This window comes from Lethenteron reissneri, chromosome 20 (genome assembly GCF_015708825.2).
Source record: "Lethenteron reissneri isolate LAM-NWPU_2019-01 chromosome 20, ASM1570882v1, whole genome shotgun sequence".
NCBI lineage: Eukaryota > Metazoa > Chordata > Hyperoartia > Petromyzontiformes > Petromyzontidae > Lethenteron > Lethenteron reissneri.
In genome coordinates this window covers 14,451,613-14,553,297 of record NC_083798.1, presented here as the reverse complement: position 1 = coordinate 14,553,297, position 101,685 = coordinate 14,451,613, and the positions used below count along the sequence as shown (strand labels likewise).

At 48.8% G+C, this 101,685-nt stretch overlaps 3 protein-coding genes, 1 long non-coding RNA gene and 1 pseudogene across 15 annotated transcripts; 3 read left to right on the top strand and 2 right to left on the bottom strand.

The window, feature by feature from the left end:
• The first annotated feature begins 851 nt into the window (after positions 1–851).
• On the top strand, positions 852–5,818 carry CNP (2',3'-cyclic nucleotide 3' phosphodiesterase). 2 transcript variants are annotated; one of them, XM_061555050.1, is made up of 6 exons: positions 852–1,070; positions 2,551–2,941; positions 3,242–3,479; positions 3,666–3,819; positions 4,540–4,670; positions 5,226–5,818. In XM_061555050.1, exons 1-6 carry the CDS (start codon positions 965–967, stop codon positions 5,691–5,693), a joined length of 1,488 nt encoding a protein of 495 aa, XP_061411034.1. In that variant the 5' UTR covers positions 852–964; the 3' UTR covers positions 5,694–5,818. The 2 variants fall into 2 exon arrangements, with proteins under 2 accessions (XP_061411034.1, XP_061411035.1); XM_061555051.1 differs by having other exon boundaries at positions 868–930.
• Positions 5,770–13,097, bottom strand: LOC133344833 (heterogeneous nuclear ribonucleoprotein A3-like). 8 transcript variants are annotated; one of them, XM_061555053.1, is made up of 11 exons: positions 12,968–13,097; positions 11,892–12,005; positions 11,626–11,772; positions 11,010–11,220; positions 10,717–10,806; positions 10,551–10,613; positions 10,399–10,458; positions 9,895–10,041; positions 9,602–9,751; positions 9,301–9,430; positions 5,770–7,425 (listed from the first exon to the last, which is right to left on the bottom strand). In XM_061555053.1, the coding sequence occupies exons 1-10, from the start codon at positions 12,977–12,979 to the stop codon at positions 9,330–9,332; spliced, it is 1,095 nt and encodes a 364-aa protein (XP_061411037.1). In that variant the 5' UTR covers positions 12,980–13,097; the 3' UTR covers positions 5,770–7,425; positions 9,301–9,329. The 8 variants fall into 8 exon arrangements, with proteins under 8 accessions (XP_061411037.1, XP_061411036.1, XP_061411038.1 ...); XM_061555052.1 differs by lacking the exon at positions 5,770–7,425 and adding an exon at positions 8,332–8,928; XM_061555054.1 differs by lacking the exon at positions 5,770–7,425 and adding an exon at positions 8,332–8,928 and having other exon boundaries at positions 9,602–9,748.
• A 1,279-nt stretch (positions 13,098–14,376) lies between these two features.
• On the top strand, positions 14,377–20,563 carry LOC133344831 (chromobox protein homolog 1-like; annotated as a pseudogene).
• Positions 20,564–23,574: 3,011 nt separating this feature from the next.
• On the top strand, positions 23,575–32,512 carry LOC133344829 (sorting nexin-10-like). Of its 4 annotated transcripts, none has more exons than XM_061555046.1 (7): positions 23,575–23,659; positions 25,801–25,869; positions 27,132–27,218; positions 28,460–28,560; positions 28,933–29,031; positions 29,735–30,073; positions 31,155–32,512. In XM_061555046.1, exons 2-7 carry the CDS (start codon positions 25,840–25,842, stop codon positions 31,198–31,200), a joined length of 702 nt encoding a protein of 233 aa, XP_061411030.1. In that variant the 5' UTR covers positions 23,575–23,659; positions 25,801–25,839; the 3' UTR covers positions 31,201–32,512. The 4 variants fall into 4 exon arrangements, with proteins under 4 accessions (XP_061411030.1, XP_061411031.1, XP_061411029.1 ...); XM_061555047.1 differs by having other exon boundaries at positions 23,642–23,771; XM_061555045.1 differs by lacking the exon at positions 23,575–23,659 and adding an exon at positions 23,780–24,248.
• LOC133344830 (uncharacterized) lies at positions 29,906–54,485 on the bottom strand. The gene is made up of 5 exons (XR_009755379.1): positions 54,346–54,485; positions 49,321–49,550; positions 35,818–35,862; positions 30,273–30,372; positions 29,906–30,046 (listed from the first exon to the last, which is right to left on the bottom strand). It is a non-coding gene; the product is annotated as an uncharacterized LOC133344830 (long non-coding RNA).
• Positions 54,486–101,685: the final 47,200 nt, after the last annotated feature.

Below are 101,685 nucleotides of genomic sequence, written 5' to 3'. Positions count from 1 at the left end.
ATGGGATAGGAACTGATTTTACTGGTAGGAACCTCCTGGTTCCACAAGCCCACAGGGGATTATTGTGTCCGTCCGTCCGTCGTGCATCCAAAAATGGGAGGGGTGGGGCTGGGTGGGGAGGGTGGGGAGGGGCTGGATGGGGGGTGGGAGGGATGGGGCTGGGTGGGGAGGGGCTGGGTGGGAGGGGCTGGTCACCCCGTGGTGCCCTTATAAAACTCAACGTTTAACCTACTCACGCCGGCTTGTGCCCGCCCTCAGTCGGGCATATTTGCGGAATACACCACGCCGCCGTTGACCCTGCAGGCCATTGACCGAGCAACCCGACGTTCCTACCAGCTCCCTCAACCCATACGGTTTACCCGTATTCTTGATACAGCTGTCGTGGCTGTGACGGTGCCACCTGAAGACGGAGCCTTGTGTTGCCTCCGAAACGTCGTGATTTTTGTTTAATTTTTTAATGTTTTTTTTTTACCTACGTGACTTTACCGAAAAAAACCTAAGAATATGAATCATTGCAGTCACGAAAGCTTCAAATCTAGAATGTGTGTTCCATCTTAATTTTGGAGCTTTCGTGACTGCAGGAATTATTCTTTGTTTTTTTCGGTAAAGTCACGTATATTAATTTATTATTTTATTTTTATACGTGACTTTACCGAAAAAACCAAAGAATAATGTGTGTTCCACTTTACTTGTTCGTGTGGCCACGTGAGACGGGCGGCCATCTTGGGTGGGTCTCCGACGAGAGGCCATCTTAGGTGGGGGGTTTCTCCCTCGCGGCTCCGATTGGCTTAGACGGCGGCACACGTGATAGCGAACGGCCAATGAGAGGGCACGGGAAGTACACGACTGAGACGCGACTTGCCGTGCCTCGAGAGCGGAGGCGACGTTCCGGGGCGGTGGCAACAGCAGCAGCAGGGGGCAGGGCGTGAGGTTTGGGACTTCCGGGGCAGCAGTCGGCGCTTTTATGGGCGTCGTGGCAGTTTCCGGGGCATTTCGCCTCATAGTCAGAAACCCACCGCGGGTTCGGGTCCACGTTGGGTGCTTGACTCGGTCCCCTATTCATAATCGCTGTGAGTTGGGGGGCATGGGGGGCATGTTGGTCATGTTAGTCATTAATGTTCCAACTGTTAGACTCGAATTCGTCACCAAACCAGCTAGATCTGTGTTCTTAAGCTACATTAAACGTTTAAGACTGCTCACGCACTCTCGGATCTGTTTTAGTTTTTCTTATTTTGAATGGCCAAAATTTACCGTTATGCTGCAGAATTGGGGCCAAGTGGTGATAGGGTAGGTGGGTGAATTGGTGGTGCTAATGGTCGTTGTTTGTTGTTGGAAGTGTTCCATTTAACTCGAATGGGTGTGACATGGCAAGCCGTCCTCTGCTTACCGATAATGTGAAATGCGACACCTACCATCTGCTGAATTAGCCTTGGTGTGATTGTTATCGATACGGTATTGTCAAAATGCTTTGCTGGTTGAGTGTTGGAGGTTGAGTTATAGCCACCGTCTCATTTAACAAGTGATTGCGTGAATGAATGTGGTGACATCGCCGACCTATTAACATATGCTGTTTCATCTTCTTGGTTCTTTCGGTAAAGTCACGTAGAATGGAAATAATATAATAAAAATATAACATTAAATAATGAGAATTATTTTATTATGTTTTATTTTTATTATTTTATTATTTCCATTCTACGTGACTTTAACGAAAGAACCAAGAAGATGAATCCCTGCAGTCACGAAAGCTTTAAATCGAAATATGCTGTTTCTTTAGCCTCAAGCCACTATCCCCATCAATAACTATTGCTGTCAAAACGATAGTCAACCCTCGTTCCTCTCCCTTGCAAGGGATGTGTTCAATCCTGATGGTTCCTGACAGGTTAAATGACATCGCAAGTTGATCCAAAGAGCTTCCTCTTGGGTTGTGCGGGCAAGTTAACTGCAATTACCATGCGCCACAAATTGCCCAGCATTATACAGGCGTGCTTTAAATCCCTGTTAGGTAAATGTATTATTTTCACGTCCATCTCGGTACTTTTGAGACGTCTATAAGGATGCAGTACAGCAAGTGGGTTTTGGGCAGCATAGGGGAGTGCATGAAAATATGTTGTGCGATGTTGCTGTATCCTGCACGTAGTATCCGTATGTAACGAATACAAGTCAGCTACATCCGATCTCTAAAACTGGAGCCCAGAAGCTAAGCAAATTGTGAGCCTGGTTCATCCTTCGCAAGGGAGGCTGCCTGAGAATACCAGGTGCTGTAGGTTTGGTCTGCGAGGCGGACAAGAGCGGCTGTAGATTGCAGAATTTATCTGGAGGATTTTCGTTAACCCACTTTTTGTGAGTTTTTCTCTTCCCCCCCCCCCCCCGGTTATCTTTCCTTAAACCTAGACTGAGAAACATGTCCAGATGTAGTCTGTGTGTGTAGGGGGGGGGGGGGAAGGTGGCAACTCGAGCAAGAATTGATCTCGATCACAAATTATTCGTGGAATATTCAGTGAGAAATTAACCCCTGCTTTAATACCCGGCCCCATCGTTTCTGCTCCTCAGTCCTCAGCCCCGCGTCGCGGACGAACGCATCCATGGCCAGCAGAGAAGTCCATCCGCCTCCTGGAATCCCGTGCGGCGACCCAGGAGATCCGTACCACCCAGGAGAGGGCCCAGCGCCAACTCCGCTGCTGCTGGCGGGGCCCTCCCTGGCCACGGCGCGGGACTGCCGGCTGCTCGTGGTGCTGCGCGGCTTGCCGGGCAGCGGCAAGTCGACTCTGTGCACCCGCATAGCCGCGGCGTTGGACGCGGGGGACGGCGGCGCGACCTCGGTGGCCGTGGTATTGGCCGACGAGACGGCCCTGACTGCTGCTCAGGCCGCGCGCCAGCACGACGACGAGGGCGACGTGACGGAGGAGACGGATGGGGACGAGGCGAAGGATCCGCAGAAGAGGTGAGCAGGTGTGTGGGTGGTAGCTAGCTTTGACAAGCACTTGGGCATGAAGCATTGGAACTTGATTCTCGTGTTCACCGTATCGTGTCGTGAACCTCCCCCCCCCCCCCCCCCAGGAAGAGATTTTACTATTCATGCGTGTTTGTTTAATGTTATCCATGCTGTCACTAGAAGTGCTACATTCACACATTTTAGAAGGGACTTTATTTGTATTCAAAGGCGGCGCGAATGACGAATGTGGGCGGGTTATTGTAGTTTAATTAATTCATACTTGCACTCGCCATCAATGCCCACGAGCAGACTGCGTCAAAAGATTCGAAAGAAGTGCGCGGCGGGCGTGGACGCGGTGATTGTGGATGGCACGAACCACGTAGCGAGGAGCGTGCTGCGACTGGGCGCTACCGCCCGCTCCTTCGGCTACCTGACCCTCATCGTGTGTCCCACCACACCGTGGAGGGACGACTGCTGCACCCTGGCGAGCAAGACGCATTGGGGCTGGGGAGTGCAGGCCATCGAGGCCCTGCGGCACAGTTTGCAGGTGAGCAAAGAGGCCTTCTCGGCCTCGGGTGGCGTGGGGCAAGGGAGGGTGGTACCAGTCATGTAATCGCTCTCGCCGAGATGCTTGCGTATTGTCACGCACTGAATTCATTCAGCCACTCGCACGCACAATACAATTGTAAACAGCTCCAACCCATCTCTGCCGTTGTCGCCCTCGTGGAGACAGGAAGCGCTGGTGCCGCTGTATTTCGGTTGGTTCCTCACCAAGGGCAGCGTGCAGATGATGTGCCAAATTTCGGACGCCTTTCTGCTGAAGATCGCAACCATTTCAGAGTTTGCGTCCGAATTCCAGCCGTACATGAAGTGGCAGGATGAGCAAGGTTTGAGACACACCAACGCAGTTATGGTTTTTCAGTTCTAGTGAATTGGATGTTCCAATTATGGCTTTGCATCACCACCACTTTCCTGTGTTCACTTCAAACTATTTTAATCTTTTTACACATACTCTATGGTTCTTTCGGTAACATCACGTAGAAAATAAATAAATACAGCTTCTATTATTTCATTTTTCTTTTTACGCGACTTTACCGAAAGAACCAGAGTAATCCCTGCAGTCACAAAAGCTTAAAATCTACTTTTTACACTTGTTTTAAATACAAATTCTTAGGACTGCATTTCCCCTGCTTTCCTGAAAACTTGCAGTTCCAAGTCTACTTATAGTTTAACGTAATTTAAGTGTTAAACCAGATAACGTGTGCGGTAGAGGTGACACCTCAATGGGTTTATATTGTCTTGTACATAACATGGGGCAAGTCACACACGGGTTGGCAATTCCTTGAAAATGTTACTTCTTTAGTATGAAATGCAATACCATTTACCCAGGGAAGCTTCACCTATTGTAACATGTCCTGCAATGGGATGTTGACCAATTAAGTGCATGATTCCGGAGGAATTTACAAAGCTCTGCACATATTCCATAATACATTGCAGTAGTGCTACAATCTTCCAGGCACTCAAAATGCAAGCCTTTTGTTCACACTGCATGAATAGCACGTTACAGCATATTAACTGCTCATTGTGGGAAACATTACATATTGCAGACCAGGGGATGGACCTTGGCTCCTACTTCAGTCGTTCCATGTTTGTCGGAGGCCCCAACGTGCTTCACTGCACAGCCATGTTCTGTGCCAACGGTGAGGTGCCAGGGTCCGAGGAATATGCCACATCACAGGTGAGAGCCTCACTTCAACCAGGGCAACGTTAAGCTCATCCAAATTAGTGTTATGGTCCAACTCTTGAGTGGTGGTACATCTGCTTCAAACCAGGTAGGTGCTACCAAATTAATTTCAGGATAATTAATTGGATTCTGAGTCTTCCGGTAAAGTCACGGATAGGTTACAAGCAATCAGGAGGAATTTTTTTTCATGAATTGTGCCTCAATCCCTTACCATTAATGTTCAATCAGCTAATGTGCAACCGTGCTGTTGCAGGACAGTACAATTTGAATAGGTAAATCATCCAGGAGAGCCTGTCATTTTCACAAAGGCCCTGCCAAGTTTTTGCATTAGGGGGTAATATTACTATAATTTGCAGGTTTTGCAATAGTTTAAGATATTTTTTTTAGTGGAAGCCATGAAGAACAGGGGGAGAACATGGAAATCAGGCCCATATCTCAATCATAAAATAGATTTAAACCAGTTGATTAAACATGCATTTGAAAATACTAAAACAAAAATCTTAAGCTCATGTCTCTGAACATTCACTAAAATACTGTCCTTCACTGCAGGCCGTTCAAGAATCATGTGGTCACGCCTTCATGCTACAAGTGACTGCCTTGCTCGTGACACCACGTACCGTTGGGGCACGCGTGCAACTCACTGCTGCGCAGATGGCACTGTGGGATCCTAACGACTGCAGCAGCCACTTGGCCAACCACATCGACGCCACCATGCAAACCCAACCTCCATGTCTGACCGACTGCACAGCTCCCAATCTGCCCAGGGGCAGCAGGGCACACATCTCACTGGGGTGTGCCCCAGGTGTTGAGCCGGTGCAGACTGGTGTAGACCTGCTGGACATACTTAAGTGCAGCACCAACCCAGAAAAGAGGGTAAAGCTGCCAATGGGAGAGCTGTGCTGTTATGGGGCTGGACGCTGGATAGTTAATTTGAACAAGGCACACCTGGTTACCACACTCTTCACAGGTGCCTATGCACAAGCCACAAGGCCAGTGTGGTTTGGTACAAAAACTTAACCCTTGACATGTTGCATTAAATTGATACTTGAGATCAACAGCTGTGAATGTTTGGGTCAATAAACAAGCAACACCATTTTGAAGGTTCAAGTTTATTTCAAAATAAATACAAGACTTGAAATCCCAAAAACGTAGATTCTGAACGCTTGGAAAAGTTAAGCCGTTTCATCATAGAAAGCTGCCTTAAACGTTAGTAAACTACACAATACCCCAAACTGAAAACTTGTCCCTGCCCTAGACAACTTAGAATCCAACAGCAATGAGCTGTCCAACAATTAAAGTCCCCTAACATTCCAAACTGTTTATAAGCATCCTCGATAAGGATCTATTGCCAATTAGCTTTTATTAAAAAGGTTAATTTCTGGAAGCCATTTTCAATTGTGACCATCTTTGATTTTGGCATGGGCCTCAAGTTCATTCATTTATCACAACCATTATTTTACATTCGACCTGTATTGGGGGAAAAGTACATTGACAATAGTCTGAATGACAACTATGGCAGCCAATAGATGACCACCTGAAATCTCAAAATCGCAGTCAGCACTCACGATATCAACCATTCCATTTGTGAATACATGGTATCTGTAAACATAAAGGCCAGAACGTGCAAAATAGCTTTATACATCAGTAAAATGCCATTTGGTAGCCAAATTGATCCTAAAATAATGTTCGTCCTATATTGTACTAAAGGTTCAACTCAAATGAAATAGCTCGACTAAGATTACATGCCAACTCAGAAAATGTAACTCACTAGGGCAAAATGGCCACCAAAATGTACAATCTTGAAATTAAAAATCCTGATGGGAGAACGTTTTCAAACGTCTTTCCTAAAACAGCAACATGACACTGCAAAAAGTCACAACCCAGTTTTCCCACTTGCCATACCATTGGTCAGTTATGAAAGTTTCAAGTTATGAGCTATCTTAGCTGCCAAGGGTTGAAACCGTTTGCACCAAAACTGGCTTGCGATTTCATAACTCCAGCACAGCTGGCATTTTTAAAACCTTAGGCCACAACTTTTAAATCACTAATGGAGCAGTGATTGGCTGCATGTCTACACTTAAGCAATGTTAGCCCAATATAAACTTTACCAAGTGGCAAAAACCTGGTATAGAACTGGAAATTTAGCTCGTTCTAAAAAAGTTTACCCAGAACGTTGCACTATGGCCCATTGACCAATTCAGACATCCTTATATTTACCTAAACCACAAAACCTTAAGACTTCATTGATCCTGCATTTTTAGAACTCTGCAGAAACCACTTCAACATCCATGTAAAACTAGCTACTGCACTCCATATCCATCAATGGAAGTTTAAACCCTTATCTTCAAAGTGCCGGTCCTTAGTTTAATACAAGACTTGCAATCTGCATGCCCAGTCTCAATTGCACAAAATGGAAAACCAGATAGCTTGTTAGGCAGAGCTAATACAGCTAAAGGTGATACCTTCCTCTCCACACGTCACTGCCCGCCTCAATGACCTACTGTACACCAAGTTCTAAAGTGCAATTCTTGCACAACCGAACCTAGCTTCTACACCATACCAAGCCTACCACACCTTACAGCCTCGCTAAACCGGTTCGACCTCAAAAGGAATTGAGAAACTGCAGGCCAGGCGCCACAAAAAAAACAAGCTCGACTCTTTTTAATACTACATACCATACCTTTCACCGCCACTCCCAGGTCAGTCAATACTTACCTGCATGTCAAAACCCAGTCACCACCCTCCACACCTGCAAAGATATTACATTTGTAAAAAACAAAAAAAATCCACTTTCCATAAATGTCTATAATGTTCCAGGTGCATGTAAAAACCAATGTGTAAACTTTACGCAATTAACTACCCTACCCCGTAAGGCTTTAAAAAACGCACTTAAGTGAAAATCTTGCCGCAATAAACTGGGAATCACCCAAGTCTTAACAAATATAAAACATCAAAAGCTAATATACTAGAATATTGTAAATTGTAGGATTGCAATACCGAGTAAATGGTCTTACCTACATACCGCTTGGTATCTGTCCTACAGGGTGCGTCAGGCTCCTACATCCAGATAATGTTTGGTCCACACCGCTACCCTGAGCTGGCCCCATGTAGCTAGCAGTTAGCAGCTGGTAGCTAGCCAAGGTAGCGGTAAAGGGTCTTCTCAGCAAGCCTCTCCTTTACGCGTTCTCCTAGCTGGTGCTCTCCTTTGTAACTCCTTGGATGTTGGCATGTTCATATAGAAAAAAATCACCTTTAATGCAAAAACGCTGGAAAGTAATCTACACTGGTAGTGTAGGCGTTTTTCGATGCTTGGGAAGCTGAAGCTGATGACTTGGTAAGTCTTGGCTGAAGCTGAGGGCTTGGGCAAAAGCTGCTGCTTTTAAGTTGATCGATGCTCTTATCCACCTTCGCTGCATGGGGGGCTGCTTGAAAGGCTTCTACAGATTGTGGCCATGTGGTAAGATTGCAGATGTACAGTGGCTTCAACTCGCTTCAGCAAGTGATAATAAAGCTTATTAAAAAGCCTTGCACCACTTAACGCTTAAAATGTCATGATTGACATGGTAACCTTATTGCCATTAAAGCAAGGCTGCTGTATTGTAGCCATAACCATTGAAGACGTTAGACAATGTATTTAAAAACAATGTACACCATGTGTAGGCCCAACAGACTTTATGTAATGTTTACAAAATAATTTCATAACTTAGTCCAAGATAACAAAGTTTTGCAAATACGTTTAAATTTGGATGCACTTTTCGATGTATACAGTTCACCAGGACACAAACTTTCATATTTTCCAAATAAAATTCAGAAACCTAAAACACTTCAAAGCAAAAAAATTTAATGACCGCTGCACAAAGTGCAAATATCTAAATCGTGATTACTGCCAGACTAAATTAAATAAGCACAGTCAATGTACAGTATTAAAAAGGTACAAAATGCTTAAAAAGAGAAATAATACACAAAGTTTGACCACTATTCATAAATGTGGAATGCTCAAAAAAAAGTACAGTTTTCCTTTAATCAAACAGCTTCTACAACGCACGTCACATCTACATAGCCATAAAATCACAAAGGCACAGATACTCAGGTCACATACAGGTTCACTCAATGTACAGGTGCTAAGGGGACAGGCTACAGGGCTTGCGCCCGCCTGCACTCAGCAGTCTCTGGGGCACTGTGCTGATTCTGCTGAGCCCACATATCTGAGGCTGTCCTGTCAACCTCGGCTCTTCCTGGCTAAAACACTGGCCTGTTGGATGTGGGAATAGAACAGTAGACATACGTACAGCTGTCAAAAACACTATGAAGAATAACAAGTGAATAACATTATACCAGGCTATGTATTGCTTGCAGAGCTGTGCACTAAATATTGCGTCAAAAGGAAACTTACTGTAAACAGTTGAAATAATTGCACTAAAACTTTATAAATTAAGCAAAATGATTCAAGTTGTGCCTGCAGCACATGAAATTAATCTAAAGATCTTTAAAAACTTTGTAGCAAGCCAATACATTAAATACCTTATTGTAAAAGCCATAATATAAAATATTTTTGAATGTTATCAAATAATAAATTGTGTGAATTGTCAATTGTGTGCGAATAGCATTATAAAGCCACCCTCACCTTTGGATTTCCTTCATGGCCATGATCACTTAGTATCGGCCCCGTCCTCCTCCACCACCGCTGCCACCACCACCACCATAACCGCCGCCACCGCTTCCACCACTGCTGCCACCACCTGAACCGTATCCACCTTCACGGGGGTCAGTACAATCAATTACTGTCACAAAACCAATAGTCGTGCCAATTTTGAGGGCAAGGGTAAAAATGTAAGTGTACCAAGCATTACATTTTTAAAGTGTAGACAATCAGTGGATTGCAAGACTTTCATGAAACAGAACTAAAGCAAAGCCTTAAAGCTTACCACCATAAGGTCCACTCGAGTTCCTTCCTCCATAGCTGCCACCACCCGACTTCATGGGACCATAGCTTGATTGCTGCTGATTGTAATTGCCAAAGTCCCCACCACCTCCACCACCATAACCCCCCCCACTGCTACCGCCGTAATTACCTGCTAAAGTAAAACAAAAAAGCCCAAATTAGAACGTGTTTAACAAAGTGAAGGCATTGCATAAACCAAACGAATGAAAGATGTATCAGAAGCAAACATTTTTAAGGAATACAAATGACCCAACTTGCTCTATGAGCAGCACTTACCACCACCACCACCGTAGCTAGAGCCACCTCCATAGTTGTCGTACCCTCCTCCGCCACCACCTCCGTATCCACCTCCCTGATTGCCATAGCCTCCATAGGAGCCTCCACGGTCACTGTACCCTCCTCCTCCACCACCACCATACCCACCTGCATATTCAAATATTAGGCATGTAAATTGCATGCATTTTTTCTCACTTCACATCAAGAAATAATTATTTTCATTGCATGGGGTGCAATAGGTTATGTAAACCCTGCTAACCCAAAGTGCTACATTCTCAAGTTATCACAGCCACGATCGAAAAAACATGGTAGATTCTTTACATGCCTATTAAATATTCAAAAACCTGTATAAACACCATAACAAAAAAATCTAGACTAAGCTTTCGTGATTGCAGGAGGATGACGTAGTTTGTTATTTTCGAAAGACCCAAAAAATATCATACAAAAACATGGTAGATTTGCTACCTCAACTTAACATGATGCAAACACTTATGGATCACTTACCTCCACCACCACCATATCCATTGTAGCCATCGCCCCCGTATCCACCACCGCCATAGCCACCTAAAACGAAAGTTGCTCAAGTTAAAAAAAACATTCATTTTACAAAAATACCATTGGCCCAAATATGAAAATGCATTCCACAAAATACCCACCTCCATAACCGCCACCACCACCACCCCGGCTTCCATAGCTTCCTCTCCCTCCACGGCTTCCACCTGCAAATGTAAAGTGAACAGTTAATCTATGACCACACAAAGCACTGTCCCAAATCGATGTTCCAATAATTTAGAACGTTTGCGAGTCGTGCAAATGCCGTACCTCTGGGGCCTCCACTGGAGTTCATCTCTTGCTTTGAAAGTGCCTTCCGCACTTCTGCCTTGTGACCATTGATGGTGTGGTACTTTTGCACTGTGGGGAGACGATAGAAAATTCAAGGAGGGCTTCAACATGTAATTAGTATTTAAAGAACGTTAAATTCAACAAAGGGTGCCTTTACAAAACCAGTTTAGATTACATACCAATCTTCATAATGCACCTCGCCAATGTGTAAAATGTTACCATAACGCGGCAATTGTGTACGCCTGGAGCTTTGTGAAGTTAGAGCCACTCACCGATGACCTTGTCCACAGTGTCGTGATCAGAAAACGTAACGAAGCCAAATCCCCTCTTCTTGCCGGTCGAACGATCCTCCATCACCTCCGCTGCCTCCACATCACCGTACACCTGGAAGTACTCGCGCAGGTGCTGCTCGTCCGTGTCGTCGCGAATCCCTCCAACAAAGATCTTCTTAACCTTGAGGTGTGCTCCCGGCTTTAGGGAGTCCTGTGCACAGCACAGAGGTGACTGGCAAACATCCGAATGGGCAGCCACCTCGACGAGTCCCCAACAAAGCCCCCCCCCCCCCAGCCAGATCGCACGTACGGTTTACGTGCTAAACAAAAGACGTGGGGAATTCCACGAAAAAGCTATTCCAGTGTGATACATATATGGATATGTCAAGGATATCTTACGATCACTTTACTTTCTTCTTAGCAGCCAATGGTGGTGGTATAGCATGGTAGGAGAAATGTTCAGAATCTGAAAATTTCCATCCCGAAGAAATCCGATGAGCTATGAAGCGCCTTTTCACAGACGCCCATGTTCACAGACACCCATTTTTGAGAGTCATGTTCACGATCATCCGGTACTCAAGACAATCGTGGGACCACCGAGGTCTCAGGGACAAACCTCGCGAGAGATGGCGCGTTTGGCTTCCACCACGCGGTTGTCCAGGTGGTGGGGTCTTGCGTCCATGGCGGCGTCCACCTCCTCGGGACACGTGTAGGTGACGAACCCAAAGCCACGTGACCGCTTTGTGTGCGGATCCCTCATCACCTGTACAACGGGGGGAACGTGACACCTACTCGTTAAACAACGTTCTCAGAATAGGGTGTGCACACTATTATTATCATTGCGCGGCGCGGTGTTGTATGCGTGCAAAACATCATACGCACCACGCAGTCTGTGAGGGTGCCCCATTGTTCGAAATGCTTCCGCATGCTGTCCTCCGTGGTCTCGAAGCTGAGGCCACCGATAAACAGCTTGCGCTGTTGTTCATCTCCGTTGTGCTGTGGACAAGGGCGTAAATCCGGTTACTATTTTAATATAGTTTACAAAATAACCCATACAGCATTAACACATCTATTGTTATTTTAGAGGCTCGTTAGGTATATATTTTTTACAAGGCGGACAATGGCGTCCGCCGTTTGGCTTCTTAAATGTCCCTTCTACTGCTCATTTCCTGCTCACGATTGTATTTTTTGCGGCAAGCGATGCGGGTATAATAAAAAAATGCGCAACCACAAAACGGTATACAAGACTAATATTGTTAACAGTATTTTTAAAGACGTAATGAATGAAAAAAATTGTACCTATAATTTTTTAAACGTACAAATTAAATTACAAGTGCCGACTACAATCCTTTCATTGTAAAAAAAAACATGCAGCCGATACGAAAATGACTTTTAAAAAAATCTGCACAAATATCCGAACGGGCACAACAAATACAAAATATCACTGCGCGTGGCGCTAATTTCGATACAAAAAAAGACGACCGCGTTAATAATTTTGCAGAGAAAAAAAACGCGCGCCACATCTCGCCGACACCGCAGGCTCCACTCCCGCCATTACGTGCGAGGCCTCAACACGCGCGCGCCCTTTCATCGCTTCAATCTGTTGTTTATAAAAAATAAAAGCAGTTTCCCCCCAAAACGCTAACCACTACACGAAACCTATTAGTCGACACCATTCTAACGGAGGTCTTCAAGCTTAAAAATGCGTAATTAAATATCGCTTCGTCATCCACGCTCCCTTCCCTCGTGGTGACCCCCCCCCTCATTGTGCAGCCCCGGGCGCCATGTTGGACGCGCGGCCCCTACGCATCGACTAAAAAAAACCACACAAAACAAAAACCCCCGACGCATTTCGCGCAACGTACACGCCAATTAAGGAGGGGGGGGGGGATTCGCCGACCCATCGGAAAAAAGAACCGAGGCGGCCGCGAAAGACGTGGCGACATCTTTGTACTCACATCCATTGGCATCACTGAAACGACGACCTTCGAATGAGAAATTCCACCTCCGAATGCGTGGAGCTAAAATGGACGCCGTCCTTATATATTTGCAGCGCGCGGTGCACGCCGGTCGCGTGCCCACTAATTTATTTATTTCCACCCAAACCCCCCCCCGGTACACCCCCCCACCCCACCTCTAATCTTTTTTTAAAAAAAACCTCCGTTTTAAAGTGATCGCGATCTTTTCAAAATTGTTCGCCTCAGTGACGCATGAACTAAAAGAAACAGCCGTTAAATATATAACAATTTTTATATGCTTGGTTCTTTCGGTAAAATCACGTAGAAGGGAAATGATAAAATAATATGAACATAAAACATTAAAAATTCTCACGACGTTTCGACTGCAACACAAGCAATCCTCATCAGGTGTGAAATCCACAGAAAGAAAATTAAAAAAATATATACATTTTTTTTGTTTTAAATTCCGAGGGGGGTTGGGTTTCCGTTTTGCAACGTCACATCCGGCGGAAGCGGCGTTTCCCCCCACCCCTTTCCCCTCCCCCCCCTCCCGACGCTCACACTTTGCAGCGCCGATCCGTCTCCGCTGGGCGCGTGTGCACGGTAACGATGCCTCCTCCCTGCACGTTAAACTCCTGCGGCCAGAGCACAACGGTACCGGCGGCGCGACAGACACTCGCTCGCTCTCTCTCTCTCACGCTTAGACGTATTGCCTCAGGCCGCGCAAGCGTCAGTCACGACAAATTGCGATGCGAAGTTAGTGCCGCCGGTGCCTTGTTATGTCTGCAGTAGCAGCAACAGCAATAGCAGCAGGCTGAGCAGCAGCAGCAGTAGCAGTAGGCTGAGCAGCAGCAGTAGCAGCAGCAACAACAACAGCAGGCTGAGTAGCAACAGTAGGAGCAGCAACAGCAGCAGTAGTAGCAGCAGTAGGCTGAGTAGCAACAGCAGCAGTAACAGCAGGCTGATCAGCAGCAGTAGCAGCAACAACAGCAGGCTGAGCAGTAGCAGTAGTAGCAGCAGCAACAACAGTAGGCTGAGTAGCAACAGTAGGAGCAGCAGTAGTAGCAGTAGCAGCAGGCTGAGCAGCAGCAGACGTAGCAGCAGCAACAGCAGTAGTAGCAGTAGCAGCCCCAGGCTGAGTAACAGTAGTAGCAGCAGGCTGATCAGCAGCAGTAGCAGCAGCAACAACAGCAGACTGAGCAGCAGCAGTAGTAGCAATAGTAGCAGCAGCAGCAGGCTCAGTAGTAGCAGCAGTAGTAGCAGTAGCAGCAGTAGCGAGCGGTATTTGCCGCTGTTTGTAACGGTGTCTGTCTGTGGTGAGCCCGGGGGGTGATGAGAAGGGGGTGTGGGACGAATCGCCGCCACGTCTGACAGAATCGGCATCTGTTGGCAAGTTTTGGAGGCAGCTCCTGTCTCGTTTTCACATACACACACACACACAATCATCGGCATAATTGTAAAATGATTTGTGAAAAAGTCAATTTTGGAGAGGCGCTCGTTCACCGCAATGTCCCGAGAACATTGGTGCAGATTCCGCCGTGACTTAACACGCTTCCCACCTTGAGCAAATCTGCACTTGAAGTTTGGCTTAAATAATGATCATAAACCCCCACGACCCGCACGGCGTGTGGGGAATACCTCCAGCAGTGGATTGTGCGAAAGGGTCTGGAGCAGCGGTCGGGAACCTATGGCTCGCGAGCCATATATGGCTCTTCTGGTGACGGCATATGGCTCCCAGACAATTTTGAGTTGAAAAAAAAATAAAAAAATCAGTTTGGAACTGATTTTAAAATACTTGTGATATTGCTTAATAATACTGTGTCATTTTAAAGTAAACAGAAATTAGTTTTGAAGATAAATTTCACGGGTCACGGGGCCTCAACGCCTGCATGAAGCTCAACCTCACCACGTACGAACCAGACTACAAGGCCATCAGCAAAACCATGCAGCACCAGAAGTCGTATTAAAAGTGGTACATATTTAATTTATTATACGTAAAAAATACTATATGGCTCTCAATGCAATATATTTAGAAATATTTGGCTTTTATGGCTCTCCCAGTCAAAAAGGTTCCCGACCCCTGGTCTGGAGCGTGCACACGCGTGTTACTGTACGTATGTTGAACACATGGCACGAACGACCACACACCATCTGTTGTTGACTTCACAAAGTGGTCAAATAGTGGCTCTCGCGACCACACAGCGATGAATGTTCATGTGGATTCTATGCACGTACCTATATTTTAACAGCTACAGCGTCGGACACCGGATTATGGACTGCGGTGGTGCACATCTGTGCATTAAGTGTGAGAAAGCTCTGCATTGCTTGTTATGCACAGTGTCACACTGTATTTCAGTGCGTGCTATAATTCACGGTTACAATGCAGTTTGCCCGCACGTGTATGCGTCTAAGTGCACCAGCAACGTGATGAGAGTTAAGATGGAAATTTCGCACGGTGACTTTTATTTGCCTCGGGAGGAAATCAACTCATAAATGCTTTCCCATCTCGGAAGAAAAGCATGAATGAACCGGGATATCGCATGAATTGGTTCGGAGTTACACTTCTGGCAGCAGAGGGCAAGTGCGCACCAACATTAATGGTACTGTACTAATGTACATGTATGGCACTTGTCAATCTACAGATGCATAAGGGCCTTCCCAGCGGGTCTTGATTTATTTGGATGATACTTCGTAATGCTGGTTAGTGCGAGTTGCTAAAGACAACGAGCATAGACCTATTAGCAACTGAAGTTGCAGGACATAAATTCTGTTGCGATCATATGAAACCAGGGCCTAATTGCTCACTCAATTTTTCCCAGGTCCCTGGTTCACTAGGTGTAGGGACGTGTCCAGTAGCCACAGGCGTAGCGTGAGGTTTACCGATTGTAGTGCAGTTTCTATCGTATGCGGGTATATTGTCCTGGATAGTGCTGAAATTAATTTCTGGATATGCTGACTCCTACACAGCTATGTGCATATATGCACATACGCGCACGTTTTCACGCATGTGTACTCGCACTCACTCAAAAGCCACAGGGAGGATGGGGAAGAAGCAGAACAAGAAGAAGCCTGTGGCGGAAGAGGAGAAGCCCGAGGAGGAGTATGTGGTGGAGAAGGTGCTGGACAGACGGGTGATGAAAGGCAAGGTGGAGTACCTACTCAAGTGGAAGGGGTTCACAGAGTGAGTTCATCATCGGTGGGGAGCTGAACCCCAAAAAGTCTCCATCTCCTCACAAGGAAACATTTTCTAAGTGTGTTTTGTTGTGTGGACATCAAGATTAAGATCTCCCTGTAATGACTGTTAAGTTTCAGATGAAATGGAAGTTTCAGATGTATTATGGAAGTTTCAAATGGCTATCATCGTCCATGGACAATTCACTGCAGGCTTTTCCAAGCTATCTCCATCTCTCACGGCCTACGATGTAACAATCCACCCAGTATCTGCGCACGAGCCGATTTCATAGCTCTTCACAGTGGACATACTCTAAGGCGCACTTTCTCTATTGACTGCTACTCCATTGCCAGTCTTGACCATTTGCTATCATTCCTTGAGCAGCATATTCTATCCACGCAAATGTGTCTAACTTGTGCTTGTTGTCTTATCCATGTGTTCCTGTTTCTCTCGCAGTGTATGTCCAAGCATGTTTCATTGTGCATTTTTGTCCAATTTTCTTGATTAATTTTCGTGATTCTGACCCATGTGTCATAGCAGGTAATATACACTGATTAAAAGCTTTCATATTTGGCACGTTGGTAAGTTGCTTTTCATTATCAAGCCAGCTTTCTATTTGCGCCGCAACTGTATGATATTTCTATGATCCTGTTATGATTTGTTACGTATAGTGAACTGTTACCTGGTCATAAACCTTGTTGGAGATATTTTATTCTAAACATGACATATTGCTGCAACAAGCAACATTCCCCGAAATGTCCATGACCTTGTTGAGCACTTGTTTCACAGTGAGGAGAATACGTGGGAGCCAGAAGACAACCTCGACTGTCCAGAGCTCATCAACCAGTTTCTGGAAAGGCAGCGGCAAGCAGTGCGAGGTGTCCGCCGAGGGCAACAACGGCAAGCGGAAAGCGGCCAGTAGAGAGGACGATGGCGATGTCCAGGCCAAGAAACACCAGGCAGATGTTAGTTTCTGCCCCCGAAGTTGCGCCGTGTTTATAAAATGCAGGAGCGTTGCCCCACGGTTAACATCGTCCGTGCTCATAAGTTTACCCTGGAGCAAAACAAAAATGGGACTGTGCAATAGCCATCAAGTATTAAAGAGTATTGACACTCATTGTGTTTAGATCAGGGTAGACCAGGTCATCTTGTGTATCATTATATGCTTCTCTATCTAGGATAACAAGACGAAGGGCTTTGTTCGAGGTCTGGAGCCAGAGAAAATTATTGGTGCAACAGACTCCAGTGGCGAGCTCATGTTCTTAATGAAGTGGTAAGATTTGTGTTGAATGTGTAAATGAAAAGGGGTTGTATTGTCATCGGGCTGCACATTCTGCAATCGCCAATGCCATCACCACCACCGCCAGTCTTGTGATTCCACAATCAATCTTATTCCTACATGCGCTCATATCATTCTTCTCCATGATGGTCATCTTCATGGGTGTATTCGTTCGTTTGGTTGTGATTCGGCCACCAGTCGCCCCCATCAGCCAGCATCCCTTATTGGTATGTGTCCTGCCAAAGCCCACTTTTATTCACAGTAAGTCTGATAGAACAAAAGCTGAAATGTAAGCAAGGCGCATGGAGAGGTGCATGTTTTGAACTACATTGAAAGAATAAAGGAAACGTGGATTATACAAAAATTAATATATTTTTTGTCGATCTCCATGTTTTCCGATCATGTCACAGCAGGTAAAATGTAAAGACTGACGACTTTTGCCTTTATGGACATTAATGTTACGTTTCAGAAATTAAGTTTTCCTAAAGCACTTCCTCTTGCTCTCACTCACCATTTTTTTTCTCATAATTTTCATTCCGGTCCACCTTTAACAATCCCTCTAGGTGTACATACACGGTTGTGTTTCGGAATTTTATTCCTGTAACATTTCCTTAGTTAAAATGAACACTTCACCAAATTTCGATAAGTATTGTAATTAACCTCAAACCTCTTCGTAGTGGACTGCGACCATATAAAGAATGGCACCACCCCCATGATCGCCCCCGCGATACGTGGGTCAAGCAAATCACTCGAACAACTGGCATGGCCGCGAAAGCAGTTTAGGCGAATGCTGTCGCAGGAAGTCACGTTTGGCACAACGCTCCTTCGCTGACGATGCTTGATGTATGTCTTCTTTCGACTGACTCCTTACAAGTGGATATTGCTGTGTTTTGCTACACAGGAAGGGCTGCGAGGAGGCAGACCTCGTTCCAGCCAAAGAGGCCAATCTCAAATGCCCTCAGGTGGTAATTTCCTTCTACGAAGAGCGGCTCACCTGGAGCTCTGTTGGAAACACGGATGAAAAGCCCAAGGACGAATGATGGAATTGAACAGGCATCCAATGCCAGCCCATTCTGTGTAAACATGATGCAGGTTTGAGGAGAACGTGATCCCACGCATTTGTATGTATTATTTTATAGTTTCGTCTGTTATATGTACAGAATTAAACAATTCTTGGCTTGGACTCTTGAGATTCCTCCAAAGGTTTTGTTTCTATGCACAGCGTTGCATTTACTAAATGTATATTTTTATGCTACTTTTTAGTTATCCTTGATCAAGGTTAGTGTTCTATTTAACCCCACGATAAATGCATCCAAACCTCACTGGTAGCTTTAGATACACAAAAGTACGTGTTTCAAAAAAGACTAAGTTTTATGTGTGCAATGTACATTATACTTTAGAATTTTTTTGTGCAATGTACATTAATGCTTTTAGAAATTTGTATATGTTGACTTAACAGTGTCAAACATGCATTACAATTTGCAGTAAATGTCAGAGGTGTGGACTCGAGTCATGTGACTTGGACTCGAGTCAGACTCGAGTCATGAATTTGATGACTTCAGACTCGACTTGGACTTGCATAACAATGACTTTGTCCCAGCTCTGAGGTGTGGACTCGAGTCATGTGACTTGGACTCGAGTCAGACTCGAGTCATGAATTTGATGACTTCAGACTCGACTTGGACTTGCATAACAATGACTTTGTCCCACCTCTGGTAAATGTATTAATGGTTGTCACTGACTAATTACAGTCAAACATTTGCTTGATATTACCACTGTAATGAGGGCTCGGGGTAAGCATTACTTTGATAGTGCATTGTCTTTGAGCTGTACGCCCTTTTGGCGTCCTCTGGTCTAGCACCAATTGAGACGAGGCTCAAAAGAAAAACGTCTCTGGTGTGGACCAATCAGTTTCAAGGACAATGCATATATTATCAGTGTGTTTTTTGTTTGCATTTTGACCACAAGTATTGTGGTTAATGCATATATGATTCCTTGTAAAAAGGTTTCAGTTTTGCCAGAAAAAAAGGGGAAAACCCTATTATATTCTAACTAGTGTTTGAGATACAAAAATACGTGTTATACAGTATTGTAATATAGGTATTACTATCCTGATGGAGGGATTATTGTTGTAAAGTGGTTCTGCCAGATAGCTGGAAATTATATGTAATACTGAACATTGCCTTTGAAACACGGTTTCATTTATTGGCCTATAACTTTTTTGGTGAACATTGAAAATGTGCCAATGTCTTGATTTCCAACAGGAACGTCTCTATCAAGGCAATGTATTTGGGTCATTTAATCAACATTTGAATCTGGCCATATATGTTAAATACATTACGTTATTTTCATAAAGCTTATTTAGTCATATACAGTACTGTACTCGTCAGCTCCTTAATGTTGAATTTTATCTCCATTATATTATGCAGATTGTCCACAACATTTTTATCTATAAATGGTAGCCATCAGCCATGTTCAAGCCACTGCTAGATGAAGGTCTCCCCAATCCGTCACCGTCCCTAACTATCTTGTAATTAACTGATGTTACCTTCCTCTGGACGTCTTCATGGATGTGTTCCAATCCCTTGGCTGTTCCTGTCATTCTTTACGATCTCCCATCATCCCTTTGAGCGAAGTGTCCTGCCCAAACCCACATTTCTGAACAGAATATCCTCAACCTGCGTATGTTATTGAATCCATGTGCACTTCTTTCTAAATGGTTGTAATATGCCTTACTGCTTTATTTGATGGTTCGTATTGTTTGAATTTCATGCTTTATGTTGATGATATACAGACTCATAGTTTTCTCATGGTGTTAAACTATTCTACATGTTAGATTTTTTTTTCGGTGAAGTCACGTAGGTAAAAAATAAAATTAATAAAAGTACGTGACTTTACAAAAAAAAACACCTAAGAGTATGAATCCTTGCAGTCACGAAAGCTTCAAATCTAGAATATTCTACATGTCCATTTTATACTGTGCTTGGTAACCTAACATTCCCCATTATGTTAGTTAACGTGTAGCTAATGATAATTGGAATGTTAAATAAGCATTGGCTATGTTCAGTTTTAAGATGTTGACATTAAATGCGTGCATTTATCCACGTGGTGGCACTCCATCCACGTGGTGGCACTTTTCACGTGCGCTTCTCGAGTCGACGTCATGTCAAAGTTGCTAAGATGACATAAAAAGGGCAACACCTCACTTCCCATTGGCTCCCACATCTCCACTTGATTCCCGTCCTGCGTGGACATCATTAGGACGATATCACCGAGACGGAGCTGTCCTGTAGGTGATAGGGTTGGGAAAGATGTGTTCCCAGGGTTTATACAGCTGACGGCGCACACGAGTATCACACGGACATAGATATTGCTTAACTAAACTTTTGTTCGTTTACATGTCTTTATTTAGTCTTCTAATGCATAATACATACGATAATACATGGTGTTTGCATATACAGCACGTAACATTTATATACTGCGATGTATTAAAACTATATTTCATATGCTATGAGTCGTGATCAATGACCCAGAATATATTTCACAAACGGAATATCATTTACACTTTACATCCCGTTGTGGCTGTGGCAACGAGTCGCGGTGCCTGATCCATTCCAACGGCGACCTGGAAAAAGTTCAGTGAGAAATTAATCCCAAATCAGTATATTTTGTGCAGTATATACGCTTCATGTGTCGTATGTGCGTGCAGTTTACATACTCTGGATGTATATATTGTGTTCATCTATCTATACATGCTTCTGTATATGCTGTCCGTAGCTCTAAATAATTACGCCAGACTTTCTCATAATTTCGGCGCGGATGCTGATATTGTAGCACTGATGTTGACATGAGCACCCACGTCCACAGCCGTGTTGACTCGATCATCTGCACATTGTCCTCGATGGAATTTTTATGTCATCAGTAGCGCAGCGTGGTTGGCATAGGGGATTGGGGGCCGTCCATAAATGACGTCACGCATCTAGGGGAGGGGGTCAGACATTTGTGACGATGTGTGATGGGGGGGGGGAGAAATGTGACGTCACATCAAAATGTGCAACTTTAAATAAATATAGACAACACGTTCTACTTAGTTAAATAGACATTTTGATAAATGTTTTCTTTTACAGCAGAGTGCAGCCGTGTGACGAGGAGAGGGGTGGGGTCAAAAATCTTCCAAAATCGCGTGACGTCATTTATGGACGGCCCCTTATACCACTACCCCAGTAAACATGGAACGTTGGGCCTATGTTTGTCGAACTGTTCCATTCACGTGCCAACGTTGACCAAACGTTGCGTGTTTATTGGGTGTCGACAAAAGACCTTTCGCATGGCAGGTACCAGAGGTGGGACAAAGTCATTGTTATGCAAGTCCAAGTCGAGTCTCAAGTCATCAAATTCATGACTCGAGTCTGACTCGAGTCCAAGTCACATGACTCGAGTCCACACCTCTGGCAGGTACTGTCGTCAATCGTGTCGGCACGCTCGTGGCAGACAGCAACACCTGCGTACGTGTGTGAAATGCCCCATTGTCACAGTGCATGATGTTCATAGAGTGCATTGCCATGCCGTTGCATTGGCTGCACGTCAAAGGACACGCAGGGGACAACCGCTTGTATGTGATTCTTGGTGCTCAACTTGTATTATATTTCTACACTTTTCTTGCACATTAAGATCAGAAATATGCGGGCGGGCAGGGTGGGGGGGGGGACCTGCTTGGATGTTAGTCCCAGTACATGGTGGTGTTGTTTTATCGTGAGACTTGTGTTGTGTTGTTTACAATAAAGCAGCGTGTTATTGTTTTTGGACTTGTTACCTGTTTTCAGTCATTTAAGAAAACAAAACCAGATGTGACCAGGGGCCTGAGTAACGAATTGCTATATCTCCAATTACATATGGAAGAATATCTCCCGTATAGCCTTTTAACAGACTGTTGGCGAGCACCTATTAGGGCCGACGCAGCACACGATACAAAAAAACCGCATACGTATAAAGACGTCCCCATGCAAAGTAACACTGGAACAATTACACTCGCACACATAAACGCACGCAAAATCATATTAAAAAAAACATGAATAATACATATACAACCACAGCCTGGCTGAATGAAGTTCAGAATCAGAATATGTATTCATACTGGAGGAATCCGATTTACATATGTCCAGGAAATTCACGAAGCGATGCACGTCGCGGCGGCCAAATGTGCACTTTGCATGACGATCACTTTACTGGCAGCTGATTGGCTGGTGTAGCCTGAGTGCAGACGTCAATCATATCACGTCAATCAGACCACGATGAACATGATGATTTTTTAACCGTAAATACTGAGACATTGAATGATTGACAAGAGTCCAGGAAAAGCACGTGGCGGGCAGTCACGAAGGCGCGACCACGTGCCCCCTCCTCCCGAGTATCACGTGACACGATCCGGCGTTTTACATTCCCTACCACGCATACGCACGAGCGGGTACCCCCTCCCCTCCACCCCACAACGTGATGCCCCAATGGGCCACGTGCGAGCGCTCCGCCAATGGTGATAGACTGGGTGGGGGAGGGGTTTGGGAGGGTGGTGGGGGTTTGGGAGGGTGGGGGTTTGGGAGGGTGGGGTTTGGGTGGGTAGGGGAGGGGTTTGGGAGGGTGGGGTGGGTGGTTTGGGAGGGTGGGGTGGTTTGGGGGGTTGGGGGGTGGTTTGGGAGGGTGGGGGTGGGTGGTTTGGGAGGGTGGGGTGGTTTGGGAGGGTGGGGGGGTTTGGGAGGGTGGGGGAGGGGTTTTGGAGGGTGGGGGGGTTTGGAGGGTGGGGGTGGTTTGGGAGGGTGGGGGAGGGGTTTAGGAGGGTGGGGGGTGGTTTGGGAGGGGGGTTTGGGAGGGTGGTTTGGGAGGGTGGGGGGGGGGTTTAGGAGGGTGGGGGGTTTGGGAGGGTGGGAGGGTGGGGGGGGTTTGGGAGGGTGGGGGGGTTTGGGAGGGTGGGGGGGGGGTTTGGGAGGGTGGGGGGGGGTTTGGGAGGGTGGGGGGGGTTTGGGAGGGTGGGGGGGGTGGTTTGGGAGGGTGTGGGGGGGTGGGGGGTGTGGTGGGAGGGGGTGGGGGTGGGAGGGGGGTTTGGGAGAGTGGGTGGGGGGTTGGTTTGGGAGGGTGTGGGGGGGGGGTATTCCTCGCTTGACGGAAGCGCGCTAGAAATTCTAATCGCGGGGTTCACGCCGACTCGGCAGAGACGCGCAGCTCCCCCCCCAGCAAACCACCCGAGCCGGTGAGAGTCGCGCTCACGGCGTTCGCACCGGCAGCTCTATCCACCGCTCGATACGGAGGCCCACAGAGTCGCGTTCACCGTTCCTACTTGAATCCTTCACTTGGCCACGCCGGTCAGTGCTGGGAAGGGGCTTTGAGGGGGGTTCGTGGAGTTTGCTTTTGAAGCCGGTAGCGCTTGTAAGTGCAGCTCCACGGCGCAACCTGCTTGGTTGTTTTTGCCGCACCGCCCTCTGCCGGTCACCACGTGGCACCATCAACAGCTGAGAGCCGATCACACGTCTGGGTCTAGGCAGCCTTGTCACCCAAACAAGCAACTGCCGTCTGCTAGGCTTCAATACAATTCTGCTTCGCTTGCGAGATCATTGAACTGTGTAGTCGTAGTAGTCGTTGTAATAATAATTAGACGGGTGACTTGGCGAGAAAACCCTTTGTTAGTACAAGTGGCGGCGGCGGCGGGGGGATGATTTCTGGCCCAGTTTCGTTTCATCGCCAGCCTCGTGGGGTCGGGGACACGGGGAGAGGGCCTTTCGTGCAGCCAAGTGGACCTACGATGAGTGGTCGGTGGTGGTGAGCGACCGTCTCCTGGCCTGGTAACGTTTGCACATCTTGTAAGGGCGTCACTTCCGCTGAATCTTTATGCGTTTTTAATGATTCATAATTAATTATAATGGGGTTACTGTACTCCGTGGGCGTCGCTTGTGTCTTGTAGACTGGGACGACGCTGAGGCTGTTGGGGTTCGCGTCGGCGAAGGTGTTTGTCGTGAGTTTTATTCGCTTTTAAATGTGTTGCGATTAATGTGGTGGTCAGTAAACCTTTGGCTTACCACGCTACTTAACCCTTCGAGTGTATTCTGAAACTCGTTAACCACTTAGCTTGGCACTTGCTAACTCGTGACAATGACTCAGAGTATGGAAGTCATTGTCAGATATGTGTGACTGGGGCTGAGATTCGTAACAATGCGTGAGGACACATGAGTTGGTAGCTTTTGATGGAACTGCGTGTGAAACACCGAATTAACATGAACTATCCGTGTCATCTGCACTGTGCGCTTACGTAAAGCGTCTCGGTATAAACACAGGCGCTGATTGTGGTGCTTGCTTTGAGTTCGTGTCAACCCACACGGTTTATTCCCCGTATTCTTGTACAGGGAAATCGAGTTTTCAGGTTCATGCGGCGTACAGCCGTATCAATACGGGCAAAACAAATGTTGATCTATTTGTTTGTGTTTCTCCCTTGTGATGGGACTTTGTAAGATGAACGTTGAGAATTTTACTGGGCACGGGGTGACCAATAATGTCTGAATTGGTGTGTAAATAGGTAGGGCACTGATAAGGGGTTGACCAGGTATGCCGATCCAATTAACCATCGCAATCCCTCGTGCTTGGCTGCGTCTTCAGTGACACAACGAAAGGTCGAGGCTTCGATCACGAAGACGCACCTTGCGGCTCTGTCACTTCATTCATTAGGGCCCACGCCGTCTCGTATTGGCCAACACAGTGGGCACTGCAGCTCTTGAAATATTGAGGGGTCATTTTGTTGATATTGTTACCGAATTCGCGGTGGGGGCGGATTGTCTATTTTTGTGACTTTGGTTGCCTATCCCTGGTGTGGGAGATCGATAACCGTTATCAACCCTCGTCGATAAGCGCGGTGAGGTATGGAGAAATGTCCATCATGACCGATGAGTGTGCGTGTTTTTGGGGAGCGGTGGTGGAGTGGTTAGTGCGCTGCGCTACGAACCCGGCGACCCGAGTTCGATTCCCAACTTGCGGCCACCACCGGTGACGATTATCTGAACCGGTCACGGGCCTCCCCTAGGTCAACAAAGCCTGCAATGAGTACCTGGTGCGGTGTGTAAACGTCACCACTGGGAAGACAAAGGCGGCCGGGCGTGGTGCTGGCCACCCACCCCCTCGTGCGCTGTGCCGGTCTTCATAGGTGCTCGCAAACAGCACTTGCCCCCTTCAGTCTATTCAGGCTATACGGGGGGATCTTTGTCTTTGTTGCACACTGTGTTTATGTGAGCATTTACCGTACTGTGTAATTCACGTCAATTCACCTTTATCCAGCCGTTGGTGGGATTGACGATGGGTGTGTACATTTTGCTATTCGTATAACATTGTTTCTCTTTTCTTGTGCAGCTGGTGGCAGTGAAACATTTTTTTGAGCTCGAGACGTTGATGCCACGAGCAATGGAGAACGCAAAAGAGGTGAACGCATTGGATGGTCATTATCAGACTGACCAAGGCAGGGGCGCGTGGGTTCGATCCCGACCATGACGCCTGCTGCTGTATATTTGGAGTTTACGTGTCTCTCTCCCCGTGGTCGCGTGGATTTTTCTCCGGGTCCTTTGGTTTTTCCCTGCACATTTAGAAACATGTGTTTGACAGTATTTGGCTGCTATAAATGCCCACGTGATAAGCCACCACTTCGTTCAGCTATCATTTGTGGCCAGGTCGCTTCTGAAAAAGAGCTGTATATAGCTCCGTAGTAAAATAAAAAAAAATGTTTTTAGTTTAATTGAATAAGCCCTTAGATTATACATTCGACCAGGGCAGTGTTTTTTGACAATGACGCACCAAGGAAGAAGATGTGTCATCTTTCCACTTATTTTTTGTGCGTCTAGGTTGTAAAAAATACAAATGTTTATAGCAGTACTGTGTAATCCGATGCGTTTTAACAGTGTCAAACGGTTATAAGTTAGATACATTGTGTCAGCTTTGTTTTACGATTTTCATTGTTTCAATGAAAGCAATGTTCAGTGCAATACTGCAGTGGCTTTTCTTTCATGTCAGATGACACGGGGTTTGGCAACGTTGAACCAGTTTCATATTTATTCGGCTCCTTTCCTGGAAATCGAGTGATGTCGCAAGTTTATGCTTTTATAGCTGCTCCCTGCTGCTCTGGCTGGACCGCAAGGCCAGTGCGTGATGCTGGTTTAACATTTGGCTTGTTTTCGGTTTACGTCCGCTTACGATGCTTTTTGGTATCAAATGCGCTAAACCGAATACTGTATGCTGTGAGTGGGTTTACTGCTGGCAGCGAGCATGCGCTTTCTAGAACCTTCATTTGTTTATGTGTCAATGGGTGTCACGACCATTTATTATCATGTACAAATTATTTTACAACCTAGTCCTCATGTAGACCAATAGGTTGTTTGCAGTTTTATAGCGGTTAGCGCGCTGGGCTATGAACCCAGTGACCTGAGTTCGATTCCCGAACACGACCAATAACAGTGGTGAATATTTGAATCGGTCCTGGACCTTCCATAGGTCGACTCGGCCTTAGACGAGTACCTGGTGCGGTGTGTAAACATCAGCAGTGGGAAGACAAAGGCGGGTGGGCGGGTACGATGCTGGCCACCCACCCCCTCGTGTGCCCTGCCTCCTTAATAGATGCTCACTAACAGCACTTTCCCCAACAATATGTTGAGGCTAAAAGCGGAATCATTGTATGTGTGTTATATCCCCAGGAGTTTGTGGAAGTTCGCGTCCGAGATCCCCAAATCCAGGACAGGAATTCATGGCATCCTCACGTGGATTATGAGATATTCTTGCACGTAAGAAATTGTCCTCAGTAAGGCACACCGCTGAGTATTTTGCTCATGGCATATTCTCATTTTCTCTGTCAAACAGAACTCTTTTTTTCAGCAGTGTCATAAATGCCAACTTGCTGAGCTATAGAAACTGCCTCATGTTTTTGGCATGGTTAGCAACTGTGTAAAAACAGCTTTGTAAACTCAATGCAAAATAGGTACTTGTACTTAACTTTTATAGGTCCAGCAATCATCAACCAATAGCGATATGAAACCTTGTGTTTAGTCTGCACACTTGAGGATAACAAATAACTTATTAAGAAAGTCAGGCATTTGCCAGCGTGGTGGCCAACCTATTGAAATTACTTTTGAGAAATATATTTATTTAATCCCATTTTTCTCCATTATATTATCTCTGCCTTCATCTCTGCCTTGATACTTGAAAGTGAAGGTATGGTGCTAATCAGACTTCCCCGTCGAGGTGCACCCAGTGCCCTCCCTAGGATCGAACGACATGTGTGACAGCACAAGGCGCCGCGATCAAGGGTGGCCTTTATTAAAATCCAAGTCTTATTTTGCGTCAATCTGAAAGAGCTGTCACGTGTAACAGGTGCAGTTTTGGTCATAATTAGTGCATATTATCACGCCACCTTTTGATGAAAGGGGTGGGGGTGGATGGGAGGGCACCGAATGTAAAGTTTATGCGAGGTGCCAGTTCTCCAGCCCTGGGTGTACCATCCAACATCAAATATACAATTCAGCGTAACTGAAATTCACAAATTATTTGGTCTTAATTGTCATCGCTTGGCCCTGGTGGTACACAGTTGTTTTTATATTTTGCAAGAGTATTAGCTCTTGTACATTGAGGTCAGACATGACATGATGTGGAAGAAAGCAAGAACGGTGTACATATCAGTCAAGCTGAAATTAAGTTGATATTGAATTTGGGGACAACGGAGGAAAACCACATCTGAATATGAAAGGTTGTGAAAATGGAAGCACCAGGGTGGAGGCAGGCTGGGACAGAGGTGGGAAGTGGTGATCCATGATAAGAGGAACTATGGAGTGGACATGGAGATGGCCCACAACAGGAATACATGGAGAGAGAAGACCAGGAAGTCAAAACTCACATTGGTGGGAAATATCCCAGGAAGAAGAGGAATAGTATTAACTTTTTACATATTAGCTGAAAATAATTTCTAGTTACTGTTGTACGTACACAACATTTGTGCTTCAGGCTCTCGGTGTCGGTTTTTCTTTTTCAGACTAACAGCATAAGTTTCACGCGCAAGGTGTCTTGCACCCGTCGTCGATTCCGGGAGTTCGTGTGGCTGCGCAAGTGCCTGGAGAAGAGCACGAATCTTGAGTACGACGTCCGCAAAGAAGGGCGGCACTCACGAGATTGAACCATGCATGTCGTCTTGTGACCCGGTTTTACTCTTCCAGTTGTTGATTGCTTTGCATCTTTTTAGCCGCTAGATGGAGCTCTTCACCAAGCTTACGTTTTAAGTAGTAGCAACACTATCACGCGCAAATTTGGTTAATTGAATTTCGTGTGCATCGTATATTAATATCACGGTGAAAAGGTATGCGTTTTTCTTGAGTGTCGGAGGAATTTGCGTGAAGGTATTTATCAGACACCGGGGAGCATCATGCAGGCATACACCACGTATCTGTTGTTCACTGTTACTATCAAACTGCATTGGCTGTGATCAATCATTGCTTTGTGTTGATACAGGCAGCTACCGGACCTGCCACCCAGGAACCTCTTTTTCAGCTGCTACAACGAAAATGACGTGGAGATGAGGAGGCAGGGCCTTCAGAACTTCCTGCACAGGTTGGCCTGCATGCCCACATCGGCCACAACAACAGCCACTTTCCCTCTACCCACAGTGGTGCTCGCCAGTTTGAGAATATAAGTAGTGTGTTTATTTCCCAATGTAAGCTTGATGCTCTTTTTAACCTTAATGCTTTAATGTATTTGTTATATTTAACTCTGTGTGTGCTGTATATTGCGTGGTATAATGTCACTTGGGGTGGCTTGGTGGCATACTGCACTATGAACCTGATTCCCGGCCACACATTTCTTTAGAAATACTTTTGTGTTTAGTTTGTTGTCCGTCTCCCGCACCTCCAATTAGTACAGTTGGCTACGTATGGTGCGAAAGAAGTTCAACATGTGTACATACATGTAACCATGCATCATCAACATTGGCCGTGATCAATCATTGGTCAATCCACTCGCTTCCATCACCATCTCTGACTCCTGGCCAAGACCAACAGTGGCAAGTGATATTTGAACCCGACCTGGGTGTTCCTGCTTCTCCTAACATACTAACCAGCATAGTGAAGTCTGGTCAAACAATTGTCATGGCCAACAGCCTCCATTCAGCAGTGGGTCGACAAAAACTTTCCTACTTTTACAATATTACGCAAATTACACAAGATGCAGTTAATATGTAATTTGTCGGCACTGGAATGAAGCAATGAAAGTTAAACTTGGCGCATTTTCCCCGTTGTCTTATGTCGGCATGCGTCAGGATAGTGAAGATGGTCATCGTGCTGTCGGACAGCCGCCTGCACCTGTTCCTGCAGAGCCGCCTGAGCGTAAGCGAGATGGACGCGTGCGTCTCTGGCCTCACCAGCTTCTCCGTCCACGATGCCATAATGTGCCAGCAGCGTGCCGGCTGCCGCTTCCCGATGGAAGAGCCGCAACCGCAGCAGCCGCGACAGCAGCAGCAGGAGGAGGAGGAGGAGAATGAGGTGGCTTCTGCTAGGGATGCGTCGCCCCCTCGCAAGAGCCACCCAGATGTACTCGCCATGTCCACGTACGATGGCGAAGGAGAGAAACCCTGCTGCGGGGAATATGACACAGAGAGGCAAGTGCAGCTCAGCGCATGACCCGATGAGGCCGATGTTAGGGAGCCGCCACTGGAGCTGTGCACTTTTAAATTTAGATTGAAATCTCATTTCTTTAGAACTACTTTTTGTGTTTAGTTTGTTGTCCGTCTCCTGCACATCCAATTAGTACGGTTGGCTACGTATGGTGCGAAAGAAGTTCGACATATGTGTACATACATGTTACCGTGCATCATCAACATCGGCCGTGCATCATCAACATTGGCCGTGATCAATCCATGGTCAATCCACTCGCTTCCGTCACCATCTCTTGACGGTCCTGCGATCTCACAATCCACCACACACACGAGCTGATTTCATCACTGCATCACCTTGGAAGTGTTTCCTTGCCTGGACTGATGTATTGGTTCAGTAAAATGAATTGTTATGCGCAAGGTATACACGCATCAAACTTGTGAGAATTTGTTTATTTACGATTTGTATGTGTATTTGGCAAGATCTAGAGTTGCTGGTTAATTTAAACGAGTTAAACTGTACAAAAGTACTTATACAAAATGTAACATTAAAAAAATAGAATTGATTATCACATTGCAACTCCAGATAATGGAAGTTACATTTTTGCGAGGTGCACTGCACTGACCGGCATGGCAAAACGTGGTTGGATAAATAACTCGCAAGACCCTCAAGGCATGGTGAGACCCTCATTAGCAGTGGATTTACAAAAGGGCCCTGCATGTACGTGATGTGTCGTTACATGCCTAGACCTGATAATGATCTCTGAAGCAGAGAATGATGCAAGGACTGTGAGCAGTTCTATGCTGTCCACCAACATGCTCGTGCCTGAGACAGTCTCAAAACCCTTGACCTTTTTTGAAATCAAAAGTGGATTTGATCATGAATATGCGAATATAATTAATGCTGCTTGTTATAAGTGTCATGAACCACACTCTGGTCGGTTGTAATTGCGCACACACTTTTAATAGGAATGATGCCCTTTACCCAGGAAAGTATATACATTTTTTTAAGAAGATTCCTGTCGTGTTTGTTTGGCAAAGTTGTTGTTCATTACATTAATATCACATTTTGTGTTTGTACTCGCAGTGAACAGGACTCTGTGTCGGGCTCACACAACAATTGCTTGGAGTAACCTCGAGCAACATCACAGAGCAGTGTTACTGCAAGGAGCCAGCAGAGGGAGCCAAAGCAGAAAGCATTCAGCTTAACCAACCCAGCAGCTGACATCTCCTGGCTTTGAAATGGACCAGCTACCAGCATGTACCAAAACGCTGGGCAACTGGGATCTGGCAAATTCCCGACAATCAATCCACTGCTGGATTAGGGTCTCACCCATGCAGTGCAGGTCGTGGTGGGTTGTATGGCTATACCGCAGTATGCTGGTGCGGTCTGGGTTGGTGAAGACGCAGAACCATCGACAGGAGCATGGCAGTGCAATGGATTGTGCTGCACTGCCCTCTGCTGCCCACAAAGTAGCCCAGGAACAGGCTGAAACACCTGTTTTATGCACAGTGAAATTGGGACCTGTCAAATCCCCGCACCATTATAGCCTCTTGAAAATCACCGTAGAGTCCGTAATGATTTTGATATTTAATGTATACACGTGTGCGTGTGTGGGGCTAAGTTTTGGGTCCGACACAGCTTGTAAAGGGGTGTGTGTGTGTGTGCGCGCGTCTTAAATGTTGGAAGTGGTGGCAGTTGTGCTTGCATTCACAATTGGATCTTTAACCCCACCAAAGCTATACTGTGAGCAATATTGCTTCTTTATCATCTTGGTAATATATTTTAAGGTGTCACTTATTACTTTATGAATAAATGCATTAATTTTTTATTTAAAGCTTTCGTGACTGCGGGGATTCATATTCTTGGTTCTTTACCGAAAGAACCAAGAATATAAAGAATATAAATGCATTAATGTTTCACCTTTACCTCCTTTAATGTACGCATTTGTACATTTTGGAGTTTGAAAACATGCATTGTGTAGACAGATCACAATTCAGCATACAAAAAAAAATCAGTTCACGATATAAAATATCAGCTTCATAATTATGGATGGCACATTGCCCGTAGTTCAAGATACTGTGGTATAATACGCTTTGCAATTATAAATGTTCCAATGTTTTAGAAAAAATTTTTTTTTACATAGAATAGAAAGCTAATATAAGAGTATAAATTATTTCAATGTTGCACTGGTTTGTATCCTGTCATTACGATTTTTATTTTATTAACATTTCCTAAACCACATGCAGACATGTTTACGAAGACAGCAATTAGATCAAACTGTGCAATACGTATACTGTGCAGTATTACTTTATACAGTGTTGAAAGTAATATTTTCAGCTGGTGAAAAGTGAACATTTTTTGGTATGGCTTGTATGATCATTGTAAATTCTGGGACGAAGTTGGTGCTTGAAATGTTTAATAAATATTTCTGGTATGCAGCACTATTTCAGTTGCCCTGTGCCCATCTATCATCACTACCTCTGTTTATAATCAGGCCTGTCGAGGGATTTTTTTTCCCTCTTAACACAAACTTGCCCACAGAGCTATAATTAGGCATTCAATAACCCAGCAGTAAAAAATAAAATTCTGTCATTTAATAGCAAAACATTTCCGTCATTGCCAAATGTTAACCGTGAGCATAATGGCGTTGAGATGACAACTGTGACGGCTCCAGCTTGAAGTGCAATCTAAACTGGCTCCGACAATCACCCACGGAGCCGCACAGAGCCGGGTCTTGCGGCAAAAAGCATCGGTAAGCCCAGACTTATTCCAGGCACGCGCCGAATTAGAAGTTAATGGCTCAGACCGTCCATAATTTACCTTGTTGCTGAGATTGCCGCCAGTGCTGCTCAGGTCGTTATATTTTAAGAGCGCCGTGGTGGAGCGGGCGGGGGATGATGGATCATGTTTGTGAGGGCCTGGACAGATTGGTACCACCGAGGAGCTCCAATCAGTGGGCGACCTCGGGGCCTGCCTTGAGGCTCTGAGTGCCGGCCTTGTGCTTTACGCTGCTGTGCAAAGTAAGATGACATGGGGACCTGCTGGTTCTGAAGCGATGGCCCACCCAGCTGCAATGCCGTATGGACGATAGCTCTTTGACGAAAGGCCCAATTATTCACTCGCTGCCTTGAGTTGCAGATACCCTCACGAATCGGCTTACTTGTGTGTGACACAAGGGGTAACGGGAATGAAGGAAAATATCCGCATTAATTGACTCGCACGTCACTCATTTTATTCACTCGTCGCAAGTAACACGTGCGATTACCTCTTCCCGACGTAGCTTACTGAACAAATAAATCCCCAAAAAAATAATGGGAGAGCATCTGCCCGGCACCGTAATTGTTTTGCTCGCGGTCGTTGGGCGGAGGCGTTCCTAAAACGCTGCGCTGCAAAAAAAAAAGAAACGGGTAAAACTGCAAGATGCAGACGGAGCATCGGGATATCTGCCCCGTAGATGCAAGGGGACGGCAAACAGATGGCCTGCGCAGCTTTATTGCCCGCTCCGTCAAACCCATAAGTCATGTTCTAATATCAAGCGTGTCAGATTATGGCTCTCTAGCCATCGCCGCCGCTTCATCACCGCATGCATCCTGCCCGGAGATGCGTGACCTCATGTAGGCGGTCTTGACGTTGAGCCTTAGAGGTCACAACAGGCCTTCTTGCTCGGCAGAGAATGAGGCCACGCACAGAGCTGTATATTTCTCGCGTCCCACCACGTCACGCCGCTGTAAAACGCCGGTGCCGTGGGTAGAAAAATGCCTCGTGCCACTGCTGCCAATGCGGGCTCTGAATATTTTGCGTCGGAGGGACGGGCATGGCTGGGGCTGTTTTTCATGGGCGATCGCACTCGTATTGTTTGAGAAATGTGAATGTAAGCGCTTTCTGATTCATACTTTATACCTCATCCGTATCTAACCTATATAACCTAAAATTTGATGTCAACATGTAAACTATTTTTAGTGACGAGTAAATGCCAGGAAATATTTCCTGTTATATAAATGTGATATTTTGCTCGATACTGTATTTAATATTTCCAATGATGTACGAAATTTATACTGTTTTTGTTTTGTTTAATCGGCAAGAGCTGCAGTGTCTTTTATGACCCAGATCTCGATTATAAAAAAGACTTTGAGCCTCAAATCGCTCTCATTTCGTTTTCATAATCAGAATCACAATCTTTTATTCGCACTGGAGAAATCCGATGAGCTATGAAGCCCTTTTTCACACATGTCCAGTCGGGGCATATCTACCTACCTAGTTTATCCTCGACACAGGAGGCCTGCTTCCAGCAGTCGATAGATCGTGGCTGCTGATGACCCTAAACTCATCGCTGTCCTGAGAGAAAATAGGATTCTAAATGTGGCCACTATCAGCCCCCCCCCCCCACCCATTATATTGAACCCCCTCCCTGGCTTCTCAATCGCCCCCCTTGGGCCCCTGAATGACCTGGGCCCTGGGGCGACTCGTGCGATGACAGTGAGCTCCATCTCAGGGGTGGTGGAGGGAAGGGGTGGGAGGGAGGCGTGATTGCCAGCGTCGTTAGAGGGGTGAGACAGGGTGGACTGTGTCCACTGTGACCTCTGACCCTCGTAACCTTGGCCATACAGATTGCGTCCATTGCCGCTGCGACCAAGCTGGGCTTAATGCACTCTCCTCGGACGAGAAACTGGTTTTAGTCGCCTGCGAGCCATAGTCAGTGGTCTTGAATTGGAAATGTCGACGTCCCCTCGGTATGCAACCTATCCGGCATGCAGAAGCCCCATGGTCAGTGCGCAAACACCGTGGTGTAGGAAGAGGAATTGTTCTAAAGAGTGGCTGTAGACATGCATGTTTGGCGTTCTGAGAATTACTGTCGTTTTGTGTGTGCGTGTGTGCTTAGTGTGTTGTCCTTACAACCCCCCAACCCCGCACCTCCGATTAGCACGGTTGGCTACGTACGGTGCGAAAGAGGTTCAACATAGATACATTACAGTTCAACGTGCAATCCCTTCCACTCAGCCATAGGACCAAGCGTCACAGGCCGAACGCCAGATTGACAAGTGTCAGAGGCCCGTTCTCCACATAACGGGGCTCAATTAGAATAAAGTCAAAGAATGAAACTTGACGAGTGCGTTTTTTTCTCTCTTCCCGCACACCGCCGCTCGCACTCTCAAGTCGGCGTGCCTGCAACTCGGGGTTACATCAGCCCCTGTGCACCCTCCTCCTCCTCCCCTTCTTCTCTTTATTTTTTACGACCACGTCGGTTAGGATGACACCAGAGTCATCTCCCGGGCAACCAACGTCGTAAAGTGGTCGTCATGGAAATGTCCATTATGGTAGTAGCTGGGATGTCACCTCGGCAGAGCGAACACGCGCCTGTGTTCTGCACACAAATCACCGCCTCCACTCGCTCCCCCAGGGGGCCCTCCTGACCACTCCTGACGCATGTTTGGCTTCGGCCTGTGGCTTTGACAGGTCTCTGGTGATCTTGGCTGTCCTCTTTGTGCACCCCCCCCCCCCTTCAAGAGAAATAAGAATTAAACTACAGCTGCGGGAAGAAGGAGGCAATATTTACATGAGCGGGGTGGCGGCGGCGAGTGTGTTAAGGCACCCCGAGAGATTTATTTTTGCGCTTTATTTAAGCTGTACCACAGCATGCTTTGAAAACAAGAAATGGCCCGGGAAGAGCACTTTCCAAGACGTCTTGAGATGATACTTGTTTTTTTTTTAGTGGCGCTTTTTGGTGTATTAATACAAATCAACATACCGTGCGATTTCGCCTGCCACTCCTCTCCTCTGCCCGACCTCTCCGCTGTAATGGCAATGGATGAGGCACACTGTTAACTCGCACCCTCTTGAAACCAACACAAAAGTGATTTTCGTAACAAAACGGCCGCAAGGAAACTTATACGCGGACCACGCGCTGGGCCAAAGTATTGACTCTTACTTGGATCCCATTTCTTTTTGCTGTACCTTTGCGTAAAGACTAGCAACACAGGGAAGCATGAAAATAGGAGCTCACAGATTTGCCGGCAGGGGAGTGGAGGGGGGGAAAGGTCAGATGCTGTGTGTGTTGAAGGGGGGGGGGGGGAGAGTTGCTGGGATTTGGGAGGAACTGAGTGGCTGGATCCTGCTGCCAAACACCATAACTCACCCACAGACGCGCACAAACACTTGGGGGCCATAAATACCCCGAGGCTCCCACGCACGTCCCATGCAAGCCAGACACTCAGCAAGCAGAGAGGGAGACACACACGCACACGGGCTCCCCAGGAAAGGGATGGCTGGACCCATCACAACCTTGCATGGATTTGCACATGTGTTTCTATGCTTCCATGCAGGCGTGTGTGTGTGTGTGTGTTTGTGGGGAGCGGTAGTGCAGCGGTCAGCACGCTGCGCTACCAACCCGGCGACCCGAGTTCGATTCCCACTCACGATCGGCACCAGTGACGATTATCTGAAGCGGTCCTGGGCCTCCCCTAGGTCGACTCAGCCTCAAATGAGTATATGTTGCGGTGTGTAAGCATCGCAACTAGGGAGACAAAGACACCAGGTGCTGTGCTGGCCACCCACTCCTCGTATATGTGAGTGTATGTTGAACTGATTTCGCACCGTAAGGAGCCAATCGTGCTTATCGTGTGCTGTGCTGGCCTTCATAGGAGCTCGTTAGCAGCACTTGCCCCAACAGTCTATGAGGCTAAACAGAGGTTCGTTTTTTTTTGACCCAGCTATATGTCCCCGTAACAAACATTTCTACAACTTTCCAGCAAATAAAATGAAGGAATAAATATTCAGAATATCGCTAACCAGAAGGCCACATTTTACAAGCTCACCTTCTGCATTTAGTAAGGCCTGGTTTCATCACTTACATTTTTTTTACAATCACATCCAGGTACAAGAACAAATTTCCAATTGCCTCCCTATTGTACATATTCAGTGGCGAAAAAGGCCATTACAATACTTATCTCGAATACAATTTCTACCCTCGTCGCCCCTCTGTCGACCCCCCCCCCCCCAATATCTCCAGTCTAATATACATACATACATTGAATCTCATACGGGGGGAACCAGTCGTAAAATACCACGGTGAGAATTGGCTCCTGCAATGCTCCAGATTACCTGGAGCTACTCGGCGCACGTTAAAGCGTCTCGTGTGAAAAAGAAATGGAAATAACAAAAAAAATGTAGTTCTCGTCCCATCCCGGTTTTTATGGAAATTAACTATTAATACGGAATTTGCATTCATTTCCCTGTCCCCCCCACCACCACCACTGAATGTTTTATGAGGTGTCAGGCAATGAAAAGCATTGGCCATCACGCCGCTCGTAATGAAATGCGTGCGGAGCATAGCTGCCCGCTTTGCCATGCGAAAAAGAAGGGGGTTGGGAGGGAAAAAAGGGGAGAGAGAGAGAGAAAAAAAATCACAAATAAATGCGGGGCACAGGCGAGGCTGATGGATGAAAATGGGATAGAGACGTGGGCCACCGCGTTTTAAATGTCACGAAAGTTGGGGAGAGAGACGCAAAAAAATATAAAGACTTTTTTTGCAGAGTGCATTGCGCCGTTGAAGCGTGGGAGCCACACACACAAAAGTAATTTTGTAATCAGAAGAAGTGTGGAACGGATTCCACTTGCAAATTAGTTTCCTTGAAACTCAGACAACCGTCGTACTGCTTGGCAGCGAATGTCGCACACCATTCTCTCACTAGTCTCCATTAGCATGGTAATGACTTTACTTCACGCTACCTTCAAAAGAGTTATGTACAGCTGGAAAAAAATATGAAAGAGTAAAATATATTTAAAAATTTGACAGGGATTTTTTTTAAAGCAACCTACATTAGAGCACACTCACGTTAGAGGCATAGATTTAATAATAAATAGCAATTAAAGATATTTATTTTAATTCAGCAGGCGGGAACAGTGGCGCACACCTTGTGATCCAATCAAGGTTTGGTATATTGCGTAGAAATTTGTGAATTTAACAAATTCAATCAGTTCCGAGGTCGGCAGGGTGGCGAGATGTTAACTACCTCGCCTGATATACAGGAGGTCGTGGGTTTGATCTCGACCCAGACGATTGTATATTTGGAGCTTGCATGTGCTCCCCGTGGGGTTGCGTGGATTTTTGTCCACGTCCCCCGGTTTTTTCCTCCACATTAGAAAATGTTTTTAAATAATTCGGCTGCTATCATTTCTACAGGATAAGCCACTTCGTTGACCTATCATTTGTGGCCACGTCGCTTCTGAAAGAAGAGCTATATAGCTCAGTGGGCCTTACCTGGTAAAATAGAAATAGTGTTATCGTGTTCAATAAGTGTTTTCGTTGGTATCATGCTGTTTGGCTACTTCCTAGCTTATACTCATAGCCAATGCTATTTCCTTTTTCTCAGAGTACTAACACTTTCATTCACCTGTGTTTAAAACATCTAGATCGGGGATACGTTTGTTTGTATCATCATTTTTCTCATTTTCATCCCAACCGAGCTTTCGGTGTCATGTTAGGAGACGAAATACCCATTAGGATCCTTCCATGCAAGAAAACGGCCCGTGGAAGCGGATATCACAGAACTGCTTCTGAGATCTCTGCAAGTGCTCTCTGGAATTCACACAGTAAAAAGAACTCGCCCTGATACCGGGAAATGACAGTCAAACCCATATTTGTAATACTCATAATGGGAATTTAGCAACATTAAGTGCATCTTCTTGGTTCTTTCGGTAAACTATACCGAAAAAACCAAGAAGATGAATCCCTGCAGTCACGAAAGCTTTAAATCTAAACATTAAGTGCATCAGAACATTTTATTGCAATGGGGCTGTTTTGTGTGCAATCATTGGTGACCACGCTGAGGAACATCGAATCACGTGACAGTCATCGCTGCGAAGATCTTTATCAAATGCAATAAGAGAAGATACGAAGACAAATGATTATTATAATGGTGATGATGATGATGACGATGTCGTTTCCCCAAAGACACAAAACAATCATGTGCAAACACCGGGGCCGAGGTGGACCTCGCAGGTTTCTTGCCCTTTGGGCAAAGGAGGCAATGGACTTAACGGGGCATCTGATGAACGCCGGGGTGAGAATTTCGCAGGGAAGGACCGATTCAGCGTGGCCTTCCTCCCAGTGGGCGATGAGAAGAAAAAAAAAGAGAGAGAGAGAGGCCGTGTGTTGAGAGTGCCCTCCGGTGGCAGAGCGTAACGGCCCCTAAATTAATTTTATTGTCGCGTGCCTTTTACGTGACTCTTTTGTATTATCGTTATTAGTTTTAGTTCATCGCCATCATTTATTTATTCCACCTTTGCTACGTGCTGCTATTGATGATTCAAGGGGTTGTGGTTTGCTCGATTTTATTTGTTTTGTGTTTTTCTTTTTATTCTTTGTTAATCGGTGTTTCAAAATTCAACGTGTTTCAAAATTGAAACGCCGAATTAAGCAAAATAAGCGAGAAACAAGGCTACTTTGGCTGCCAATCCATCGTTAGTCTCGACCATCGGTCATCATCGCCCCTTTCAGCAACGCGAGTTGCCCCAGCCACACTGAACACGAGGCCTCCCGACCGGCGTATTGCTCTCCGAGACGCGATACTCCAGATAATGTTCACGAAAAAAAAAAGTTGCATTGCGTGAAGAACACAGGGTAGGTTGTGTATAGAGTGGAAGCGTTATTAATGAGTTTGACACTTTGCTCATTAAAATGCTTAATTAAATACCAAAAAAAATCCCTCGGGTCTAACATCATCCACGTGTTCCTTGGGGGGAGGGGAGTGGAGCGAGGATGCATCATTGGGCTCTTTCCTAGTTCTAAATTAAAATTTGCCTTGAGGTTGCTTTGCTGGAAGGAAGGCAATGGGATTGACTCATAATGGCCATGTCAGAGCAATGAGCCAGCACCACTGAAGTCTCAGGTTCAAATGCATGCAATCACCAGTTGTTAAACCAGCCTAGTGGGTCTGATGCTCTTGTCTCCGACGAGACATGCAGACGAAGCAACAGAAAACCAATGAATAAATCAATTAAATTAATTATATCGCTCACAATGCACGCATGCTTGAGAATGTCATATTTTACATTTGAATAATAGCAATATACAGCTCTTTGTCAATCAGTAAGGCTTTACTGTGCGAAGGCCTCCTCCATACCGTACTAGTCGAGAGAGGGGTAGGGGGTAAATTAGATATACTTCACCACGCTGGTCAGTGCAGGTTTGGAAGTATATGTTATAATTAATTCATCTAAATCCTGCAGCCACTAGAGGTGCTACATTCACCACAATTGCAAAGAGCAAAACAGAAACAAATCTCCAAACGAACTGTGCCCCCCTTAATCGCGAAACCTCATCATAACGAGGGGGTCACATCGTTGTATGCCCACTTATAGGTGCAAAAAAAATGTTAAATGTATTCGGATTGTGTTAAATATCGCCGGACGTACTCCTGGATTCTAGAGTGTATTGAACGACTGACATGGAAGCTGAACACACGCTCAAGTGTTCCTCCCGATATATTTTCCTCAGTCACTGGTAGACTGGAATACTTGACACGTGAATAGTAGTCACGGGTATACTCGATGTAGTGTGCCGGGGTGTGGAAATGTGTTCCAGGTCACCGACCTGCACAGACTCGGTGGATTGAAGACCTTTGCAAATCTATGGTTCTCTATATAAGTATATGAGAATCTATGATAATTATCAATCCCTCTATGTAATTATATAACTCTACCGGTCATTATATAAGTTTCGTAAGATTCTTCGTGCGTCTGCGTGTCTCGACGTATCTCTATCAGTCTCTTATGTAAGTCTACGAGGATCTATGTGAGTCTGTGTTCTTCCATGTAACTCATTCGGGCCCTACGCCGGCCTACGAGATGCTATGTGATCATTTGGGATCTTTACTTTGAGTCTTGCGAGGTTCTACGCGAGTCTGTGCGTTTCGCGTAAAATCCTGGCCCTCGCTTCTCACTTACGAGACGGGAGTAAGCTATCGTGCTGTGACGGTTCCACCTGAAGACGGAAGCTTGTGTTGCCTCCGAAACGTCGTGATTTTTATTTTATTTTTTATTAAATTTTTTTTTATCTACGTGACTTTACCGAAAAAAACCTAAGAATATGAATCCTTGCAGTCACGAAAGCTTCAAATCTAGGGAGTAAGGTGGCCTGCAGGTGACTCGCAGCCGCAGCCACGGCGAACTGAATGTGGTGTGCCGGGTGGCGACATCCTCGACTGAAGCGAAGCCCCTTGGTTGATGGACCACAGCGAGGAGGCCAGGACGGTCCACGCACTCAGCCGGGCCCCGTGCCACGCGGCGTGCATCGCTTTCGTTAAACGTCGATTAAGGCCGGGCGCGATATTCCTTCCCAGCGCCCGCGCCCCGCCGCTCATTTCTAGCCTCCCGCTCCTTCACAGCCACGGAATGCTGCTGCGGCTGCATAAATATTAATAAAGAGCAATGTGGGTGATGATTTATCAACGGGAGAAAGAGTGATTGATTGCAGCAATAAAACCTTAATATCGCCTCCTTTTCGGCACTTTTTTTTGGTGGTATACACGGAATTTATCACCGTGATGCCGGCTGAAATGAAATTAATTCTTTCTTTCTGGTGTGTGTGTGTGGGTAAAAAACAAAAAACATGCGAGAAGAAATTTCGCTGAGCTCTTGCGATCGCTTGGGGATGATGCAACGCCGACAATTACAATCAACACCGACCTGGAATTCAAACGTCGCTATTTTAAACGATTCTCTTGTATAACATGGTATGCATTCCTCATCTATGTCGTTTGCATAAGCCGCTGGCTTTATGTTGCACGAGTACACGGTATATGTTAATACTTTGTACGTACATTGGAGGCGTACGCGCGTGTTTAAGGTTATTGCCATTCGCTGCTTAGAATTAATGTTCGTATTTTAATAAGTCGAGAGCACTGTGTCAAGCCACTGCTGAACGAAGACATCGCCACACCATGTTGGCCATCGCAGAATGTTTGACCATACTTTACCACACTTGCCAGTGCCTCCACATTTAGAATCAACATGCGTTTAGAGTATATTTGGCTGCTACAAATGTCCACACGATAAGCCACTTCGTTGAGCTATCATTTGTGATAGCCAAGTCGCTTCTAAAAAAAAATCTAGAGAGCTCAGTGAGCCTTTTGGCGTCATCTGGTCCAACACCATGTGAGACTATGCTCTAATGAAAGCTGTCTCGGGTGTGGACCAATCAATTTCAAGGACAATGCATACATTATCAGAATTATGTTTTTTGTTTGCATTCCGACTGCAGGTATTGTGGTCAATGCAAACATGACTCCTTGTAAGAAGGTGTCAGTTTTGTTGCCAGATAAAAGAGTAAAAAAACAATTTTCATATTTTGCTACTGGCAAATGAGGTTCCAATGGAGCTCAGTGAGCGTTATCTGCTAAAATAAAAACGTTTAGTTTTAGTTTGTGCATCGTTGATGACGTTCAGTGACCAGGGAACAGTTTCACGCTCACGCGCGCCGTGGCTTCGCAGCACACGGCGCGCTCACCGTTGAAGGTTACGGCGTGGAATTTAATTGCGTGTAAGACACAGCGTGTCGGTGGCACGCACGGCACGCCGTACTGATATTAAGAGGGTGTCGCCAAAGACGTCCGGCGAGCCGTGGCTCTGTTGCGACACGGGGACTTTGCACGCACGCCAAGCCACAGGAGCACGCAGCACCACGCGCAACAAGAATTGTTCGTTCGTAAGGCGTCAGTCACTTCGGGTTACCACCGCTGAGATGCAACAACATCAAAAACGCCGGTGTATACTCACTAACTGACTACACATTTATTTTTTATTTTACACGGGTAAAGGCCCGCTGAGCTATGTCGGGTTTTTGTCTTCTTCTAGAAGTGGTATGGCTATAACAAATGATAGCTCAACGAAGTGGCGTATTGTTACGTGGAAATTTAAAGCAGCCAAATATTTAAAACGCATGTTTCTAAATGTGGAGTGGGAAACAAACTAAAAACTATCCAAAAATATGTTTTATCTTACCAGGTAAGGCCCATTGAGTTATAGATATATTTTTTCTTTCAGAAGCGACCTAGCCACAAATTATAGTTCAACGAAGTGGCTTATCACGTGGAAATATTTATAGCAGCCAAATACTCTGGATGCATGCTTCTAAATGTGGAGAAAAAAACCTATAAACAATTAAAAACTATTTTCATTTTACCAGGTAAGACCCACTGAGCGATATAGCTTCTATTTTAGGAGCGAGCTGGCGATCACAAATGATAGCTCAACGAAGTGGCTTATCACGTGGAAATTTATAGCAGCCAAATACTCTAAACGCATTTTGATATACGTCTTGGAGAGACGATATATCACACTATCGTAAGAGGGGAGAACAACTTGTAAATGCATTGTCTGGAGTGGTGCATTTCTACGCAACTGACGAGAACCCGTACTTTTTAAGGTCAAGGGAAGACTTATAGAATGCCCCAGAGAACTGCTCGCTCAAAAACGAGGATGATACTGAGAAAACTAGGACAGCTGACAAGCACAGACTTGCGCTTATTTCAGGGGCAATGCCGCTCGTTCGTCAGTGTTCATGGAAGTGAGTTTGCGTAGCCGAGTAGTTATATATATTTTTTGTAATACAAGAAGGGCCTGTAATTCTGAACAATTCCCACAAGAGGGGTCTAGTGCGGCTGCTTCACGACAGCTGCCTCCCGCTAATACGATTAGAATACAATTTGGATTCGAACAATCACGGTGGTCACTGCATCGCATGAATGTCAGACGCGCTTCTGAGGCCGACTGGAACGCTCTTCCTTCCGATATTAGGAAACCACTGGAGCTATGTTGAGTTCTGCTTTTTGTGTTTAGTTTGTTGTCCTCTCCCCGCGCTTCCGATTAGCGCGGTTGGATACGTACGGCGCTAAAGAAGTTCAACGTACATGCATACATACAAATGCAACTACAATTCAAGACGCCCGTCGAGAAAGCAGGACAATCGCATCACGGGCAATTACAGGGACGATACATCAGTCATCGGGGTTAGTCGGAAGGAGATAAGTCTTGAGAGTTGACAGGAACAGGGTCAGTGAGTTGGCAGTAGCGGAGAATGTGCAACCTCTCATTGAGCCCACCGTGTGGCTGGGGTCACCATTCTCAACCCGTGGACTTCACAGTCGCGTCACTCGACCCCTTCAATAATTTGTCAGCAGAATTTCAGATATTCGCCAGGCTCTTTTTGAGGCCGTCCACAGGCTCAGTCGCTCACCATCTTCAACACGCACGTACTATCATTGCTGATCAACTCCCCACCATGCAAAATTATCGGCGCCTATTTAAAACTATGGATCTCTATGCAAAGTCTATGAATCTCCATGTGAGTCTATATCTCAAAGCATGGGACCAGAGAGACCCCGCCCCCGCCCGCTTAGGCAGCAATTCAGATACTCGCCACCACGAGGCCGACTGCTAAAGGCTGGCTCACTCACCAACTGGCTCACTCACAAACCCCGTAGGAGGGGGAGACGGTTCTTGTAGGTCACCTGCAATGGCCAGGCCTTGGCTCGGTGTCACGGCAAGAACGTGATCGAGCGATCCTTTCACAGCACGTGCTTGGAGCGGAGCCGGCTCTGCCTCCTGTCTGTCGGCGGAGATGCCACTCTCTCTCTCTGTCCTCTTCTCTCGTCTCGTTACGACGACTCGATCTCGCGCCACGCGCGCTAACGATCTGGCGGCAAGCATCGAGTCGTTGGGAATAGCGGCGCGCGCGTATGCATCACAACGGAACGGTAAAATGCAACTCGCTCTGCGCTGCGTGCCGTCTCTCCTGCACGCTAATACGTTGGGGATTTTTTTCAGGCGTAAATTGATACCGATACGCCGACACATATATGTATTTTACCCCAAGATGAAAGTTCTAACTTGATTGAATCAAACACATTTAAATAAGGTGCAAATAAGGCAATGCAAACAAAAAAAACACGCAACAAAACGCTTATTTAACGTAAGAGTTTCCAAGGTGCTTTTTAAAAATTACTTTCGCAAATAAATTGAGTAACTGCAAGTTAGCCATAATGTAGAAAGCGCCAGGAACGCCTCTGCACATGACTGCCCCTTGCCCATTAGGGCCATTTTCCAACTCGCGCCGTGTTTATTTTGCTATTTTCATTCTAAACTACGAAACGTTGCGTGCGCACACTTCGCTTTGAAGAGCAACGCAAGCCCGGGGTCTGCGTGCGCCGGAATAATTCCGCGGTTGAAGGAGACGCACCGAAGCACATCGTCGCTTCTAACGACGAACACCGTAACGGGGAACAAAAGTCAAAAAATAATAATTTACTGCAAATTCAAATGGGCGGCTGGAGAACGATTTGGTGTGAGCTTTGAAGAGCGGAGTGGCTGAAATAGCCCGGCGCTCACCACAGAACCGGTTTCGAAGTGCGCTCGCCGTTGAAATTTCCGCAGCCGCCGAAAGTCATTTCTGCGGGGCATTGCTGATAGTGCGCCATCCTCCGCATTACAGAGCGGACTTTAAAGCCCTCCTACGCTATCATTTGCAAGGGTAAAGCCATTACGCCCCAGGGTCAGAGTACAAATTGCCAATCGCAGTGTCTGACATAACAGCAGACTGTGATAAAATAAAATGATATGGTAATAGTGGGTCGAGTAATAGCAAAGATAATTTTAACAAAGTGGCGATAACATCAATTGTTGATACTAGGAATAGGCGACTGATGATGATAATGATAACGAGCCAATATTGTCAGCACAAACGCATTGTTTTTTTTACATGGAGTGCTCTCTCCAATAACAACTCGGAACACAGCGGTGGTTGTTGAACAAGTGTGGCTCTGCTGATGATACCCAGAATGATCGCTTAAACAAATTCCGCTCGATTCTATTGGTTTGGGAAGTCAAGAGGCTGATGTACTGTCATAGATATTTTCCTTTTTTTTTACACGTAACGAAAGTGGAAGAGAGTTTGCTAATGCATGCTTTCTACCAAAAACGGCCACAGGCAAACCATAAATAATTATTAGCAGTGTCTGCCTAAGAGGCCGTGAGATGACGCATGAACTTTACACGTCACGTCCACAAGAACATGTAAAATTTTAGAGCATGCTGCGGCACGCGGTACATTCATTTGACGAAAGACTCTTGAATGGTAAAGAGTGGTTTGATCAATGAGGAGGTGGGGGGAAATGGGGGAGAGGGGGGTGGCACGAGGCCCCTGCATCCTCCCCTGTGTGAATTTATGTCGTCAATTCGTAGTTTGCAGAACTTTCTGGCGGTGTTTGCTTTTTGAGATGGGCCAAGGCAGAGGTCAAACTGTGTGTGTGTGCCGAGAGACCTTGGCGGAGGATTCATGCGTAGGGCACATTCGCAATAGGTCGCGTACATACACACGTGTGTGTGTGTACACACATGAAGGCACACGGACAGACAGACAAACAAGACATGCAGGCGTATTTTACGAACATATGCCAAATACAAAGACCCCCCTACCCGTATAGCCTTAATAGACTGTTGGGGAAAGTGCTGTTAGCGAGCACCTATGACAATCCAGTATAGCACACGAGGGGTGTTTTTCAGTTTTTTTTCAGTTTCATTTAGTAGGTATAGCCCTGTGAGTGAGCCATTCGGCTCTTGAATCGGGTGCAACGGCAACAAACAAAAAACAAAAACATGAACAAAAAAACATCTTAAAGTGAGTATCTAGCACCACGCCCAGCCGTCTTTGTCTCCTTGGTGGCAATGCTTACACATCGCACTAGTATGTGCGCTGAACTGCTTTCGCACCGTACGTAGCCAACTGTGCTAATGGGCACGAGGTGCTCATGTGAGACTGAGTCGACGTATTGGGGAAGACCAGGACCGGTTAGAAAAATTGTCACTGACATTGACTGTGAGCGGGAATCAAGCTCGGGTGGCTGGGTTCGTGGTCCAGCGCGATAACCACGACACTGCCGCCCCCCTCCCCACACACACGCTGCATACACATGCAGGCTCGTGCACGTGCGTTCGTTCCTAAGTGGAAGTAACGTCACCACGGCGCTTGTTCTTGTCGAATGCTCGCTGGCAGAGGAGGTCACGGGACAATCCCAGGTGCCATGGGTTGACTGACAGGGATGACTGGCAGATGCACGACCTGTGCTCTCGGCAATGCCAATTTGTTGCGTTTTAGCTGACCGGCGCTCGTCTCGTTGTCACTGGAGGGCGACTGCCTCCAACTGCCCAGGAGCGTCCTTTACGAACCTCCTCTGTAGAGGCCGATCTTGACACCGCTGGTAACGGTCATCGGCAATTCCACTCAGCTCCACATCCTCCCGTACCACATCAGCCCATCCCTTATCTAACCCGTTCCGCGCCCATTTAGCTCAGTCTATCTGGCCAAACATTCGCTGCTTGGGCAAGCGGTGGCTGGGAATGCGGGCTACATGACCCAGCCAACGCAGCCTTGACTGACAGAGGAGCTCAACAATGGGACTGTATCCACATCTTTCAAGGATCTGTATGCTCCTCACACAATGCAGCCGAGTTAAACCCAGGATGGATCGACAGCCCAGCGTAAATGTTTCAAACCTGCGTAGATGTTACATTCGAGGGGTCCACGTTTCGCAAGCATAGAGAAGGGAAGACATAATGGTGGCTGAGATGACCCGATGCTTCGTGCGGAGCGCTAGGCCAGGCTTCCACACAGCGTTTCGTAGCTGATTAAAAGCTATAGCCGCCCGATTGATTCGAAGTGAGACCTCTGCTGCCAAACGGGAGCTGGTCAAAAGTGCAGTGCCGAGGTGGAGACACTTTCCCACTCTCTCTACAACTGTCCCATCACTCGTGTGGAGTTGAGCAGGTGGACTATTTGATGACACCCAGGCAGGCGCTTAGCTTTAGTGGGGCTGGTGGTAAGGCCCCATCCCTTAGGAGGCACGCTCCAGATTTAGCATCCGAGTCTCCAACGCCATATCACAGTGAGTGGAAATTTCCAGATCATCATCATCAGTATATACAAAAGGCCTTTGAGCAAAACCGCTAGCGTCGTGAGCAATTGCCCAATCGTCCAAAACGTCAGCCTTGTATTATTTGTTCTAGCGATGACTAAGTTGAGTTCGTTTTTTGTCCTAATTTTGTGTTAACACACACACAGAGACACACATACAGACGCACGTATACCTGCAGGTTTAACGAGCAGGCGTGGCCAGAGAGAGCGAGCGCTCCTCTCAAGGCTGTGCCTGCCTTCTGTTAAACCCGCGCTTTATCTATCCAGGCAGCCACGCTAATATTTCTCCTCCTTATTTATTGCTAGTAGGACTCACTTGTGTGTGTGTGTGTGGTTTTTTTCCCCAGCACGCATCCACCTCCCCCCCATCGTGCACTCGGCCCCACAGTGTTACACTTTATTGTACCTGTGCAGCTATTCTATTTATTTATTTGCGTGTTATGTGTTGCTATTCCAATGCCGCGCGAGCGTGCGCCCTTAATTTCGGTGATGCACTGCGCTTGCCACGTGCTGCCCCGCGTCGCCGCCTCGCCGGCAACGTTCAAAAGTAAATGAAGGCGCACGCGTGGAGGAAATCCCCGCTGCTCGACGATTTATCAACAACGCAGCCTTTCGCTCGCGTGTCCGTCGACTGCTGCCCCTTTGCAACTCGGTGGACCAGAAGGCGAGCGATATACAAGTAGCTGTACCATGGGACAAATAGATCCATTTACATTCTATACGCTAAATGGCGAGAAAACCTCACCGTAAACAGAAAGGCAACGTGGAAGGCCCCGGAAGAAGTCTGTTCTTTTAAAATCCTTTATATTAAGTTCACTTGCTTGCTTGCTTGCGCGCTTACGACCGTGCAAATCTTTCGGTCGTTTTTAACCCACTTCCCGTGATCCAATCGAGCTGACATTTTGCACACAGACTCGTTGTGCGTGACAATTTATTTTCGTGATTTTTTTTTCCCAAAATTTTCCACTTTTTACGAAGAAAAGAAATTTCATATTTAATTCAAAATACCAATGTGATAAAAATGAAACTCTTACTCAAGAAAAACAGAAATGAATAATGAAATAAAACCGATGGCACGCATATAAAGGATTTATAGTGAAACACTTTGTTTTTACGGGTTACTTTTTTAAAAGGCACGACCTGATCCGGAGAGCGGACAAAATCATTTAACGGAGAAAACGAACGCATCCAGGCATGTGTAGCTCCGACACGATTTACATTTGCGTAGCGGCTCGACGGAAATGTACAATGCGCGCTGTAAGGAGAGCACGTGACATTACAAACCGTGTAAGCTGCTGGTCAATCGAGAGCTCAGTTTGGCAGCCTGTCACGCCACCGCCTCACCGCCCTCTGCAAACTCTCAAAGCGACAGATATTGCGCGGCTACCAGAGAACGCGTGCGTCCAAGTGCGTGTTTTGCCGAGGCGACGAGAAGAGAGTGAATGGGGGGGATGGCACGCCGTTCATCATCCATCCATTCGGGGCGAGCAGACCAACACCATACTACCGGACATCTGTAAAAAAAAAAGAACCGAGCATTATATCTCATCGGTTTGCTCCAGTAGAAATACATATTCGGATGATGATGATAGTGTGAGCACGGCCACGCTGGCGAGACAGCGGCAGAGGCACCCACCCCAGCCGGTGAATATGAGGGCGACGATCACCGTCACGCGTGTAACGTGCAAAGGGCCCCAAGCACAACAATCGGCACTCCTCTATTGCACGCACGCGCCGGCATAACTTCTCTCGCGTCAGCGGCCACAGCGCAGGATGCGGGGGAGGGGGGGGGGGGTTCAGGGACGGGGTCACCGCTGTCACAACAGCCGCGGTGTCGCCCCGTGCACGCGCGCGCTCCGAGCAAACGCGGCGGCGGCGTCGTCGGGGTGGAGGTGTGGGGGGCCCGGGGCTGGCTGGGGGGTGCAGCCTTCCGTCTACAAGCAGCGGACGGAAACGGCCGCCGGTGCGTCAGCGTCGTTAGGAGCGAGCTGCGAAGGCCGAGTAAACACACCGATCTTCTGTCGGCGGAAACACGAGCCCAATGAGTTGGGATCGCCGCGAGGTTCGGGCAAACTGAAATCGTTAAAGTGTTTTTTTCTTTCTCTTGTTTTGTTGTGGAAAGCCAATGGTGAGCGCGCAAGAATGAGCCCGAGACGTGTAACAGCTCGGGCTGAAATTGGGCAAAAAGACGGCAATGAGTCTTCTCCCGCTCGAGAGAGATTCGCAACAGCCAGCAATCAGTCCTATGGGGGGGGGGGGGGGTTGCACCTGTGGGTGCGTGTAATTGTGCAGCACGGAAAGTCTGCGAGGCTTCCTGTCAATATTCGAACGTGAAATCATTTTTCACCGCTCACTTTAAAGGCTTTAAAAGATACTGAATTTCGCCAAACCGTGGCCCCGTAGAGGTCTTGTAAATCCACCAAATAAACCTCCCTCGTAACCTTATGGGACTCTTGAAGAGGTTTGCTCAAGGATGTTTTCCTTTTCTTCTCTTGGCCGTGTGAGTAAATTATACACTTTAACAAGGCCAGTATTGTCAGTTCAGAAGCTTCTCAAAACAAAATGAAACATTTTATATCTTTTTACTTGAACAAATTAAAGTAAAAAAAAAACCTGCCATTTATTCAATTTATCACCGAGTGTTCCACATCTGCCATGCAGTTTAACGGGGCATAATGGCATGGTCCACCCTCCACATCCCCTCTGTGGATTCCTTCATGTTCGTTTTCATCTCTCCACCCCCTCCCTCTTTCTCACATCTCTCCCCCCCTCCCTCACCTCCTCGCCCGCCACACTCAGTGCATTAGTTATTAATGCCCGACCCCCAGAATTTACAGCTAAATGAATGCTGCTGAACCACAACTCCATTCATTATGCTGCTCGCCCCAGCTCGGCTGTGTGTGCGCTCTACTCTCCTCCAAACAGAGACGGGGAGAGGTGGAGGCTGGTGGTGGGGGGAGCTCGGGAGGTGGGGGGGGGGCTGTGAGAGGGGGGAGGGGGGCGAAGAGGGTGGGGGGGGGGGGACATGGGGAGGGCTACAAAACCGGCTCTCACTGCTCACGTTGGGTGGCTGCCAATTTGTGGTGTGCGACTGGAGATAAAATGCTAATGCCGGCCAAATTATAACATAATTCACGCGCCAGGCCGGACGGGTTCAGCAGTGGCGCTGGATTAAAAAAAGAGTATATAAAGGGCGCCTTTTGTTGCCGCTTGGCATTCGGTGGCAGTAGAATTGAAACAAATCTTTTATTTTTCCGCTGAAACTATTTTCCTTTATTTTGATTCATTTTATTTTTTTTACCTTCAGAATTAAGCGAAATTATAGGGGCAGAGATCGATGCCGATTTGAAAGACCCATGAATGTTACTCTGCAACATAAAGAGACGAGAGCAGGAATTACGGCCACCTCCAAGGGACTGCCCGCGCAAGGGAAGCGGTGTGCGCGACGGGCGCGCGGAGTTACATCGGCGAGCACTCTTTCTCTTTGAGATCACGCGCAGTGGGTGAAATCTGGTTATCTCCACGTCGCGTTAAATCGGTCATCGGTCAGAAGAAGGCAACGTAATAAACTGTGAATAACCCAACCAATAATAGGTCCTGCATATTCTCATATTAACATGATCCATTGTAATTTATGTGACGAGATTAACCACCCCCTGCCCCCCGCCCACGCTGGTATTCGCGTCTCAAAGGCTCACGGTGATGACATCACCTTCACTCTGTTAAAGACCGAAACAGGAAGACGTCTTCACAATTCTGGATAATCGCCTGATGAAGCTGGTTGTAATCACCGGCGAAACGTTGTACTTGAATTGTAAATGTTGTAGGTTTACTCTCCAACAACACTGGTGTGCTGTACTAGAAACGAATTGTCATGTTCTGTTTACGTGGCAAAACTTACGAATTGGCTGTGCCGGGTGGTGGCCGGTTTAACGACACATTTATAATTTATATTTTACACGAGCTAGCCCCCCCAAAAAAAACATTATTATGGCATGATAATTTATTGCGTGAACAAAGGCGCTTAAACGTATGGAAAATAAAACACGCTGTAGAACATTAGGAGTGCAACGGTAAAGTGACATAACATGTAATTGTAATGGCATTTGCTGAGGGCACAGTAAAATTGCAAGACACCTTTGACACTTTTTTCGAATTAATTTCCCTCTAAACCCCCCTTGCCTGTTTTAAGAGCCCAGTTAACCTGGAGGGGGTTGGGGTGGGGAGGGTCACTCGCAACCGAGTTCACTTTCCTGCAACGTCGCTCACAAAGGTGAGCTCTGCGTGCGTCCGTTCCACGCGACCGATTGAACGCGGCGTGCGAAACCGCTCACAATAAAACGACACAAAACAGTAACGTTGATAATGGGCCCCTGATTGTAAGACGTCAGTAGCCCCTCGTTAGGTCATCTCAAATTAGCACTCACAATTATAACAATTCCACACCGTAGTAATTTCAACCCTCTGTCAATGCACGATCGGATGAAAGCCTCTCCATGCCGTGTCAGTCACGGGTTGTTGCTTGGACCACACTTCGCCACGCTGCACTGGCCACTGTGTGGGCTCGCGAAGGTAAGGGTGGTCACAGAGACCACTTCTGATATAGCTCGCCAACTATATTGCCTCTGGCCAGGCCAGAAATTCAACTCAGGTCACGAGGTTCATAGGTCATTGGGAAAATCACTGCTCCACCCCCTCCACCCCCGCCAGAGTTTTTCGGACAAGACGTCGACTTGGAATGAATCGAGGCTGTGGCATGCACTGCACCTTGACTCTCTGTTATTCCCTTCTTCCTGCCTCCCTCTCTGTTTGCGAATCGCTGCATCTGTCCCTGCTGTGATGTGGGGGAAGGCCCTAGACACAGCAGTAGCGATAATGGTAATAACTTTCAACAACAACAAAAAATCCTCTCTTCCACGAAGCCCAAGCCCCTGATTTATTCACGTACACTCGAGGCCTCGCTGCTCTCTTAACCACGAGCACAATAAGCCAGCGTTAGATTTACGGATGCGGGGAAATAAAGAGGAGGGACGGGGGAGCCTCCACATTCCTCCTCCTCTGCCGCACGGCGCGCGTGCACCACACACACGCACACGCGTGCACCACACACACACGCGTGCACCACACACACGCGTGCACCACACACACGCGTGCACCACACACACGCGCGCGCGTGCACCACACACACGCGCGCGCGTGCACCACACACACGCGCGCGCGCGTGAATGTTGCGTGAACGGGAGAGCGAGCGAGCGAGCCAGCAGCTGCCACCGGGGGACCCACGCTCGAGCCTTCAAGGAGCGGTTTAACAATCCGGTTATTACAAGATTCGAAATGTATCCGTTGTGCCGCGTAACGTCTTTCGGTTGTAACAATTTTAAAACAATGTAGTAACTTTTAATGAGATTTTACGCCACTTCATCCACCCCCTTCCCTTTATTACACGCTTTGATGTTTTATTTATTTGATTGTGCTAGTTACGGTTTATAATGAGGCATATCACTCTGCCGTGCAATGCTAATTGGTTATGACTGATGGTCTTGTACATTTTTAAATGCGTGTAATATTTACAAACGGAGATGGAGTGGCGAGAACCTCCTGTGCCGCAGCTGAGAGATCGTTGCACTGCGTGACCGTGAGGGATCACTTGGGGGAGGCCTTCATTCGACAGTGGATAGATCATGGCTTTTCAAGTTCAAGTTCATTTATTAGGTATAGCCCTGTGAGCCATTCGGCTCTTGAATCGGGTGCAACCGCAACAAACAAAAAACAAAAAACATGAACAAAAAACATCTTAAAGTGAACAGAAAATCCAAGAAAAGACAGTAAAACATTGCATTAAAAACACCGTACACCAACGCTGTGTGCAAAAATCCCAGTAATGAAGACATTTTTGCAATGTATATTCATGCATATATATATAATTGCCATTCAGGGGGTGTATTTGACCATGTGGCAAGCCGAGATTTTTGCAGCATTGTATTTATTTGAAATAATAAAAAAACAGCAGAAACGCCTCTTGTTTGTGGGCCTTCGCTGCGTGCGCGTGGCCTGTGGTGCATTGTTGTCGCGCCTGTTCCGTGGGAACGGTCGTAGACCCCCGTCAGTTGTTTATTTGGTGCCGCTGCTGCTGCTGCCCAGAAGCCTCCTGGACCACCCAAGTCCCGTCCTTGGCTTCACCTTCTGTGGCTGAGCTGCGTCGCTTTGCATTTTTGGTTTGGCGTCTAATTTTTTTTTATGAATTTATTTTGACCCGGTTCGACTCCAGTATCTTCTAAAAACACACTTCCGGTCTCAATGGGCTCTGACCTGATTTATTTGCAGCTCTCTGATGTGTTTTCGGGTTGTTCCGCGTTGCTTGGCACGATGTCCGATGTTCCACTCGACGTGCCAGAACGCGTCAGAGAAAATATATCGGAGAGCTTCAGGACCGTCAGATGTCCACCTGCCTCTACAATTGTGAACGAGCGTTTGAATCAGTCCGTTGGTTGGTCGGTTGGTTGACATGTAACTAAGGTTGCCCGAGTTTGGAGCACGCGGCGTGACAATTTGACGTGCGTGTACTCTGCAGCACGAGTGTCCCCTTTGGTATTCAAAGCAGTTTTGTTATTCCATGTAATTTCGTACAAAAGTAAATAATAATAAAAAAAAATCACACTCAAATTAATGTCCCATTGTCAAATTATCCCACAAGGCATCTCGCGCGAAGAAAAAAAACCGAGCGAGCAACGGACGCTCGCCGGCGGAAGGCGCTTTAGCGCGTGGCTTCAAACGCGCAACGTTTACTATACCTGGTTCGAAATACTTTCGCTCTAATCAATTCCACCGTGGTGGGAGCAAGCACGCGCCGAAGAATCCCGGCGGATGCGCATCGCCGCTCTTGATGTTTGCGAAACACAAAAAAAATGTGTCGCGATAGGGTGCTTGCGCGCTTTATGAGTTTGTGGCAGATCGATTGCGTTCCTTTTAAGTCTCCCCCCCCTCCCCCCACCGTAAACCCGTCATGTGCTCTTTTGCACTTCCACGTTTGACGTAAAAATGCATTAATTTGGCGATGATTGGGAACGTTCATAACCCAACATCAAATGGAAGGCAGTGCTCAAACGTTGTAATTACGACGTGGCTAATGGATATCACTTAAGCAACGTGTGGCAATAAAATGGGAACATCGGCCAATAACGGTGACACACGTGGGAACATTTAACCGTAAACGCCGCGAATATGCTTTTTAGTTTTAAAATCGATTTGAGGCTGAAAATAACAATTTAAGCAAATTAAAATTATGTTCCTGCCCATCTCGATGACTGAATGCATCTCAACTGACACGACGACACGAAGGATATCACGTGACATGATAATTCATACGCACTTGCATCTGCTGCTTTTGAAGCTGCTGATAATTATTTTACACCCAGAGGTTGTCAAAGCACGAAGACACAACCCCCCTCCCCCCCCCCAAAAAAAACCTAAACCTTCCAAAGCAAGTCACGAGCGAGAAAGGCACATCATCATCACCACCACCTCCACCGAACATAAAGCGGTGTCGTTTTTGAACTCTGAACTGTAATCATCCGTTTATGCAAATAAGCGTCGCGTTCATTGCATCCACTAAACTGCCGACTCCTAAATCACAGCGGTTACGCCGTTAGTGAGGTCACAGCTCTCGTTTCTGCAGGTAGCCCACCAGCACCCCCTCCCCCCCCCCCACTCCATCAGTGTCACAATTAACGAGCCGCTCCAGCAATTACTGCCATAGGTGCTCTCAGGTCAGGTAATCCACAGGTACCACTTACGCCACGCGCCGTGTCTCCTCGTTTCTCTTTTTAATGGCAAGGGCACCTCTTTATTTGGGAAGAGGAGGACGAAACGGAAATTACTGGCGCAGGCAGCAGCAATAGGCAGGGGCTGAACGAGAGGAATTGTGGTGGGGCACGAGGGGGGACACGAGAGGATTAGTGTTGGGGCACAAGGGGGGGGGGCACGAACGCGGTGTGCAGGGGTGCACTGGCGGTGTGCAGGGATGCGCTGGAGAAAGCTCGGGTGGTGGAAAGGAAAATATCTGCATTTTTACGGAGAGTTGGCCAGAGAGGGAACGTGCGCTGACTCCACGTCCGCTGCGGAGATGGAGCGATGAAATCATCTCTTGTGGTGGTGCGAGGTGGTATGTTACATTGCAGGACCGTGTGAGATGTATGTACGTTGCAGATTTTCGCACAGTAAGTAGCCAACCGTGCTAATCAAAGGTGCGAGGATGGCACCTGCTTGGAGAAGCATTCATCCAGCAGTGGATTGATCATGTCTGATGATGATGAAACAGAGAATGGCTTTATTCATTTCAGGGGATGGAACACATCAGCTGGCTCTGCTATGCACGACCTAATACCATTGTTATCAACAGCGGTCGCGTGGATATTGGGTGAGAGTCAGATCCGGGCTTAACTTCAGCCGGGTCAGTCTGCGCCCTTGAGCATGAAACGATGTTCACACCCAGCACACCACATCCAGTATAGCTCTAATTATGGCCGTGGCTACGAGTCGCTTACCTCCTCCAGTCTAACCGGCGACATCTGGTGAAACAACAAGCCCTGGATCAATCACATAGTGAATGACGGGCGTCTTTGATAAAAATAAAACAAGAGGAAGACAGCAGAGCCAGCGGGAGATGGAAAAAAAATGAGAACAATAATATAATAATTTACATTTATAAGGCGCAATTCATCCAGAGATCTCAGTGCGTCATGCACGAATTTAGTAAATATAGATTTACTACAAAGTCCGGAGTCTATTGGTCCTACGTGTGAAGTGTAGGCCAGGCGAAGCAGTTGAGCCGTTAGAGAAGACCTCGACAGGGCGGGTGAACAGAGCAGGCAGAGAGGATTGCAAGAGACGAGAAGAGATTAGAGCAGAAAGATTAAACAAGCATCAATTACAGGACAACATAAATAAACGAGTGAAGCGTCGGTGTTGGTGGCTTCCGCAACATGCTACGAATCTGGTCACCCGAGTTCGAATCCTGGCCACGGCTACCATCAGTGGCAAGCGACATCTGAACGTGTGCTGCAAGGGCTTTCACCCCTCCCACTGCCCTCCATTAACGAAACCTGTTCTCTGTGACAGACACGGACGTGGATCGTGGTGAGCACCCGCGATGCGCGTCCGGGGAGGGTAGTGAGGGTGGTGGTGGGGTGGTGGGGTGGTGGTGGGGTGGTGGTGGGGGTGGTGAGGGTGGTGGGGGTTGTGGGGTGATGGGGGTGGGGTGGTGGTGGGGTGGTGGTGGGGTGGTGGTGGGGGTGGTGGGGGTGGTGGGGGTTGTGGGGTGATGGGGGTGGGGGTGGTGGTGGGGTGGTGGTGGGGTGGTGGTGGGGGTGGTGGTGGTGGTGGGGGTTGTGGGGTGATGGGGGTGGGGGTGGTGATGGGGTGGTGGTGGGGTGGTGGTGGGGGTGGTGGTGATGGTGGTGTGGGTGGTGGTGGTGATGGTGGTGGGGGTGGTGATGGTGGTGGTGGTGGGGGTGGTGGGGGTAGTGGTAGGGGTGGTGGGGGTGGGGGTGGTGGGGGTGGTGGTGGTGATGGTGGTGGTGATGGGGGTGGTGGTGTGGGTGGTGGTGGTGATGGTGGTGTGGGTGGTGGTGATGGTGGTGGGGGTGGTGGTAGGGGTGGTGGTGGGGGTGGTGGGGGGAGTGGTGGTGGGGGTGGGGGTGGTGGTGGGGGTGGTGGTGATGGTGGTGTGGGTGGTGGTGGTGATGGTGGTGGTGGTGGGGGTGGGGGTGGTGGGGGTGGTGGTAGGGGTGGTGGGGGTCCTGGGGGTGGTGGTGGTGATGGTGGTGGTGATGGGGGTGGTGGTGTGGGTGGTGGGGTGGTGGTGGTGGGGGTGGTGGGGTGGTGGTGGTGGGGGTGGTGGTGGTGGGGGTGGTGGTGGTGGGGGTGGTGATGGGGGTGGTGGTGGGGTGGTGGTGATGGGGGTGGTGGTGGTGGGGGTGGTGGTGATGGTGGTGGGGGTGGTGGTGGGGGTGGTGGGGTGGGATGTCTCGGACGAACGACGGCGCGGCAGTCGATGCGGCAGGGCGGCACTCCGACGCAGCGAGTCACCCACCTGCAGCAGCAGCAGCGGCTTGCTGCAAGCAGCAGCCGTTGCATTAAGTAGCTCGCAGTCGATGATTCTGGGTCTTTGGCGAGAAAGAAATCACACCTGGAAGCGCCGTGAATTAAACAGCCGGGGTCGATACGCCGGGATGCCCGGGGCTGACAGGCACCGCACGCTACCCCCCCCCCTCCTTCGCCACCCCCCCCCAGCCCTCTACCAACCGCCCCCTTCCCGAGCAGCAATCACCCTAAATCCGCGCCGACCTCGCTGACTGCGGCGTGACCTTGCCGCGGAATGAGGCCACTTACGTTAACCGTTTCGCGTCCGCCGATCCTCAATCCCCCCCTTCCCGCCCCCAACGCTCGACGCTCAACTCCCACAACGCACAGCGTCTCCCTGCTCACGTGATCATCATCCTCAGCTGACAATGAGCAAAGACGCTGTTATATTTAATGAATAAAAAAATATATATCCAGGACAGCCTCACTGAGTTTCAAGGCTCATTTTCAAGAGGGTCCTGCTACGCTGCTGTTTGGTCAATTCCATAATTAAACATAAAAAAAATCATTTGATTTTGCCAGGTAAGGCCCACTAAGCTATAGAGCTCTGGACGCAAATTATAGCTCAACGAAGTGGCATATCGTGTGGAAATACATTGCAGCCAAATACTCTAAACACGTGTTGCTGACTGTGGAGGGAAAACCCGGAGGACCCGGAGAAAATCCACGCGACCACGGGGAGAACACGCAAACTCGAAATATACAGGCGTCAGGGTTGGGATCAAACCCACGACCTCCTTCATACCAGGCGAGGTAGTCAACTTATCGCCACCTTGCGGGAGTAAACCAGAACAATGAGACACACTCCACCACTCATATCAGAGGGGATAATACCCAAGGGCTCCGAATAGATGGATGCAATCCACTCGCTACACTAACCATCTCTTGAACACCTCCCAGCCCAGTGGGTTTGGGAGTTTCACGAATCTTTGCGTGATCCACCAATCCTCGCCTCCAAAGGGCTGAATCCGCAGGGCGTGTGGGAACCATGACGGTGCGGACAAGGGCGGTCAGGTGTGAAATTGGCACACAGATGGCGGATGCCTTAAACTCAGGTTGCCTCTCGGGGGTTCTATAAACACACTCGGGGAGGTTGGGGAAAACTCCCCCGTAAATTAACGTATTGGACACGGACAGCAAACGCACAGGAGACGACTAGCTCGGTCTTGCCTGTATCCGTTGCACGCAGATTACATACAACGGCAGAATCAGAATCTTGATTTAGACTGGAGGAATCCGATGAGCTATGAAGCTCTTTTGCACAGATGTCCGGTAAGGTGCGAGTAAGAACGCTCCTACAAGACACACTACAAGAACGCGATAGTAGTGCACAGTACAGACAAGGCAAACAAATCACGCACAAACACGCGAACAAAACAAAACCATCCCCATCCTACCAGGCAAAGCCCACTGACGTATTGACCACAATTGCCACTGAGGGATTGATGTCTGTCTGGGTCTGCGAGCTAGAAAACACGTCTGCACCTGGCACACCACATCCGGTGTGCCCCTTACTGTGGGCTGTGGCTAACGGTCACGTGTCATCTATTCCCAACATACCAGCGACCCAATATCGGCGGTTCACGTCCAGTATGGGCGGATCGGCTCCAACTCGAGCCGCTCAGTTGCTTCCAAAGACGAATCATCAACGGCCCAGCCATGGCTCGTCTCAGGCTCAGCTCACGAAAAATCCTGGGTACCGTGCTCAGAGCCACCAAAGGTCACAAAGCAAGCGCTTTGAGCCGACTCATTTCAGGCAAAGCTTAGGTGTCACTGGCGAGACTGCTGGTGACACTGTCGCTGCGGTTAAGTTGGTGGAAGGGGGCAGGTGGTGCGGGGGGGGGTCAGTGAGGAAGGTGCACCGTGCTTAAACCGTACCTCGCGGCGAGACGTCGCTTCCAATGAGGGCGGTGTGGCCGCGCGTAGCCCGTGATGGATGCGCCCCATCGCACCGGTGGGGCGGGGGGCCCTCCAGCTCAACGCAGCGCAAACGCACTTTGATTCAGTGCCGCGGAGGGCAGCAGCAGCAGCAAAAAAAAAACTAACCCCGAGGACGATTTTTATTTATCTGGCTTTAAATATTAGCCTAAAAAAATGCGCGGAAATAAATAGGGGCTTTACACGTGGCACGTCGGGACGGAGACCCTTTTGACGGGCGAAGAGGAATTGCGGCCGCTCCTCGAGCCGGTTAAAGCAGCAGCTAAAAACGCCTTGATTTCCGATCAAGTTCGATAACATCATCCCATCGCTGCTCGCCGCAGTAATTCTATGAGGTTTATTGCATCGGAGGATGCAGTAATGGGATGTGTAATTTGTTACAGCACAAACTGACACCGCAATAAAACAAGAAGGGAGGCAGGGACGGTTGTGGGGGAAGGGGCTGGGGTGGTGGTGGTGTGGGCTGAGTGAGCTGGTTGATAGTGCCCAGGGAGGGCCCCTTTTAGGGTGGTGGTGGTGCGGAGTTGGGGGGGGGAAACGAGTTATTTTTTCCAGGACCCAAAACTCCAGTGGGGCCCGTGAAGATTAAAAAGAGTCGGACTGTTTATTCCTTTTATCATCTTTTTTTTATTATCACGAACAATATAAACAACACTTTCCTGCGTGGGTATTCCCACCTCTTCCTAGTTGTCTGCGCAGAGGGAAATGGTAAGCCGACCTTGGAGAGTTCCCTCCAGTGTAGAACCTTGCCGCTTGCGGCGGCCTTCAGCGAGCAATTGCAGGGCTCCGCTTTTATCATTATGACACTCTTCTTAGTTCTTTCGGTAAAGTCACGTAGAATGGAAATAATAAAATAATAAAAATAAAACATAATAAAATAATTCTCACATTATGACACTGTCCACGACTGCATTCATCGCTGTACGATGAAGCTGTTGGAGAACGAGAAAGGTGGTGGTGGTGGGTGGGTGGCGTACCGTATGTATGTTGAACTTCTTTCGCACCGTACGTAGACAACCGCGCTAATTGGTGGTGCGGGGGAAGGACAACAAACTAAACACAAATGAACAGTTTTAAAGAAATGAGTTTTCAAACTGGATGATTTAAAAGTGCAGAGCTCCAGTGGCTACCGAAACACGGAAGGAAGAGCGTTCCAGACGGCCACATAAGCGCATCCGGAAGCGCGCGATGCAGTGACCGTCTTTGTTCCATGGCAAGCTAAAAAGCCGCCGCCGCTGTTGGTGCGAGGATGAAGATGAAGATCCCTAAATCCGGCCCTGCTGGTACCGGGCGCTGCGATCGCCGTTTGTGGCGTGGAGCCTCCACAGCGGCTCCACGCGGCCACGCGCCCAGGAGCCCCCTTACAGTAATTACATAAACGTCGGCAAGATTTAGGAGCAACCGTAAACCCCGGGGCTGCCTCTGACCCGCGGTGCCCGTGCTTCGCGTGGCCGCACCGGGCAAAGCTCTCGCGACGAGAGGGCATTCATTATTAATTACACGGCGCGTGCCTTTAAACACAAAAAAAAATGTTTTAACCTACGTACAGAATATCAAAGCAGGCGGATTGAAGAACACACGCGTACGCTACTGGTTAAATGTTAATTTAGACTTAAAGAAAAGTAAGTGGGTTCGGGCAGAGGTTGTCCCCCAGAAAGAGACGGAGCGATTCCATCATCAGCTCGTGGATCGTTACATCGCACAACTGGGAGAGGCGGCGACGGTTTGGGGGTAGGGCTCGCAGTCCAGCAGTAGATTGATCATGTCTGATGTTGCAAACAGACCCCGAAGATGCTGCCGGGCCCCTGATTAAAAAATACGTTAAAATAAAGCCACGGTCAGAATTTGCGCCGAGTAATTTGGGTGGAAAAGAACGTCGATTTGGAACGGCGTCCTGGAACACTGAGCATGCATTATTTGTGTTGTTTAAATGTTAATTAAATGCAGCATTAAGCGCCCTTTAATCACAGGCTGGATCGCGCGCTCAGTAACAATATTGCGCCTGTGTGGAAGACACGATGGGGCTCGGAGCGAGCGAGCGAGTGAGTGAGCGAGCCAGCCGGCTCGGAGCGGGACTCTGGGCACAGGAATAAGGAAAGGCATTTCAATCAATTACAGCGCTGTCATTTTCCCTAATTTATCGTCCGCGGGGACGTTTGGAAGAACTGTTTGTACACTCAGATAAGCCAGCCGTTCAAATGAACATCATGACTCACGCGTACCGCCAAGTCGCCAGGGACAGCGCCCGATAGCGTCACATCTTGGAAGTCAAGCAGTGTTTTTGGAGCCGGGATAAACTTTTGTAGAATGTTGAGCCTGGATGGTTCGTGAACATCGTGACTCACGCCTACGACCAAGTGACCCGGGACAGCGCCCAACTGCATCACATTCTCGGAAGCTAAAGTAGGATTGAGCCTGAATAGTTTTTGGATGGGTGATCAACATCCAACGCATAAATCAGGCGTCGTGGGTTGCTGCTGCTGCTGATGCTGCTGCTGATGCTGCGAGGCTACGTTGCCAGCAGAAGGCGGAGGTGCAGCCAAATCCAAAGTTGGACCGCGCAATGATCCAACGTCGAGGTTGCCTGCCTTCGCCAACCCGCACTGACCAGGAAGGTGAAATATGGTCAAATACCCCCCACCGGCCCGCATGCCGTACAGAGGCCCTCACATAGCAGTGGAATGACAAAGGAGCGCTTTCACATGATTAGTATGAATAATAATGTGTTTCGACACAATATTAAGAAAAGTAAGTGGCCCTGGGCAGATGCCAATGTTGGATGAAGGCCTGTCCACGTCTTGTCCGATCATGGGGGGGGGAGGGGGGGTTATCTGACCATACTTCACCAAGTTGGGTAGGTAAATAGGAGAGGCCCACGACTGATTCAGATCTCACTCGCCTCAACTAATGTTAGTCGCGGCTGGTAATCACACTGAGGTGTCGCGCCACGGCTCAAATGACCAATTACTTTGAGGCGTGCAATTTAGATAATCATCAATCATCGTCATGGTCATCTATCGGCATTCCTTGCCAGCCCATGGGGGCCACTGGGTCCCTCGATTGTTTGTTGAAAATGGCTCTCCGATTCTTCTTGTCATGCACGTGTTAGTGACGCATTGGGATCTACATATGAAATGCGCCTTACAAATGTAAGTTTGCGTGTGTCTCTCGCCGTGGTCGCGTGGATTTTTCTCCGACGATAAGCCACTTGGTTGAACTATCATTTGTGGTCAGGTCGCTTCTGAAAATAGAGCGATATGGCACAGTGGGCCTTACCTGCTAAAATAAAAACACATTCCTGCGGAGGGAGCTGGCAGGAACGTTGGGTTGCTCGGTCAATGGCCAGGGTCAACGGCGGCGTGGTGTATTCCGCAAATATTCCAGACTGTGAGGGCGGGCACAAGCCGGCGTGAGAAGGTTAAACGTTGAGTTTTATAAGGGCACCACGGGGTGACCAGTCTCTCCCCACCCAGCCCCTCCCCACCCAGCCCCTCCCCACCCAGCCTCTCCCCACCATCCCCTTCCCACCCAACCCCTCCCCACCCTCCCCACCCAGCCCCACCCTCCCCACCCAGCCCCTCCCCACCCTCCCCACCCAGCCCCTCCCTCCCCACCAAACCCCTCCCTGCACGACGGACGGACGGACACAATAATCCCCTGTGGGCTGGTGTAACCAGGAGGTTCCTACCAGTAAAAAGTTTAGTTTATATATTCCTAAGCACTTTCTACCCTAGTTTTAGTAAATTGTTATAACGATGACTTGCTGCCCATGGCCTTCCTTTTCTCTCCAATGCCTCGGTCACCCGCGCCTTTGATCTACAAACCTACCCACCCACACACACACGGAAATGTAGACACCGATCGCACATCACAAAACGTGCGGACGCGACTTCCGCACGCTGCCACCGACGAGAGATTCTCACCTTTCACTCATCTGTCCCGCCACGTGAACAAAACAAATGTTGGTGTCTAACACATCCCATCAGCCACTCGGCCTTCCGGGAGAGCATAATTGCAGCGGCATTGGTTCAGCACAAGCAAACCTGTGAACCGGTTTCGACATACGGCTGTGACCAATGACAAAAGTGCGACCGATGCGTTTCTCGTGAGCCGCTGAAACGGTTAACGTAGCAGCGTGGAAATCAAGCCTGGAGTGTCTGTCACGTTGACAGCTCCTCCTGGCTGAGAGCACTCAAACGAGCATCAATGCGCTGTTAGTCAAGACCCAACAAGCATTTCACCCCTGAGCAGGGGCAGCGTGGAAGGGCAGAGACATTGCATACGCACACGCATGCCAAGAGGGGCACGTGCGAACGTAAATATACGCGTGTGCATATGTGCCTAACCTGGACAAAGACCCCCCGTATAGCCTTGCACAGGCTGTTGGGGCAAGTGCTGCTAGCGAGCACTTATGAAAGGCTGGCACGGCACACGAGGGGGTGGGTGGCCAGCACGAATATCTGAACTGGTCCTGGGCCTCCCCTAGGTAGACGAATGGGTACCTAGTACGGTGCGTCAATATCGACACTCGGGAGACGAAGGCGGCCGGGGGTGTTGCTGGTCACCCAACCCCTTCACATGCCGTGTTGGCTTTCATCGGTGCTCGTTAACAACACTTGCCCCAACAGTCGGGCAAGGCTCTATGGGGGATCTTTGTCCTTAGTGTCTATGGGTGTGGTGGTGGTGATGGTGGTGATGGTGGTACTGTTGTGTGCATGGCAGTGCTGGCGATTGAACACTGGTGGATTGTGGTGGCGTCGGTGTTCTTCGGTGTGAGCGGTGGGGGTGATGATGTCCGTGATGGCGTGGTGGCAGAGGCGGCAAATGCCAGCGTTGGTAATGACGCTGCCGGCGATGGCAGCGGTTATCGGTGATGACACGGGAGCCGTGGTGGTGCAGGCTCAAACTCTTCTCGGGGTGGGGGTGGGGGGGAGTTGGTCGCTCTCTGCTCGTGATTGGGGGATGGGGGCAGCCCCGGAGCACAGGAGGTGTGAGCCGCTCCTGCGTGCTTGAGAATAACCTGTCCAAAGTTAATGAGGCTGTCTGATTTACAGAGACCACGTGACCGAGATCCCGGTGTAAATCACGCGCACCATCGATGTGTTTTTATGGCTGACGCTGGGAATTTCAGGGTGGGGTTTTTTTTTGTTCTCCTCCCTCTCTCTAAATGTGTGCGTCCGTGCGCGTGCACGTGGTGGACGTGCACGCGCGTCCGTGCGCGTGTTGTTTGGTGTGCCTCCCGTGGGGAGCGGTGGTGTAGCGGTTAGCGCGTTGCGCTACCAACCCGGCCACCCGGGTTCGATTCCTGCCCACGGCCAACAACGGTGACAATTTTCTGAACCGGTCCTGGGCTTCCCCTACGTCGACTTAGCCTCAAATTAGTACCTGGTGCGGTGTGTAAACATCGCCACTGGGGAGACAAAGGCGGTCGGGTGTGGTGCTGGCCAGCCACCGCCTAGTGCACCGTACATGCCTTCATAGGTGCTCGCTAACAGCACTTGCCCCAACAATCCGTTAAGACTATACGGGAGATCTTTGTCATTGTTTTGTGTACCTTAGAGCTTGCGTGCGTTTTTTTTACTGCATATCTGCAAGTACGTGCGCGCACACGTGCGAGTGGGTACATGTGTGTGTTCGTGCACGTGCTAGTGCATGTGCGTGTGTGCTTGACTGGAAGGCGAAGGGGGCAGAGGTGATGTTCAGGGGTCACGCTTCGAGGCAATTGAGCCGCGGCGTGTAGTGGGGGGGTGGGGGTGTGGGGGGTGTGGGGGGGTGGTGGGGGGAGAGAAGATCTCGGAGAGGGGATGGGAGGACGAGGCAGAGAAGAAGGGAAAAAAAATCCTGAGCCGTCAGCTGTTTCTGCGCGTGGATCTTCAATTTGACCCTTCACCTTTGACCCGACTTGCCGCAAATATGTCGAAAATGTAAAAGTTGCTCTCTGTTTCATGTTGACGGTGGCGATGGGAGGGAGAGGGGGAGTGGAGGCGGGGTGAGGCGTGGGGGTGGGGGAGGGTGAGGCAGGGCCAGGCTCATGGTTATTCCCAAGATCGCCGCCGTATCTGCAGCACGAGAGGGCCTCTTTATGACCGATGGCAGATGCTGCAAGAGATCAGAGGACGGAAATTCCTGGAGGTAAAATGAAAGCAGACATGTCGGCAGGCGCTGAGCCGAAGCTGTTCAAACAAAAGCCGGCTACCGGAGCTGCAGGTTTTTGCTTTCTAATAAAAATAAACCGGCCAGTGTTTTCTCTCTCTCTCTCGAGCGCCGAGCCAAATGCCCCGGCAGCGATGATGGAAATCATTGTCACCGTCGTAAACCCGTCACTCCGGCTTCACTGTCACGCGAAGAATTAGGAACATTAGATTTACAATCTATTCGCAAAGGGTGTGCGTTTTTTGTCGGTCAAACATGCTCTTTTTTTTTTAAACCAGAAATGAAAATAATCAGTCCTCAGAAACCCCCATCCCGTCGATGGTTCTGCGAATTCTCCCACTGACAGCCGCTTCCTTGACTTTGGCCCCTGCACATGCGTGCCGCGTGGTGCCCTGCCATTGACGCGACCCACAAGAGCGGGCGGCCAGAGGTGACGATGAGGACGACCAAACCCCCCTCCCCACCCCCCGGCGTGGCGAGCACGAGGCGTCCTTCCTGTGCCGTGTCCACCACGCGCTTCCTCGCATTCACAAATCACTCTCCCTTGCCCGTGCGGGGGCCCGCTCGCTAAACAATACAGTCACGTGTGCGAAGATAACAAGACGACGATCACTTCCGCCAAGGTGAAGGCGCAGCCCTGCAAAAGCAAGCGCTTGACTACACTATGGGAACCTTATTTGCCAGTAAAAATATGATAATTGGTTCTTTACCCTTCTATCTGGCAACAAAACTGACACCTTTTTACAAGGAGTCATGTTTGCATAGATCGAAATACCTGCAGTCATAATACAAACAAAAGACATAACTCGGATAATGTGCACTGTCCTTGAAGTTGATTGGTCCACACCCGAGACAGCTTTCCTTAGAGCCTAGTCTCACATGGGTTGGACCAGATGACGCCAAAAGGCGCACAACTCAAAGACAATGCACCATCAGAGTATGAGAGCTCGGGGCAAGCATCTACAATTATCAGCAAGCGCTCGCTCACGCCGCTGTTGGCGGATGGGACCTCCGCACACTCGAAGGGGAACTCGCTCGCAAGGGGCCTCTTCTCGAGGCCGGACGTCTCGAGAAGAGTCGGCAGCCAGCCGCGCGTTACCCCCAAACCGCACGAAGCCTGCCGATCGACTGACTGCGGGCGTGACCACACGAGACGATGACACTTCGTCGCGGACTGAATCTACCACCGCCCGCTTGGCAACCACAGCTCCCTCCGACAGGGATGCGATGGCATCCTTCTAAGCTCCGTTTAAAGTCAGAGCACAGTGGAAACAGCCGGTGCTCGCCTTGCCCACCGTTAGCAAGTCCGAGGACGGGAGCGCGACTGACTCCCGATTGGTCGACCAACACCTCCAAGAAGATGACCTCCACTCGTGTCGCTCTGTAGCGTCCTAGTGTGAGTTGTCGGGTCCGTGATTGAGTTCACTCCACGATTCAGTTATACATTTTTTTACCACGGCTGCAGCGAACGTTTCCAGTAAGAATGTGGTGTCACTATTTATACTTGCTGGGTGGATAGAGATGGTTGGTGCGGGTGGCGGGGGGTGTTAAGAAGACTCCCCATGTGTTCCAACTGCCACGCTGGGAGATCGAACCGGCGTTCTCTGCAGTGCAAGGGTGTGGATGATGGCCATTACGTTCTGACCCGCCACGACTGGACATCTGTAAAAAAGAGCTTTTTCGCTCATCGGATTCCTCCAGTATAAATACATATTCTGATTCTGAAAAAAAATATAGATTCTGATGACACACACCGTGGCAGCATCCCAACTCAGAGTGTAATGCAGATGTGCACCGCGTCTAAACTTCAATGAACCAAATCATCCTGAATGCGCAAGATGTCAGATCTCGGAATCTTATGAGCTGGAGCCTGGCGAGTGATTGTAGAGGGGCGGTCACCGTGCAACGACGGTGCATCGTCAGCAGAGGGCGGTGCAGCGAAATCCATTGCGAGCGAGCTCTGAGGCTCCATCGTCTGCGCCTCCCCTCCCCTTCACCAAACCGCACAGACCAGCATGGTGGAGTTATGGATTGATGTGACAGAGCTACTTCCGACGACGTCACATCGCAGTCCGTGTGGCTGTAGACGCAGATACACCTGCCAAGTAAAACACATATATATATTGGGGCCGTCTGGAACGCTCTTCCTTTCGATATTGGGAAGCCACTAATATTAGGAAGCTATGCACTCTTAAATGTAGATTGAAAACCCACTTCTTTAGAACTAATTTTTGTTTCGATTTAAAGCTTTCTTGACTGCATAGATTCATATTCTTGGTTATTTCGGTAAAGTAACGTAGAAGGGAAATAATATAATAATAAAAACAAAACATAATAATAGAGAGAATTTTATCTTATAAAGTTTTATTTTTATTATTTTTTTATTTCCCTTTTACGTGACTTTACCGAAAGAACCAAGACTATAACGAATTTTTGCGTTTAATTTGTTGTCCTTCACCCGCACCTCCAATTAGCACGGTTGGCTACGTACGGTGCGAAAGAAGTGCAACATACATATGAATTTTAACTTACGCGAACGTGCAACGCAAACGCTTTGCGGTGTTCCACAAATCACCCAACGAGCAAATTTTGGTCTGACCGTTCGCACGAACGCAACGACGACGACGACGACTCTCTCGGCTGGAGACTCCAGTCTCGTTTGGTCGTCCTCCTCTGCCAGTCACGCGCCTACTTCAAGATAGTGGGTGTTCTTTCAAATGCACTTGCGCTCATAATGACCAAGTATGGATAAAAAAAATTCCCACCTAAACCTAACAAGGAAGGAATGTGGCTTGCGGTACCGTAAGAGAGATGCGCTTAAGAAGAGCAACGTGGTTCCTGTATAAGTAACACGTTCCAAAGTGAGCATTTATGTGAAGTGAGTATTCACATGAAGCATCAACTACCCACGTGGGGACACAATTGCGGGTGGGCAGCGCGAGGCCACTTGCTTTACTTGAAGCGAGGAGCGCGGAGAACGTGACATGCTCTGTCTGTAATTAAAAGTCAGCGAGTGTCCGATGTCGATGGCAAGTCATCATCATCAGAAGCCATGGGCATCTCACCCGAAGGTGTCCACTGCACATTTCATCATGTAAGTTTCCACTTTGCTCTCTGTCTTGTGCCAATAGGCTCAAGTAGTGGCCCACGTCTGTCTGGCACCAATCTCTTACGTCGCCGTCAGGTTTTTCTCTCTTTCCGGTTCCTTTCCATTTTTTGTCCGAACAACACACTTTTCATTTTCCGATCGTTGTCCATTCCACGTATGTGTCCAAATAGTGGCAAGTCATAAGCAATTCCAAAAACCTCTATTTTAGAAAGCGAGTAAATCTGAGTGCGCCGCACGGATACCAGAGGGCCGACACGTGCTGGGCACCTGGAGGCCACGGACCATAGAGAGGTTTAAGGGACGCGCGGGTGACGCCAGCTGTCAAGTAAACCCCGAAGGAAAATAACGCTGGCCCTGTGAAAACAAATTCTCTCGCTTTCCTTGGCGGCGGTGACGCAATAGGGGATTTTTTTCTCTTCGTCGTTGTCGTCTCAAGTCGAGACGAATGCCCTCGGCGCTGCAGAATGTTGCTTATTTGTAAGGAAAAAGCAAAGCCACGTGTTATTTATACGCCGGTAATTTCGCCAAACAAACCTGGCGCTCGTCATAATAATTGCGGCCCGCCGAAGTCTCTCGTTTGTGCTTTTTTGGTGGCTTTTTTTTTTCGCATTTAGCAGGCTGCACGCACCGCAGCCTCATGGCTGTAATTAGGTGACCTCTGTGTTTCTAACGTACGAGCCACCTTCTCACCCCTCGTTGCCCACCCTCCATCCCTCCCTCCCAGCCCGCCCGCTCGCTCGCCCTCCATCCTTCCAGCTCGCTCCCACCTCTCCCTCTCTCTCACCGCTCTCCCAGCTATCCAGCAAAACGCGCTGCCGCCCAAGAGCCGCACCGCCGTGCAGCCTTTTGTGAGCCGCGCCAATGCATCACCGTGGCAGAACCGCAGCCACGTAGCAACGCCCATAAAAGGAATTTATAGCGGCTCCAAATGGCCGCTAAATCAAAAAGGCGCAATATTGAATAGCGGGCTTACAGTGCCCGGTGCTCCATTAGTCTGCACCGAGCCTTCGTCGCTGGTGGCTGCGGTTCTGGGGCTACGGAGGAATTTGCTATCTCCCCCCCCTCCACCCCGTGCAGCAAGAATAGGAAGCCTCACTGCCTCATCTCTTTGCGATCGCGTGGAAAATGCTGAGCGGAGCAAGTCTGCCGCCTGACACACATATGTTTGGCTTGTCTGTCTCTTCTGCTCGTCTGGATTTGTCCCTTAAACAGAATGTGCGTGGAAGTGAGATTTATTTAGAGAGTTATTCCTAGACTTTTTTTTCTTACAAATGCCGTAAATATTACTTTTTTGTTGGATTTTTTTCGTGGATATTTTTTTTTAGAAACAATTATTTACGTGCTTCAAAGCATTAAACAAAATGTGTTTCAACGTGAGGATGAACGTGTCTCGTTTTAACGAGGACCTCGCGCCCAACTGGGGGTCACGGAGTGACGGCAAGAGATCGAGAGATGGCCGGGGAAGACCCTCAAATGAAACTGGAGCCACTGACACGCGTCCAATGTGCTGTTGCCAATTGTGAACAACGTTGGAGAACTTGGCACAGAGGGGAGGGTGACACACGGAGTGGAAATATTTTAGGCAATTTCAATCCAGTTTTGCTGTACCATCTCCATAACTGTCCTTTAGAAGTCTTTTTCTTCGCAAGCTCAATGTTACAGTGTAGCTTTATATTGGCAACATCAATCAACTTTAGTTATATCTTCACATTGTACAAAAAGTACAAGTTATACACGTGCGCATGTACACATATCAAAGTCACTGACTGTGCATTTACAAACAAATATATAAAAGAATACTCTCTTTGGCCCGTGTAGATGATATGGGTGAGTGGTGTTAGCGAGTGTCTATTAAAGCCAAAATAGTTCAATAGGGTGGTGGTGTACAGCACCATGCCGAGCTTGCCTTGGACTCCCACGTGCTGATCTTGAGATGGTAATCAGGTACACCTCCTTATTTTAGGTTAAGTTAACCTAGGTGAGGTACAAGACCAGTTCATATAACATTTGCTACGGATGCTATACATGGCTTGGAATTGAACGCAGGCCTCCAGACCAGCTTTGGGTACAAACGAAATATACACACGCCGAGTATGCAGACACTCAGAGTATATACACACACATCAATTGTACAAAGACACACATCGAGTATACACACATGGAGCACACACACTCACACACATCAATTATACACACAGAGTGTACGCACACATGAGACATACACACACGCACACTACGACAAACTTAGTTTATACATTCTTGACCGACAGAAGCTGTTGTTTTTTTACCGGCTGAGACTTGAGGAACAATTGAAAGTTTGTTCTACGCAATGTACACACAGCGCACTCAGTGCACCGATGCCACCCGTATTAACCCCCCCACACACTCACGCGGTGTCATTACTCAGATAGCCGCCTGCAGTCCAGGAAGAAGTCTGTGGAACAGGCTGTCCGCGAACTTATTCGCAATACTCTGGGCAGAAGCTGACCGGCGCTAACGTTCAAAACAAAACGCACAACCTGCTTCACTGTAATAATGACGTATAATTCTAGATTTGAAGCTTTCGTGACTGCAAGGATTCATATTCTTAGGTTTTTTCGGTAAAGTCACGTAGGTAAAAAAAACGTCGTGATTTTTATTTTATTTTTATTTAACTTTTATTATTTTTTATTTTTTACCTACGTGACTTTACCGAAAAAAACCTAAGAAAATGACGTATAATTCACACATCATCCGTTACTCCTGTGCTGGATGAATTCCTCCCAACGACGTGCCAGTCGTGGCGGAGTCGTTTGACCATACTTCACCACGCTGGTCAGTGCAGCATCGTGAAGTGTGGGAGGCCGAGGCCTGCTCGGATATCACTCGCCACTGATGTTAGCCGTGAACGGAAATTCAAGCTCAGGTCGCTGGGGTCACGGTACACCGCACTGACCACTGCGGCATCTCCCCCCCACCTTGTATCACTTTACGATGTGCAGAGGGTAAGCTAATGCATCAAACGATTACTCAATCGGTCGACGCAACATTATACCTCGTGCATGTTATACTTAAGCATGGGGTTTTGGGTCATCAGCATTAAGCATTGCTTCTATAAATCAAACGCTACAGCAGCAGAAATCATGGCTTTAAGACCTCCGTGGGTATATAGTAGTTCAACACGATCAGTAGTCGGCCGTTGCGTGTTGTCTGACCATACCTCCCCAGCGCTTGGTGCTGTTTTCTTTTGTAATTTGAATGAAAGAGCAAATGGAAAACACGCACGCACGCGCACGCACGCGCGCGCACAAACAACACCCGCGGCCGCGAACTCGGCAATTGCAGGCGAACAGCGAGGCGAGTTTTTGTCGCGGCGGTGTCGGTGTTGGTGCTGCTTTTTTTTCGCTTTCATTTCCCGGCTCAGCGAAGCAAGACGCGCTTCATTAGCCACCCCTGGCCGTTCCGCGCACACGGAGGCTCGCACGCGCGCGGCTCCGAGTTCAAAGCCCGGCGAATGGGGGAGGCGGTGGCGGCGGTGGTGGTGGTGGTGGTGGGAGCCAGGGGGTGGGGGGAGTGGGGGCGGGCAACTGCAAAGGTTCCGTGGCACCCGTAAATCTGCAGAGGCCCTTCGGCCCCAAGGTCATGGCCCGGTCCTGAAATATGGTCTGGGAGGGCGGCTTTAATTGGATTCGATGCGCGCTGTGCCGCGCGTGCGCTGCGTGGAGTATGTGTCCGCGCGGGTTCAATATCACGGGGCGTGCAGACGCCGCGCGCGCTGTTTATATGCATCTTATTAATGGGGAGGCTCGTTGCGAACGCGCGCCCGCTTATTTATTCGCTTGCCCCGCGTCTTTGTTTATTTATAAACGCGAACTTACTACTTAAGCAAGCGAGCGAGCGTGTGTGTTGGACTTGTGTTTGAGCGGCGGGGAGGGGGGGTGGTGAAGCGTGGTGGTGTAGCAGTTAGCGCGCTGCGCTACGAACCCGGCGACCCGAGTTCGATTCCGGCTCACGGCCACCAACACCGGTGACGATTATCTGAACCGGTTCTGGGCCTCCCCAAGGTCGGCTCAGCCTCAAAAACGAGTCCCCGGTGCGGTGTGTAAAAAACATCGCCACTGGGAAGACAAAGGCGGTCGGGCGCGGTGTTGGTTACCCACGCCCTCGTGTACCGTACCGGCCGTCGTAGATGCTCACTAACAGCACTTTCCTCAATAGTCTGTTAAGGCTATACGGGGGATCTTTGTCTTGGGTGGGTAGGGGGTTGTGTGGACGGCAGATCACAGACATTGCCACGTCTCACAAACTCTGGCGTTTTGGGTGGGCATCCATCGCGGGTCGCTCAGCGCCACGTGACGGACACGCGCTCTATTTTCTACAGAGCGATATCTGACAGCATATTCTAACTAACGGGAGGTGTATGGGAGGTTGAAAAGAACTCAATTCCTCTGACTTTTATCCGCCATGTGCTGTCGCGCACAGGGCAAACCTGCACTCCCTTCCCCTCCCGTAAACACAAACCCTCCTCCTGCACCCTTCTCTTCCCAACCCCCCCCACCACACCACAAACCCCGCCAGTGCTGTGTCCCTCCGTTATCAATGCCCACGAAGGCCCTCGTGGGCAGCCCGGGCAGATTTAGGGAACCATTAGTGCCGTTCTGTGCAGTCAGCCTCTCTCCCCCACCGTAGAAAGATGGGTTCGGCCCGACCGGGGGAAGGGGGAAGGGTCGACTTCCCTGCCTGCGGAGCAGCGCGGGGAGCGGGGTTCTAGGGAGGAGACCCCCCCCCCCCCCCCCCCGCCGCCACCGCCGCCTCCCCGCGCTCCCCTCTTGCTCCGTACGCCGAGCGACCATCGCCACGATTTACCGTCTTCCACCACCCCCCCCCGTCCGCCCCCCTCCCCTAAACCAACCTCGGTCAATCTCGGCCCGTCCAGACGGCACCTCTGAGTGGGCCCTGTTTCAGAACCCCCCTTCTGAATTAACGCACTGCAGCGCTCCTAATGTGGGCGGAGAGCTTTCGTGCCAAAACTACATTTGCCACAATTTTTTTCCTCGCTCTATTTTATACGAATTTCTCTCCCGCATGCGCCCCCCCTTCCCCGCCGCCGCCTCCATGTGTGTATATATGTGATGAGCGGTGGCGCGGTGGTTAGCGCACTGGCCACCCACCCACCCTCTTGCGTGTCTTGCCGGCCTTCATAGGTGCTTGCAAATAACAATTTGCCCCGACATTTCCGTTAAGGCTATACGGGGGATCTTTGTTTTCGTGCGTGTGTCTCGAAGCCAGTTGAGTGAGATTGAGATACATCTATCATTTTGATATACAGCAACGAAACGTTTCGGTTGGAATGCGTTTTTTTCTTTCTCAGATGCGTTATCAAAACACGAGTGTTGAAACGACAACACAAATAGGGCAATTAAAACATCGTAGAGTGACTTATCAAAGCAAACGTTATCTGGCGAGGGAGAAAGGGGTGCTTTCAAAACAGTCTGCCGCTGCCTGCGAAGGAAAACACGTGGCTTGGCTCAAGCCCCCCGCCGTGTTGACTTGTCGAAGCGTTCCAGTCTGGACACGGGCCGAGCTCGGAGCGGTGCCCAGCCGCGGCTGCCTGCAGCATTCACGGCTCGCGTCGTGCACGCCACGGGCGATCGCTTCCCCCGTGCTTGTGAGTTACAGCGTCATGTGTGGTCGCACACCGTGTCTGCGAACGCCACGTGTGTATGTGTATGTTCGTGCGTGTGTGTGTGCGGTCACGGCTCAGCCTAGGTCGACTCAGCGTCAAATGAGGACCTGGTGCGGTGCGTAAACATCGCCACAAGGGAGACAAAGACGGCCGGGGCGTGGTTGCTTGCCAGGCACCCCCTCGTGTGCCGTGCCGGCTTTCATAGGTGCTCGCTAACAGCACTTGCCCCAACCGTTAGTTAAGGCTACACGGTGTGGGGGGGGGGGGGAGGGTCTTTGTCTGTTGTGTGTGGTCACCGTGTGGGAAGCGGTAGTGCAATTGTTAGTGCACTTCGCCATGAACCCGGCGACCCGAGTTCGATTCCCGCTCACGATCAATAACGGTGGCGGATATTTGAACAGGTCCTGGGACTCCCATAGGTCGACTCAGCCTTAAATTAGTACCTGCTGCGGTGTGTCAACATCAGTGCCAGGCGTGTTGTTGGCCACCCACCGTGCCAGCCTTCACAGGTGCTGACGGCACTTGCCCCAACAGTCTGTTAAAGGCGGTCGGGGAATCTTTGTCTTTGGTCACGGTGTCTCTGTCAATGGCCAGGGTCAACGGCGGCGTGGTGTATTCCGCAAATATGGCCGACTGTGAGGGCGGGCACAAGCCGGCGTGAGTAGGTTAAACGTTGAGTTTTATAAGGGCACCACGGGGTGACCAGCCCCTCCCCACCCAGCCCCACCCAGCCCCACCCTCCCCAACCAGCCCCTCCCCACCCAGCCCCTCTCCACCCTCCCCTCTCCACCCTGCCTCACCCCTCTAATTTTTGGATGCACGACTGACGGACGGACACAATAATCCCCTGTGGGCTGGTGGAACCAGGTGGTTCCTACCAGTATAATCCGAATCATACGGTAGTGGAGAATATTGATCTATGACGTTCGTATTGTTCAACGCAAACACACGCACGGCCCCCCTCGCCATGTAAGCGGCTCCATTAACTCAGTCGTTCTCCTGGTGCTCCTCCACTCTGCGTTAAAAATAATAATAATAACCCCGGTGTGGATCCATACGCCACCTTACACTGCAAGGCGTGTGTCCAGAAAGGGCCCGATGAGCACTGGAATGTGTGGCGTGTGGCCTCGACTCGACACGACACTGGCGATGTACCTTGTGTTAAAGCAGCGGTTTTGCTTGATTTGGGTACAAGAACGGAAAATATATTTTTCTTACAGAACGTTCATCGGCAACAAATTCTACAACCATGACGACGACGATGGTGATTATGATAATGATGGCTTTGTTACCAACAATGTTTCACGGAGTCCTTTTTCAGGAGAATCCCACAACCGGGATGATTGGTAAAGTGTTATTCACGAGCATTTGGGCAAAAAAGAGTAAACCAAACGTCATCATCAGCATCATCGCTAAAATGTTTTTTTCATTTATAATCCAGTGCCTGGTTTTACTACTTGTTCTGGGTGTCTCCGAGGACAATGATTTGAAACGAATGTTAAATACCGTATCCTTGTATTTTTTATCTGCGAAGAGCCTCAAAGAGTCACGGTGATGACATCACCTTCACTCTGTTAAAGACCGAAACAGGAAGACGTCTTCACAATTCTGGATAATCGCCTGATGAAGCTGGTTGTAATCACCGGCGAAACGTCGTACTCGAATTGTAAATGTTGTGGATTTACTCTCCAACACACCGGTGTGCTGTACTAATAACGAATTGATATCTTTTGTTTACGTGACAAGCCCTGTTACTAATTTGCTGTGTCGAGTGGTGGCGGGTTTTTAACGACACATTTATATTTAAGCGATTTAACCCAAAATCCTCTATTATGGAGGATGTCCTCGTTTGTTTAATGTTTAAAAAGTTAGAATAGTCCTTCTTACACTTTTCTCAGAAGTGCAATTGCGTTTAAACCGTTATCACGAGAAACAAAGCGAAAATTATTAAAAATACTACATCAACGTTGCTTCTGTGGTCTTACGCCATCATTTCAGCTGCATGAGGCTTTGATTGAAAGAAGCAATGTTTAATACTATGACCTACAATCGCAGGCTTAACTAATATGCACGTGGTAGACTGTGTGCCTACCATTGAGTAATGATTTGCTGCATTACCCTTCCAGTTGTATAACTCAAAGGGACGTGTACTTAAATCACTGTCCTACGAACCCGATCACCTGAGTTTATTTCCCGGTCACGGCTAACATCAGTGGCGAGTAATATCTGAACTGATCCTACCACCTCCGCCCCCACATATCACTTCACCAATCCGCACTGATCAGTGTGCTGAAGTATGGCACGACAAAACACAACCCCCGCGGGCTGTACATTGCATTATATAAAGGGAAATGTGAAATTGTTGAAAAGGGTGTGGATATATTAGTAAAAAAAAAAGATACATATAGCCTCTTTGCTTGGCCAAATTCATGAATTAGTGTTTGGCTTCTTGCGGGAGGAAACCAGAGAACCCGGGCAACACTCAACGTGCATACGAGGGGAAAACACACTCAAGTTCCGCACAGATAGATTCAACAATCCCCTGTTGTACTCTCGTTTCCTGACCACCTCGCAGATGAAGCGAACACAAAATCACGACGCCTGCGTGGTATTGCCCAGACAGCCTCCGAGCCAAGCGGCCAACCAGGATTAAGCTTGCGAGGTCTGCCGAGAGCAAACTCACGCAAGGACGATACGGCTCGTCACGGGTAAACGCACGCACGGGGACGGACGGACGTCGCGTCAAGGGATTTTGAAAGATGAATTCGCAGATGTGGACGGGTAACATTTCTCCAGGTACAAAATGGAAGTTTTTTTTGCCAAAGTAAGGAAAAAACTAAGAAAAGGTGTTACTCCTTCTGGCAATAAAACAGGTGTTAAGATGTTCAAACGCCAAATATTTAAACCTTTTAGCAAGGAATCAAGTCTGCATTAACCCCAAGTACTGTGTGTGGTTAATTCTCCACCACGGGGGTGCCTCATCCGCAAGCGTGCTTTCCGCAGCAGGTGTACGTTTGTTGAACTTCTTTCGCACCGTCCGTAGCCAACCGTGATAATCTGAGGTTGCGGGAATCACCTCGTGCACAGCAGGCGAATCACCGCTTCCGCGACGAAGACAACGTGACGTGACGTCGACAACGAGGATTATGACGCGCCGTGACGTAGTCGGGGGGGGAGTGGTGAGACAGGAGGAGCCCACGCACGCCGTGGTGACATTACACAGGCACGCACACGCGCCCCAAATCAACGTAGTAATTTTAGAGAGGAGATGGACGACGCCGTGATTTACGCGCCCGGCCCCGTGCGCGCGCGCGGGCCACGAAGAGCGATGAGCGAGACGCGCTGTAAAACACTAACATTTATAGTGCTCATTTTCACAAGAACTCCTTTATTTTATGCCACTCCACAGATTTTCAGATTCAGCCCCTATATCTTTTTTTTTGTCGCAGATTACATTTTACAGTGTCCCATAATTTGGCCATTTCTTCTGGGCTATCCACAAGCTGGGCATGACGGATGTGCCATTACGGTGCGATGGTGGAAGAGCCCGTGTCCCGGGCTCCAGCAGAGGCCGCCCTGTGACTCCGTAACAGACGACAGTGACGGTCACGCGAACAATCTTGTACCATCCGACAGACAGTAAAAAATAATAGCGTGTACAGTAATTAGAATAATCATTATTGTGACTTCTAGTCCTATATCAAGCCACTGCTATAGATGAAGGCCTCCTCTTGCCATTTGACCACTGGAGTTGTTCGATAAACATACTTCACCACGCTGGTCAGTGCGGGTTGGTGAAGGTCGGAAACCCAGGGCTGCTTCGGATGTCACTCTCCACTGGAGTTAGCCGTGGTCAGGAATCGAACTTGTGTCGCTGGGTTCAGAGCGCAGTGTGCTATCCACTGCACCGCCCCTTAATTAGTGTCACCGAATGGCAAGATACTGACCGGTCCGTCTGTCCGTGCCGTCTTTAAATGATAATTTTCCCTCAGTCACTCCCTCTAGTGGCTACAAACCGGGGCAGCAAATATATTCTTATCTGTTTTTTTTTTCTAAACTCGATTTTGTTTTACTTGTCAAGCTGCAATAGAAATGTTATCAAACTACCCAGATATACAACACAAGAGTGGGGATATACCCGCTACCAACTATTCTGGCACATCACTTTCACATCATCAGATCGTATCGGATAAAATACAGCAACGTATTTACCTTGGAACCAAAGTCGTACTGCACTAGTTTAAAAAATAAAGTTATATCTGTACTCCGCCGGGAGGATAATGATACCCAGGATTTTAATGAAGCATTGCATCTCTAAATCACAAATACGTATTGTAGTACGCTCACCATCGTAGCGTAGCTTTTATGTGAAATATAGCATTAATCGGATATCTTCTACGTTTGATAGAGAATATCGTTTTCAGAGGGGGGGGGGGGACCCCCAATATGTCGTGAAACGCCTCAAGAATTAGAATATAAACAGTGTCAATAGCATCGACTTCAAGTACGCAAATTTTTCTACCAATGGTGGCCCACTGCCCATGGTGGACGCGAAGCAGCATTTTCCACCGCAGTCGTTACTTACTTGCCCCCTTTGGCTCAGGGGCTATGAGGATCTGGATATTTTCTGGCACGAGGTGGGGGAATTGCAGTTTGGGTTCCAGAGAGCCACTTGGCGGTGCGTCCCTGGGGTGTTGTCGGCGTGGGTCTGTGCTCGTCACGATTGACGACAGTGGCTGCACAACGGAGGGCGACGGACCCGGGAGGACGCTCCATCTCGGAGATGGAGCGATGATGAGGTCAGCTCCTGTGCGGGAGGAGCGAGATGGATTCTCGCATCGCAGGACTGTAAGCGATGTCGGGGCGGGGGGGGCGGGGGTGGGGTCAGGGCTCGCAATCCAGCAGTGGATTGATCATGGCTGATGTTGCAAACTGACCCCAAGGTGCTGCCGCACGTCTTAATAAAACACGTGAAAATAAAGCGATTTCTTGGTGTGGCCTTCATTCAGCAGTTGGTCGCTGCTGCTGCCGTTGTTGGGAATGCGCAATGTTGACAATTCAGTTGCCCGTGACACAGCGTCCAAGAGCAGAGAAGCACACGCAGAGTCTCCTGAGCCGTCGACAGTTTAAATACCGCAAATAGATATTTAGTTGAGCTCCGACGAAACGCAGTTGCCCACATCTCGAAGCTGAATCTCCCCGCACAGTTCACCGCAGCGGTGTCATTACGCGCGTTATGAAGACATCGTATCGCCCGCAAAGCTGCTGACGGCGCCAATTTCAGACGTCTGATCACTCGTGACAATTGCCGTGGTCCAGTGTGTTGATACAATTATGTAATAAAGTGCGGAATTTTCTCCGTGCGGGCAGAGAAAGAGGGAGAGAGAGAGAGGGAGAGCTACAGAACGACTACGGCGGTTTGGAGCAAACTAATAATTATTATTACCCTCCAATACATTTGGAGGCACTGTGACATTACCGCTAATAGCTTTGCAAATTTTATGCGGAGCCGCGTACATAACTCACGCACACCGCTGCTAGAACTACCGAAATTAATTTTAATTCCACTTGCACGGGAAGAATTTAAAAAGAAAACCGCTAATGCAAATATCCATCACACACGCACACGCGCGCGCGCGGTACGCGCACGGTACGCGCATGCTTCTAACGTAAAAAAATAAAACCCATCCCAGTATCTTTTCAGGGAAAAGCGAGAAAATGTACAAGAGAGGCGGGGGGGGGGTGTAAGTAAAAAAAACCGCACATGAGTGATACGGGCATAATTATACAAATTACCGAGCGCATCGTTTTCTGACCGCTTATTTAGCGCCGGCAGGATTTACTCTGCGGCTATAAAGCACGCGAGATTATATGCATACGTTTTAATACACTAATGGCGATTTACATTCGCGCAGGTGGTGGGGCGGGGGGGGGGAGAAACCCCTGGCACCAAATATTTACGGCGTCTCACAACAAAGTCGAGGGTGCTTCTAAATTACCTGTGAAGTTATTGATAAGAAGATCGCTATTGATGGGTTTCTCTTCCGAAGTTTCTGTCAAATTAAATGATGGTGCTTGGGCTCTGGATTGTCTGCTCACCCCCCCCCCCGACCCTCCTTCGACCTTGCCTCCCCGCGATACCACATACAGAGATCGGTGGCGTTGCGCTATCGAGTTTGCAGACGGGTGTTCAGCTGCGCTGGGATTCTACACGGTGCAGGGGGTGGTGGAGGGGGGCTATGGGCCGGGCTGCCACGACGTGGTGGGGGACATCGGACCGAGTTGGGGGGCCCCGTGTCCAGGCTGCCCACGGCGACCAACGTCACGGGTACTGCCAGAGACACTGGGAGCCAGCGGCAACATTCAGTAGCACACTTTTTTTCTTTATTCCAGCGGCGATCCAAACAAATGGCGAGGGCCTGCGTTGATTAGTCAGTACTTTTAAATGCCGCAGTGTTTCAAAGCGTGCACATTTGCAAAGCAAATAATAACAAAGCATAAACTTTAGTGAGGCGATAGCCCATAGCGTGGCGAGCCTGGACCCTGGTGCCAGGAATGAAATGGGGCCCTCAATCCACCCCCCTCGCCCTCTCTGCCCCCTCTTCGTAGCACGGCGCCTGGGCCACTCCGTGCTGTGGACGCCAGCGCAGTTGCACCGCCTACACACTCGATAGCTACGCTACTAAGGTAGCCATCGAGAGTATTTACATTCAGATTATATCCGAGTAATTTAAATGACCATAAAGCTGCATTTTTTTTGGGCCAAAACGCCCTGGTCAGGTATTGCTCGAACACAGCACCTAAAAATAAACAACGCAAGCCGCGCGAATTGATAAAAAAAATGATGGGATTATTCATTAGCAGTAATGAATAATGCATAATACTTATATTGCACAGGCAATGAATTATTAAGCGCAGTGGCACTAATTAATCAATTACACGTTCTTCACTGGTGCGTTCTGTTGGTCCAGGAGAAGCACCCTTTCCTCCACTCTACCCCTTGCGCTTTGTCCTTGTCCATCAATTATCACTCAAACGCAAGGTTACATGCCACGTGCAAAGTGTAATGGCACGCTCTTCTCTGCGAGCGTGATTGATTTGCTGTGATTTTTATTTCTTTATTTGATATTTTCACCAATTTTATCCTGATTGTGCTGTCCGTGTCAAGGCACGCGACGAGCAATTAATCCATTGGGAGCTCTCACGGAGAAGTGAAACTCGTCGTCCTATATAGCACGGCCCACAGAAGGGGATATCACAGAAGTAGGTATGAGATCCCTTCAAGGTAATCTCTTATTCATACCCAGAAGAGGGCAGCGCATTTCCACCCGCTACGATACAACGAGTAATGTTTGTCATCACCAAAGTAAATTCTCGGGGCGCGAATTCAGTAAAATTAAGTGCACAGCCAAATGTAATCCTGTATTCAGAGGTTTTTTTTTATCATTGATGACTGGACTGAAACCATCAACTCGACTGCACCGGAGAACCAAGATGAGTCACAAGTGGGTGAAGCCTGGATTCGACCCCAGGGATATCAAAGGTGTCGGCTCAGCCATCTGACCTCTGTGTCACCCGACCACCTCTGAATTGCAGAATCAAATTCAATAATTGGTGGCTGGGCTGAGACCAGCAACTCACGACGCGTGACCGACTCGGTTTATTCACAGGCAGTGGCTGAAACACGGATCTGAACCCAGGATCTTAGCGGTCGGTGTCAGCTCAGCTCTGTGACCTCCGACTCACCCGGCCACCGATTTTTCTGTGATTGTAAGGAATGTCTCCCCGTCGCGGTCCTTAAAGGCCACTCGCACACCCACCACCACCACTGATTGCTTCCAGTAAAAGGCATCAGCCACGGAGCATTTCTTTATCATCTGCCTCATGAAACAGCCCAATGCCACCGTGACATTGACGGACGGCGGGCATCTTTTTACCAATAATTGAAACAAATAACCGCACTGCGTTATTTGCCTGTCACTGATAAAAACCAAAGCACTCGGTTGTCTGTAGCGGACGGAGACAATAACAAACGCAACAACAGCAAAAAAAAACACATATATAACCGCGGACTACACAAAAAAATGACCACTAATATAATTACGATAGCGATAACGATAAAAGCAACAATAATGATATAAAATGCTAGAAGCCCGCAAAATTTCAGAGCAGGGTTAATTATGGACCGGCGCCATAAATCCCGCTTCTCCCACGAAGGCGGCAGGGCCCTTGATAACGCGAGGAGCCCAGAGAGAGAGAGAGAGAGCAAGAGAGAGAGAGAGCGAGCGAGAGGCTATAAATTACGTCACACCTCATTAGGCGCCGCGGTCAGCACCGGCAGAGAATTGAGCCGCCGCCGCCGCCGCTGTAAGGGGAGCGATGATGAATGTGCCGCGGGGGGCTTTTGGCGCAGCAGCGATCGCGGGCGCCGAGCGCGCCGCCACCGTCGCCGACTCGAAAGGCCACCGCCGCAAATTTGTGTCCAGGGGCCGCATCCCGACAGAGTTCGTCACGGCGCGGTCAAGGGGCCCGCCGGCTGCGAGCGGATGCCTGTGCAGTGACAGGCTAGGTGCACTACTACTACTAAAACTAGAGATATTATTTTCTACTAGGTAAGGCCCACTGAGCTGGAAAGCCTTTTTTTTCAGAAGCGACTTGGCCACAAATGATAGCTCAACGAAGCGGCTCATCATCTGGAAATGTACAGCAAACAAATACTCGAAGCGCGTGTTTCTTAATGTGGAGCGTAAAAACCGGAGGACCCCGTAGAAAAATCCACGCGACCACGGGGAGAGAGACACGCAGACTCCAAATATACAGCAGGCGTCAGGGTCGGGATCGAACATACGACTACCTGCATACCAGGCGAGGTAGTTAACAGCTCGCCGCTACAGCCGCCGTCGTCTTCGCTCCGGCAACACCCGGCGCTCGCTCGAACGAGCCGTAACTGGATCTGGCTAAGTTCCAACTCCGAGAATAAAAAAAACAATATCGGTTTGCCCGCAGTGCGACGGAACTTTCTCTCGTGCGGCAGGGCGGATGGGAACTTTCTGCCCACCGCTGGGTTCGAATCGAGACGGCCCTTTTGCAAATCACACCAGGTCCCGATATCCTGTGACCCCCATAGTAATAGTTACGGTGAGGTATGGTGAGGTCTGAGGGAGGCCATCATCCTGCAGTGGCTTCGACAAAGGGCTGAACGTGTACACGCAGCGCAGGGCAGGCCGCACGAGTGAGATGTAACATTGTTATCGCGGTGCGATCGTATTTATTTATTTATTCCGTCTGACCTGCTTGACCTGCGATGTGACACACAGCGGGCCCTCTTGAAAATTTGTCCGTCAGAGGGAAACATAAACGCGCGAGTGAGGGATGGGGCCACGTCACGGCGTCTGCGGCCGGAAATCAACGACCCCCCCCCCTTTACTCCCGATCGCCACCGCTTGCTCGTACGCTCGCTTTTATGAAGCCACGGCGTTGGCGGCTGGCGCTTTGGACGTGTCTAGCCCGGGAAATACAGCTCTCAATTCAGCCGAAACCAATTGCTCTCGGTCTCCCTGTGACCGAGGAGGAGGAGGGGGAGGAGGCCAAATAGCCGGGCCCCGCGGAGCTGTGGCGTGGGAAGCGTGCCGCTGACCTGTGACGCTCGGTAGGTCGCGCATTCCCCGTTCGTAAAACGGCATCGCTGCGCTCAAGGTCGCCACAAGAAGTGGAAAGGGGGGGGGGATTTAGGCGACGGCTACCTGTGTGGTTTATAACGAGGATGGAAAGGGGCTGTCAGTGATCGGCGCGCGCCGAGGATGCTGCTGAGCATCTGTCAGTGCCGGCAGATTGTGGCTGTTATATTCCCCGTCTCGCCACGGCTGAGGTCAATAACCGTTGAGGAACGGGCGGAGAATATTCGGACAAATGGACTTTCCGCGAGCTGTTATCTGCTGCCTTGTTCGTTAAAAGAAGGATTTGATTTGCTGCAAGCCGCCGAACTGAAATCCACGAGCTTGATTGTATACTCGTGTACATTAATAACAAAATCGCACTTCAACAAAATGATCAAAAGAACATGCATGACCTGAATGACACCTCATTAACGTGCATTCTCACCCTCCTGCTCGCCCCCCTCCCCCCCCCCAAAAAAAGATTTAATTATTTTGGCGAATAGCATAAAAAAAATTATTGTTCAAGCAAAGCAGAAAAAAAACCCTACATAGAGACCCGCACGGGCGTGATCGCGTGGCCGACAGAGAAGGCGGAGCTGATGATGAATGTTAAACGCGGTCGCAAATTACGCCGGCGCGCGATGATTAAAATTCAAGCGGTGGCATCTGCACGCGGGAGAAGCACCAGATGCACGGGGGTAGAAGGGGCACATCGCTCACTCCATACCCACGCGCGATGCACAACCACCACAACCACTGCCGCCACCAGCAGCAACAACCGCCGTTCGCCACGTTCGGGCCAGATTAGGTGCACTTTGAGGCCACGTGAAGTGTCGGAGGCTCGCTGGCAAGGGGGTCAAGGCGGCAGAGCCAGCAGGTGCCATGGGTTGACTGACTGACATGACTGGCAGATGCACCGTTTGTGACCCCCTCCTGTGCCAACACAACCGCCGCCACCGCAATCATTGACATCGGCGGCCACTGCCGCCGATGTTATCACAGCCACTGCTACCACCACGACCATCACGACGGTCATCGTCATCCTCACCAGAGCTGAAAGGATCAACACTGTTGTCGCCGCTACCACCACTGCCAATAGGACTGCTGCCCCCACGATCAACGTTACCGCCTCCATCACTGTCGCTAGCGGCGCGTCTGCTCACAGATCGTCCACCATCGCTATCAGCGCGTCCACCATCATCGCTACCACTGGCCACTGCTGCCACCATCATCACCATTCCCTATATGTAGAATCTGGTTTAATCACAGACCACTGCCTGGATTCGAACCTAGGGCCTTGGCAGTGCCAGCTCAGCGCTCTGACCTTTGAGCCACCCGGCTACGTACGTTTTACACGCTGGTCTTTCCAGATTTGATTAAAAATCTCTAATAGATTTGTATTCATAACCAGTGCTCTATACTGCTAATTCCTGCACTATGTGACATATTGGCAGGCATTCGGAAGGCACCCAAAGGTTTGATTTAAAAATGGAGCAAAATATCAGAATAAATTCGTTCCCTTTGTATTATTTTATGGGCGTGTGAACAATCCAAGAAATACAGCAGAGGCTGTGGAAAATGTCAGGCCTACAAATCATCTGCGGACAAGCTGAGTTCAACTTTGTTGAAGTAACCGCTGACAACCATGCACACACAGTCGGGGTAGAATGGTTCACCCACTTCCCGAGCGATTCAGGGTTACGATTCCATTATTTGTTCGATATGGCAGGACAGTAATTGCAGTGGCCACTGATGGCACCAGCTGGTGAATTAGGCCCATTGACGAACACGGCGTTACGGATTGAAAAAAAAAATCGTTGATTCTTCCCAACGTACGATTCAATGATTTCATTTTGAGCGTGAGAATCAACAGCGATCAACGAATCGATGGATCGTCACACACCCGATGGGCAGTTTAAGTGGGGTCGACGGCGGGAGTTTTGTTGTGGCATTTAAAATCCTCGCCATGGTGCCTAGATGTTAAATGCCTTGCTTGGTATACAGGAGTTCGTGGGTTAGATCCCGACCCTGACCGCGTGTATATTTTGGCAGTTTAAGTGGGGTCGACGGCGGGAGTTTTGTTGTGGCATTTAAAATCCTCGCCATGGTGCCTAGATGTTAAATGCCTTGCTTGGTATACAGGAGTTCGTGGGTTAGATCCCGACCCTGACCGCGTGTATATTTTGGACTTTGCATGTTCTCCCCGTGGTGGTCGCGTGGATTTTTCCTGGACCTCCGGCGTTTCCCTCCATAATTAGAAACACGCGGTTTCAGAGTATTTGGCTGCTATACATGTCCCCATGGTAAGCCACTTCCTTGAGCTACAATTTGTGACCCGGTGGCTTCTGGAAAAAAAACTACACAGCTCAATGGTTCTTACCTGGTTAAAAAAATGATGCAGATTAGTGGTTTAGTTCCATACGAGGGATCGTCGTCTGGGCTTGCGAGTTGACGACACAGCGGACGTTCGATTGATGGCTCCGGCCGCAAAAAAATAAATGCCCGTACAAATTTCTCCAAGCATTTCCGCAACGTTACGGTATCACTCTGGAATTGTAATTGGAAACAATTTGTGCATATTTCCCCCCCCCCCCGTAATATATCAAGGAATAAACGGAGTTAATTAAAATATGGTAATTTTTAAACATAAATGGATTAATGTGAAAAAAGGTGGGGGGGGGGGGGGTGAGGCGAGGGGGTCGAGGGGGGGGGTTGCAGCCAGGCAAAAAAAAAAGTTATCTTCAAGCAGAATGGCGTAATAAACGTTAAATGAGAAATGACACTTAAACTATATGTAAGTTGAACGTAACTCGAGCAATTAGCAGCAATTAGACTAATTTGATCAACTCAACGGAGCAGCTTCGCGCGCCTTTATATACAATTAGCAATGCTCCGGATAACCTTAAATTGAACCGCTGGATTTTATGTCCTCTAACGATCCTCTCGATGTTGATGTTTGGCGGAGACGCTCACCAGGCAATGGGATACCTGGGCCAGAATTCTCCAAATCCAGAAGCAGTGACAATGGACTATCTCGAGTTGCACCGAACCTTCGCTTTTCCACAAATTCATGAACCACCTCTTTCCCCGAAATCTCTCAACCACACTCACCCAAACCGCCATCCCACCACCACCACTACTACACCGCCTGGCTCTTCCCAATTTACCAAAACCTCTGCACCCTCCCCCCCGCTACACCCCCCCGACCCCAAGTCCCCCGCCCTGCCCCCCTCCCACCAAAACCCATTACATGCCCCGCAGTCGTTAAAAAAGGAATTTATGCGTTAATCCAGATTCTTGCTCCTTCATTAAGTGGCGAAGCGAGTGGAGGTAATGAAAGCCATGAATTAAAATTCTTAGGAGGTTTCTCTATCACTGAGCCGCTGAACCAAATATAGCGTCTACGGAAGAGCGCAGTAAATCAACCGCAAGGCTTGTATAGAAAAAAAACCCGATGAGAACCCCCTGGTTTCTAATGTCAGCCCAGAAACTCAAACTTAAGTTTTTACTTTTCAAAGGTTAGACGATGTTGCCCAAAAGGGTTTGGATTTATGTCATCAATAGGATGTTACTTATATATGTATATAGAGAGAGCGAGAAGGAGAAAGGGGAGAGAGAGAGATTGCGTTTTCAGATATCGTGATGAGAAATTTCACGGAACCTCGATTAACGGTGCAATTAGTAGGCAATTAGTATGCATGATGACACACACGTTCACTACTGCAGCTGAGAGAGCGAGAGAGACCCAAACACTCCGTGCATTAGCCGCCTCCTGTTCTTTGCATTAACCGAGTAACTCGCAATACTCCGAGTGTTGGTGTCTGGATTTTTGTGTAAGGTGTCCACTGGAAGAAAAAACCTCGTGATTATTTATCATCGCAAAGATTAATTTTGCTCAACGCAATAGGAGTCGAAAGCCCACCCCCCCCCCAAAAAAAAAAAACCAGCAGCAGTCCAGCCTCGACAACAAAAATAAAACATTTATTTCTAAAGATCTTGGATTGAATTTCTAACAAAATATTGCACGCAACAAACAAAACCATATCACCCTTTATAACGTCATAGACTGTTGCTGCGAGTCTTGTGAGCAATGATAAGCCGTAATCAACGTTTTTGTGTTTAGATCGCGTTATTTATAAATGTGTCGTAACCCTCCACCACCCGACACGGCCAATCAGTAAAAAAGTGTCACGTTGACAAAAGACAATTAGTTCACTGCTTTAGCCCACCGGTGTGTTGAAGCGTGAAACCACAACACTTCAACACACCGGTGGGCTAAAGCAGTGAACTAATTGTCTTTTGTCAACGTGACACTTTTTTACTGATTGGCCGTGTCGGGTGGTGGAGGGCTACGACACATTTATAAATAACGCGATCTAAACCCAAAAACGTTGATTATGAAAAATATTGTTCGCGAAAGCCTGCGTGTTAAACTAATGATCAGCCACTTCGTCGTGCTATCGTTTGTGGTCTGGTCGCTTCTGAAAAAGAGCTATACAGCTCAGTGGGCCATACCTGGTAAAATAAACAAAGTTCTAATTCTAGATTTGAAGCTTTCGTGACTGCAAGGATTCATACCCTTTGGTTTTTTCGGTAAAGTCACGTAGGTAAAAAATAAAATGAAATAAATGAAAACTAAATTAAATCACGACGTTTCGGGCGCAACACAGTCTGCATCAGCAGTAGGCCACGCTTTCCCACCTGATGACGGACGCTTGTGTTGCGCCCGAAACGTCGTGATTTAATTTAGTTGTTTTCATTTATTTTATTTTGTACCTACGTGACTTTTCCGAAAAAAAAACAAAGAGTATAAAGTTTTAATTCATAGTTATAAGGCTATGATGACGTACGAGGGGTCTTTTCAAATAGCACCCATGCCTGACCGCCTAAAACACACAAATCCATGCACTTACATTAATAATGATAAAAAAAACAATAATACTTTACAGCTCTTAATCAGCCCGCTGCCGGATGAAGGCCTCCCTGCGCCGCGTCGGTCACGTGGGCTGTCTGACCATACTTCACCACGCTGGCTCACAAACGGCAGAGTCAACGTTGTACAAACCGACCGCACACGCAAGCTCGTCAGGAGAGGAGGGCGGGTAAACGATTGTGCTGTAGAAATTCGTATTCCGTTGTGGCACCCGTGGTGATGGGGGTGGTTGTGGTGGCAGGTGAGTTGTGGGGAGAGCGGCAGTGTAGTGGTTAGCGCGCGAACCCGGTGACCCGAGTTCTATTCAAGCTCACGGCCACCAACACCAGTGAGGATTATCTGAACCGATCCTGGGCCTCTCCGAGGTCGACTCAGCCTCAAATGAGTACCTGGTACGGTGCGTAAACATCGCCACTAGGGAGACAAAGGCGGCCGGGCGTAGTGCTGGCCTGCCTTCATAGGTGCTCACTGACAACACTCTGTTAGGGCTATAAGGGGGATCTTTGTCTTTGGTGTTATTTAAAAACTCGGCCGCAATCGACCATGTCTCATTTGAAGCAGGAGCCCCCCCGCACCCCCCCCCCCCCCACGCACCATCTGTGGACCACACCTCTCCCTAATTCGCCTCTATTTCTTCCCGACGCCGCCGCCACCGCTGCCACCAACGCGCCATCCGTCAGCCTGACAATTACCACGATCTGCAGCCTCCGCGCTGGGCAGGTGAAGGATAACTCGCAGCAGCGGAGCTGTTTACATATTCCCAGCCTACACACAGAACAATGCATGGGGGAGAGGGGGTGGGGGCGGCAGCCGGGGGGGGAGCAGAGTTGTGGTGGAAAGACTGGAGCTTTGTGACAAACATGCCAACGTACCCATCATCCAGTCAGTCAGTGCCCTTTAGTTAAAGAGGAGGTGAAATAAACCCGATGAGACACATGAAATAACACTGCCTCTTCTGCAAGAATCATCCGGGTCACGACGAGTCTTCCGTGTGATATAATGCAACAGAAGGGTAAAGGTGCATCCCTGCAATTGCATTGCTCACGTCACTGCTGGCGAAGGGCGACTCCGCTCTTTGTGGAAGTTCTACCGAGCCCATGTAGAGGGCATTTGGCCTACTCTTCCACGACGGCCAGACATCTATGGAACGTAATATTACGTAATGAATTGTCCATTCACTGCATGCTGGCATCCCCATGGCCGTGGGCCATCTGACCATACTTCATCACGCTGGTCGCTGTGGGTTGGCAAGCGAAGGCAGTTGCAATACCTTGTTGTTGCACGGAGCGTAGACATGCGACCACATCTCAAGATGCTGTACAGAAAGAGAGGGCAGATTTATTTTATAAATAGAGGCAGCCGGTCATAAGCAGAGAAAATGAAGGTCTTGACTGGTGGAGCAGTGGTAAGCCCAGTAGACTTCTGAGTTCGTTCACAGCCACGGAGAGCTAACATCAGCGCCGAGTAATCTATTTACGCGATCTAACACAAAAAAACACCTATTATGGAAGATATTGGTCGCGAAAGTCTCCGTGTTAAACTGCCGAGTGATATTTTGATCGATCCTAGGCCTCCCCTAGGTTGACTCAGCTTTACACGATGACCTGATGCGATGTTTCGACGTGAGCGCTGGGGAGATAAAAGGTGGGTCGGGCGTGGTCCTGGTGACAACAGCGGCCTGAGCACGTGCTCGCTAACAGCACTTGCCCCAACAATCTGATATCGGCTACAGGGGGCATATTTGTCCTGTACACACACACACACACAAAATGCACGAGTGATCATCTTCTACAAAGCAACGAGCTCACAGTGATGAGGACATGTCAGTTTACGGGATAAATATATCACGGTATATATTAAGCACATCAGTGCCTCCCTCTGAAGGACACGAGTGATTTCCGTTGCACATTGACAGGCGTGTCCCATTAGCTCATCTTCGGCACCTCATAGCCATGACGTGAGTATTGTCGTCAGGTCGGTCACTATCATCAGGCATGGCTAATCCACTGCTGGATGAAGCCCCCTCCTCCCCCCGCCTCCTCCTTCAAGCCGCCGCCACCTCTCGCTTTCATGTGATGGTAACAATCCACGCGGCGACCGCACACTATCTCATTTCATCTCTGGCATCTCCTCCGCAGTGGATGTCCTCTCGGACACATTCCATTGGTGCCACGGGGTGGCGAGAGTTGAACCACTTCGCCTCGTATACAGGAGTGCGTGGGTTCGATTCCGACCCTGACGCCTGTATATTTGGAGTTTGCATGCCTCTCTCTCTCTCCCTGTGGACGCAATGGATTTTTCTCCGGGTCCTCCGGTTTTCCCTCCACATTTAGAATCAACGTGCGTGTAGGGTATTTGGCTGCTATAAATATTTCCACGTGATAAGCCATTTGGTTGAGCTATCATTTGTGAAAAAGTGTTCTATAGCTCAGTGCACCTGACTTGGTAAAATAACAGATATTTGAGTTTACTTGGCCAATCGGACCATCGTATTTCTTCTAACTTGTACCAACGAAAACTATTTAATTGAATAAATAACCACGCGCGAGATATTTAACCCCAAAAAAAGAACGATGCAGTTCCAGAAATGGAATATTGCATGTAGCCTTAAGTGGCGCAACCTGTGATCAAGAACCTAAGAAGTCACTGCTTGGCCCCGCTTGTATAAATATTCAAATTAAAAATATATTTATATATTTTTTAAATCCACACGCGGCACAAATGATAGGGTCTCTCTCGCTCTCCCGCCAAAAAAATTGCGAGCTAATTAAAGCGGTCTATAAATCACGCCACACAATCTCACCGCTGCTCGTATTCAATCTCACTAATAAATGCATAATGGGTGCATTAAAGAATAATAAATGTGAGCAATTTTTGCGCGCGGTGGAGGAGTAGGAAGAGAATGAAAAAAATGCGCCACCATTACGCACTTTCAGGTGAACCCAGGAGAGAGAGAGAATAGAGAGAAAGAATACACCACCACCATTATTATTATATATTTGTTAATCACGATGACATTTCCTTTGTACAGTATGGAAAATGAAGCATTATCCGCAAGCCAGAGAGAGAGAGAGAGAAAGAGCCGGTCTTGAAAGAAGCAAAAAATATAAAAAAAGAATCATCACAATTCCAGCCCCCGCATGCAAATGTAACGGAGCCTCAATAAATTTACCGCGAAAAAACTGTTTATTTCAGATAAAATGCTAATGTGACCTTCCGCATCCCCGGGGCAGATTATAGAACGAATCTCTTGGCGCGCTGAATGTATTGAGACAAATTCCGCGGGTCGCCGCCCGTCACCGCCCCCCCCCGTGCTAAGGGATGGGAGAGGGAGGTCTCGCGGCCCTTCGGTTGCTAAATGGCGAGCGCATCTCACGAATGGTGGGTGGGGTGGATGGGGTGGGTGGGGTGGGTGGGGGACTCAGGCACGAGCGGCCCATTGTCTCCGACGCAAATCCGTCAAGCGCCCGGGGCGAGAAAGGGTCCGCATCACGGACACTTCTTCAACTCAATGCCGCGCACCGCCCTCGTCATCATCATCATCGCCATCCGCCGCCGCCGCCGTCCGTGTGACCGCGTCGCTCGTGACGGTGGCGAGAGCGAGGCGCGGTGTGTGCGTGGAGCGGGAAGGGGGGCTACGAGTGGGAACTACAATGTCCCCCCTGCTAGCTCCCCCCCCCTTCATCAGGGTTGTCCAAGAGGGTGCGGGGGGGGGGCTAAAACAGGGCTCCACAATGGGCCTGTGGTTTGTGTTGTTGTTGTTGTTGCTGTTGCCGCTAGTTTGTTTACCTTTCCTGTACTTGGCACTGCTATCGCTGTTTTTGTATTTGTTTGTTGGTGTGACGGTCTGACCAGCGCCTACTGGACATCTGTGCACAAGAGCTATATCGCTCATCGGATTCCTCCAGTCTAAACACAACATTCCAATTTCCATGTATACTGGGGGCCCCACGTGGCATTCTGCACGGGGCCTTCAGGAAGCTTTGAGCAGGCCCTGACCGTCATGATTCACATCTGTCCCAGGGCGTGGGGAGGGAGGCATCTGGAGGGGGAATAAGCCCCTCGCGCCCCCCCCCAGCCCCCTCCGGCTAAATGATCAGCCCATCCCCCATTCTAAATTCCTACAGGTGAGTAAAGTAACGTAGGCTATAGCCTAGGGAGTGAGGTGGAGCAGAATGGATATCACACCGCTTACTCGTTTAGCATTGGACATGTGTTTAACATTGACTTTGTGTACCCATTAACACAAGTCATGCTACAGAGTTGGTACACTTTAGGGGAGGGCACACGTATGATAGAAGTAACCTTGCAGACGGACGCTCGACAGTGGCGTAGCTATCGAGTGTGCAGGCGGTGTAACTGCACCAGCGGCTGGAGGGGCACAATCGCCGGGCTGTAAAGTGGTCGGGGGGATTGGACAGGCGGCCCAAAGTCAGCCCTTGCCTCGAAGGGCCCATGCCTTGCACAACCCCATCAGAGACCACGAATGCAGAAACACCATTCACGTTCAATCGGACATAATCAAGCCGCCAACTTAATACAAACTCAGTGGTGAGCGAGCACAAAGGCTGTAGAACACCCACATAGCGCAGGGTTTGTATCATCAAAACGCTTGTTGACCCGGGAAAGCCTCACTGAGTACTGCCACGTTTTCTCAGTAGGGGGCGATGGTAGCTGTGTACGCTCTATTCCAATGGAATAACATGCAGGCAACGTTTTCACATTTTGCCATTGTTTAGACCATGACACCGGCACACGACGGCCCTCTCTTGTGAATGCCGTCACAGGATCTTTAGCGTCCACTGTGAAGCAGACAGCCGCCTCGATGTCCGCAGTATTAATCAGGGCAGCCGCTAGGAATTCTAACCGTGAACCTACCTCCCTGCAACAAGCGGTGAATCGCGCTACGACCGGGCCACGTCACCACCCCAATGTCTCGCGTCTTGTTGTTGTTGTTGCTGCTGCTGCTGTTGTTGTTATTGTCGTGCTCTCCGCGCTGTCTTCCCAGGTCCCTCTTTGCCTATCGAGGTCACTCGAGTCGCCAGGAAGCGCGGGGAAGCGGCGGGAGCCTTCAGAGCGACGGCACCACGCGAGGTAGCGGCCTCTTCCCGCATCCCGCCACAAGGAGGCAGGCTCGCAAATAAAATAAAAACCACCCGGGTGACACTCACCGAGAAGCTGCCATATAGCAAGGGTGTCCCTCCGAGAATTATAATTGTGGCGCGTCACTTACGATCACCGCCCGCAGGCCATTCAGCAACCCTTCCTCCCTGCCCGAAACATTCAATGAGTTGTCGGAAGTGGGGGTTGGGGGGGGGGGTATGATAATTCGATTTGAGAATCGATGTAAACAAAAATTTTGCGCGTGATTATTATCTCATTTGTCTTGCGTCTCATTAGTCCTGGGGTTTGAAAGAAAAACCAATAAGGATTATTGTAAAGCCAATATTATTTCCTGCACTATCGATTCGACAATGTTTGGTGATTGCAGTCATCGTTCGATTCAATAATATTTCTTTCGCCCAAACGTTAACATGACCACCATATCGTTTGCAAATCATTTGAATGAATCGTAAATGGCTCGATTGTCATTCGCACACTTCGATTCATGTATCGCGACCGCAACAATCTATTTTAATCAACGGAATGGACACATTTCTGCGGCTGGAATTGGCCGACGCAGCCACTGATGTGACTGACCTGAGCAGCCACTCTCCACGCACCCTGAACTCTGCTCCCAAACTTTCAATCCATTGAATTGTCCCTATTGTAGCCCGTTAACAAAGTCGACCGGCAATGCGCTCAATTTTCATTAAAAACTCACGATCTGAGCAGGTGTGTTGGGCCTGGAGAGTGCTTGGAAGGGGGCCCACCGCCAGGCTTAAAACGAGATTGTCACGGCTGCCTGCGAGGCTACGAGGTGGGCAGCAGAGGGCAGTGCAACAAAATCAATTGATGGGACTGCTCCCAGCTGCCCGCCTCTACCGACACGTGCTGGCCAGCTTGGTGAGGTATGGTCGAAATAATCCACGCGACCCTACACGGCGTGGAGAGGCCTCTAGTCCAGCAGTGGATCGATGAAGGGCTCTGCGTGCGTATGTTAATTTAAAAAGTGAACAAACGCAGAGCAAATTTTTTTCCACCAACCATCATCACCTCTTTAGTTTATAACTCGGTGAGAAGATGAGACTTGGCATACACAAAGCCTTTGATGGTGCGATAGGGGATCATAATAATCCATCGATTATTATGGATGGCATCAAAATATATAAACAAAGCAATTGTGCACTCGTAATGCAATGGTAGGATTGAGCAACGCAAAACACCCACCCGTTATGAATCGAGAGAGACACACGCAGACAAGTTGTACGATGCAGAGGCGACGCGATCCCTCACCATTACCCTCATTGCGCGATGCATTTTAATTAATTCAGGAATGCAGCGTTAAAATCGAATTGCTTTTTTTGCCGTCTAGCGGGCGGTCAATTTCCCCCCCTCCCCTCGCTCCTCCTTTAACGCGCCGCGGATGAAACGCCCTTGCAAACAACGTCCAATTTACCACAAACAACACAAGAGCACGGGTTACACGCTGGGATTTTAAGATCAGCGTTAGCAAACACCGACGGCTTTACCGCACCGCCACTCAAACCAGCCGCCCCCCCACCCACCCCCAGGGCGAACCATTCAAGATTTCAAACAGGCGGGCGACTAGCTTGCCGGGGGGCGGGGGGGGAGCCCTTGGACTATTTGCCAGGTATTGAGGTATTGAGGGGTGCCACGCCGGGGCAATTGACTCAGGGGAGCCTGGGGAAGAGTGGAGGGTTCTGGGCGTTCGGTGGGATGCGATGGGACGGGTGGGATGGCGGTTGGCGGGACGCGGGCGGTGGGGGAGCTTGGACTACCCATCGTAAAGCCATCAAATCCCCTTTTGTTTTGTGCCCCCCCCTCCCGCCCACTCCCCCCCCCCCCCTACTGTGATCAATAGCGGCCAATTTCCTGGTGTAAACCCCCGGTTCGATTGCACAAACCAGGCCACTAAACCTGTACTGCACCATTGCTCTAATTAAGGTCAAACATGGGCATGGCAGCCCGAGGCACGCTGCAGGCATGTGTAGCTAACGTGGCGGGTGCACTCAACTCCCCCACCCCAGCACGGCTCTCCCCCCCCCCACCACCAATACAGCCTACGGTGCGGATAAATTATTGGCAGCACAAGCGGTGAAAAGCAAGCCGTGTGCTGTGATCGTCGACGCGTTAAGATCTATAATCTCCAGTGGAATTTCGCGATATCCCCGCGCGTGCGTGCGCGCGTGCGTGCGCGTGGGTGCGCGTGTGGGTAGTGTAGCAGTTAGCGCGCGTGTGGGTAGTGTAGCAGTTAGCGCGCTGCGCTATGAACCTGGCGACCCGGGTTCGATTCCCGCGCACGGCCAACACCAGCGGCGAGTATCTGAAAAGGTTTTGGGCCCTCCCCTAGGTCGACTCAGCCTCAAATGAGTACCTGATGCGGTGTATAAACATCGCCACTAGGGAGACAAGGGCCGACGGGCGTGGTGCTGACCACCCACCCCCTCGTGTGTATCGTGCCGGCCTTCATAGGTGCTCGCTAACAGAACTTGCCCTAACAGTCTGCTAGATGCTATACGGGGGGATCTTTGTCTTTCTGGGTGTGTGGGTGCGTTTACGGTGGCAATGTGGACGGGTTTATTGGCAGCTCGGAAATTTTTTGGCGCAGTTTTTATTTTATTTTTCGTCCTTTTTTTACACGCTGTCATTTAACTCACTCTGTCTGTTGTTGTTGTTTTCGTTGTTGTTGTTGTTGTCGTTGTTGTATCCTTAAATATTGTAACTCAAATTTAACCCACTTCCCAATGTGGTATCGACTGCAAACTTGGTATATTTATGTGATGCTGATGACAATACTATATTCTATCATAAAAATATATATTTTGTAACATTATTTTTTATATGTTATGTTTCGGCTTGGGTCTAATTGTCCACGGTCAACTGACGTTGGCTGTAATTGGCGACGGACCCTTACGTTATGGCGAGCTTCAGGGCCACTTCCTGGAGTCGTGGAGTTCTTCCATTACTAGTACATTTCATAAAAGCGTGTTTAAAATGTTTTTTTTTAATATTACTTATTTGTTTTCATTAACCCTCCCCCTCCCCAATTTCCTTCAAGAATGCGTCCTCACCATATTTATTGGCGTGCCTTTTTATTCATTAATGTATTCGCTCACACAGCGGCCAAGTTTCTTCAATGTTAAAACACATTCGTGCGGAGGGAGCTTGGTAGGAACGTTGGGTTGCTCGGTCAATGGCCAGGGTCAACGGCGGCGTGGTGTATTCCGCAAATATGCCCGACTGTGAGGGCGGGCACAAGCCGGCGTGAGTGGGTTAAACGTTGAGTTTTATAAGGGCACCACGGGGTGACCAGCCCCTCCCCACCCAGCCCCACCCCCCACTCAGCGCCACCCTCCCCACCCAGCCCCTCTCCACCCTCCCCTCCCCACACAGCCTCTCCCCACCCTGCCCACCCAGTCCCTCCCCACCCTCACCTCTCCACCCAGTCCCACCCCTCCAATTTTTTGTTATTCACGACGGACGGACGGACACAATAATCCCCTGTGTGCTGGTATAACCAGGAGGTTCCTACCAGTATGACCGCTGCCCTCCTCTCGTGTCTGCCCACCTCGCGATATAAATGGAAAGTCCACAGCCAGTCGGTTGCAAATTGTGTGTGGTGGGGTAAACCAACTTTTTCCCGGCATGTCTGACCAGTGTCGTGAAAGAGTAGGCCAATGTACCCTCTTGCGGGGCTCTCTGGAGCTCCCACTGATTGGTGGAGCCAAGGGCACGCAATTGTTCTTGGCAACTTTTTTGTTGATATTGTTGTTGTTGCAACAAACGCGATCGAGATGCACACAGGTTATGTCACGCTAAGGAAAAAAAAACATTTAATATAATTCATATTTATATCGCGTCATTCATGTTAATTGCATCCCACAACGCTGCACATGAATTATATATATGAGGGCCAAATTCCATATCTAGCAACAACGAAACACGTAAAAAAAAACCTCAGAAAATAAAACAAATTAATGAAACAAACAAAGAAATGGCACCAAAACAAAAGCGGCACAAACATCAAAACAAGCGATCACAGCAGAGCAACGGGTCCATTCATTACCATCAACACCCCAGAGCACGATCCCAACCTCTCACACACAGGCTCAAAGGCCCGGAGAGCCAAGCGGCCGGCAACAAAGGTCACCGTGTAACCGAGAGCGATATCGACTCGGTTCGATGGTGACTCCACCCGTGTCCCGACGCCACGTGTCAAGCGAAGCGCACCACCACCGAGACCCTCACCGTGTGTTTGTGTTTTTTTTTCCTCTTATTCCTCCGGCTCGGCTAATCCCCACTTTAATCGCCATAATCCCTCGCCAATAATTCCTGCCTCTCCCTCCCGGCTTCTTCAGGTCACCCGTGATCACATCTGTGGACAGAGAGCCTTCGATGAGCGGCGAGCTGCCGAGCTGTAGTTGTATGGATATTTATGGGCGCCGCGGTGAAGAGATGTTAAAACCTCGCCTGGTATACAGGAGGTCGTGGGTTCGATCGCGACCCTGACGCCTGCTGCTGTATATTTGACGTTTGCGTGTCGTTCTCCACGTGGTCGCGTGGATCTTTCTCCGTGGCCTCGGCGGTTTCCCTCCACATTTAGAAACATGGGCTTAGAGTATTTGGCTGCTATAGAATTCCCACGTGATAAGCCACCACTTCGTTGGGCTATCATTTGTCGCCAGGTCGCTTCAGAAAGAAAGAGCTCTATAGTTCAGTGGGCCTTAACTGATAAAATACAATTGTAAATAGTTTATATATATTGAACTTCTTTCGCACCGTACTTAGCCAACCGTGCTAATCGGAGGTGCGGGGGAAAGGACAACAAACTGAACACAAAAAGCAGTTCTGAAGAAATTAGTTTCCAATTTAGATTTCAAAGTGCAATGATGCACCTGCGGTAGCGTGTCGGAGCCAAGGCCGTGTACATTGAAAGCAAACTGGCTTTCGTCCATAACATGGGATTTTCTTTCTCAAAAATAGATATTTGGTGGAACCTTTTGGCATGTCAAATGAAGCGGACGCCAATGTGGAAAATTATAATGCCGCATGCAAAGGCGGTAGTCTCGACGCGAAAGGACGAAGGTGCAGCCTCTGGGTTTGCTCGCTCATGCCCCTGCTGGTGGAAGGCCCTCCACAAGAGGTAGCTCGAGTCGAGAGAGAGGCCCTCTTAAACGTCCGTGGCCTACTCTTCCACGCTGCGCAGACACCTTGAAAGAGTTGGGATTACCCACACTTCACCCAAGCAGATGGGACCTGCCGATGGACTGTGTCAACAGAAGAAAATAAAACACAACAGGAATAATTTGTTTGCAATGCGTCATATTTTCGCTTTCAATGAAACATGTTTGCGCATCTATTACCACCAAATGCGGAACGTTTCAACTCACGAACGTATTTTCAAAGCGAGCCTTTCAAAATCAACGTGAGTTTTTAATATTTGTGCTGTTGTCATATTGAGGGTTTAGGAAAACAAAAATCTGGCTTTGGCAGGAGTAAGTGGCTCGAATGAAGGGATGGTGGCCAAATGGGCCATTCGCCGGCTAACGAGACCGCCCCTTTGTCAGACACAGCCGTGCCCAGTGGTTAGCCACCCCAGCGGCAGCAGACAGAGAGTGACAATCGCGCCCGACAGACAGATGGGTGTCGCGGGACCGTGTCTCAGTCTGCGCTCACAGTCGGCAGCCCGGGATGGCCTTGTTTACCCGAGTATCCCCACCACCACTACTACCCCCCCCCTAACCACCACGCCATAAACACATGTCCACTTCAAACAACGCCCCAGATTACAACGCTCACACTCGCACGCACGCACTCACTCCAGGCTGGCCGATCGCAGGTCACTGATAACACTCGGCCACTGGCAAATAAGGCGGTGGGGGGGTGGGGAGGCGCGTCTGCTGACTCCGTGTCTCTTGAAAAGCAATTCATCCGCCCTCGAGAAGGAATGCCAGCAACCGTTTTTGGGGAGTGCGTCGTCGTCGTCGTTGTTGTTGTTGTTGCGTTTTTAAAGCTCGCCACGTTCCGTCACGACGAGTCGACCCCGGGGGGCGGGGGGGGGGGGCTTCATTTCTCACCAAACGTTTTCTGCGCGTCGCTGGCACAGTGGAGCGGGGTGCGTTTTGCGACTTATCGGTAGCCGCGCTCCGCAGCAATGTGGCCTACACTTGACGTGGTGTGCCGGACCGGGGGAGATGTGTTTTGGAGGTCGTCAACTCGGTCAAACTCGCCTGAAGGAGATGTCTTAAAGCGGGAATGCATCTCACAGGGGGTAACGCTTTTGTTGCGGGGGGGGGGGGGGGGGGATGGCTCAACCCGAACCTCTGCTCTGAAGAAGGGGCATTGCCTAAAACGTCAGCCTACCGTATATATATTTTGAAGGAAATAACTCCACGGACGAACCTGTATTCACGTGCAATTATAGGGAAGGATAACAACCACAGGGGTGCTATATGTGCTTACGGTCACTCAGACGAGGTGGTGATCGCGATGCGTGCGCCACATGCCCGTTTTGATGTCCTCCACGTCGGACGGTCGCAACGTGAACAAGTCAGAGGCGCAGAGCCAAGCCGAGGGCTTCAAGAAAGCCTGACCAAGCAGACAGAGAGACGGTCGATGTTTCTTCAAGGTCAGAGTGCATTTTACAAGGTGGATGTGGAAGAGAGTTCAACTCCGAGGGGGTACAGCAGAGAACCGACGTGAGGCTGTAACATTTATAATATGTTTTTTTTGGGTTCGATCGCGTAAATATAAAAATGTGTCTTTAAACCCGCCACCACCGACACAGCTAATTAATAACAGGGTTTGTTGCCTAAACAAAATATGCCAATTCGTTACTAGTACAGCACACCGGTGTGTTGGAGAGTAAATCCACAACATTTACAATCTGAGTACGATGTTTCGCCAGTAATTACAACAGGCATCATCAGGC

Excerpts from the sequence above, each read along its gene's own strand:
- LOC133344833 (XM_061555053.1), bottom strand. Across the intron at positions 11,773-11,891 it reads GCACCCTCACAGACTGCGTG|GTGATGAGGGATCCGCACAC; the intron begins GTGCGTATGATG and ends CCCGTTGTACAG. Across the intron at positions 11,221-11,625 it reads AACGCGCCATCTCTCGCGAG|GACTCCCTAAAGCCGGGAGC; the intron begins GTTTGTCCCTGA and ends TGCTGTGCACAG.
- CNP (XM_061555050.1), top strand. The coding sequence starts at position 965 with ATGGGCGTCGTGGCAGTTTCCGGGGCATTTCGCCTCATAGTCAGAAAC. Across the intron at positions 2,942-3,241 it reads GCGAAGGATCCGCAGAAGAG|ACTGCGTCAAAAGATTCGAA; the intron begins GTGAGCAGGTGT and ends GCCCACGAGCAG. Across the intron at positions 4,671-5,225 it reads AGGAATATGCCACATCACAG|GCCGTTCAAGAATCATGTGG; the intron begins GTGAGAGCCTCA and ends CCTTCACTGCAG.
- LOC133344829 (XM_061555046.1), top strand. The coding sequence starts at position 25,840 with ATGCCACGAGCAATGGAGAACGCAAAAGAG. Across the intron at positions 25,870-27,131 it reads CAATGGAGAACGCAAAAGAG|GAGTTTGTGGAAGTTCGCGT; the intron begins GTGAACGCATTG and ends TTATATCCCCAG. Across the intron at positions 27,219-28,459 it reads ATTATGAGATATTCTTGCAC|ACTAACAGCATAAGTTTCAC; the intron begins GTAAGAAATTGT and ends TTTCTTTTTCAG.